Source organism: Lissotriton helveticus, chromosome 5_1 (assembly GCF_964261635.1).
Source record: "Lissotriton helveticus chromosome 5_1, aLisHel1.1, whole genome shotgun sequence".
Classification (NCBI taxonomy): Eukaryota; Metazoa; Chordata; class Amphibia; order Caudata; family Salamandridae; genus Lissotriton; species Lissotriton helveticus.
The window spans coordinates 590,516,564-590,660,742 of NC_136065.1; positions in this window are offsets into that span (position 1 = coordinate 590,516,564).

Consider the following 144,179-nt stretch of genomic DNA (forward strand, 5'->3'; position numbering starts at 1 on the left):
GGCAGTCCCATACAACATACAGAAATCCGGCTTGGGCACTTCCACATTTCCAGCAACTGACGTCCCCTTTGAGACCTTTATGATGTAAACCAACCGGTGTCCTAAAAAATCTGTGTAAAAATTTGAAGTGGACTAAACAAAGCTTGTAGTTTGGGGAAAGTGCTGTGACTTGACTGCAGCAATAAAGCCACTGGTCTTCTGTGAGTGATATTTGAAAGTCCACATTCCAAGCCCCTATTGCTCGTGGAGTCGTCAGGGGGTTCGAGTTCTGCATGTAATTATATATTCTGGTGATTAGTCTGCGAGGGGAGGCTGACTTAGGAACATTTTCTAGGGCACTGAGGGTAGGTTGGGCGTCTGGAAATGTATCATGTAGAGATCGACATGTAGCTTTGAGTTTATGATCTGCAAATAGTTTGGAAAACTGCACCTGCCTATCTTCCATAGTTGACGTAGGCAGTCGTAAAGATCCTTCCGGGTAAAAGTCAGCGAAAGTGTGCCATATCATAGTGTGTGCTAAATCTCTTCCAACACCCTTCCCCGTGGGGAATAGCATTGGGTTATTGGCTATAGGTATTGCAGGGCAATATAGGATGGAATACTTTCTTCCTCAACTCATTCCAGGCCCATCTCATAGTCTCAACCGTATCACTGTCTTCCATAGGGTGTTTATATTCCTCATATAGGGCACTTTTAGGGGAAGAGGCACCGCCACAGCAGCTTCCACTGCCACATGTGTTTGAAAAGGAGTGGGGTGTGCCCAGTAATGCGAAAACTGTGCCTGTGCGCTCCAAGCATATAACTGCATGTCTGGGGCTCCTTGACCACCCTGTCGTAAAGGAAGAGTTAAAAGTTCCCATGAAACTCTAGCTTGTTTACCTGCCCAAATCAGGGAGATCAGCAAAGACCGTAGGGTCATAAAAAAGGCCTGTGTGAGTGGCAGTGGGATATTGACAAATAAATAAAGGAATTTGGGAAGCACCACCATCTTAACCAGTGCTATCCTTCCGGCCAATGAAAGTGGGAGCCCAGCCCGACAATATAGCACAACTTCACTTCACCGTTCTAAAGAGACTCTCTATACAACCAAACTCAATGTACAAAAAACCTTAGCGCAAAGAGAAACCTTTTGCATCAGATATCTAGACAGTTTAATTCCCAAATGATTTAATGGTAAACTAGAAATGCTATGTTTTTTTTATAAACACACAAACATGCTAGCACATTTACACACATTATCCTAGAGTTTATAATATGTTTTTGAGTTGGCAAATGCAATTCACTTGTCAGAGGATGTAAATCCAGTTTGAACTTTCTATCTCATTGTCATGGGCCCTCTTTCCACTCCATTATTTTATTTTGTATCTTTTTTGTGTGTTTTAGATTTATACTTGGTGACAAGCTCAGTCTTGTTCTATTCGGAGGTAATATAGATAAATCCTGTGTTTTAAGGCTTAAGATGTGACAGACCATATGTTTTGCTTTTTTAGTTTTGGCTGCCAACGTTTGAGATGTGATTCGATCACTTCGGGCTATCAGTATTCAGCTTCGACTGCCGAGGTACATTTGGGTAGTCTTTTTTATGGTCTATTAGATTGCCACCATGTGATATTCCGTTCCAGAAGTTTGAAACCACATACGACTATGGGATGGTAATCAAGTTAGCGTTGAAGATTTGAAAATTGCACACGAGGCGGAATCAGGAAGAGAAGGTAAACCAACAGAATAGGTTGCAAAGTAGGTTACCGGAATGCCTATATTGCAGGGCCCATCCCTTTTGCGTATGTTTTACCTATTTACTGACTGCAGATATCGCAGATAGAAAGTAGTGTGGAAAACAGCCCCTGGTTGGTGTCCGGTTCGTTTTTTCGTGTGAGTACTGATAGAGCGCGCGAGGTCACCCAGCCAATGATTCCGCCGTTTCCGGCTTCAGGGCCCATATACTTTCAATTCACTCTATTCATTGGCCAGGCGACTTCACGGGCTGCTACCAATTGTGTGTGTTCCCTTCTGTTATTACTCAGTGTACCCGACTTACCAATCCACCGACACGGGTACCTATGACTTCAATGAATCAGGGGCCTAGCTGTAAAAGGAAAGGCAGCAAATGCAATTTCAAATGACATTCAATACTGTTTGTAAAATGACCACGGACAACTGAAAAGTTTTAAAATGTTTATCTAAAGTTCGTTTTCTGAGATCATGAGATTTACAAGAATAAGGCAATCAATAATCAAAATAATGAAAAGTACATAACTATAGAGAAATAGAGTCAGGGTAATCATTAAAATGCAATAATGAAATGCAAATGAAATATGCTATGCATTCAAGGCAGGAATTCTTTAGAAAATCTAAGTAAGGTCGTTCTAGACCATATCAGGAAATGACAAAATGCAATGCAAAATATGATTTCTAAAAGATTGAGAGACATGGGAACATATCATGAAAATATGCAAATGACTTTCGTTCAATAGTTTGCGGTAAAAGCATGGAAAATCAACATATGCAAAGGTGTCACTTTATTATAGCAAAAGGTAGAAATATAGAAAGGTGCAAGTTTAAAAGAACTTAGAGCAGTATTTACCTAGACTGGTGTGGAAACCAAACCCTGGCCACGGGTCAGTTAAGGACAGGAAACCCTCAAGGAAGGATACCCCTCAAAGGACAGCAGGTGCAGAATGGACACCCCGGACAGGACAGGATACCCTCAGATTAGGAATCAGGACAGGACCTCAGGACAGGACAGCAAACCCTCAGGACAGGACCGCTCAGGACAGGACCACACCCGCAGTTTGGAAGCAACGCCTGCGCTCCACCCTCTCTGCAGCTATCGATCAAGACCCCGATTGGGTCAACGAACTCCCAGCAAAGTGCTTCTCCAGCACTTTAAGGTTCAGTAAAACCTTAGTCTATGGTCAATTTGGACAGAGTGCTCAGCAGCGCTCTGTATCTTCAGTCACCTATTGAGTACGATGGGTCAGTGACAGGTCAGCTAAACCAGACAAGTCGGACAATTCCCTAGGTGAACCCAGGGTAGTTATACTGTTTGGGGACGATGTACCACCCCCCAATGTTGCAAAGTGTCAGAATCCCTCAATTTGGATTGGTCCTAAGATAGGCTTTGGGTAACACACCAATCACAACATGCTATTTAGATGCTTCATTATCATATTTGGGTACCGCCTAGTGAGATTGGGGTTCTCATGAGAACTGTGCAGAAAGACAATGACAAGTTAACAATGTAACATATGAGGAGCAACATTCGCCGTTCTCGTAGCGCAGAGGTGGCTTTCCCAGGCGCATCTTGACTGTGGCTGCCAGCTGGCTGAGTTCCGCTGTCCAAAGTTGCCACCTTTCAATGCTCCATGGGCATGCGCAGAAGAGACCGTCAATATGGCTCCCAAGCAGTTCGGACCCCCATTCCCCGCGGTACATGAAAAGTAAGCGAAAACAAATTAATACATAGAAATAACATTATGAAAACACATCACAGGGTTTGTACTTTCACCTTATCACTATAAAATATACTTATGCAACCTAAATGTTAGCTACATATAAACAGACACAAGAGCAGTGGCACGAGCAGTACCACATGATGGGCACAGCTATGTATTACGCATGCGCATGAATTTCCCTCCAACTCTGCAGACGCGTCAGGACACGTGAGTGTGGCTGACGCATGCGCAGTAACTAAATACAAGCGGCGGCCATGTTAAATGACTCGAGTAAATTATTTTAGTAAAACACATATGCAAGCGTCTTAATCCTTATTTTAAACTAAATATAAACGTTAGTAAGACATACATTTATTACCTTGTTACACATAGACGAGGTTCTTGACTTCGGCAAGGTCGCAAAATATGCGCAGCTTTCCTTCATCAATCCCCTCTTTGATGATATTTACTATCATCACAAAATAAATGGAACCAGATGCCAACTTTCTTTCACACTTTGTACAACTCTATCTCTTCCAGCAATTTCTCTAGTTTGTCCCTTTCAGTTTTGGTAGGGTGAGAATTCTTCACCTTTTTATAGATCTGATTATTCATCTCTTCTAATTCGAGCTCATCCACACTCCGTTTCATTCCTCTTGTATTTACTTCTCTTGCATTCACTTCATACTTCTTTGTGTGTCTGCGACATTTGCAACAGACAAATATGAAAAATAGGATGAGACCTATAATTCCAATTGGCATCAGTACTTTAAGCAATAAGCCTTTACCTATATCAGCAAACCAATGACCTACATTTGAGAGACCATCTACCAGTCTCTTCCAGGCACTATCAACCTCGAGTGGTCTGAGTTCCTTTGCCAAATTAGTAATGTTTTTCACATATCTTTTGAGCTGTACACTTTTATCCGGAATATAAGTGCAACAATGTTGCGCTCTCAACATCCGGCAGACTCCGCCCTCTTTTGCCAATAAGGTATCAAGAGCAAGTCGATTCTGCAAAACCATTGATCTGATCGCAACCATTTCGGTGTTTACCAGCAGAAATCCATGGGCTGTCTCAGTTGACAACACATCCACTATAGTGGACAATTTGCAAATTCTGTGAGTGTTCAGAACCACTCCCACTCCAGGTATCAGTGCACTGAAAATACTACCCATAATTTCACCTATGCTTTCTCTTTTACTACGCACTAAGCCATTAGTATTTTCACTGCTTCCAGCATTTTCGTTCACATGGTATATTTTCGGGAAGACAATGCCAAAATAGCAACTTCGATACCAGTGATCCGGCAATTTGAAATAAGCCTTGTCCCCACATATATAATAAATTCCAGGAAACACAGGCTCTGACCCATTTTTGAAACCCCAACCTCCAATTACCTTGTAATTATGTTCGCATTCACTGGAACCAATGAAAATGTTATTATAATAGCTAGTCTTCTCGCGGTGAAGACATAGCTTGCCTTTCTTTTCAAAATCCAGCAACAGAGCAGGACCCGCCTCACCAGTTGAGGTGCCTTCCATGTTCTCTGCCCACCTTGGCCTTTTCTGACTTTCGTCATTAGCCTTCTTTTGTATTTTAATTCTCCTTTTCTCTGCCATGTTTATGAACATCTTTTCCTGCTCATGCAAAGAACAAGTCAAATTATCTCTATGTGCGTCCGCTATGTCAATGTTACCTATAGTCAGGAAATAATCTCCCATGTATCGTATTGCGTCACTTTTGGTATGTACAGGATTCAAGTTCCCACGTATAGGAAGCTCAGAAAAGATCACGTCATTATTAGAGTAATAGTACTGTAACGGTCCTCTTTTGTAAAATAAACTAGCTAAAATGCTACAGGAAATTCCGTATGTCAGCGGTAAGTGATGGTATGTCACGCCTTCAGCTACAGAAGTAGGTAGCTTCATGCAGACATAGCAATCTTCAATTTCCATAGTCTCTACATAGTGTATTAACAAGTTTGCGAAAACATTTAAGCGTGTCCTGTTTTTGATTCTATGATAGTGTAGTTCCTCATCTGATGCTTCTAAGTTCTGTTTTGTTTGTCTCAGTGCTCTTTCATGTCTAGCTACACTCTGTGTTGTCAGCTCTTCACTGTCAGTATTTACAATTTCAGTAGGGACAATGTTAGTATCTTTACTCACAGCAAAGGGAATGAAAATTGTTAATCCTATCCAAAGTAATATCAGGACAACTATACTACAGACACATACCTTGCAGCAAGTTTTGCAACCACTGCGACTAGGTCTACCATTCACGTTTGAATCAGACATTTTGGCTTCAGAAGAAGTTATTCAACCCCTCTTTGTGTCTCTACACAAGTATCTTACTTTGTGCAAATTCACGGTGGCTCTTCTTCCTCTTCGTCAGAGTACTCAGGGACGGGCTCTCCGCCGCTTACGTCAGTGATATCGAGATCTTCAAGCTCTTCTAACACAAGTGTCCATTCAGGTGACTTGTACTTTTTGTTTTGTCTCTTTATTCGATCACTCCTTCTTTTGGAAGAGTCTTCTGGTTGTTCTGCTATACGAGCACTTCTCCTTTCTTCTGCACGTTTTTCTTCTACTGTTTTTATTCTCAATCTCAATTTCTTTATGTATTTAGGCTCAAGATGCTTTCTTTTCTTTAGTCTTTTGGTTGGTACTTGGACTTCGTTTCCTTCTCTTGCCCTCTTATTCTCATTAGCTTGTGGCAATTCTGCTTCAGTTTCTTCTTCTTCTATCTGACTAATCCCAGGGCTAGTATCTGCTTCTTCTGCCTGGGTACTAATCTGGCCTTGTTCAGGAGAATTTTGTTTTTGCCTTCCAAATGTCTCTGTTTCTGTTCCCTGAACACTTTCTCCTAATCCTATCTGATCCTGTTCAAGCACTTCGATCTCTTGATTTTCTTCTGCTCGAACTATTACACTATGTCTAGTCTGTCCCTTCCCGATATCAGGTGTCAGTGGAGGAGTATCAATCACTTGTTCTGTATTCCTCTCTAGTTCAGGATCCTTCACTTGTTCAGTATCGGGCACTTGTTCAGTCTTATTCACTTGTTCTGTATTAATCACGTGCTCTGTCCCTGTCTGACCTTCTCCTTCCTCAGTTTTGATGTGAATCTCAAGATTCTGAGGCTCTTCGCCTATGCCTTGCTTTTCCTGACTAGTCCACTCTCTACCTTCCCAAAGTCTTTCATTTGTTCGGATGGGGTCTTCGGTGAGATCAATCAAGGGAATCCACTCCTCTGGCCATATGCTCGGCAGCTCGTCTTCAGCTACTTCTGGCTCAGCTTCTTGGACTCTTTCAGCAGGCTGGACTCTTGGTAGTTCGTTGTCAACTATTCTTGGGCCAACGTCTGCTGATTCTGCAGCTTGACTGGTACTGGGCTGTACGCTGTCAGCTACTTCTGGTCTGGCTCCTGCAGAGTCCTCTGCTGGACGTCCTTCTGCTCCAGGCACTTCGTCTGGTGGTACCTTCTGGGTGTGGCTGGCGTGTATCCAACGCGGAACCCCAGCACACTTGACTGCTGTGGTAGTAACCAGAATCACCTGACGTTTTTCTCCCCACCTTGGCTCCAGGCAGGTCTTCCGAGTATGCTTCTTTATCTTCACCCAGTCCCCCGGGACCAGTTTGTGGAGAGGAGTCGTTGGATTGAGGATGGCGTCTTCTCCGATCTGGCGAGAGATAGAACGCACTTGGTCACCCAATCTCTTGCAGTATTCAAGCACCAAATCATCAGTAATACTCAACAGTTTGCTTCCAGGCACCCATGCTTGTCTCATCACTCTTCCCATAATGATTTCATGGGGACTTAGGCCTGTTTTGCGATCAGGGATACTTCTGAGTCCCATCAGGACCAATGGTAGGGCCTTCACCCAGGTCAATTTAGTTGCATCACACAGTTTGGCTAGTCTGTTTTTGATAGTTCCATTTATTTGTTCCACTACTCCAGAAGCCTCTGGACGGTAGGCACAATGAAGCTTTTGGGAAATTCCAAAGGCCTTACAGAGTTCGTCGATCACTGCATTCTGAAAATGTGAGCCTTGATCTGATTCAATAGTGACTGGAACCCCGAACCTAGGTATCAGTTCTTTTAATAAACACTTAGCTACTGTTTTTGCGTCATTTTGGGGAGTAGGGAAAGCTTCCACCCACTTGGAAAATAAACAGACCATGACAAGGACATATCTTTTCCCTTCACAACGGGGCATGGTGATGAAATCGACCTGTATCCTTACAAAGGGACCCCCAGACCTCCCAATTTTCCCCAGTTCCACCACAGTCCTCTTCCCTGGGTTCATCTTTTGACATGACAGGCACCTCTGGCAGAGGGATTCTGCTACTTTCCTGAACTTTTTACTGTACCAGGTCTGTTGGAACACTAGAATCATGGCGTCCCTACCAATGTGTGATCCTTCATGTATCAACCTCGCCATTGTGCTGAGTAAGTGTCTAGGCAATACAGGCATACCAGTTGGACCTAAGATGACACCATCCACACGTCTTGGTCTACACCCATCATCCTTCCACTTCTCTCTTTCTTGCCAAGGTGCCGCCTGCTGCCACTCTCTCACTTCATCCCATGTAGGCACTTCTTCAAACACCTGAAGTTGGCAGCTGGTTCCTGGCCCCCCTCGTTTTGGATTTACGATATACCGATCTCTTGCGCACCATTGGGCCACTCGATCAGCATAATCGTTTCCCAGTGATACCTTGTCCATGCTCTTCTTATGAGCAGCACATTTTACCACTGCCAGTTCCTTTGGTAACTGGATTGCCTCTAAAAGGTCTTGAACAATTTTTCCATTTCGAATAGGGGTACCTGATGAAGTCAGGAACTCCCTCTGTAGCCACAACTGGCCAAAGTCATGCACAACTCCATAACAGTACTGACTGTCAGTATACACTGTTATGCGTATGTTCTTCCCAATTTGGCAAGCTTTTATCATAGCAATCAATTCGGCTACTTGTGCAGACTTGATGTGATATAGATAACCTGCTTCTTCGATTTTCTCTAGGGACACTACTGCATAGGCAGCACTCAGGCCTCCTCGTTCATGCCTTAGACATGAACCATCTACAAATAATTCTTTGTCATGCTCAGGCAAGGGCGTTTCTTTTATGTCTGGGCGTGGCTTGGTGTTGAATTCTGTTAAGTCTATGCAATCATGTTCATCATCCACCCCTCCTTCCATATCCTTTGGGTCTGGTAATAAGGTGGCTGGGTTCAGAATACTGCACCTAACAATGTTTACATTTGCAGCACCCACAAGAATCCTCTCATATTTAGTCAGCCGACTAGGGGTGAGATACTGAGTTTTTGTTCTGGTCAGTAAAATTACCACTCCATGTGGGACATACACAGTCACCGGATGTCCCATGACAATGGACTCACTCTGCTCTAAACTTGCGCAGGTAGCAGCTACTGCTTTCAGACAACCTGGTAATCCAGCAGCCACTGGATCCAGGGTGGCAGAGAAATATGCCACAGGCCTTCTCGTTGTGCCATGTTCTTGAGTTAGGACTGACAATGCGCAATTATCGCGAGTGTCACAGAATAGGGCAAACTCTTTAGAATAGTCTGGCATTCCCAATGCAGGGGCTGTACACAGACAATCTCGTAGTTTTGTGAAGGCTGTTAGGCTTTCATCATCCCATTCTACAATTTCAGGTGTCCCTCTTTTAGTCATTTTTATCAAGGGCCTTGCTAGGACTGCAAATCCCAGAATCCACTGCCTGCAGTATCCTATCACGCCCAGGAACATTCTTATTTCTTTCTGAGTACGGGGCAACTGCATCTTTTGAATTATCCTCACTCTTTCCGATGTCACTTTTCTGACACCTTTTTCTATCTGGTGCCCCAGATATTTCACCGATTTTGCACAAAACTGTAACTTGTCAGGGGACACTTTATGTCCCTTTTCACACAGGTGATTCAGTAGGGCAATGGTGTCAATCACACAATCCTTATGACTTTTAGACGCCACCAAGAGGTCGTCTATATATTGCACTAAGACAGAGTTCCCAGGTAAGACCAAAGTTTCCAAACATTTTTTCAAGATCTGATTAAAGATAGAGGGGCTCTCTGTATACCCTTGAGGGACCCGGTTCCAGCAATACACGTGACCTTCGAAGGCAAATGAGAAAAGAAATTTGCTATCTGGATGCAAAGGAATGGAAAAGAATGCATGACACAAGTCTATCACGGTGAACCACTCAGCATCCCAAGGAATCTGATACAGAATCACTGCTGGGTTCGGGACAATAGGGCAACAGGGAACTACTATCTTGTTAACTTTTCGTAAATCCTGTACTACTCTGTATTTGCCACTAGGCTTTTTAATGCCCATAATCGGAGAGTTACATGGGCTACTCATCACCTCCTGTATGATGTTTCCTTCTAACAATTTCTTTATTTCCACAGCAACACCAGCTTTCACTTCTGCATTCATCCTGTAGGGTTTAGTATTGGGGTATACCGCATTGTCCTTTATTGCTATCTGTATGGGATCCACATTTTTCATTAACCCTACATCTTTCCCAGTAAAGTCCCACACCTCAGGTTTTACTGTTTCTTGGAGTTCTTTGGGTAAATCCTGCATGGTCATTCGTTTAATTTCTGAGTCAGGTCTGACTAACATTAATTTATAAATGCCGTCTTCATCTGGGGTCTGAATTTCCACCCCCTTTGGTGTGCAAAAGATGGTACAGTTCATTTTGCACAGCAAATCACGTCCCAGTAAGTTTACTGGACTGGTGTCGCAAACGACAAATCTATGCATTTCCCTAAAATTTCCAATTGCGATCTCCATAGGCTTGGTAACAGGAGTACTAATCAATTGATTAGATACACCCACTACTTGGATTGCTTCTCCCGAGAGGGGTAGGTTTGGAACGTCCACTGTTCTCACAGTAGAACGGGTAGCGCCAGTGTCCAACAGAAAGGTGACATCATTTCCGTCAACCTTTCCTTCAATGTATGGTCCGGACTGGTCTACCGGCAAGGAGGCGCCAAGTACGCACTCCTCGTCCTCCCCTCTCAGGCCCCGTCAGTACTGGTCATCACAAAGGAAGGTATCATTTAGAAGATACTGCGAAGTTGCTGCATTTCTGTTCTCATTGCTTTCCCAGACTTCTATCTCATCTCCCTCTGCCTGTTTTCCCCTGTATACTTGCTTTGGTGCTCGGGGCACCTGAACTGTTTTTACCTGTGGTCGAGTCTTTCTTGGTCTCTCTTTCTGCGTCTGTGGAGTTAAATCAGGAGTTTTGGGGTTATCTTCGGGCAAGTAAGGACACTCGTTACGCCAGTGTCCAATTTCGCCGCACTGATGGCAGGGAAATTTCTTCATAGCCTCTTCCCTGCTCATTTTGGGCCGGGGCTTGCCTCCTCCCCCTCCCCCAGGGCTTTCGTTCTTTGCACTTTTGACCATGTTACTCAACTGCTTTTCCTGCTGTTCTGCGAGCTTCACCTGAGCCCACATCACTTTTTCCTTGAGAGCTTTTTTCTTTTCTGCCATCTCGTCCTCGCAGTACTTTGCATACCGCAGGACCTCGTCTACCTTTTTAGAGTGCCAACATATTTTATTATCTTTTATCCACTGACAAATTTCAGGTCTTAAACCGTTTACAAACCTGTAAATGAAGTGCGTCATGTCCTTCATCTCGATGTTATCTATACCACTGTACGTTTTAAACACCTGCAACAGCCTTTCATAATAGGAGTGTACTGTCTCCTCTCTTTCCTGCGTTGTTCTATCTATCCTGGTCCAATCCGTTTCCTTAGCTGGCACTTTTAGTTTCAGATGCTGAATTACTTGTTCATACTTTCTCATCACTTCCTTCGAAGGCTCCCCAGTTTCTTTGTCTCTTGGGTATTCCTCACTGGGCCATGCTATGGCTATTTTACACTCGGTCCATAAATCTACCGGGACCACAATATCGAAAAACCCATCCAGGTCTTTCCACAGGCATTTTTGCACCTTTACGAACCTTTCCACTTGCCGGTACCATTCAACCGGTTTCTCGCGCAGTTTCGGGAAATCGTTAGTAAAGGACACAATATCCTGTCTGGACCATGGAACGTGCACATACCTCCCACCTGGTACTTCGCGCATGGGGCATAAAGTTTCGGGCTTGTCTACTTCTCTCAGAGGGAACTCAGGAGTAGCTTGTCTGGAGCGGGCCTCCTCTTTCTTATGTGCCCACCTCGTTTTCCATTTTTCCACGTCTCCCCATTTTTGCAAAACTGCAAGCAACTCTTTAATTTGCAATTTCCTCCCTGACACATTCAAGTTCTCCAAATCCTTATCTGAGAACTCAGCTCGGTATGGTTTCTGCAAGGGTTTTGATCTCGATATATCTATCCCCATACTAGCTGCAGTGTCGGTCAGTTTTTCGTGGAGCACCCTAGTATTCCTGGTAAGACTTTTACACATAAACAGCAACTCTTCTTCGGAATAGGTGTTTAATCTGTCTAACCCCACATTTCCTGCCATTAATTCTTCTATTTCTACTCTCAGTTTGTAGAGGTCTAAAAGTTTCGTTTGCGGAGCCTGTTTTTCTAAATCACGGCTCCAATTCTCAATTTCTTCTGGCGTTACCAAGGAAACACTCCTCGTCCCTGTTGCTGATTCTAATTTAATTTCTTTCGCATCAAAAGGATTATGTCTCTTCTGCACTCCCCTTCCGGTCTGTTTGTTTGGTAGATCCAAGAACACCACTTCGGACCCACTCTCACTGGACTGATCGTCTATCAGTAGGGGCTCTTGCCTCGGCGGGGCCATTATCGGGTTCATAACCGGAGGGTTCAGACCTCCTTGACTATTCCCATACAACGGGACTACTGGTCCGATCGTTACCGGAATAGTCAAAGCTTCAGGACTGGTATTTAACTGGGAGATCTTCTGAATTATTTCTGTTCTCTGTCTAGCTAGGGCCTCTTGCTCCCTTTCCTCTAGTACTCTTCCTAATGTCTGCTCAGGTATTATCTGTGGGGTCAGTCGAGGGGTAAGACTCGGGGCGGTAGGATGCGTTTCACTTGGACCCCCACCATAATTTGGTTTCGGGAACAAAGTTCCTGTTCCAAATGACCTACGCTCTTCCCCATATGGAGGCTGCAAAAAGGGTACCCCTGAACCTACTGACTTTTCTTCGTTCTCATAAAGAGATCTGGGGTAAAATGTTCTTTCACGGGAATATTTTTCCTCTGAGCTCTCGGGCATTCTAGGATATATATTTCGTACCTCCGGGGGCTCGGGCTTCTCAAAATAGGGCAATACCTGGCCCCCTCCCCCCCTACATAGGGATCGGTCCTCCTCCTTAATAGATGGACGTTGGGCAATTTCTCCTGTACTGGAAGGTCGGGCTCCCTCATTATAAGGGGGCGGACTTCTCGTAAAGATGTCATCTAACAATTCATCGTCTGATTCTCCAAGGGCTCCCCAATGCTTACATTTCTCTGTCCTTTTATCTCCCCCTGACGGGGTACATGCTGGCATCATAGGAAACAGACCCTCAACAATCATGCTCTGCCTCCACTGTTTCATCCTCTTATCCCTTGACTCTTGTTTCAGCCTGGGGTACCACTTGGTCAGACCTTTGTCCATTCGGGGTTTCTCTCTTTCAAAAGCCTCAATCTCCCATTCCTCTAATGCCTCATACTGCGTTAGTCTCGGTCTGGGATGTAGTTCATTCATGCGTGTTCTCAAATTAAATAAAATTCTGCCATTAAAAGTACCGTCTGACGGGAAAGCCAATACTCCATCATCTTTTGTGTACTTTACCCAATTCTCCAACCACACACAGGTGCTGTACCCCCGGTCAAACATCATGAATGAGGCAGGAGTATTCGGTGGCGGGATAGTAACACCCTCTCTAGACTTAATCGGGTTGTCCGTTTTGAAGAAATTCTTTACCCTGCTTACAAGGGACATCTTTCTCTTTGCTCCATACATGATATCGTATCTACTAGCTTTCCACTGATCCCTTTCAAACCCTTGGTTTCTTGGATCGGGTCTAGTCTCTGGACAATACGAGTGCCACATACGATTTCTAGGCTTAACTCTGTTTACAAAGTCACCTCCAATCAAAAACGCGTCTTACAATTCCGTGCGACCAATGGGTGCACACGTTCAAAATAATTTCAGCCAATGGGTGCGCGGCCCCTTCGTGAGACTGTTCTCACGCTCCGGCGCTTCACCCCTCCTTTACAATTCCAGCCCCGCTACCCGCCCGCTTGTTCCTACCAATCCCAGCGCGGCACGGAGTGACGTCAGAGACGCTTCGCGGCTGACTCCCTCCCTTCACAAGGTAACGGAAACTTTCTTTCCTTTTAAAGTGCTCAGTGCTTGGTTATTTAACAACGAATACACATTCGCCACAGTGCTCAAGTGTCTAGACAGAAAGATTTCTTTTACTGCAAGTAAACTACTTCCATTTACTTTTCACGCGCTGCGGGTAGATCTCTTCCGCCTACCCTTCACTCCAGCATCGGTGAACCTGTTATTTCCCTAAACTCATCCACTTCTTTCCGGGATATGTTCCGAGTCTAAGGTTTCACAGCGGACCCCTCTGCTTTCACCCTAGCTCCGAGGAACCTGCTACTCTTCCGATGTGACCCTTACTAGGTTACGCCACTATGGGAATTTTGCCAATGAACCTCGTTACTGACATTTATTCACACATGTATTCAGAAAAACCCTAGTTAGTGCTTCCCGGTTATCCTAACCTGCACCTAACTTTCCTTAAGCCTGTGACCTCAGGACAATGGATTCTATTCACCACTTGCCCTTTCAATTCCCCGGGGAGTTCGGACAACACAAAAATAAACGGTTGACAAACGCATGGATTAATACATATAACAATATAAGAACAAGAATAATGGCAATACAATAATTCATGAATTCCAAAGCAGCGTATTCACAAGAGAGTGATCGGTTCCCTTGCAACAGCCGCACTTATAGCAGCATCAATGTACTAGCAGCTTCCGACTTAACTAGTCTAACGAGTCCTACCTACCCTTTAGCTAGTCCCTAACCATCCTCTGATCTACCAGAAAAACTGATAGAGCGCGCGAGGTCACCCAGCCAATGATTCCGCCGTTTCCGGCTTCAGGGCCCATATACTTTCAATTCACTCTATTCATTGGCCAGGCGACTTCACGGGCTGCTACCAATTGTGTGTGTTCCCTTCTGTTATTACTCAGTGTACCCGACTTACCAATCCACCGACACGGGTACCTATGACTTCAATGAATCAGGGGCCTAGCTGTAAAAGGAAAGGCAGCAAATGCAATTTCAAATGACATTCAATACTGTTTGTAAAATGACCACGGACAACTGAAAAGTTTTAAAATGTTTATCTAAAGTTCGTTTTCTGAGATCATGAGATTTACAAGAATAAGGCAATCAATAATCAAAATAATGAAAAGTACATAACTATAGAGAAATAGAGTCAGGGTAATCATTAAAATGCAATAATGAAATGCAAATGAAATATGCTATGCATTCAAGGCAGGAATTCTTTAGAAAATCTAAGTAAGGTCGTTCTAGACCATATCAGGAAATGACAAAATGCAATGCAAAATATGATTTCTAAAAGATTGAGAGACATGGGAACATATCATGAAAATATGCAAATGACTTTCGTTCAATAGTTTGCGGTAAAAGCATGGAAAATCAACATATGCAAAGGTGTCACTTTATTATAGCAAAAGGTAGAAATATAGAAAGGTGCAAGTTTAAAAGAACTTAGAGCAGTATTTACCTAGACTGGTGTGGAAACCAAACCCTGGCCACGGGTCAGTTAAGGACAGGAAACCCTCAAGGAAGGATACCCCTCAAAGGACAGCAGGTGCAGAATGGACACCCCGGACAGGACAGGATACCCTCAGATTAGGAATCAGGACAGGACCTCAGGACAGGACAGCAAACCCTCAGGACAGGACCGCTCAGGACAGGACCACACCCGCAGTTTGGAAGCAACGCCTGCGCTCCACCCTCTCTGCAGCTATCGATCAAGACCCCGATTGGGTCAACGAACTCCCAGCAAAGTGCTTCGCCAGCACTTTAAGGTTCAGTAAAACCTTAGTCTATGGTCAATTTGGACAGAGTGCTCAGCAGCGCTCTGTATCTTCAGTCACCTATTGAGTACGATGGGTCAGTGACAGGTCAGCTAAACCAGACAAGTCGGACAATTCCCTAGGTGAACCCAGGGTAGTTATACTGTTTGGGGACGATGTACCACCCCCCAATGTTGCAAAGTGTCAGAATCCCTCAATTTGGATTGGTCCTAAGATAGGCTTTGGGTAACACACCAATCACAACATGCTATTTAGATGCTTCATTATCATATTTGGGTACCGCCTAGTGAGATTGGGGTTCTCATGAGAACTGTGCAGAAAGACAATGACAAGTTAACAATGTAACATATGAGGAGCAACATTCGCCGTTCTCGTAGCGCAGAGGTGGCTTTCCCAGGCGCATCTTGACTGTGGCTGCCAGCTGGCTGAGTTCCGCTGTCCAAAGTTGCCACCTTTCAATGCTCCATGGGCATGCGCAGAAGAGACCGTCAATATGGCTCCCAAGCAGTTCGGACCCCCATTCCCCGCGGTACATGAAAAGTAAGCGAAAACAAATTAATACATAGAAATAACATTATGAAAACACATCACAGGGTTTGTACTTTCACCTTATCACTATAAAATATACTTATGCAACCTAAATGTTAGCTACATATAAACAGACACAAGAGCAGTGGCACGAGCAGTACCACATGATGGGCACAGCTATGTATTACGCATGCGCATGAATTTCCCTCCAACTCTGCAGACGCGTCAGGACACGTGAGTGTGGCTGACGCATGCGCAGTAACTAAATACAAGCGGCGGCCATGTTAAATGACTCGAGTAAATTATTTTAGTAAAACACATATGCAAGCGTCTTAATCCTTATTTTAAACTAAATATAAACGTTAGTAAGACATACATTTATTACCTTGTTACACATAGACGAGGTTCTTGACTTCGGCAAGGTCGCAAAATATGCGCAGCTTTGCTTCATCAGTACCCATCTTGTACTGAGAGAAAATAGATGTTGCTCATCCATAAAACTTGCAGTGATACCGACATTTCATTGTAATCTTTACTGTTTCAGTTACACAGAGTTCTGAAAGTGTCTCTTTTCATGACAAGATATAGCACAACTTTATCATAAAAGTAAGGATAGTGGTGCATGTTGGGATTGCAATTTACACTTTTTCACAGTAAGGACATGGAGAATTTCCGGTTGGATCGGTAGGCACGGTGAGAGAGGCCCATTAGGGTATGTCAATTAGCGGCAGTAACTCACGGTTACACTTATTGGTTTCACAGTTTTCCATACACTGAATCACTCTGGGTTTTCCTTTCTTCCACTATTTTCTTTCCTGTGTTTCTGTTATTATCAGTGGTGTTTCTACTGGTATATCAACCTACAACAAAGGGCGATGACACCACAACGCATATTGTTTATAGTTTTGCCACCGCTAGTTGTTTAAAAAAAATGCGTACTGTTCCATGATAATAACAATATTATGATTTATATTCACAGCTGCCCTTGAAGAAGGGTGAATCACCTGAAGTGCATTGGGAATCTTCCAAAAGTTGTGTTTCAACCAATGTATAATTATGTTAATGTTGTCTATACATGCAATGTGATGTAACATTGACATCTGTTTATGTACACAAAAAGTTTAAGGAAATATTGACAATCAATATTTATAATAGATCTGAATTGAGTAATACATCAGATGTTTTTTTTAAATCACTTTAAAAATGCTAACTTTTTGGTATAACAAGGGAACCTAAGGGTCCATTTAGTTGTGCACATCGTGTTGAGTACACCAAGTGGTGTACTTAGATGATATACAGATAGCAACAGAGATGAGCCGGCTCCGTCACGAGGAAGCACATATAATTAGAACATACACTTGAGAAAAAATGTAAGTGAATACTTTGATTGCAGGATAACTCTTATTACATTCTCATTATTGACATGCCATCTGTTTGTACAATACAGAACATCAAAGGACCTTTTTGCCAGGCCACTGTCGATAGTAAAATCATTAGCATGTTTACGGACTCAGGAACTCCAGTTACCATTCTAGCAGATTCCACATTTATGAAGGGTTGGCTGGATGATGTGAGATTGATTGCTCCTGACATTTGTTCAACAAGATATAGAACTTTCAGGGTGCTTTGTGGCTTCTCTTGAGTGTTTAGATCTGCACCAAGGTCTATGTAGCAGGAAAAGGATGGGACTTTATGGGCTGGTTGGATTTAGCAAAATTAGGAATTTATTTATGTCCAGGTCATAAGGTTCCTATAGTTTTAGGTGATGTTCCTGTTTTTGCTATTGATACTCAAGCTGGGATGACCCACTCAATGGTGAACACGTTTTCTAGTGTGTTTAGTGATGCCACAGGCAATGTCAAGGGCTTTGAACACACTATTAAACTAAAAAAAGAAAGTCCCTCGCGTCATCCCCGTGCCTCTAAGCATAAGAGAGGACCTGAAGATGTTACTAGAAAAATTTACTACTGAGGGTGTTATTACTCAAACTGACTGTTCTGAGTGTGGTTCTCCACTCATTTTGACCAGAAAACCCTCTGGAAGAGTTAAGATTATGCGTGGACTTGAGGTCACTTAATCAAAATATTCTGGTTGATTGTCACCTGCTTCTGCACATTCAAGAAATGACGGCCAATACTGGTGATGCAAAATGTCTCTCAACCATTGATCTTCATTCCGCCTACCACCAAATTCCCCTAAGTCTTGACTCCACATCTTTAACCACATTCTTCACTCCTTTGGGGCGTTTAAGTACTTGAGATGCCCATTTGGACTCGCATCAACAGCGAGTGTCTATCAAAGAATGATGGTCACCTTTTTGACAATGAGTCTTAAGTTCAGGCATTTCAAGATGATCTTTAGGTTTATACTAAAACAAACAAAGAACACTTTTAGACAAAGTGTTTAAAATTTTGTAAGAACGTGGGATGATAGACAAATGCAAATTGTTTGTTCAGCACGTTGAATACTTTGGCCACACAATATCAGCAACAGACATAAAACACAAAGCTTGTAATGTAGAAGCCATTAAAAGTGCCCCTTCCCCTAAAGATAGAGATGCTTTAAGGTCGTTTTTAGGACTTTGTGAATAGTATGCACGTTTTTCACCTTATGCCTTGCTAGTACAACCTTTGCGCTCTCTGTTAAAAAAGAGAGCTACATTTGTGTTGTCACCACAAATCAATGAGGCTTTTGAGATTGTTAAAGATCTAGTAATGAATGCTCCTGCTTTGAAACCGTACAAGGACTTTCATCACTGTTGATGCTAGTCTCAAAGGTATTGGAGCTGTATTTGGACAGTATGTGGATAGTCATGAACTTACTGTAGTTTTTGCTTCAGGTACTTTATCCACATCAGAGGTGAACTATAGCACGATTGAGCATGAAGCTGTAGCATGTATCTGGGCAGTGGATAAATGAAAAAAACTCATTTGGGTTACATCGTATGATTTGTTCACTGATCACAAGCCTCTAGTGTATTTACCGAGTGGAAATGGTTTGTGAAAGACTTCTGCACAATGGTTAGGTTGGTTTTCAAACTACAAGAATTTCACATGTCTGTGAAATACATTCAGGGGAGAAAGAAAATCACAGCAGACTGTTTTTCACGTTTACCTTGCTCTAGAGAAGCAGATTTGGGAGGTGATGAGGAATGCATAGTTGCTGTGTTGGATGTTGTAAGAGGATGTGGTGATGTAATTTTAGAGAGAGAGAATGGGAATTAGTCCCCGCTGATGATGACATACTTCAAAAAGTATTTAACTATACAAAGGTTGGTTGACCTTCTAGCAAATTTCAATCTGAAGAATTACTCAGTTTTGCATAGATAGCTGCAGAACTATCATGTGAATGTATAATTTGCTTGCATGTTTGTACCAGCTCTACTCTACGTGTGCGTGTTATTACCACGGCTCATGATGACCATTTAGGTATATCTGCAACTTGCAAAAAATGTAGGCAAGATGTGTCTGCTCTTGTAGAAAAATGCCCTCAGTGCATCGTTTCAGTGCCACAAAACCACTTCATCCTGTACCTCTTCCGTCAGGTCCCTGGGTCAAGGTTGCATTAGGCTTTTCTGGTTCTTTCCATTTGTTACCTCCAAAATAAGAAATTCGTGGTTGTTTTGGTGGATTACTTTTCTAAGTGGATCCACCTCTCTTTCGTAGATTCACCTCATACCATGTCAGCCATTGATTTTTCTTAAAAAGATATTTTTGATTGAAGGATGTCTGCAAACAATTGTCACAGACAATGGCACTCGTTTTGTGTCAAGAGAGAAGAAAACGTTCATGACAACGTTGGATGTTACTCACTTGCAATTAGCTCTTTATAGTTCCACTTCTAATGGCCTAGTTGAAAGGGCAAATAGCATTGTTAAAGAAGGCATTCAAACTGCACTTTTTGCTCACTTGAATGTTACCTATATTTTACAAGATAAAGTTTGGAGCTACATGACTACCCCTCAGTCTACTACAGGTATTTCTCCTGTCAGTAGTCTGAGAGGGAGGGAAGAGAAAACTAAACTTATTCCAGGGTGGTTGCAACTGGCTTCTGGATTTGAATTTTCACATGGTGAGAGAGCATCACTTGATCAAATTGTGAGCGATAGGGTCATAGAGAAACATAGCATACAGAAAGAATGGTTTGACGCGAAGCTCAAGGTCCGCATGGTTGAAAACAAAGCCAATGATTTTGTACTGATCAAGAAACCTAATGGAGCTGGTAAAAAGAGAATACCAATTATGTAAGACTGATCAAAACGGGAAGAGCTTCTGTGTTACTGGAAGGAAGGGGTTGGTGGAACAAGAACAGTTTTGTTCCCATTTCAAAGACGCAGGCAGCTATATATGATCAGATAAGCAAAGATGTCCCTAAGAATGACTCTATGTTATCCACTGATGTAGGGGGTTCCGGCGTCTAAGGGGAGAGACAAAAACATGCTGGAGGATCTAAAACAAATAGAGTCAGTATATAGAGTCAAGCAAAGTTGAGTAACAAAACTAAAGCCAATGGTAAGCAATGGGTGGACTGCGTTTATAGGTAAACTTTCAGCATGTCCCCAATATCCAACCAGACAGCGCTTTGACCTAGAATGAGTGCATGGTTGGGGGGTGAGGCCTTGAGATCATTACTCTCACTAGTCATGATGGGGCTTCTGAGGGGAAAGACCAAGGAGAGGGGATGGAGGTTTGTGCAGGCCATTGCCTGAGAGACACTTAACCCTCCACTCCCCCCAAAAAAGCAAATAATAACTTCTGAGGCTTTCATTGAAGTCCTAGGGAGGTTACGATCTGCCCACACACTGCAGTGGCTATCAGCTGTGACCATCCTCCTCACAGAAGCTGGAAACGCTTTCTGCGCAGTGTTTTTCAGCTACCATTGTGTGATATCTGCGCTTCCCTTGGAGACCGTGTGAACAGAGCTGACATCTTGACACACGGTGGCACTATGCGAGTTGGAAGGTCTGGCTCTGTCCGACGGACGCATGGTGCCACTATGTGCAAAAGCCTCAGAAAGATTTGTTTGGTTCTGTCTTATGTAATGGATGGGCTCCCTAATATGTCGGGGACTTAAAAGTCCCCTGAAGATGATCCAAAATAATATTTATTTTTGAAGTCTGAGAGATATTACAAGCAAAGTGAGCATGAGGATGTTAGGGATGGAAACTAATCCTGCAACCTACTGATTGACATGTTTCATCCTTATTAATGGGCCAAAATGGGGTCCCCGGGTTTTTACCAGGACCTGGATACCAACATGGAATATAGATTTCTCAAACCCTATGTTCTGTAACACCTAGGTGGGTGAGTGAGGGTTTGTCTTTAATTTTTATGAAATCCACACATTAGGAAAGAGGATATCTACTAATATGTTTATAACTTCTGGAGGTACTCTCACGTCCAGATTACCTGTTATTGAAGGATACTATGCCGGCTTGTCACCGCAATAGAACCACATCTTGTCTGTTAACCTCACCCCCAAGTCAGTCACCCATTTCCACCTACCGCCACTCTTCAGTGCCTGTCTCTTCTTGCTACAGAGTCCTACAGTTTAGTAATCAAGACTTTAGGGTAATTCGGCTAGATAAGGGTGTTCAAGGCCAGCAAACTAGATGGCCCAGAAGGTAAGGAAGGGGAGCAGGCCCTGATCATGTGTCAGAGTCTAAAATAGATAAAAATATTAAGGGTGAAGTTCGACCCCTATGTCTAAAGCTCTCTGTGAGCATATTCGTTTTTTTCTTCATACAGGTCTCCCAATGCTTTAAACTGTAATGCTGACACCTAGCTTGTAGTCTTAGGCTCCAAGGGGAGTATCAAATTTGGGAAATCTAGCAATGGCAAGGTTACCATGTATAGTGCATCCATGCACAACATTGTTGCATAATTATGCAAAGCATAAACCATAGTGCCCATTGTATTACATACACTGAGTGCAGGGTCTGAGGAGCCTCTTGAACATTATCGCATTCAGTGGAGCGGGTGTTGCAATATCTATTTCAATTGCATGTGAAGGCGAGCGACACAGGGGATGATACCACCCATGTCCATGTTTGGTTGGTGAAACCAAATAGTAGTACTTGAGGTCTGGAGCCCCAAACCCTTTCCTCTAAAATAGATGTGGGTGTTTCCAAACGTAGCTTTGGCTGTTTATTTGCCCATATGAATCTTATTATAATGGATCTAACCCACCTGAAGAACACTTGCATCATTTTTAAAATTGCTACCAGTGCAGCCAACGAGAGAGGCTGAGGCTGGCATGCTGCCACTATGCCTTGGATCTTATGTATAGTCGGTCAGTAATTTTCTCTTCTCTGACCACACTATCTGCTTCTCTATGAATTTTAAAAATATGTATTGACTCAATGATACAATCATTTTTGTTTCTATATAAAACTGTTGATTTCACTAGGAACTATGAATATGAATTTTAAACCCCAGATCTCAACTGCATATTATCGGTATAAACTGTGATTACAAATGTTTTTTATGATGGGAGACACATTTTGAAATGGGTGCTTGATGTAAAGCAGGGTATTGTCTGCATAAAGAGATGCAATGTATTGTTTCCCAAGTATTTTCACACCCCTCTGGGCAGGCTTTTCTTAAATGCTGATCAAGATCTCTATTGGTATTGCAAAAAAGAAGTGGGTTCAACTGATCACCCTGTGTCATCCCCCTCTTGATCATGACCACATTCGCAATTTGGCCATTTATTCAGATACCAGCTCTGGGGGTTTTATATAGCAAAGCAACATGACCTAAAATATTAGCCTCTAGTTCCATCCTTGTTAAGATCGAGAACATATATGTCCAATTAAGTCTCAAATGCTTTATGGGCATCCAACAATGTAACCACCACTGGTAAATTTCGAGGGGCTTGATGGGCTATAGGAAAAAATTGCTGTAAGTGTATCTGTTGTTGACCTTCTTGGGATGAATCCAGATTCCTCCCACGAGACCAGTCTTGTCACATAGGGGTGTAAACGATTAGCTACAATTTCATCCAAAATCTTGGTATCTAAGTTTAATTAAGGTAATGCCTTGTAGGAGGCACAATTGGTCATCGATGTATTCAGCTTCCATGGGTCGGTAATGGTGGTCCCCCAAGGGACCAGCCGCTCTCCACCCTCTTGGCACCTCAAAGACTGCCATAAGGTACAAAACTAAAATATCAGAGCACTCTTTACAAAATTCAGAGGTCAAGCCAACCGACCCAGGCGTCCTTCCATTAGGAATGGATTTAACCCCCATCTCCTCGGGGGTTACTTTCCCTATGTATATAGAGATAACTCTAATCACTAGTATATGCAGTAGACCTTTGTACTATCTACCATTCCTATGTGACTCTTAGAGTATATCCAGTCATATCCCTTCCCTATGTATATAGAGATAACTCTAATCACTAGTATATGCAGTAGAACTTTGTACTCTCTACCCTTCCTTTGTGACTCTTAGAGTATATCGAGTCATATCCCATCCCTATGTATATAGAGATAACTCTAATCACTAGTATATGCAGTAGACCGTTGTGCTCTCTACCATTCCTATGTGACTCTTAGAGTATATCCATGTGTATCCCTTCCCTATGTTTATAGAGATAACTCTAATCACAAGTATATGCAGTAGACCTTTGTACTATCTACCATTCCTATGTGACTCTTAGAGTATATCCAGTCATATCCCTTCCCTATGTATATAGAGATAACTCTAATCACTAGTATATGCAGTAGACCGCTGTGCTCTCTACCATTCCTATGTGACCCTTAGAGTATATCCAGTCATAACCCTTCCCTATGTATATAGAGATAACTCTAATCACTAGTATATGCAGTAGTCCGCTGTGCTCTCTACCATTCCTATGTGACTTTAGAGTATATCCATGTGTATCCCTTCCCTATGTATATAGAGATAACTCTAATCACTAGTATATGCAGTAGACCTTTGTACTATCTACCATTTCTATGTGACTCTTAGAGTATATTCATTTGTGTTTCCTCGTTGTGTGACTTTACATCTTGTACATTTGCAATTTAATTTTTTTCTGTTTGTATCCTTTATGTTAATCCTAAGTCCTTATGTTTTTCAACTGGCTCTTATGTAAAGCGCTCTGACACCTTCGGGTAAAGTTTGCGCTATATAAAATCGCATAAATAAATAAATAAATAAATACATTAAGGGGCTCCCTTTCACTTGCCTCTAGCCTGGCCGGTGTAGCTTCAGACTAACAGGCATTTAATTTACTCTTTAACTAACCTACAACATGTCAGATGAAAATATCTTATCTGCTTACTGTATACTCCCCTTTCCCCCCAAAAAATATATTCTCCCGGAAGCAGTGCCAGGAGAAACAGTTTTGTCATGGTGTCTTTAATTTCTACTCTGAAAAATGCTTTTTCACACCTTATATTTCTTCTACAATGACCTCATGTTGAATGTATTATGCTTTCTTTATCATTTTTGGATTTTTATTTTGCAAATGCACTGCTGAGCTGAATCTAATCATATTTATTTTGAAATCGAGTGAGAGAGTCTGCACTGTTGATGTGCATACTGCACCTATAGTTGCCAAGTAGTACAATGACATCTATTTACTTTAAAAAAAACAAGTGGTGATAGCCTGTGGCACAGTGGACAAAAATCACAGGCATTTATTGGTCCTGTAATTGTCCTCTGCCGAGATTAATTCAAGCATGCCATCCATTGTTATACTCGTTTTCCCCATATCCTGACACATCTTTAGTTAGACCTGGGCGAGCCAGCAGTTAGAGAGCTGAGCGGGACCGAACCAACGCCAAAGCACAAGTTGAGACATCAAAAGATTTGCCAGAAAAATTACTCAAGCATCATGTCAAAATATGATAAAGCTTTCAAATTATAGTTTTTTTTAATAATACTTATGTTTCACTTCAGTATGACAAACAAGATGATGGACGGAATGTTGCACAATGGCAAAACATTCACCCCCAGTCACAGATCTGGGTTTAATTTATCATTATTTTGCTCACCAAGCCACCCCAGTTCAGACATGGCCATATGCAAATAGGTCTTGACCCTGTGCCTCGTGGGAACAGTCCAGCCCGAACTGCCAAGCCATGTCTTCCCTGGACCGGAATCAAGAATCCTAGGACCGGTTTCTGGCTATCAGCCGCCTTCAGCCAGGATAGCTTGACTCCAGATGCTCCGTCCATCACCATCCCCCTTTTGTATCACTTCAGTATGATACATTAAATCATTGCACTACCATCTGTTAAAAACAATAGGGTTTAAACTTGAACGTTTCCTGTCCCCAGTGCTCTGACAACACTGTGACGAGTGAACCGAGAAATGTCAGTTGCAGTGTGCAGTTTATGTATGACCAATATTGTTATTCGACGGGAAGCGACATTATTGTAAACCATACACAAGCAAAGTTTTTATATAGCTCTCATCCTGACCTGGCTAAGGGTGTTCTCAGATTCTCAGATTTCACACTCGATCAAAATAAAGGACAGTAAAGTGATCTGAGTATGATCACACAATTTGGTCAAATTGGAAGCTGGGAGTTGAACCTAAATTCCTTGGTTACATGACCTAAATCACTACACTATTTTCAATGAATAGAAGCATAACACAATGTAAAGATTTAATAAAACTTCAAAATGCATTCTTGAAAACAGTACGCAGTTACGCACAAGGGAAGAGAAAAGACTATTTTCATGTTACTTTCACTACCTTTCCCTAACTTAACAAATAGCAGGGGGAGAGGCTCAACACTTCCATGAAACAGACCCCCAGGAATTTGCATTTTTAGGTGCCAGATTTTGGGCCCAAAAAAGCAAAATTTGCGCCCAAATCATCAAACTGGGCAGGATGTGGCGCTATGGTCAGAGCAGCCGACTTCGGAACTAAGGAACAAATGGTTTGAGTCTCAGTCTCGCTCCACCATCCTGTGATTCTGGGCAGTATCACCTAACCTCCTGGCTTTAAAATAAAGCCAAATTTGAATAGTTCTTTTTATAAGATACTGCCCACCCTGTGAACTGGACTCCACACTGTTAGACATTGCGGGTATCTAATTGGCATTGCGCTAGCTTTTCTGCATGCCCTTTGATTAGTGTGGTAGTGCAATCCAACATATAGCATGCACCAGATAACACCAATCATGTTGTTTGGAAACCAGTGCCACAGTCTGCACGAACATACATGCTCCTTTGCACACACTCCGTGCAGTGCATGTGCATTGCTGCAGTGTTTGCGCTTGAAACAAGATGCACTGCCCCACCGCTCACTGCATGCCAGCTTGCAGAATGACCCCCCTCGCCTCCATAAACACAACAAGCCTTGTTGCTTGGTCATGGGAAGCACACAACTGGTTAGTGTGTGCGGTCTCACTGAGCATGCCAAACTGGGTTCTGCACCAGTTCTGGCATCCCTGAAAATTTAAGGACATCCTGGCAGAACAATCATTAGTCCAGGGATGCCATCTCCCCACCCACTCCAAAGGATCAACCTTAGATTGGATCATAGCCAAAGAGAAAGCGATTGAGAACATTAGTATCACACCCGGCGACCTATCTGATCACCACATAATTACATTCGAAATTCCCCTGAGCAAAACCAAATCGTCCACACAAGCTATTAAGACCAAAATATGGACCAGGGACACCAGAGGAATCAATATGGAAAACGTAGCAGCTCGCTGCGAATTAGAGTTGCAACCACCCGAGAACATAGTTGACGTCAGTGACCTAACTTTGCATTATAACAAGTCTATGTTAAGCATTATAGAGGACTTAGCCCCTTTAAAACTGAAAAGAATCTCTGACAAAGACCAAAATCCGTGTGTCTATGGTTCCTTAAATGAGGAAAGAAGATCACTCAGACTCTCAGAACGCAAATGGCGTCAATACCCTACATCGATCCACTTAATCCACCTGAGGCAATCTAGGAAAGCCTATAACAAAAGCATATTTAAATCTAAAAAATAATTCTTTAAGAAAGAACTGGACAATGCAGTTAATAGACCTAGGAAACTATTCGATCTACTTAAAGAACAATCGAATAAATCTGCAAATCAGCACCTGTCATCACCAAAACAAGCTTAAACAGTGAGGATTTCTCAGTCTTCTTTACAGACAAAGCTAACACTTTGGAGTAGGAACTCAAAAAAATAGCTGAAGACATTGAAAGGGAGAAGGATACCTCAGATTAACTTCAGACTCAACAAGAACTAGACAAACCAAAAAACAATGCTCGTTGGGCAGGATTTAAACCAGTCAGTGAATTAGACATCACAAAGATCATGTCAACCACTAAACCCAACAACCACTATAACGATCCTCTACCAGCAAAGTGCTGGTCTTCGCTAAACAACCTGCTAATCCCGTCTTAGACTTAGATCATAAATGCCTCATTATCACAAGGCCTAATACCGGACTGCCTTAAAACAGGGCAAGTCACACCCCTATTAAAAAAAACAACAGAGAACCCTTCTAATCCAAACATTTTCAAACCTGTAACTAACATTCCTATGCTAGCCAAAGTGCTGGAAAAATGTGTCCAACAACAATTGAGTCTACACATTTCGTATTACAATCTGTTAAATGACTGCCAATCTGGGTTCAGACTGAACCATAGTACAGAAACTGCAATTCTGCCTATAGTAGATGACGCTTTACTGGCTCTCGACCACAACGACACCTGTCTCTTAATACTGTTGGATTTGTAGTCAGCTTTCGACACGGTAAACCATGCCAAAATTATAGATCATTGAAAAATAGAATGGGGCTAGAGGGTACAGTCCTAAAGTGGTTCAGTTCCTTTCTAGAGAATAGATTGCAAAAATTCATTGCCAACCAAACCCTGTCAGGCCCAACCAGTAATACAATTGGAGTTCCACAAGGTTCAACGTTATCTCCGGCGCTATTCAATCTATATGTAGAACCATTAACGGAAATATTACAAAAAGCAAACATTTCCTTCCATATGTACGCAGATGACACTCAGCTATACATCAAGGTGGCATCGACAGAAGATTTAATGATTATGAACCAAGCTCTAACGAGAACCCTCCAATGGCTAACCTTGAACCACCTGAAGCTAAATCTGCAGAAAACTGAATTCTTACTGATTACACTAAAGAAAGGCAAAGTTAAGATACCAGAATGGCCCAACCTTATCACTGCTATAAAATGTACCCATAAGATTGTCGAATCTACTAAATCTTTGGAAATTACTTTAGACAAAAACCTGAACACGGTAGCACATATTAACACAATGGCAAAGAACGCCCGTTTCCATCTAAGCTACTTGCGGAAACTAAAACCATTCCTAAATAAAACAGATCTTAAAACAGCAGTTCAGGCACTAGTCATTTCTAGGATCGAATATGGTTGCACTACATTGGCTGGGCTACCCAAGATCACAACAGCCCCTCTGAAAGCATGTCTTAACGCAGCCACGAGACTTATGTCGGGATCCAAAAAATTCGACCATATCTCCCCGCGCCTGAAAGTGCTCAACTGGCTGCCCTTCGAAGCACAAAAACATACGCTTTCAGTGGTACACCGATTCTCCAGGAGCAAAGCGGATCTGCTACTGAAACCAGCGTTTTTGGAAGAAAAGAACTTATGACCGAGCGTTCTCTGAGGCAGCACCGAGATTCTGGAACGCTCTCCCCCCGAGCATTAGAAGAATCCCAACCATCGCAGCATTCAAAAAAGAAGCAAAATCTTTTTATATGTGAAAATTTCTCCCATAAAACCTTTTAACAGAACGATGGCTACAATCCTTTCATGTCTGCTTTATGTGTTCGCTAGCCTTTCACTAACCACACATGGGCTTGTTTATATGTTTTACCTGTGGTGTTGTGTTTTAAGCTCTCTGGTGGTGTGTTCTAAGCTCTCTGACTTTAATGCAACTACTGACTGCTATATTTGTTATACGCTTCCTGAAGTTTTAATGCTGTAAAGACATAGTTATTTGTAATCTATAAGGTCTAATGTTGAAATACGTCTGCAGAGCGCTCAGATACCCTTTGCAGGGTCATGTTCGCGCTATAGAAAACACTAAAAATAATTAAATTAATAAATAAATAGAAGCGCGGCGCAGTAAGGGTGGTGTGTGCAGAGATACATACATCACAGGCCTGCTGTCCAGTTCAGTCTGCGCCTTGACTCCCAGATTCCAAAAAACAAAAGCGTGAGCACTCCTGTGCAGGGGGCAGGAATATCAAACCGCTGTGAGCGACAGGATAAAGAGTGCAACATCTAACAATGGGATCCTTTCCCTCTGACCATTATAGGCTGCCATGCAGAGTACTGCAGGGCTTGTCCTTGATCCCTACCCTTTTCAATTTTTATGTAACACCACTGGCTAAGTTAATACAATCTTGTGGTTTCCCAGTCATATAATATGCTGATGACACCCAGTTAATTGTCTCAATTTCCAGTAACCCAAATGAAACAGCAGAAGCTTTAATAACTGCAGGGATTAAATCAATAAATGGGTGAGAGCGAATTGCCTGTGGCTTAACTCCGTGAAGACAGAGGTCCCTCTCCTGGGGAATGACATCTGGTTTTGGACACCCAACAGGTGGCCAACTGATATGGGTTCTTAGATTTTAAAAACAATTTATTTGGAGGGAGGAGCCGCGCCAGCGACCAAGATGGCCGCTTGAGCATCGGCTCCGCCGACCGCCACATCCTGACTTGCCATTTGGCACATTATCCTGAGCCCTGTCGCTGCCACTGGGCGGGGGACTAGTGTCTGAGCCACCAGGTGAAATTTCGAACGAATTTGGAACCCCGGTGCTCTCAAATTGTCGTCAGAACTTTTTGGGCCTACTGGTGGCGCCTCTGGGACCTTTCGTGTGGGACCACCCGCTCTGGAGTTCGACAACAACGGCGTGTGCGACCGGAAGTGCCCGGGGACACTGATTACACGGAAGTCGGGTTGTGCCAGCGGGACCTCCGGGCATAGCTCCCGGACTGGTTTGCATTGTGCTCTCCAGTTGGGATGGACCTGCCTACACCGAGGGGACCCGTTCGGGTACGTGACGCAGCTGTTCGCCCTGGCGCCTCTGCGACCTTTCGTGTGGGACCACCCGCTCTGGAGTTCGACAACAACGGCGTGTGCGACCGGAAGTGCCCGGGGACACTGATTACACGGAAGTCGGGTTGTGCCAGCGGGACCTCCGGGCATAGCTCCCAGACTGGTTTGCATTGTGCTCTCCAGTTGGGATGGACCTGCCTACACCGAGGGGACCCGTTCGGGTACGTGACGCAGCTGTTCGCCCTAGCTTAAACGGCAGAAGGGATACCCAACCTGGTGCGACTATGGCAGCGAAAGGTGACACTGAGAAACTGCCGTCGTAAACAACGAGGAACTCCAGGGTGGTTCAGTCAAACAGATTGGAGAAATACAGCTTTTCCAAGGGTTCCCCGGTGGAGGAGAGGCGCATTCAATCGGGTGGCCAAGAGGGTGTCCCCTCTGGTGAGGACCCGACGATGAAAGATCTAATGGTGGCGATCACTGGGGTTCAATCTTCCCTTGGCAGTATGGATTCGAAATTGGACATGGTGTCTATCGAGGTTGGCCTCATCCGTGCCGACCTGACCAAAACGTCGGAGAAGGTCAAATCGCTTGAAATCAAGACTACGAGCCTCACGGATGATGTGTCGGAACTTCAACGGGAGGTGAAAGCCCTGACGGCATCTCGGATTCAATTCTATAGAAAGTTGGATGAATATGAAGGACGTGCAAGGCGCAACAACATACGTATCCTTGGGGTACCGGAGAACTCAGAGGGACTGGCCCGGACCTTTTTGTGGAGGATCTTATCCTGAAACATCTGAAACCTGATGGCCTCAGTAACTTTTTTAGCGTGGAAAGGGCCCACAGAGTTCCTGGTGGACGACCTAAAACCGGAGTTGCCCCTCATCCTCTGATTGCACGAATACTGAACTTTCGAGATCGAGACACCATTTTGTAGAGGGCCAGATCTGCCTGTCCTCTGGCCTTTGAAAATGCATCGCTCCTTTTTTTTCCCTGACTTTACCTAAACTGTAAAGAGGCAGCGACAGGGTTTTATGGCAGTCAGGAGGAGACTGAGAGCCTCGGAAATTAAATACTCTATGCTGTTCCCTGCCCGACTGCGGGTTGAGCGTGCTGGGAAAACATGGTTCTTTGACCACCCTGAGGCTGCGGCAGACTGGCTGGATCATGTGCAGGGGCCGGCCACGGAGGGAGACGCCAGAACGGACAATGAGGAACAGTGACTTTCCTACTGCCAGTAATACTTGAACTTGGTGATGAGGGTGCTGGTTTTCTTGGGGCGTGTCTCACCGTCGACGTACTGAGTATTATTGTAGTTATCCTTCCTCTTTCCCCACTCTTATTGATGGTATTGTTGGTGGGTTGGGAGGGTGGAGCTTGGTGGCCTGTCGTGGGTCATCCTCCGTTTTCTACTTTTAGAGTACCTAGTTAGTTTCGGGGAGACAGGCACACTGCTATTTGGGGATGTGCACAAGTTGCATGTAGGGGTGCAGGGTGGGGGGTAGGGTTTTTTGTTTTTGTAGTATTGTTTATTTGTGTTATGTTTATGACCATCGCCTTCCATGGGTGTCACGAAATGCACTAAGATTATCTGGGGATGAGTATGGCTTCCGCTAGGCAGGGTTTGGGTGTGTCCGTCCTCAGCTGGAACGTGAATGGTTTGGGAGATAAGATCAAGCGTGCTATGGTGGGGCAATTAATTAGACGACGGTCACCAGATGTGGTTTTGCTCCAAGAGACTCACCTTCTGGGTAAGCGATGTATGGCTTTACACCGGGGAGGTTGCAAACTAGTGGCTCATGCCGGTTTCACTTCGGGCTCCAGGGGGGTCGGGAGTTTAGTAAAAAACTCCTTTCCGTTCACCATACAGGAGACCTGGTCTGACAATCGAGGCAGATACGTGGGCATATCAGGGATTTGGGAGGGGAGGTTGGTCACGTTCCTCTCTATATATGTCCCCCCTGCTTTGCAATCTGACACCTTTCGCGATTTGGGCAGGGTGTTTTTATCGTTGCCCGTTGGTACCCTGGTACTAGGGGGAGATTTCAATTCAGTGTCTGACGGTCAGATTGACCAAAACCCCTCTTGTGTGTTGTTGCCCTCCCGTAGATGGCTTTCAGACTTTCTTTCAACAACTGGGATGGTTGATGTGTGGTGATTGCGGCACCCTGGTGCACTGGAGTATACCCATGTGTCCGCAGCGCATCGATCCTCTTCCAGAATAGACTACGTTCTGGTGCCCGCGTCACAGGCGATGTTTGTTAAGGAGGTGCGTCACCTCGCTAGAGGAATATCGGATCACTCGCCGATTTGGCTTCAACTTACACTTGGGTTAGGTAATGTGGCTAAGATAGCTCCAATTAGTGCCTGGAGATTGAGAGACCCTACCATTAAAAAGGAGTTGGTTCGTGCAATGGATAGATACTTTACTGAGAATTCAGCGACGGTCGATTCTGCTTGCTCTCTCTGGGAGGCCTACAAGACAGTTATCACGGGGGAGGCGCTCTCCCTTATCTCTGGGCAGAAAAAGAGGAGCAGGGCGGATATTGATAGGATTGAGGCGGAGCTGGTGGCATTGGAGAGGGAGGTGGCGGCACACGGAGAACAGGGGGCGGTCCACCGCCTGGCTCTTCTTTGGGATGAGTACAAGCGTTTGGCGCGTGATAAGGCGAAGGAACAACACGCCGCCACGCAAGGTAGAATTTATGAACATGGCGATAAGGCAGGGAAATTGATTGCGTGGCTGGAAAAGGGAGACTGGGGGGTCGCGACTGGTGCCGGAGCTGCAAACAGCGGGCTCGGGCATCACGTCTGACCCGCAGACCATTGTGGATGAATTCGCTCATTACTATGAAGGGGTTTATGCTTCGCCAGGTCTTTATTCAGTGGAGGAGAACGCAGAGGTTCTCAGAGATATTCCGATGCCCGCGCTGTCTGTTAAACATAGAGAGTTTTTAGATTCCGCGATCACTAATGACGAGGTCGCGATGGCGATCCGGGGTGTTCACTCCGGGAAGGCCTCGGGCCCGAATGGTATTCCAGTAGAATTGTATAAACTGCATGCGGACCTTCTCGCTCCGTTCCTAAAAGGCATGTATATTGAGAGTAGAGAGACCTGCGTACTACCCTATGACCAACGTTTAGCCAATATTATAGTGATTTATAAAGATGGCAAGCCCAGATTGGAGTGCTCCTCCTACCGACCGATCTCTATCCTTAATGCGGAACCCAAGGTATTGGCCAAGTTGCTAGCTAACCGCTTGGTGAAGGTAGTCTCTGGATTGGTTCACCCAGATCAATCTGGGTTTATGCCACGCCGTAATACTGCCCTTAATCTTCGTAGACTCCATGGAGTGGTGGCCTCCGCTCCCCATATACATGAACCGGCGTTGCTTTTGTCTTTTGACGCCACTATGGCGTTCGACAGGGTGGAATGGTTTTACCTGTTTGCAGTGTTGGAGAAGCTTGGATTTGGTCCAGAGTTCATACGCTTGGTCCGTCTGATATACGCAGCACCGTTGGCCCGAGTGGTGGTGAATAATCATAAGTCCCACGATTTTCACCTGGGGTTGTCCCCTTTCACCTCTTTTGTTTGCCCTGGCCCTTGAGCCGCTTGCGGCTTGGGTACGCTGGGACCGATCGATTAAAGGTTTGCGATGGACTCCTGAGTGGGAAGATAAAATTTCGCTCTACGCGGATGACATACTCCTGTACCTGACTTCCCCCCGGCAGTCCCTCATAGTTTTTATGGATATTTTGGCAATTTACGGTAGATACTCTGGTTTCGCTATTAACTGGGCGAAGTCGGTTCTCTTTGTGTTGAGCAGAGATTCTCCCAGAGTCCCCGCTAATTGTCCGGTGAAAATCGAACTGGTTAGCTTTCGTTACCTCGGTATACACATCTCGAAGGATCCCAAGGTGCGCTTTGACGCAAATTTGTGTCCCCCCTTGGCTAGACTCCGTCGTGATACTACTAAATGGAGGGAGTTGCCGCTCTCCTTGCTTGGTCGGGCGGTTTTATTCAAGATGATGGCTCTTCCACGGTTTTTGTACGCCCTGCAGAACTCCTTTGATCCCATCCCTCAGTTCTATTTTAACGAAATAGAGTCATTGCAGCGCCGGCTTCTCTGGACTGGGAAGCCGCGGATCGCATTATCCAAATTGATGTCACCCTGGTATGATGGTGGGATCGAACTTCCTAATGTCAGGAAATATTATTGATTCAGAAAAGGGGGTGGTGATGAACAGAGTGTCTGAATTAAGCAGACCACTCTTACCCAGTCCAAAGATCAGGGCTTGATCCATCACCGTTATTTAGCTCACTGCCCCATCCCAGCTCAGAACCTGGCTATATGCAAATTAGTCTGTCCCTGGCCCAGTGCATCATGGGAACAGGGCAGACCAAACTACCAAGCCAATTCTTCACCAGAAAGGAGACAAGCTTCCGGGGACCGGTTTCTGCCATTTCAGGCGTCGTCGGCCCGGCTTGCTTGAATCCTGATGGAGCAGTGAGCAAGGGACTCATGTCTGAGTATACCCTTCCACGCTTGTGGAAGGGTATACTCAGATGTGAGTCCCTTGCTCATTGCACCATCAGGATTCAAGCAAGCCGGGCCGACGCCGGCTGAAATGCCAGAAACCGGTCCCCGGAAGCTTGTTTCCTTCCCAGTGTAAAAATTGGCTTGGTAGTTTGGTTTGCCCTGTTCCCATCATGCACTGGGACAGGAACAGACTAATTTGCATATAGCCAGGTTCTGAACTGGGAGGGTGCAGTGAGCTAAAAAACGGTGTTGGATCTAGCCCTGATCTCTTGACTGGGTGAGAGTATTCTGCTTAATTCAGAAACTCTGTCCATCACCACCCCTTGTTGTTAAATATTTTGTCCACCCTAAGCGTGGAAGGGTATACTCAGATGTGAGTCCCTTGCTCATTGCACCATCAGGATTCAAGCAAGCCAGGCCGACGACGGCTGAAATACCAGAAACCGGTCCCCGGAAGCTTGTTTCCTCCCAGTGTAAGAATTGGCTTGGTAGTTTGGTTTGCCCTGTTCCCATCATGCACTGGGACAGGAACAGACTAATTTGCATATAGCCAGGTTCTGAACTGGGATGGTGCACTGAGCTAAAAAACGGTGTTGGATCTAGCCCTGATCTCTTGACTGGGTGAGAGTATTCTGCTTAATTCAGAAACTCTGTCCATCACCACCCCTTGTTGTTAAATATTTTGTTCACCCTAACCGTGGAAGGGTATACTCAGATGTGAGTCCCTTGCTCATTGCACCATCAGGATTCAAGCAAGCCGGGCCGACGACGGCTGAAATGCCAGAAACCGGTCCCCGGAAGCTTGTTTCCTTCCCAGTGTAAGAATTGGCTTGGTAGTTTGGTTTGCCCTGTTCCCATCATGCACTGGGACAGGAACAGACTAATTTGCATATAGCCAGGTTCTGAACTGGGATGGTGCAGTGAGCTAAAAAACGGTGTTGGATCTAGCCCTGATCTCTTGACTGGGTGAGAGTATTCTGCTTAATTCAGAAACTCTGTCCATCAGCACCCCTTGTTGTTAAATATTTTGTCCACCCTAAGCGTGGAAGGGTATACTCAGATGTGAGTCCCTTGCTCATTGCACCATCAGGATTCAAGCAAGCCGGGCCGACGACGGCTGAAATGCCAGAAACCGGTCCCCGGAAGCTTGTTTCCTTCCCAGTGTAAGAATTGGCTTGGTAGTTTGGTTTGCCCTGTTCCCATCATGCACTGGGACAGGAACAGACTAATTTGCATATAGCCAGGTTCTGAACTGGGATGGTGCAGTGAGCTAAAAAACGGTGTTGGATCTAGCCCTGATCTCTTGACTGGGTGAGAGTATTCTGCTTAATTCAGAAACTCTTTCCATCACCACCCCTTGTTGTTAAATATTTTGTCCACCCTAAGCGTGGAAGGGTATACTCAGATGTGAGTCCCTTGCTCATTGCACCATCAGGATTCAAGCAAGCCGGGCCGACGACGGCTGAAATGCCAGAAACCGGTCCCCGGAAGCTTGTTTCCTTCCCAGTGTAAGAATTGGCTTGGTAGTTTGGTTTGCCCTGTTCCCATCATGCACTGGGACAGGAACAGACTAATTTGCATATAGCCAGGTTCTGAACTGGGATGGTGCAGTGAGCTAAAAAACGGTGTTGGATCTAGCCCTGATCTCTTGACTGGGTGAGAGTATTCTGCTTAATTCAGAAACTCTGTCCATCACCACCCCTTGTTGTTAAATATTTTGTCCACCCTAAGCGTGGAAGGGTATACTCAGATGTGAGTCCCTTGCTCATTGCACCATCAGGATTCAAGCAAGCCAGGCCGACGACGGCTGAAATGCCAGAAACCGGTCCCCGGAAGCTTGTTTCCTTCCCAGTGTAAGAATTGGCTTGGTAGTTTGGTTTGCCCTGTTCCCATCATGCACTGGGACAGGAACAGACTAATTTGCATATAGCAAGGTTCTGAACTGGGATGGTGCAGTGAGCTAAAAAATGGTGTTGGATCTAGCCCTGATCTCTTGACTGGGTGAGAGTATTCTGCTTAATTCAGAAACTCTGTCCATCACCACCCCTTGTTGTTAAATATTTTGTCCACCCTAAGCGTGGAAGGGTATACTCAGATGTGAGTCCCTTGCTCATTGCACCATCAGGATTCAAGCAAGCCGGGCCGACGACGGCTGAAATGCCAGAAACCGGTCCCCGGAAGCTTGTTTCCTTCCCAGTGTAAGAATCGGCTTGGTAGTTTGGTTTGCCCTGTTCCCATCATGCACTGGGACAGGAACAGACTAATTTGCATATAGCCAGGTTCTGAACTGGGATGGTGCAGTGAGCTAAAAAACGGTGTTGGATCTAGCCCTGATCTCTTGACTGGGTGAGAGTATTCTGCTTAATTCAGAAACTCTGTCCATCACCACCCCTTGTTGTTAAATATTTTGTCCACCCTAAGCGTGGAAGGGTATACTCAGATGTGAGTCCCTTGCTCATTGCACCATCAGAATTCAAGCAAGCCGGGCCGACGACGGCTGAAATGCCAGAAACCGGTCCCCGGAAGCTTGTTTCCTTCCCAGTGTAAGAATTGGCTTGGTAGTTTGGTTTGCCCTGTTCCCATCATGCACTGGGACAGGAACAGACTAATTTGCATATAGCTAGGTTCTGAACTGGGATGGTGCAGTGAGCTAAAAAACGGTGTTGGATCTAGCCCTGATCTCTTGACTGGGTGAGATTATTTTGATTAATTCAGAAACTCTGTCCATCACCACCCCTTGTTGTTAAATAGGAAATATTATTGGGCCTCCCAGTTGGCCCCTATTAATCATGCGGTCTACGGCTCGCCGGCTGACCCCGGCTTTGCCATGGATCGCGGACAACTGCCTGGTGGGGATTTCCTTAGAGTTCTTTATGCTAGGCGTGGCAGATATCCATTGCTGGGTCCGACGTCGGTTTCGGTACGAGTGTGGCAAGAGGCTAACCGTGCTCTTAAATGGATAAGATAACGATGTCCACGCCATTGTGGAGCTCTGAAGCTTTGGGTAGTTTGTGGAAGTCGAAGGGCTTTGATCGCTGGGACTTGATCGGCATATCGCAGGTCCGGGATATGTGGGGCAAGGAGGGGTTTTTGACCTTTGAGGAATTGCAAGCCAGGCACCAACTGAACAACAGTGAGCGGTTTCGGTATCTACAGATTAAACACGCGCTGGCGGCGGCTGTCCCTGGTGGTGAGAGGCCGCCGCCGGCCTCCCCGCTAGAGGATCGACTTTTGGACGGGTTCCTTCCCACTAAGGCGATTTCTCTGGTATATAAGAAACTGGTTAACCACACTGAGGATCCCCTAGTTAGAGTCCGGGAACAATGGGCTGCGGCTGGAAGATGAGGACTGGGTGGAGGCTGTTTCTTCCCCTCGGGAGGTTGCGATCTCCATGAGACTTCGCTTGATACAGCTTAGGATCCTCCACCGGTCCTATACCACGGGCCCCGGTCTGTTCCGTATGGAGCTCGCCTCAGGCGCGGACTGTCGTCGGGGATGTGGTTTGCCTAGAACATTTTTGCATATTTTGTGGGGATGCCCAGTGGTTCAGAATTACTGGCGCAGGATACATGAAAAAAAGAGCGAGGTGTTGGAAGTATCGATTGCGCTTGAGGCGCGGCGCTGCCTGCTCAATGTCTGGGAGCCTACCGACCTCACAACTCATGGTTGGACTTGGGTTACCCTTGCATGTATGCTTGCCAAGAGAAACATAGCTCAGTTGTGGGGGGCGGGTCGAGCTCCTCAGATACGGAAATGGATGGAGGACCTTGATTGGTGCATGTTCCGGGAGAAATCAGTGTATGTCGCTAGGGGGAGACCCCGTAAGTGAGGGAAGATTTGGGACGCATGGAACTCCTATCGAGGGGATATTTGCACTCCACCCAATATTGATCCGACCCGGGAGGAACTGGATGTGACCTGAGCCCTTTTGTTATACTCCTGCATAATTCTGAATTGTTGGAATCTGTACTCTCCGTTTCTGATATGCTGATGCCTTGGATTGATGGTCATGTTTTGTTGTTTGCTGTTTATTTGCAATAAAAAGAATTTGGAAAAAAACAATTTATTTTAAAGGTTTCATATAGCGCTGGCTAGAACCGGAGGTATCAGAGCGCTTTACATGAGCATCAGATCGTAGTTACAGGTTACATCGTTACAAAGGTTACACAGTTATTAGACCATGGCAACATAGTTACTTGTAAGGTCAAGATAAACAATAAGCACAAATACGAAAGGGAAAAAGCAAGCAAGGGGAAAGATTCAGGGGAGGGGGGAAGGAGCTGGGGAAGTAGATAGGCAATGAAGGCGGGAAATAAGAGGGGAGGGTGAAGGACATCGCAAGGAAAGAGGAGGGGAAGGGCGACGGGGACATAACCGGTAGACGAGTCAAAGCAACGTCCAAAGTCCAGTAAGCTGTGATCCCAGGGGAAGTGGTATCACTTCCCTATCTCTGTTGCGGGAGGCTCCCTTTACGCAGTGGACTCTCTCAGAGAGGTCTCTGATACTCCAAGGCCTACATACTGGATCCTTCCCCAAAAAGGGGAGAGGGAGTACTTTGGCAAGGGGTGCCATACCATACCTCAGCTGTAAGTGGCTCCCTTGGCGCAGTGGAATCTCTCAGCGGGTACGCTGAGACTCCAGAGTATAAATATGGGATCTTTCCCCAAAAAGGGGAGAAGGAGTGCTTAGTCAAAGGGCACAAAGGACAGGGGGCTAGGCAGACTAGCAGGCAATGTGAGAGATTCAGGGGAGAGAGGATTGGAGCTAGGGAGGTCGACAAAGGGAGAAAGAGTACTAAATGGGAAAAATTTAATTAATAAGTTAATATATAACGCTGGCTAGACCCGATGGAATCAGAGCGCTTTACATGAGGGACAATAATGTTGCAAATTACATCAGTTAAAAGTTACGTAAGTATCAACAAAAGCATTTAAAGAACATAGGGGAACATGGTGAATGGAGCAGGAAGGATAAGGGGATAGGGTAAAGGGGTAGGAGGAAGACAGGACGTAGAGACAAGGGGAATATAGTTACAAAAGATACCAGTAGAAACTTTTTAGGAGCATAGAAGAAAAGGAAAATGGGGTGAGGAATGGAAAGGGAGTGATGGCAAAAGGGGTAGTGTATATATACAGGGGAGAGACGAAGGGAAAGCTTGTCAAAGGTCCGGCTGGGTAGGTTACGGCCGAGGGGGAATCCTCGGTCCATCTCCTCTTCAGCTATCAGGTAGGTCCACGGGCATCGGTCAAATGACCAGGTCTCAACAGAAAAACATTAAAGGGGAAGAGGGCGAGAAGAAGGGAGCGTAGAGGAGGAAGGGGGTGGAGTGAAAGGGTAGGAGGGGGAAACGACAGAGACAAATGAAAGTCTGCCCAAAATAAGGCTGGGTAGGTGACGGCCGAGGGGGAATCCACAAACCATCTCCTCTTCAGCTAACAGGTAGCTCCATCGGCCAAATAGCAGGGTCTCTACGGCCGAGGAAAGGTTCAGAGTACATGTTCAGGAGGGAGAGCAGGATCAAGGTCAGGTGAGGGATGTGGTTAAGCTCAGAACGCTGACCAGTTCTATTGTCCGGAAGCGTTAGAGCATCGTGGGGTGACCGACTGAGGCTGCCAACTTGAGGTCAGGCAGGTGGGTTGAGACCTTGGTGTTAAGTTCAGTCGGTCCCCAAAATTCCCAAAGCATAGGGGGTGTAATCTATGCCGTAAAGCGGCAGGAGGGCAGGGCCAGTGTCCGCATGTCTTCAGAGGGGGTGAGTGGCAGGTCTGGCGTGACGTCTTCAGAGTCATTCTGTAATAATCAGGGAGCCCTCCCGTTCTGCAGCCCCATCGAGCATACAAGCTCCTCGCGTGCATAATTACATCAAAGAACAGGCACAGTAGCACAAAAGGCGAGAACTCTATTCTGCACCAACCTCCTAAGCCTAAATCTAGTAGACCACAACTCCTAAACATTACTTGCATTAGGAAATAAACTTAAACTTAGTAACATAACCTGCAGTAGGGAATACATCAAACCTAGACCACAGTAGAAAACATAAGACAGTAGGTAAAACCTAGTAAGCATAAAAGCACATCTATAAGCATAAATCAAGGTGCATAAGTCACACTAAAAACATTACATTTCCTAGCGCCTATAAAAGGTACACTAGGCCCTTGCTCCCTACAAACCTAATAGTCCCCTGGGCCAACTGGCCATCTATAAGGGGCTCAAATGCCCTCTGTTCAAAAAGTCAGGGCATGCTGCCAATGCAGCGATGGTCGCGGAGGCGCAAACCTAAACGTGGCAGCTGCCCACTCCTAGCTGGGCAGCTGGGAATCTTCAATGAAGGGCCTAAACGTTGCAGCTGGCACTAAGTGCTGCGCAGCTGTGCAGGCCAAGGTAGGGATGGGCAAAAGAGTGCGTCTCACTCCTGGAGTAAAAAGACATGTCCCCTGAAATAAAGAAGAACCTAAACGGTGAAACTGGGTAGCTGTGAAAGTGAAAATGCAGCATGGGCTCTCACTGGCCCTCAGGACAAATGTGTCCCCCTTTGTTGGAGCCACTCGGGACTCAGTAAATAATTTTTAAAACACTGAAGCCATCTGGCTCTGACACTAATGTTGCCAAACGTTGGAGCCACCTGGGCTCTGTAGAACAAATTATGACCCCAAGAACGTGGAGTGCACTAGCGCTTTTTAAAATGAAGTATGCCAGAGGCTGGGGGAATTACGGGAGAAAATCATGGGCCCTCTGGGCCAGCCATAAGATATTAGTGCCAACGTTGGAGCCACTTGGGCTCGAAAAGCGATTGTACCCCACTTTCGAGCCTCCGGGGGCTCTGTCACCAACTACGCCCCCATGCACAATGAAAGAATGGGCTCCTCGTGCCCCGGGTAAGCGGGGGCTAACCAACGGTGGAGCTGCCCGCTCTTGTGGCGGGCCCACTCGGAATATGTCCCTTGAGCCCTCACTCACCGGCTCTGGGGGCAGTTTCTCCTTTCCCGGTCTCTTCACCTGCGGCGGCGCTTGTGGGGCTCTCTCTCCTCACGAGAGCCCCGCCTTTACAGTGCCACTCTTCATCCAGTCCCCCATCTCGGGACCGGAACTCGGGATGTGGAGCCCTCAAGGCTTCGGGCTAACTCCCCTTCCGGGCAGCTTCTTCAGCAGCGGCGGGCGCGGGACTGTACCTTGGGTAGACCTCATGTTGGCGATGATGAGGGGTGTCTATGTGCCCCCCCCCTCGAGGCTCTTGAGCAGGGTCTAGTCTGCAGTGCGGTGTCCATGTGTGTTCGCTGGTCCAGGGCAGAGACGGTCCATGCTCGGATTTTAGCCCCGGCCTACACTCCACTCCCTGGTGTACCTGCAGCATGAGGTGTGTATGCATGAGAGAGGCACGGATTGCCTTAGACTAGCCCCCCAACGCAGAAACCACTCGCCGCATTTGAGCACCAGATGCCGCATTGGAGCATAACATTTTAATCAAATCAGTCATCCACAGACGTTCCGTAGGCAGCTCCCAAGCCCACCAGCAACACAATAGAAAACAACCAGCACTGAGGCAAGCAGTGGTTTGCTGTGGGATTGCCTTTGTAGGAATAGCATAGCCCGTAAGAGCTCTGTAAAGTGAGCGCAAGCTTCGGGGCAGTCTGTGTTTTTTATGCACAGCCACAGGCCCGGACTGGCCGTTGCAGGCACCGGGCAATCCCCCGGTCGGCCGCGAGGGTGGGGGGCCGGTTTTGGGCCCCAGGGGGCCAGTTTTGTTACAGGGTCGTTTTTTGCAGCAGAGCTGCAAAAACGGCACTGTAACAAAATCGGCCGAAGACCGGCCCTAGCAAAGAGCGCGGTCGCACCCCCCAACCCCCCCCCCCCGGGGGGAGGGGGAGGCCGGCCGAGCACTTTGCCAGGGCCGGTTTCGGTTCCTAGTCCGGCCCTGCACAGCCAACTAGGCATTAGGCACATACTGTCCTCCGATATATGAAAAACATCTCGGGATGGTTCGGCGGGGGTAGCACATGATGTTTCTTGCTTGTGTTACAAGGTGCCATTCAGTCTGAAACATCGTGCTTTGCCGCTTTGATACTGTAATTTCCCTGAGGTCACTGTGAATATTTGCAGATATTAAAATGGTAGATAGTGAAAAGATTATTTCTATTCTAATAGCCATGTTTTCCTGACACACACTGCAACTATGGCAGGAAACAATGTTGGCTATATTACAACTTTAAAACTATGCTGATTGCTGTATGCACTGTTGTATGAGTAGTACTTTAAAAGAAAGAGGAAAGATGGAACAGTAGCATAAGCAATAAAAGAAAATCAAGGATGCAAGGAAAGGGTGCAGTACCACAGGCTGGTACTAGGTGTCCCTCTGGAGTTCTAGAGGGACCTCATTCAGCCAAATAAGGTACTGCACCCTTAAAGCAGCTTACTAAAGGATGTTGTTCCAGCACTGTTTTCTGTTGAAAGCAGTATCAGAGGCACAATGCTTTAATGAATATATGATGCAGCAGCTTTAACGGAAGTGTTCCCAAACTGTGTGCATATCTTTTCACGGCGCACTCTGCTTTTTATGCTTAACTTGAGTAGAGGCGCAGTAGGGAGGGGAAGAAAGATGTGGCGCTATTTTCAGAGCAGTCAACTTCAGAACAAAGGAACAAAACATTTGAGTCTTAGTGTCACTTCACCGTCCTGTGATTCTGGGCAGTATCACTTAATCTCCTGGCTTTAAAAAAACAAGCCATAAGTAATAAAAGCAGTCAATGTCTGCACTTGCGGCTACTGGCATGATCACAGATTAATAATAAAACTGTATTCCTTTGAAAATAGAGGTGTTTCATCCATAAAGCGGGCACCATGCTGATACACAAGCCTGTGGCAGACCCACAAAAAAATGGTGCACAAAGGAATGTCAATTAAAAGAAGTGTAAGACCACATGTAGCTGGGGCCATCTGCTGGAAGGGTCTGAAACACCAAAAGATGGGACTAATTAAGCATGCTGACCAAACAAAAGCAGGTATTTATGAAGGCCAGGAACAGGTACAATGGAAAAGATGGGATGTGCTTCAAGCCACAGTCTACATTACAGCATGCCTCGCAGAGCAGCGCATGTACTGCCCAGGCTCGACATAAAAAGAACAGTGCACCAAAGATGTAGCAGCGGACCTTACAGTGCCGCACCTAAAACCCAGTTCCAAAAAGTCTATTCTGCATCAAAGTAACGGCGTGGATGGTACCAAATTGGTACCATCTACGCCGTTACTTTGATGCAGAATAGGAAACTTTGTTGGGTTCACTACCTTTGAACCATCAATTATATGTGGAAGGAGAAACGAATATGATCCTCTCCGCCAGAATATCAAACATCGGAGCTTGATATTTCACTAATAGGGGAATCCTCATAATCATTCTGTGAGATTCGGCTGAGAGTCACGGACAATTGCAAGGTGGAATCTAAATACTTATCTACAGCACTACTGAACCAATGGGAAAATTGGAGACTCAAGCAAGGAGGCAAGGAACTTCCTTTACAACTGTTGAGGATCTGAGCACGCGCTACCAGTTTAAACAACACTTGCCCTGAAGAAACTCCTTGGTAGGGAGTGAAACGCGTTGGCTGACTCTGTTGCAAATTGCATTGTGACTGCTTTTAAAAAGAGGAATAATATCAAATAAAGAAAACTTTTTCATATACTCATAACTGACAGCTCTCTCTTGGACTTCTTTCCTGTGCACCCCCATATGAGCTTAACAAAGTAAAAAGAACAGTACCTAGGATGCTGGGCTCAAGTCTTTTTTGTCCTCATGGGACAGTGGCCGAGATAGAGTCAGCTTGAATGAGGCTTGAGCCTTGCTTGACTTACTGTCCGCCACCTTCAATGAGTGTTGGCTTTTTGTCCATTAACTCATGACTTTTTAGGCCATATTTTCAATCTTAAAGAAGAAAACTATGCCTACTCCCTCTGTCTTTCTGCTTCCCTCCCACCAGCCTCTTCTCTATCTTGGTATGGCCTTTCAGAACCCTATGTGCTGGACCTTCCATTGTTCACTTCGTGGCAGTTGGTGGGATGACACTAGGCTGAGCCAGCGTGTGTAGGGATGAGCAGGGCCAGGGCCATGGGAGGGGGGGGGTGCTGGTTGTTACACTTCTGACTGTGCATGTCTGTTTGGCTGGCCGTCTTAGGCCAGCCAAACACACATGCGCACATAGGTTTTTCCAACCCAGCTGTATTGAACGGCCGGGTTGGACAAACATCCCAGACTCCCTGTCCAGAGTAGAGCTTCAAACCAGCCCTCTCAGGCCAATCCCCACGTTACTCTCAAAGCATGAGAGCAGCGCGGGGATTGCACAGGGAGTCTGTGATGCTGTCCCAGTCTCTGCTGGGACCAGGAAAAAACACTGAGGCGCAACGCCGGCAGCTTCATGTAAGTAGGTTTTTTTTTAACTCCCCTTCCCCTGCGCTCCTCCTCCTGCACTCCCCCCTGCGTCCCATCCGCCCACCCCACCACTTTTGTTTGTGGCTGTACTGAGGCTTGTATTTCCCCATCCAAGCCTTTAGTGACAGGGACCCCGATAGGTGAAAATAGGCATCCTGGCCTCTAGCCCACTGGGGAAACGCCCGATGCCTGGTATAGTCAGTCCGGCCCTGAATAGGAAGCCGCAACAGCCACTGACAGAAGAATTAAATCTAATTCCTGAGGAGCTTAGAGCGGCATCCTGAAGATAGAGGCAGTTGCCGCAGGGATATTTTAAGGCATGGGCAACGTGGGCAATTGCCCAGGGCGTCTACCTTCCAGTGGCCTTCTAGGAAAGTAAACCCTATGCTTTCTTTGATCTCTGTCTATTCTATTTCTCTATATACACCTTTCTCTATCTCAGTCTACCTCCACCTCCGACTGTGCCTCTCTCCGAATACCACTACTAAGGACTGCAGCATGAGGGCTTTATTGTCCTGTGTTTTTAATTCCGCAGTTCATTTCTTTCCTACAGGATGGAAACTATACATGGCATTTATGAATGTTTTTCTGGCCTTTCTTTACAAAGATACCTCAAGGGCCTTTCAACCAGCATGTCATATCTGTCCATGGCTACCCTCATTTAAACCTAATATACTGACTGTCACCTGGTAGACTTCCCTGGTGGCGAAAGAAGGCATTTTAACTTTTAGGATGTCATGTGGGAAACATGTAATTTAATATAACATATTAATCTTGTGAAGTATAGCTGATTAAGATATTTAGTAATGAACCGACAATAAAATCATGGTTTAGAGCCCACCAATGGGCTGCTACCATGCAACACCCCCCAATGACAACATCGATGTTGTTTGCATTCACTGTTTTTTTCTGTGTATAACAACCTAAAACACATTGGAGGTAAGACACTTCAGAAATGCTACCCAGCAGCATTGGTCAGAAACAATGGGTAGAGGTGCTCAGGGGTGTAGATCCAGGGGGTGTTTGGGGTGTTAACCCCCCTCTAGTAAATATATTTTCTGGTAAATAGTTGGGTCTAGGTGCTTTCAGTCAGGTATGGTGAGGTGTCTGTCAGATTTGACCAGGAAATGTTCCATACACACAGATAAAATCACACATACACTCTCTCCCTCTCTGTTCTAAAAGTCTTACTTTTTTGGAGTTATTTTACTAAATGAGTTTTCTCTCACTTCATACCCGTACCAATCAGGGGCGCAACTAGACCCGAACTTCTGGGGGGAGGGGCTAAGACTCCCAGCCAGGACTGGCCCTAGCACTGGTCGCACATGGTGCAACAGTCTTTTTTGGCACCCCTCCACCATTTCCTCCTTCTCCATGAATTCCCTCACTGCCACTCGCCAACAATGCACCTTATCTCTCCATAGCCCATTTCTGACAAACATTTCATTTTTTTTATAGGGCTAATCGTAGTTTACTCGCACTCAGTTCTGTGATCTGCATGGTACACATTCTTTGTAGCACTGTGTGGGTGACAGGAGTGCCCATGTGAGTGCACGGTGAGCGATGCAATAGTGTGAGAGTAGGGTAATAGGAGTGACTGTAGGGTGATTGAGGTGACCATGTGAATTTGGGTGCAGCTGTAAGTGAGGGTGGGACGAATTAATGTATGGTTAGTGATGGGCTTGTTTGAGTGAGATTGCAGAGTGAGCAGTGAGGGGGACAGGTGAGTAAAGTGTCACATGAGTACAATGCGAGTAGTGTGACTGCAGGGTGAGGTACAGTGTGAACAGCGCAAGTGCATTGTGAGTGCAGAGTGATCACTGTGAGCGCAGATTGAGCAGTGTGCTCATGTGGCAGCAGGGTAAGTGGAGGGAGAACTGTGAGTTCATGGCGAATGGCATAAATGCAGTATGGTCACTGCGATTGCATGGTGATCGGTGTGAGTGCATGTAGATCAGTGTGAGTGCATTGTGATTGCTGTGAGTGCAGGGTGAATGGTGTGAGTGCATGGTGATCAGTGTGAGTGCATTGTGATCGCTGTGAATGCAGGGTGAGTGTGAAAGTGAAGGGCGAGAATGAGGAGTGAGTTGTCTGAATGCAGGGTGCATTCCCAGACACTTGAAGTAACTCAGCATGTTACTGAGGGCAAGCGTAGGGTTTCAGACATAAGTTAAACTATTGCTATTATGGCATTATTCAGGGTCAGGCCGGACTGCCCGTAGCAGGCACCAGTTATTTTCTCAGTGGGCAGGAAGGGCAGGGGCCCGTTTGGACCGGTGGGGACGATTTTGGTATAGGGGGGCGGTTTTGCAGCAGTGCTGTAATATTGACCTTCTGTACCAAAAGCTGCTGCAGTGTTTTCCAAGCACCCCAGCGGCCTGTCCGACTCAATTGCTAAGGCCGGTTTGCGTTCCCAGTCCGGCCCTGTTCAGGGATCGAGGGTGGAGGAAATAAGTATTGAGCTCTTACTACAACAAACTTCCAGTCTTGTGATTAGCTTTGCCAGCTCATTATATTGATGCCCCAGGTTGTACAAAAATAAGCAGTCACCTAAAGCCTATTTTCAGCACTTATCTGTGCATACTTGGACCAGCAAATATAAATAGAAAGCATTTTAAAGGCCATATGTATCAAAAAAGAGTTTTGCGATTCTCAAATAGCGATTTTTAGCGGATCGCAATTAGAGAATCGCAAAATGCAAAGTATGTAGGATTTGCTAAAAAATTTGAGAATCCTACATATTCCTTATTTGTGATTCGCAAATTGAGATTCGCAAATAAGGAATATCTTCCCATTCATTCCTATTGGCTAGGAAGCCCATAGGAATGAATGGGAAGACATTCTCAATTTGCGATTACCAATTAGAGAATCGCAAATTAAGAATGCAATTTCAAGGTTGCAAGGGTGCCAAAAGTACACCATGTTGCACCCCTGAAATATGCGTGTGTGCACATTTATGCCCTAAGGGCATGTATGTATGACATATGGCACTTTAAAAAAAAAGAAAAAGTGTTTTTTTAAGAAAATTGCAAATTACCACTAACTTGAAGTAGGTGGTAATTTGCAATTCGTTATGGCCAAATAGCAAATTCTGGTTCTTCCAGAATTGCATTTAAGGAATCGCAATTTGCAATTCCTTAATTGCATTCGCAAAATAGAGAATTGCAAATTTAGCAATTCTCTATTTTGCAATGGCCTTTTGGGATGATACATCCCAAAAGGCTTTTTCCAATTCGCAAACGGGCCGATTCTGAGAATCTGCCCGTTTGCAAACGAGAAAAAGACTTTATATATATGGCCCTATATTGTGTTCTAGGGTTGCCTGAATGATCCATGACTGATAATTAAAGGGAACCAAGACAGAAGAGTCACATTACAAATGAATACATACTATTTTGTTTATTCCCCTATCATTGTCAAGACGATGTCTTTGCAGGCTCTTTAAACATCAAATGGCTGGTATTTTTCTTTTGGGGACCCTACTTTATATTCCTTTCATGAAATGCATTCTCAGCCCTTTCAGCCCTATGGGCGTTGCACGCCTGGTACCAATCCTCATTCATCTCCCTTTCCACTGCCCCTTTAGCCCCTCTCATGCACCCTGCTTGTCGTATTATGTAGTTTAATATTACCTGCCAGTGTGATTGTTCGCAAATCTAAACCTCAACCCCCCCCCAATCTTTTATTTATAATCAATTTTTATAAAAGTTTTGAACACAAGGTAATTCATTCGCAACAAGTCACATATTCCCTTAAAACACCCCTGATTCCCCCACATGACACCCCATAGTAGAGTAACATGGATAGAACGAGTCATTGGCTCCCAGCGGTCACAACATAATATCAGAGTCTTCACGGCGGTAGGACACCAAACCATTTGCCCCATATTTTGTTAAAAAGTTCTGGGCAGCCCCTCGCCTCAAAAACTGATTCTTCTTGAGTCCCACACCAGTCCACCCCTCCTCCATTTCGACAAGGTTGGTGCCTCCCTCTGGGACCACTTTGCTGCGATGTCCCGTTTCGCCACCGCCGTCGCCGTACCTAGAAGACGCTTATCGGCCCGAGAGCCGTCTAGGCCATTAAACACTCCGAGGAGCAAATGTCTCGGGTCATGCGGAACCACCCAACCCAGCACACCCGTGAGCTCCCTCTCCACCCTCCTCCGGAAGGATTCCATGGCCGGGCAGAGCCACACCACGTGGAAGAAGTCAGCCGGGGTACAAGCGCAACGAGCACATGCCGGGGATGGCCGCGCACCCGCGCGAAAGAGACGGATCGGCGTCAAGTATGCCATGCGGAGGTAGTAGACTCCCCCCCAATCTTACTGACCCAGCTACGACCCTAGTGTTGCTTATTAAAATCACGTCCATATCACGATAGCGAGTTAATGCATAACATGTATTTGCAATCTGGCCACAACTTTCCCTTTTCACTCCCTTTTAGTCTGTTGAGGTATACTACTCCCTGACAAATACTTAGCAGTGTTCATTTTCTTCTAGCCGAACTGAGCAGAACCTTGAGCCGGGCGGTGTAGAACTACACAAGGCTTTTCTTGTGGTAAACATGGAGTTCAAGTAAGGGTTAAGTGGAAGTTGGCAGCTCTTAGACCGCCTTGGGTGCGAGAGTCACTGCTTGCATCGTGCTAATGACGAGATCAAGACATTGCAAAAGAGGACGTTGCTCAAATGTGAGTCACTTCCCTGTGATGTTGTGAAGGTGCTGTGGGTACACCGTCTGCATGTCCAGAATTGTCAACAGGTCTCATGGCTGCCTTTAGAACATTCAAAGATGGGAGTATTCACCAACTGTTGTTGTGCCTTGAAAGTTAGATGATGTACAAGAATCTGCTAAAATATGTGGGGGCACATGCATCAAGGTAAATTGCATTCGCAAACGGTGCGAATCGCAAAATTCGGCCGTTTGCGAATGCAATTTCCTTTTTTGGGATGCATCATGTTTTTTTATGTTTTCGCAATTTAAGGAATCGCAATTATGTTGCAATTTCTTAAATTGCGATTGCATTTAAGAAATAGCAATTTGCGATTTCTTAAATGCAATGCATCACACTTTAGAAATTGCGAATTCGCAAATAGGGAGAGGTAAATTACCATGAAGTTCACCTTCATGGTAATTTGCGAAAACTTTGAAAAATGCACAAAAGTGCATTTTTCAAAGTTTCATTTTACACACAAACATGCCCTTGGGTCAGGTGTGTGTGAAACATATTCTTAAAGTTAAATTTCGGGGTGCAGGGGGGGTCCTTTGAACCCCCCCTGCACCCTTGAAATAGCATTCTCATTTTGCGAATCCTTAATTGCGAATCGCAAAATGAGAATGGCTTCCCATTCATTCCTAAGGGTCTCTAGGCCCATAGGAATCAATGGGAAGGGATTCCTTAATTGCGATTCGCAAATTGTGAATCGCAATTAAGGAAATTTAAGAAATCGCAAAAAAATTGCGATTTCTTGATGCGTAGCCATTTGCGATTTCTTAATTGCGATTCCTTAATTTTCGCAATTAAGAAATCGCAAACGGCAACAATGATGCATGTGGCCGGTGGTCTCCTATTTAAGCATTGGGATGAAAAGGTCGACCCGGGTGATAGTTTTACAAACACGGGTAAATTGGAGCCTGGAATAAGTAAAAATCCAATTTTTTACCTGTATTATTGGAAATATGAACAGCTTTTTTTATTTTACTATGCATGGTTCTAAATAGGTAAAATGCCTTTAAGAGTAAAATATTTTGAGGTGCTCACATTGTGGCCACATTCCAAATCCTGCAGGTTACTCGACTTGAGTGTAAACTCTCAGAAATGCGAGTGATGTAGTATTTACCATGCATCTAAGTTGCCCCTCACACATTGTTTGCAGGTAAAACCTGGTAGAATTCCTGCAGGAAAAATGCACCATTCTTATTTTTTCAAACCTCAGAACGGAGACCAAACACCTGAATATGAAACTTGTTTTTATTTAGCGCTTCGTGCAATGTCAAAAATATCCAATTTAGTGCACTCAGGAAATCGACCATGAAATGCTTAGAGGTACGCCTGTCCTTGCAGAGAAGTATGACTTGCACAAACATGTTGTCATTTGACCAGCAATGCCCTCCCACCAACTCTTACCCTTCCCCATCTCATTTCTGCCTCGGAGACTATTTTGACACTGTCAAAGCTACGTCATGATCTGTTTAAAAAAAGTGTATGTTAGACCCTACAATCATCCATTTTAACCAGCATAGATCCACGGCGACCAGATCCACGCAACATTGTCAGGATATAAAGTTACATTCACTGACTCTAAAGGGGGACTCATTATCTTCTTCAGTTTTTTCTCTGAAAATCAAGCATGGATTTTGCTCTACTGGACACACAAGGGAAACCAAATCCAGACTGAAGCCCAGTATACAACTTTTCAAAACAGTGACACATGCACTCAGAATTTAGTTGCAGCAGCAAATACTAAAAGATTTTGGCGGATATCTGTATTTGTCCCCACAGACTGTACAGTTCAGTGCATAAAATTCGATTTTACCTGAGCGAAACTGGGCAAGAGAAGTGATCAGAACTCTTGCCCAGTTCTGCTCAGGTTCAGGCAAGGCAGGTACAGGTCAGGTACAGGCAAGGCAACCCGAACTCATGTTAGAGAAGTAACTCTACAGAGAGCTATCATTGGAATAACTGACGCCCAAGATGGCCTATGGTATGCCTCATAATTGTATCTGGAAAACTGCTGCAGCCTTTAAATATGTGAGTTTGGAGGACGCTCGTGGCCTTCCAACCAGAGGCCCGAACCATGCCAGATATTTTTTGGCATATCCACAAAATAAATTCAGACACTAAATCCAAACAATTCAGGGATATGATGGTCATCCTGAAATTCCGATATTGATTCCACCCTCCTGGGTCTACTATGTGCTCCTGGTTGCGTGGGTGGATGGCGGGGGTTTTTCCAGCCAGGAAGATATCTGTTTATGCAAACTAAATCTTGCATTAATCTGAATGATTGGGTTTTGCAACTTTGTGTAATTAGATTTTTCCAACTCTTTTCACATAATTCTTGCATGCAGTAAGCCAGTTGGAGTAGAAAGGCGCACCAGCCACCCAATGCAATCTCGCATACTTTATGTACCAACGAGCAATCCTTGATTACTTTGCACACAACCGACGAAGAGTAATTTGTGTGATGGGAATGATGTTCATGAGAAGTACACATCATGCTAGTCAACACGTGCACACCCCAGGTCCTCTTCATAGCAACTAGCTGAACAGCCTAGCATGGACAGAGCTTATAGGAGGAGAGGCAAAAATTGCAGAATAGCAAAATAAAATGCAACAAAATTCCCAAATCTGTGCCACAAATTTCCATAATTGTGGTACAAAATTTGCTAATCCATTCCGCAATATCCTGGGGGGTCTGTAATACTGAAAAATAATTTTATAATAAAAATGTGGTATTTGGCACCATAACTCTGTAATTCACATTCACCTGAACAGAGACATTACCTCGTACTGCATGACATTCTAAAGTGGATTAAAGGGGAGTTTGAAACAAAGACTTGAGAATGCTTTAAAACTGAATGGTCCTTTAATATTGCATAGGGAACAGATGTATCATCCACGTTGTCCTTCTGTGATACTATGGAGATAACAGGATAAGTTAAAACTATATATGAGCTTTCAAAATCAGATTTGTAGCTGTATTTGAAAAAAAGCTTGCTTCCATCCTGATTTAGTACTTACAGAGCCTACTCAAAACAGCTGAGCTCATGGCTGAAAGAGTTCAAATACAAGCTCTATTTAGGAAAACATCATGTCTTTGCGTTCTTGTCTGTTCTTGCTGTATCGAAGAATACGATTGAGGCTCTGTATTTTTAGACGGGGGAACAGCAGGAGGTGGACTCCATTGTGAATGGGCACTATTCTTTCCTATAGTGTCTCTCAATGTGCTGTGGAAATGTTTGTTTTACTTAGCGTAAAGGAGTTCTTCACCTCTGGGCAGGACCTCCTTGTTTGTCCAATGTCCTTACTGATCGCATTTGGTTGTTGGGAGATTACTTTTCTTGAGCAAAAGATAACAGACTGAATTGAGGACGACGGCCTAATTTTGCATACTGCCAGCTGCTTTGGAATTTTGGAATTCAATGCTGACTTAGGGGTTGATTACGATGTCCTCTGGAAAGGCTTCGAACGGCATTCGATTAGTCCTAATCCGATTCGGAACCCGCCTTTTCAGCTGACTCGGAAACATTTACCAATGACCGATTACAATGGCTGGAAAGCGTTCGGCCTGTCCGACTCGGTACCGAAATGCATTGGAAGTAACCGAGTCATCCGGAGCCGAATCGTAGCGGTCTACGTACTGCGTCTCCAGGGAGCGATTAGGATGTCAGAATTGGACGACCTTTCCGGATCGCTTGTGCCAACACAGATCTGCTGTTGGAGTCTGACTTTGGGGGCCTGTAGCAGGCCCTTGGGGTTTCCCATGGGTACCCCTTCCCATGCATGCACAGTGTGGCAGAGACCATGGTCTGTCTGCCACAGGGTGCAATGTTTTCCCCAACCACACCTTTTGTCAATGGGGGCCTGTGTTCTCATTCGGAACACTTGCTCCCATTGAGGTCAATGAGAGTCCGAATGTTGACCAGAAGCATTGTAATCGTTCGGTAGGACTCGCAGAACCCAATTAATTCAGAAATGATTCCGAAACTGATTCGGTCGGAAGGGTTTCCAGACGACATCGTAGTCAGCCCCCTAACTGGTAATACTGTTTTAGGGGTTTACTTTCAATTAAATAATTTTCCTTTTCCAGGAAAAATACACCAGACAAGAACAATATATCTAAATTAGTGATGAATTTAATCTCCCCACTTTTCGATGATCATCAGTATTCAAGAAACCTAAACGCAAGGAGATGGGGTTTGCACAGCACAGAAATAGTTAGTTTGTAAGCTATCAGGCACCATTCTGCACCAAACTTCTTTCTTTGAAATGCTTCCAAACATATTACTGTATTGATGTCACCATGGGAAATGTAAAAGGTCTCTTTGGTGTCTTAGTCAGATCCGCCGGTGTCTTGGGACCGTTGCCAAATTTCGGCCCTCTTGAGAAACCACACTTCTGCCGATGCTGTCCACGCCACTATGCAAGGTCGATTTCACTGTAGTTTGTTTAAACGATGCAGGCATATTAAACATGAATGACACCTGGGCCATAACAAGAGGCCTGTATCAAAGGAAATAGATTAGGCAATAAGGAGCTCCACGAAAAAACAAGGGTCTCCAAATTCCCTACATTAAGTTTTCCCTTAACTGGAGATGAGTCTTTGATCAATGGGGATTAGCGGATGGAGTTACTGAGGTCACTGGACTGAGGCGCCAAAACATTCCATCCGAAAACCATCCATAGCATGGAGCCATAGTTCAGTTAAGTTCAAATCGTCCTATTAGTGGAAGATAACCATTACAATAATTCACCTCTCAACCTGTTGACATCTCCACCAAGTAAAAAAAATTGGTTTTTGCACCTGGAAGCCTGGAAATGGTCTGGATTGCTGTGATTAGCCCATGGATCCACTCCTTGCCCTGCCGTCCGCTTGATTCCCTCTTGACTTCTCATGAGTGATAGCGCACAGAGGCGCAAGGGATCACCTGAGATAGCTGGGAGAGCTCTGTTTGGGCTGGTCAGGTCAACTCTACTCACCCCCCACCTCTAAGGATGGATAAAAATGTGGTGCTTGTTTTTGTCCGTGGGTGAGGAGACGCTTTGTAACATGTACTCACCGGGCATGAGGATGGCAGCTACAAATCTGTACAGGCTGTTCAAGCTGTTCTGTTTTGCAACCAAGCTCCTCCGGACGCCTGTGACTGCAGTCTAAATCTCTCTTTCGGTTTGGTATGGAATTTGGAGCACAGAATCAACTTCACTGGTGAAAAGCTCCAGGCACTGACCCAAATGGCAAAACACACCAGCCATTGGTCCAGCTAGTAAGCTTAGGGGTCAATATTACACGTGAGTAAGAGTTTATCTCACCTGATAATTTCTGAGTGCCCTAAACGTTTGAATCCCCCCTGAAACATTTCCGCTGGTCAAACCTGCAAAAATGTAATTTGGGAAAGGCACACGAAACAGGATTTTGTTGAGGAAAGTACTAAATTCCACATGTTATGCTCCATTTTTTGAGGGGCAACTTTCTAATAGGTGCTGTTTACCTCTCCTTTTAAATTCAGAAGCCCTGGGGTATCATTTTAAATGGGTTTGATATTAGCACACAATCCACTGGGGCGCTCATAATCAAGGCCTTAGGGTGGCAAAAAAAAATTGCAGAACTTGGAGATACTGATAAGCTCACTATTGTGCATAATCGATTACCACCTCCCTTGATGAGTTGGTAACTTACAATGATTTGTGTCCGGAAATGCAGTCTAAATGGAATCCCTGAATAAATGAGAAAAGAGTAAGGAAAGAAACTGTTGAGGGCCTTTAAGAAGTGTGGCTCACCGGTTAGAGAAGGCAGTCCCTGATGCAGAGGTCAGACCCGGGACCAGGGTTCAATCCCCGACGCGGCAGGGTCTTGAGCTCAAAATGTCCACGGACTCGATAATTCTCACCTCGGTGCCTACTCTGTGCCTACTCAAATCGTGGGTTCACACTCTGCAACTCTGGGCAATAGCTTGCTTAATCTCCACTACGGCCCCACCGCGATGGGATGCCTGGTCTTCACCTTGGGGATGCCCAGTAGGGGTAATCTCACAGGGAAAGGCCAGGACGGGTTCCAAAAGCAAGCGCCTTGAGACCTTTGGTGAAGGCGCTATAAATGAACGTATGATTTACGATTTACACCATGAACTGATTATTCACGTTAATACCCATGCAATTTGGTTAAAATGTAATATATATTATTATGGAGAATTTTTTTGCTTGTGGTGGTCCTTTAGCATCATCGTCTTTGAATGAGAAAACATGACAATTTCCCATTACAAATCCTGGTTGTAAATAGGACCAACAGCTAGATTTCCAATTGAACTTAGTTATTCTTGATCATCAAACATTGGCCTGGTGGATTATATGGGCCTTAGATTAGTGCAGTGCAACATATACATCTGAAGCCAGTTTGATCTGTAAATTTAATTTGATTTTCAAACTAACTTAATTTCTTATTTAAAGGATGTAGGTATTCCCACATATAGAACTTTCTTTGCCCAATCCAAATTCCATACACAAGCACCTTTTCACGTGGTTTGTGTCATGGTATGTTGAGCACATTAATCATCAAATACACAGCCAATATATCTAGTTTTATGCTTTTCAATTGTTCTCTTCATCTGTCATAAGTAGAAAAGAGATAATTGCTTTACTGTCTAACATTTTTATTTAAAAAATATTTTTGTATAGCCTTCTATCAAAAGCATCGCCCCCAACAAGTTTCCTTCCTACTTATGCATTCATATGATTGTGATGACATATATTCCATGAAGCCTCTCTAAACAAAGGGGTCCTTCCCAAAGGATAATCTACATGCAGAGATCTGTACACACACAAATTCTCACCAATGCGTAGGCGGATAGCTCTGCCTAGATGGTGGTCATCACATCCAGGTGGAAATCTCTATCCAGTACCAGGATTTAAGCATCTCCACTTTACACGATGGGTTGAGGACTCTTACTACTGAAATTGCAACTATCAATTTTCTATAAATAACATTACGACCGGAGATCTGCACAACCACTGTGGAAAACTCTGAATACAAATTATAGGCCAGGACCTTCCAACCATTTCTGTAGTGAGAGTTACTTCTGATCAATGAAAATCATTGTGAGCTGTTGAAGGCCAAGGTACTTGCGCATTTTTCCCAGAGATCCCCCCACACCTTTGTTTACTTTAAGTCTAATTTCCATGAAGCTAGGTACGAGGGTTGAACCAAAATAATTAAGAGTTCCCTTCACTTTCAATTTCTCCTTTTTTAAAAATAGTAGTATTTTTCTCTTAAAAATGGCACAAGGTCTACTAACCACTGGGCGCAAGATGCCTGCTGTTGTTACTGCGACACTTTTAAATGGGAGTAAATTAAAATGAAGGGTTAACAGTTAACTCTTTATTTTATTTTTTCCCCATTTAAAGCCTTCACATACAGCATCTTGTTATCACATTAGCATAATAGACTATATCACTGCTTTTTGTGAAAGTGATTATGCTTCTTGTTGACGTCTTTTTCTTACTTACCCCTTTAGCTCAAAGTATAAACAGCAAAGTGCAATGTTGTTCCGTGTTATTATAATTACAGTTATACTCGCACAATTACAGTTGTGTATTCCTCCCAGTGAGTGCAATTGCTGAAAAAAAATAAGTATTTTTTTGGCGAGAGTCATTTGATAGTAGCGTCTCTTGTTTTCATATATTTCAAGAGATAATCATGCTGGTAATTAAGGCATGATTGCAAAGACAAAAATTCAGTTAAAATCAATCTCGCATCGCCGCACTCATAAAAGGCTTAAGTGAGATCCAGCATTTCAAACAGAAAGACACATCAGTCCTTCGTGTTTTGAACCTTGCAGACGTGTTGCTCAATAGAAGGTGCTCCGTGCTCTCTGTAGTTCGATCACAGGACACAGACTGTGTCCTGGGCCCTGCTAATAGCCCCAGCTCCACTGCCACTGCCCCAGGCCAAGACTCCTGTCCTGTGCTTGGCTACTACGAGGGCCGACCTGTGCTAGACTTGCTCAGGCCCTGTAAAAGCTTCAAGCCAGAGCAAGTTGTTGTTCCACGGGCACGCAATGTCCTTAAGTGCGGTTCTGTGCAGCGTAAAATAGGTGATGCGGATGTACGTTGTTACAACGCATGCTTTTACCACGCATGCTTTTACAACGCAGGTTTTTCAACGCAAGTCATTACAACGATATATCTGACACCCTTTAATCCTCCCCTCTCGAGACATCCTCCATGAAGCGGTCCCTATCTTCTTGGAACATACCCAGCAGTTGTACCCACTGTAATATAGCCATGGACGCTCCGTCATCACTATGTGAGAGGCGCATATGTTGTTCCTCCGCAGCCCGCAACTCCGTCAAATTCTTCAACGAACAGGTCAGCAGCGAAACCCTTGCACCCATCCAACCAATTGCCACCCGCCTCTTTGCCAGGAATAGGGCCAGTTGAGCCAATCTAAGAGGGATCCTGCGGCCTCTGGGGCGCAACACTACTCCCAATAAACAGGCAAGCAGAGTCAATGGGACACTAATCCACATGGCCGCCTCTATGCGAGGTACCACCATTGCCCAGTAGGACTGAACTAAAGTACACTCACAGGCTAAGTGCAGAAAGGTGGCACCAACCTTCCTGCATCGCGAACAGTTAACATTCCTCGCCGGGTCTATCCTGTTAATGCTATGTGGGGTGACTTATGTCTGGTGTACGAAATAGAAATGTAATAGTTTGAAGCGATTATTGCAGGATACACTGCGAACAAGGTTCAACGCTATTTCCTAGTACTCATCGGAGATTAGCACTTCCATGTCACCCTCCAATGCCCTTTGTGCAGTATACTGCAGTTGCTGAATATCATTCATTAGGGATTTGTAGAAATGAGTGATGATGTGGTGCCCCTCCCCCCATCCTATGAGGCCCTCGAGGAACCCCGATGAACGCTGGGCCGCCGGGAAATCTACCCAGAGATCTTTGGCCACGCTCTCTATCTCAGCATGATGAAGAAAATGATCTGATCCCACCCAAAAGGAGTCTTGCGCATCCTGGAATGATATGAAAGTGTCCCCAGGATAGATGTCTCCCGCTTCCAGACAACCCCCTTCCCGCCAAAGCTCCTTAGACATGATGGAGTCAATGTTCTAAAGGGCGCCAAACCCACAGTTTCAGTTCCCTACTGAAGGGAGCCCTACAGCGAACCCTCTGAACCACCCTTTCCCAGATACCTGCAGTGTGAGTAATCAAATATGGCAACTGGACCTCTGTTCTCCTCCAGCTTACCCGCCCATAGAAGTGTCAGTAATAGGTTATCCAATCGTCTGAAAAAGAAATCCTTTAGTGGAAACTGCATAGGATACATATATCTCCGGAGAAAGACCATTTTTTTTATTGCCACTCTGCCCATTAGAGAGAGTGGGAGCAGATTTCAGAAGGATATGGAAGTTTCCCGACTAGACAACACCCTGTCGACATTCTGACTCTTGTATTGGGCCTCCTTATGGGTAACCCGGATTCCCAAGTATTAAAACCCGTCCAATTCCCATCTGAGGCCCACAGCTTGTAGCTGACGTGGCTGTTTCCCAATAAGTCTCCCAGGGGAAACACCTTGGACTTACAAATGTTAAGTTTCAGTCCTGAGACAACACCAGAATCACCCAAATGCCTCATCAACAACGGGATGGCTCACAAACATATACCAGCGCTTCATCCATGCAGAGCGCGACTATATGCTTACTATTCCCCAACCGAATTCCCCAGGGGGGCATCTCTGCATGCAGCAATAGCAATAGCGTCTCAATCGCCAACGCAAACAACAAAGGCGAGAGGGGACAGCCCTGACGGGTGCCCCTCCCCACCGGCCAGGACTCCAAGAGCTGCCCCCCACCCTGACATGTATCGAGGGCTCAGTGTGTAGAAGCTGAGACCAGGCACAGAAATTGGGACAGAACCCCATGCCCCACAATACCGCCATGAGAAAGGTCCATTTCCCCGTATCAAATGTCTTCTCTAAATCCAATGAGATCAATGCCATTTCCTCTTCTCTGTCCAGGGCAGCATGGAGCACATGTGTCAGTCTACGAATATTATGCGCAGTACTTCATACTTGCATAAAACCACATTGGCCCTCGTGGACTAGATCTCGATTTGTATTGTAAATATAAATAGGGTGAATTGTTGTGAAATTTGTGTACGTATTTTGGGGATGTGTTGAAGTATGAGTTTAAAGAATGGTTTATATGATTTTTGAGAGAGTTTGGATATGTGGTGCTGATTGTGGGTAAAATTGGTGGATTGATCACTGTTTTATTGATGTACTAATCATATTTGTGAATCTAATTTGCTTTATTGGCTGGTTAGATTATCAGATTAATTGAAATCCAAGAACTTGATATATTGTCATTTACTGCAAAGTAGTGTGTAGTGCCAGGCACCACATACACACGGACAGTGGGTTTTATACTAACGTGTTTTCCTTTCCAGCATTGTGTGTCTAATTTGGGTTGGTGTACTTTGCTTCTGAGTGCACATAAGTAAAAACATTAGCCAAGGTGGATGGCCGCTGGAGGGGGAGTCTACCTAATGTGATTTTAGACTTTAAATGGTACTGTGAAGGGTGCTGTTTTGTTATTCTGGTTTTCTTTCAATTGAGAATTTTGTCTTGCCTTGATTTACAGATTTTTTTTTTAGGTTTAACGGACAAGGGTGTATTTAGTTTAAAATTGAGTTAGAAATGCTTTGTGATTGTCTTCCTGTTCATTGAGAAGTCACGCTGTGATTGGTTAGTCAGCCAGGGTGCCACACTGGGATTGGTGTGATGTCACCACAAAGCCACAGTCATTGGTTGGTTGCTGACAGAGTTTTACTTTCATAGGTTGACTATTTACAGATCCACGCCAGGATTGACTGTTGATGTCTAGATCCTTTGTTGTGATTTGTGAGGTTGTTCTAAGCAAAAATAATAGAAATGTGTTGAAAAATCCTAACGTTTCTGTTGTGCCTGCAGAGAGTCAGAAATTACCCGCTGAGGGCACGCCTGCATATGAAATGATGACGGACTTTGGGTCTGCACATGCACTTGGATTTCTTAATGCCATGTATATACTGCATCTGACAAAAATGTACACTTTCCGGTGGATGGTACCTTTATCATAGGAAAGTTGAATTTCTCAAGACAATCCATGAATGACAAGAAGCCGATGTCGAGACCTACCAGTTTGATGCATTACATAAACGGGATCGAATGGCAAGAGAGAAAGAGAATGTATAAGCAGGTAAAAGGCTCATTTAGATAGCGGCTAGAGTGCAAGTGGGATCGACAGGAGAAATGTTGGCAGGAGGACATGATAGAAGGTGTAAGAGCTTATCCTGCCATAGGTAAAGAAGCAAATGATAAACACAATACAACTGAGGGAGTGACACTGACCAATGATTCTGATAAGGAGGATCATTTTCTGATTGAACTTTTGGGCTCTAGTCCTCCTCCATATACAGATTGCACAACGGCTGACAACAATTTATGGTTTAGGGACTGAAAAGGAAGTGGGAGGAAATGGTGGTCAATAGCGCAGGTATGAGCTTGTAATAGAACTCTTACGGTTCTTGTACCAAGTGCGTTGGCTGAGATAGTGATGACAGCATTGCTGAGTACTTACTAGTAGGGATATACAATCTGTTGACTCACCTGTAAGGACAGTGGTGTTTGAAGAGCCTCCTAGTGAAATGAATGTTGTCATGTTAAAAATTTAATTAATTAAAGGGGAACTTTGATTTGAGCAGGCTGTTAACATATGATGTCTATGAAATTAGATATTTGATACAAAGAAGCAGCCAGAGGTGCAAATGAGTCAAGAACTTAGCAACCATATGCAGCAGAGTGAGATTTTGAAGCTGTCGAAATACAATAATGACTATTTTGATGCAAAGTAGAAAAATATTAAAGAGACTATAAATTATTAATTGCTCAGACAAAGCAGTGTCAGAGAGGATCCAGAAACGTAATAGTATCAAATATGAAATAAGTTCAACCTGGAATGAATAGGATGAATCAAATGCAAGGTGTGCAAATGGAAAATGGAGCGATACAAGATGGTGGAAGAGGGATAATGAACAATGATGGGATAAATGTAGATGTTGAAATGAATAAAAGAAACACTGCTTGTCACTTTTGTTGGTGGATCGGGCACTGAAATTGCAAGTGTCAACAGAATCGAAATAGAATTCAGGGAGAGGTTGTTCCTCAAATGAAGAATCGTATGAATGGATCGACTGCGCCAATTTCTGAGCAGGGCATGCAGAGTCAGAAATCATTTAGAATGTCGATACCTCCAGTGCCAGTGATGCAGCCAAACATGAGAAATATGATGCTGTATAGAGCAGGGCATCAACAGAATCCATTCATTCTGAATGACGATTAAACAGGGAGCAATTCACAATGATTGTGCCTGAGGGGGCACACTGTCTTTTCCCTGTAGGTGTCCTATCTACTTTGTTAGTTAGAGTAGTTTTTTTGTCTATGCTGAGTTAGATTAAAGAACCTTAATTGACACTTGGCTGGCGATGTGCAGTGTGTGGAGATGGGAGAGATCCTCCTATACCAAGTGGAATGGACCATTGCTACTTTCCAGTGCATCTCAGCTGTGGACTTGTTTGTTTGGTAATGGGAGCGTGTGGCGATTACATTCTCCCATGAGACTGTGTGCACTGATTCGCTCATCCAGAAGGAGTTGGTGCATAGTTTTCTGAAACTTCTATTGCATATTAATTGTGTGCCCCTTAGAATAATTTAGCAGGTCTTAACTTGACTTCACTGGGGGAAGCTCATCCCTACACTCTGCTGATTTCCCCTGCCTGTGGTATTGATCTTCATGCTTGAACTCCTGCACCTATTTTCCCCTGGTCGTTAATTTGGTTAATCTCTTTTCATCCCATTCCTTTGAACTTTTGATGCCTTGTTTTGCTTAAGGAAGTTCCTTGACGGAATCTATCTATTTCCTGTTTTCTACTCTGTACGTCATTATATTTTGCATCTTATTTTTCATAATATACAAATTTAGACTGAATGACCGAATGGGTACATATACTTATTTGATAAATTGATTTACAGATTGATTTTTAACCTAGACTAAAGTTGTTGAAAAACACGTTCATGTTTTGGACACTATTCTCTCTGTCGTATTTGTGGAGCCAAATTTATTTCACTGTAATGGAAATATTTTTCTGATGCTAATTTCTTTGATACGCTTTCAGTCGATAATCAAAGGTCCCTATGACCAGTGGCGCAACTTGATGGATGATTACACTAGAGTTCTAAGGTACAGAGTAGTGCACAGGATCAGAAGTCCTTGTAACTTGACTCTGACAGCAATAAAGAAGCCAGGTGGAAAGTGGCATGTTGTTCAGGATATTTGAAAGATAAGCAAAATTGTCATCCCATGTTGTCCCGTGGTACTGAATTAAGCAGTAATTTTGTTCCAAATCCCTTTGATGCAGAATGGTATACAGCCATTCACTTATGGTAAGCATTATTTTCAGATCCTCGACACAAGAAGAGCCAATTACTCTTTGCATTCCAATTTTTGAATAAAGTTCTCATGCAAAACTGGATTCCATAAGATTATATAGACAGTCTTTCAATCATTTGTCAAATCCTGAAGAAAGATCTAAAAAAATAGAGGTTGCCTTGTAAGTCGGTCTTAGTGCAATATATTGATGATTTGCTATTTGCATCTGAGACAAAAGAGGTGGGTAAACTTTATACAATAACCGTATTAAATCATCTAGTGGATAATGGACATAAGGTCTCTCCAACTAAAATGAAATACTGTAAAAAGGAAGTTATTTATCTTGGACACCATATTGTCAAAGCTGTGAGGAAAGTCTCAAAGGAACGTGTTTCGGCAAATCTGAAAATTAGTCCACCAACCACCCAGAGGGAGGTTTGGGTGTTTCTTGGAATTATTTACTACTGCCGTCAGTGGATTCTGAACTTTTCTTTCTTTGCAAAGCCTCTAGTAAGGCTGACCCACTGTGACATACAAGATCCACTACCATTTGACAAAGAATGTTCTGAAGCATTCAACTACTTGAACGAGAGTTTGTGTCATGTACCAGCACTTGGAATGCCTGACTTTAATCTAACTTTCTTCCTATTCTGTCATGAAAATGGTGGATGTGCATTATCAATCCTTACCAAAAAGCATGGAGGGTTGTTGTGACCAGTAGCATACCTATCAGAAGTATTGCATATATAGCTGTAGGTTTTCCAGGTTGCTTGAAATCAGTTGTAGCTGTTTGTATTGCCACAAAGTGAAGGAATAGTGATAAGTCATACTTTAATTGTATATGTTCCTCACTGGGGGATATTTTGTTGATATGAATGAGACAATAGGCTGACTCATTGAAGAAAGTTATACTTGAAGCTAAAAACATTTCTGTTAAGAGGTGTTATTCTTTGAACCCAGTAATACGGCTTCCTATCTCAGACAGGAGCTGGGAAAACAAGGAGATTAATGAAAGGTGATGAACGAGAGCATGACTGAATCGAAGCTACTGAGTTATGTAACAAATGAAGATCAGACATTAGAGAAACTCCTTTAGAAATGGCTGATCTAACATTATTTCTTGATAGTCTTTGCTTAAGAGACCAATCAGGAGCATTGAGAGCTGACTATGCGGTATGTTCCATTTCTGTTTCTGAAACATTAGAATCATCTTTTCTGCCAAATGTAGCTTAAGCACTAGTGACAGAATTGGTAGCATTGACAAGAGCTTGTTGCTTGTCAGAAAATTTGAATGTGGCAATATACAAAGACAGCCAACTGTGGTCGGAGAGGTTCTTTATGCCATCTTCTGGAGTTCCCATAACAAACAGTGCTTATATATTGGATTATTTAAAAGCAATATAACAGTCAAAAGAATTTGTGGATGGAAAAGATTTAGGACCAGACATATGGAACCATTTTGCGTTCTCAAACAGTGTGAATCGCAAAAATTGTCCATTTGCTAATGCAAAATTGCCTTTCCCAATGTATGAAAGGGTTCGCATTCGCAAAATTGGTAATCACAAATGTAAATCCTTATTTTGCGAATACCAATTTTGCGAATCTCAAACAGCGAATTTGCAAATTGGTAATTGCAGTCCCATGTATGAACCATTCGCAGATTACGAATGAGCCAAAATGCGCAAATTTGAAAGTGCAAATTACCTCCTATTCCAGTTAGGTGGTAACCAGGTGCATGCTATTTAACCAGGCCCAGAGGGCCTCAGAATGTTCCACAATGGCAGCGCTGTACGTCATAGCGAGGAGGATGAGGATTCAAGCAGCAGCACAAAGAAGGAGGAGGAGACAAAACGCATTTTTAGAGCGCGCCTAACCCTGTTTCAGCAGACAGAGGAAGAAATCCATGACAAATATAGATTCGACTCTGCTACAATACTAGACCTGATAGCTGACCTTCATCCCCTACTGCAGCATCAGACTCGCAGGACCAATGCCATTGCCACCCATGTGCAAGTCCTATGTTCACTGCACCTACTAGCTTCAGGGAGCTACCAGGGGATGATAGCAGCAGCAGGAGGGTCTCCCAAAGTGCACTTTTACTAGCAGCAGCAGGAGGGTCTCCCAAAGTGCACTTTTACTCTTTTTCAATGCCTGAACCCAGTATTCTTGTCCCAGTAAGTAGTAGCTATCTGTAACTGTTCTAATGCAGTTTTGACCTGCACCAATCCCTTGGCTCCATCAGAAATGCAGTAGGCCATTTCCACCTGCATTGCCACATTGCGTCTGGACAGAACAGTTCTGGCATTGATCATACGGTTTATTGCCTTGGTGTAACCATCCAAATGGCCTAATTGGTGGTGACTTTGTCTGCGTTTGGAGGTATGCTTCCTCTGCATGGTGGTATTACAGAGGTCTCTAAGGGCTTCTGTCATGTCCCTGAGGCTTTGGCTTGCCCTATGGCTCTCTGCCACTGTTTTGGTCAACTCCCTGATGCTATCCTTAATGTCCACCGTGTTGTTCTTCAGACACTCCAGCTGGGTTTGCATTGACCGCATGTTTTTCAATTGCAAGCGCTGCACCTTCACCATGGTGCCTTCCAGCCCAGCAAAGAAAGAGGAGCCCTCTTCTTCCTCAGCAGCACAGAGTGTTCTTGCTCTGCATCTCCTGTGATTGGTGTTGTGATGCTGCAAGTGGGACTGATCACTTTAATTCTGTGCCTGGCCTTGACTGAAGCTCTTCCTGATTGTCTTCGCCTTCTACCTCAAACTCCTGTAGTGGCGCCGCAGTGTACCTGCGTGTTCTTGGTGCGGGTGTTGTTGGCATTGTGGTGACTGTCTCTTCTCCCCCTGCCTGTTCCTGGGTCTTGTCTGGCTCATCTGTTGCTGTATCATCACAGGGGTATCTGTGAATGTAATAGAACTACTTCAGTATTATGTGTGTACAGCTTTGTGACATTTTTAACTTAAATGAAAATTGATTTGATCTACAAAAATATGGTGTGTTCATTGGTCACTTGCATGTGGTTTTCAACTGCACCTATGCTGCTACAAATGTATTTATTTATACTACATCCCCATGATGCATTGCTGGGTGGTAGCCAAGAAGTGGACTGGAGTGGGATTTTACAAAAATGTTTCTCAACTCACAACAAGTGTATTTTGTGAGTTATGGGGCAAGTGTATTTTAGCAGGCATCCTACCTTGGCTGGTGGTGGGGGCGGCTGAGCTGTCGATGTCCCTAATACCACTGACAGACTCAGACTGTAGGGTCGACTCCTCCAAGTCCTCAAGGAACGTAGACACAGGCTGGATAGATGGTCCTCCATCAGTCTTCTTGGCATCCGCAAGCCTGCTTGCCACCTTCTCCTTTGACCTTGACCGCAAGTCGTACCAGCGCTTGCATAAATCTTCAATGGAGCGCCGTGTGACCCTTACAGCAGTGATTTTTGCTTGTATGTCCAGCCACATTTTTCTTTTCTCTGACTCTGGGACATGGAGGAATTTTTTGCTAAATAATTGTACATGGTTCTTGACCATTTCCTCAATTTGGACCTCTAATTCTTTTTCGCTGAATTTTAGTTTTCTCTTGCGTCCTACAGCCTCCTTTGTCTTCTTCTGTGATGCCATGTTGGGAATGTGTGCCTGCCTCTGTACTCTGGATGTTCTCCTGAGTGGTGTGCTCCTGCTGTCAGCCTCCTACAAAGCCTCAGGCCTTTAGGAACATCATGGTAAACCTCACTCCCAGGTTGTGAGGTCATCATGCTGCATTGGATTAGTAGATTTGAAATTTTGCTATTCTTAACTTTGCGAATTCGCTATTTGTGAATCTGTATTTGTGAATGCGAATTTAACATAATCAGAATTTTTTTGCAAATTTGTTGATACATTGCATTTTGCAATTACCAAATAGCTATTCGGTAAAAATCGCTATTTGAGAATCGCAAAATGCTTTTTTGATACATCTGGCCCCTAAGAGCCTAATTATGAGTTTGGTGTCCCAGGAGACCACCAAACTCACAGTGGAGGTGTGGTGGCAGTCGGGGACTACCGTACCAGCGGTCTGACTGCCGCATTATGAGTATAAGTCAGACCTCTAGAGACCCGCCGCAACCGTCAGGGATCACGTTCCCTGGCAGTGGCTTGGCGGTCTTGAGGGTGCAATATGCTTGGTGGTGCCAAGCATATTATCAGTTTCCTCACTGACAGCGGTCTCATGGCAATTCTCACGCCATAAAACTGCTGTCGGTGAGGTAACAAAGGGGACCCTTTGGCCCCCTCTTGCCCCTGTGCATGGGAGTACATGTAGAGGACACATGTCCCCCCTGTGTGCACTCACCTCTGTTCCTGCACTGCATGGACTGCAAAATTCCTGGCGTGCAGAAATGTGCATTGGCGGTCCCACAGCAGTGCAACTCTAAAGCTCGCATATGAGCCTTTGTACTGCACTGCTGCGGGACCATACATCGCCCACCTGACAGACTACAAAATCACTCATAATTTGGTGGGTGGTAGTCCTGTTTGGTGGGGTGGGAGCAGGGCGGTGTCATGGGGCCACCTCCCACACTGCCAAACCCGTAATCAGGCCCTTAATCAGGTGCACTTGGATATAAAAATGCATATCAAATGACAAAATATTGTGCATTACAAGATGAGACAGGTGTTCAAAACATGAGCATGATGAATCAAGAATAAGAAAATATCAAAATGCAGAGAATGTAAACACAATTTCAACACAAACATCTTTTGGTGAGTTGAGAGATCTCCAGTAAGAAGCTTCAAATGCTGAGAGAATGAAATAGGAGAAATTGGGTTACAAGAAAATGTTTCATGATTAAGTGGCCCAAAAGCACGTCAGGAAGAACAACCTTGAGGAGAGGTGGCCTGGACCCTACCAGGAGATATTGACGATTAAAACTGCAGTAAAGTGTGCTGGAGTGCTGCAGGGGATACACGTTGCTCACAAAAAAAGAAAACAAGCAGCAGATGAAGTGGAAGAAACAGCTGCTGCATCAGACATACATCCAAAACTTCACGTACAGAGTGAAGCACAGGGTGAACGGTGGTCCCGTGGTTTAAGCTTTGCCGAGCTGGAGGACGATCCTTTCGTGTTTTAGCGGCTAAGCTATGGAACTCACTCCCATCCCAAATTCGTGCATTGGATGAGATGCTTGATTTCAGGAGGGCCATTAAAACCCATCTATTTCCTTCTGTACTTTAGCATTCTGTTCTCCTGTTATTTGATTCCCTGATGTCCATTGTGTTGTGTTTTGTGCTTGTCCACAGCGCCGGGACGCCCCTTTGCTGGGGCAGCTGTGCGCTATAAAAGTGCTGATAACATAACATAACATAACCAAGATCAAGTTTGCAGCTTGGATCTAGAGGGGTTGTATATTTTGCAACTGGTGAAGAAAACAATGAAACTGTGAAATTTCAGGTCAGTGAGATCTCTGATGAAAATCCTGAATCATCTGAAGTATGAAGTCTAGTTTGAAAGAGAGGATCAGAGTGAAGGACTGTTGCACTGCAAAATTCAAAAGCATGAGTGGCAGAAAGAAGTAGTAGTGTCTGATCCAATTAATGAAAAGGTGAAGTTAAAACTCTCACTTATAACTCCCAGAGGAAGAAAGCAGTTCGCAATAAACAATAAAGATAAGGCTGATCAAGTTTCAAGCTAAAGTTCAAGTCTATGACCGTTGATTAATAAAGAAACTCTGACAAAGATTTAGATTTGTTTTATTTTTAGTAGAAGAAGAGCCTGAGAGACAAGTGGACTCTGAAATTAGATGAAGCAAATCACTTGTGGCCAAAAGATCAACGAGAAGGAAAGTTACAAATGGAAAATATACTTCACCTGAATGGGCATATTAAGTCACAGTATCAGACGAAGAAGTAAAGGCAGAAAGTTGCAATCCAACTGAATTACCACCAGTACAAATTTGAAACTGAATCTAAGAGTGAATTACAGAGAGAAGAAGAATCACCTTGAAATACAAAGAAACTGTTAGGACAAATTTGAATTAAAAGACAGAGTTGAGCAAGAGATTTTAGAGACCAAAAGGCCGAAAATTATCTATTAAAAGACTCACAAAAGACTATTTTTTATTTATTTTAATTAATTGTTTTAAAGAAATAAGAAGAAAATTAATTTTTTATTGTCTTATTGTTTTAAAGAGAATTTTTGTCGCCTTTGAATTTTTGAGCCTTACAATATTTTGTTTTGTCTCAATTAGAAAATGCAGTACAGCAGATGCGGTAAAATTGTAGGGTTAATAATTACATTAATAACACTATTAGTTTTAGTTGAGCTGCTGGTGTGTTTACTTTATCCGGTGGGACATGCTTCTATAAACGTCAAATAAACTACTCTTAGAAATTAATTGGAACATGATATATTAGAGCATAGAGGACATTTAGATAATGGATTTCATAATCACATTTATAATAGAATGGTACAAGGATATGTAAAGATAATGAAAGTTCAAAAATTCTTTGTTTGTACTCTTCTTCCTAATGTTGTTAATGGGGGTTTGGTATACATGCAGCTTCTGATGCCGTATTCTTTGTCTTGTAATGTGTATCTTGCTATATTTAATATTGATGCTGTTTTCTCTCTTCATCTAACAGATTTCGATGTGTCTTTAGAAGATCGTCCTACAAGAGAGGATGATCCAGGTATTACATATGGTAAATTCTTGAGGACAATTTCACAAACTAAGCATTTAACTAAAACTACTAAACTGGAGTATTTGTGTGATTTGTGTAAATGAGTTTATTATGGAATATAACGAGAGAGGGGTGAAAGTGATAAGAGGTTAGAGAGAGGAAAAGTTATAATGGCACAAGTGAAGAAAAAGGATGAATTTATATTCTCGAATATACATCCTAGGTTAAGGATGGAGGAGGAGCCAAGGGGTTACTTATGTATTGTACGTCTAAGACCCTTGAAAAATGGTTAGGCTGACTATGTGGCAGAAGATGTGTGAAAGGCATTACTGAGTGAAAAGTAATCTTTGTTGGGCGAAGTGCCTATTCTAAGAGGAATTTATGTTTGTGGAAAGACTGCATAATTGGGCTATATCTTGCTATTCATAGATGAGTCAATGGACCTGAAAGGAGTGAAATTGAGCTTTGGAAAGATAGTTTTAGCTATATTAGATGATATGATTCCTTCTGTAGTTGTGGCAATGAATGATGTGAAGACTAGACATTTACCTACTTTAGTTGATAAGATTGCACTAGATACAACAGAAGCTTTAATCCCGGTAAATACAGAAATGATTGCTATTATGGCTATGGTTATGCATTACATTTTCCTGGTGAAGAAGGGTGGAGTTTGCGAGATAATAAAGGTTAAAATATGTTATACATTCATCTCCGATATTACTATGGTTATTAACTCATATAAATAATATAACTAACTTCTCACATGTTCTGCAATCTTTTGAAGAGCCTGGTTTATGAGAAGCTATGTTTTCCTGGCTTAGTGAGATAAGGAAGGGTTTCAGCAAGGTTGGTAAATGGTTAAATAATTTGGGTGGAGGAACATTAAGACAAATGTTAACACCTGTAATAATTTGAATAGTTTTATTGTTTTATTTCTTTTACTAAAATGTTCTGAGTATATGATTACGAAATGTTGAAATAAAGGTAATAATGGTATAATGGAGAGGAAGAGGTCTAAGAAGTATGAAATGGAATGTAGTAAGTATTGTGTCTACAGTCAGCTGAAGATGGTAGAAGAGAATTCCAGAAAGAAACAGAAAGTGATTCAGACTGAATGATTTCCTGATTAATAAAGTTTTATTAAAGAGTTTTTGATGATTATAATCAAACGGGGGAGAACTGTAGTAGCACTTTTTTCCAAGTTTTTGTTGTTGTGAATAAATAATATTGATGAATAATGATCTTTATGTTGGATCCAATTCGCAAATGCTGATTTAACAAGATTGCAGTTGCAGTTGAAACGAGTTTAATATAATGAATAGAAGTGTGTTTATTTATGCAATTTAGTTGAGTCACATTTTTATGAAATCCCCATAATAGATACAATGGATGCTATTCTATTAATCACTCCTGTATTCACCCCCTCCCATATTGTCCCCCTGCCTATATTCTCTCATCTCTCAACTCAGCAGAAGCAAACACAGGCTGATGTAATGGATTTTTACTGATATGCTTTGAAAGAACTTTCTAACATTCCTAACTGTTTCAAGCATCAAAGGTCCTTCTGCTGTAGTTCAGTTGCTTGGACTAGTCTTATTTATTTGTGTGAAGCGTCATTGTTGAAATGTTACATATTATGTTAGACATCTCCGATGGCAATAACATGGAAGATGCTGGATGCTTTCTTAAAATGGAATAGTGTTTATGAACTTAGATAGTGACAAATAAAAAAATTATTTTCAGAGAGTTATTATTTGTGATCATGCCACGATGATTTTGCTCTCTCTCTAATTATTTATTCATTCAAGAATTTTGTATAAGAACCCCTTGGTTTTGGTGGTGAGCCAAAATACTTACCTTTCGTACTACGAATGCTGCTCGGTTTCCTTTTGATTTTGCTACTCATTGAGACTTACAATTATTTCAGATTTTTACTACTCCCTATATTTCTTCATATGAGCCTAAATGGCATTTAATTTGTACTGCTTTATTTATGAGGTGCTGAAATAAAAAACATTAAAACGTTCTCTGATCTAAAACAAACGTTTCTCTGATCTAAAGCTCAGTTATTGACTGTTCTCAGTTACTTATGATTATTACTCTGCTAAATGGAGGCCGTGGATGGTGTTTTTTTGTGCAAGATCAATCCAAGAGAGAACCATCTGAGGCAAATCTTTGGGTGATTTGAATTTCTGGGGTGTCCTGAATGTTGGGTTTCAACTATTTCACGTTCCAAAGTTTTTCTGCTATAGTTCAGTTGCGTGGCCTAGTCTTATTTATTTGTATCAAGTGTCATTGTTGAAATGTTTCAGTTTAGTTTCAGTTTATAAACTTTATTTCAATTTGTTAAAAAAATCACAAAAGTTAGGACAACATCAACATGGAGGCCCGGTAAACAAAACAACATAATTCTAAAACAGGAGACTTATTAATTGGGTAGATGTAAATCTGACACCCTGGATGTCCTAGATAAAACAATAAATACATTAAAACAACTTTAAATTGCCATAGTTACCGCAGATCCCACAGTAGTAATGCTGAGCATTGAAGCCGAAGCCAGGAAATTTGGGCTGGTCTCTGGCTACGCGCTAAATCAAGGAAAGACACAAATTGTCTTAAATCAAAAAATTGTGATGGATGATCTTAGGGTGGTGAAGGGAGCGACATACTTGGGTGTCACAATTTCTTCAAAGTTAGAGGAAGTTGTGGACATAAATCTTAAGCCAATGCTGAATACGATACAAAAGGATCTACGACGGTTAGATAACCTTCAACTGTCCATTTTTGGAAGAGCAAATGCAATCAAAATGGTGTACTTTCCCAAAATATTATATTTATTCAGGGCAGTTTGTTTAAAGTTTTCTAATCAGTGGTTTACAGCAATGGAACGTACTTTTTCTAGATTTATATGGTCATACGCTCAACCCCGACGGGCATATAAATATCTTACCCTTCCTAAGGACAGAGGTGGGTTGGCACTTCCCAATTTAAAGAGATACTACTGGTCATGTGTATTATTCTACAGTAAGGAGTTATTACAAGGGGGGAACGAAACAGAGATACATACCGCTTCAATCTTTCAGCTATTGGTGGGGAATTCCTGCTATGGCTATTTTTGGAGACACATACATGACAGTTACCACAAAAAGTTCAAATTTAAGACTCTTTATAGTTGTTTTAAGGTTTGGAAGGCTGTAAAAAAAGTACTAGGAATAGGACAATTCTCATATTACACTCCGGTACTAAACAACCCAATTCTTCCACCGACAATCTTTAAAGATAACTGTGTTAATAAATGGTATAATTTAGGAATAACACAACTAGGGGATTTTTTTACTAACCAGGAGATTAAATCTTATGATGCTTTGAAGGGAGAATTTGGTATAGACTGGCAGGATTTTTTTAAATATCTCCAAATTAGGGACTTCCTAATTCATAAATCTGGAGCAAGGGCACTCAGGGAAGAATCCACTGTAGTAGAGACAATTATACATTCCAAGAAACATACAATAGGTGGAGTTTATGTGTCATTGCTGGACAGGCTCCCTGACGATTTAGATAAAACGGCAACGAGGTGGCAAAATAAACTCAAGATCTCTAAAGAAGGATTCTTATATTCTTGCCAGCTAGCCCAAACCACTCTCATTTCTACCAAACTCCTTGCACAATTTTACAAAACCTGTTTTTTTCTTTACTATACACCCGATAAGATTGCAAAATGGGGAACTGGGAAGGGGACTTGCTGCCCGAGATGCAACCTATCTAAAGCAGACTGCATCCATATCTTTGCCTCTTGCCCGGTATTAACACCTTTGATACAAAATATAGAGAGGTTCTTAACTTGTGTTCTTCACAGAAAGGTCGCCTTGACACCAGCGGTAATGGTACTTGGGGTGGAAGATTCAGATAATCTTGAGAGCAGTCTCGATTTTATATTTGTTGCTATGGCCGTTTGGAGGCTATGTCTAGCCTCGGCTTGGCTAGACCCGCTACCCCCCACGTTTCAACAGTGGCTAGCTAGGCTTTTAGCTGTGCATAATATCGAAATAGCTATATATAAGCGGAAAGGTAGACGGCGACGCGAAAGGGGCATGAAAATCTGGACCCCTCTCACACACTGGCAAGATATACAAAACTGATTTATTATCAATGCTGTAATGTATTTATGTTACTGCTTTAAATGGTTTTTCGTGATGCCTGGAATATATTTTTTCTATAATGTTTATTTAAATATGACATAACATAACGTAAAGTACATGTTGTTAATGTACAGAATGTATACCTGTCCGGGGGGGGGGAGGGGAATAAATATGTTAAAATCAATAAAAAATAAAAATAAAAAAAAACAACTTTAAAACAACCCCAGAGTTTGAGGGCCTAGTTAAAAGAGAGTTTGGCATTAACATATTAAATAGTATATATAGGGTAGTGGAAGCACGGGACAAGAAAGTGCATAGTGCTATAGTAAAGATACATGAATGTAAAGCAACATGATAGTTATAAATGTCTCATTTTGTTCCATCTGATCACCCACACCCAGCACATGGAATTTTGCTGTAGCAACCACAATCGGGCCTTCCACTGAGGTTTTAAAAATTCGGAAGGCCTCACTACAGGACCTAGTGTCCAGACTGGAGCACACTGGTTTAAGCCAGGTGCGTCTAGGTTTGGTGTAGGCTTGACATACAAAATAAATATAAACCAACGTTTCAATCGTATCTAAACAAAAAGGATAAACACTGGTAATTGAATTGCCCCACTTAGAGGTGAAAGCATGTGTGGGCAAAGATCCCACCCTAAACTGGTGGAATAATTTCCTGTCGCATGTTTCATATTAGGTGGAAGATCTCCGGATGACAATAACTTAGAAGATGCGGGATAGTGCTAATGAACTTAGATAGTGACGTAAAACATTCTGATTTGATTAGGAAGTTGTTACTTGTTATCATGCCACTATGAATTTGCTGCCTGATTTGTGAGGTGCTGTAATAAAAACCTTTAATGTTTCTCTGATCAAAAACTCAGTTATTGAGTGTTCTCAGTTACTTATAATTTATACTCTGCTAAATTAATGTCGGTGATGTGCCTTTTTGCTCAACGTCAAACCAGGGGATAACCATCTGAGGTAACATTTTGGGTGATTTGAATTGTGGAGTGACCTGAATGATGGTGTTTAGGGAACTTTGAAGATGGGTTTGGGAGGGACGTGCTAACTAAGAAAACACGCACAAAAGAAGTCCATTGTGTTATGTTTGATGTGCTTCTAACGCAGACCTAAAAGGGTCAAAAGAGACACAAATGTACCCCAACCCATGTTGGAGTAATCAAGCACCACATATGGTCATCCACTGGTACTGCAACATACTCCCATAGAAAACACCGGAGGTAAGGAATTCAAATAACACCCCATTGAAACTATGTTAGATTTAAAGGATTCATTTGACATTTAAAAGAAATATATATATATATATTTGATAAATATATATTTCTATATAAATAATATATATTTATATATTTGCAAACCTGTTGAGGCTGAGAAGGCTTAATCATCGGACCTCTAATTTCATCTCTTAACACTTAAATCGTCCAAACTGCGGGAGCCAAAAGTTATGGTTTCTAGAGCCCTTCATATCCAAAGCGGCTATATGTTTAATGGACCGTACCCAATTATCCAAACTGGGAGGAGCAGCTGCAACCCACTGTTTAAATATCTCCCTCCGTGCCAGTAGCATACCATAAAAAATAAGCCTTGCCTGGTTTTTTGTAATTTTGGCTACTGATTCCACATGTCCAAAAATAGCAAGCATTAAGCTTAGCTCTATGTTGAACGCCAACATTTCAGACAATGCCCTACTCATGTCTCCCCAAAATACCTGTATTTCTGGGCATTCCACAAACATATGGACAACGTCCTCTTTCATCCTACCACACTTCTGGCATGCGACTTCATCTCCTCTCCCAAACTTTGATAATCTGTGGGGAGACCAGTGCGTTCTGTAGATGGAAAAGAGATGATTTCTACTCAGGTATGGCAGCTTTACTATTCTAAATAGCATAGTCATAGATACTTGCCATTGGTGGTCCAGCGATGTCTCCGGCGAGTATTTCCCCCATAGTTTCGTAGGCAAAGTAAAACCTCCATCCTACATTTCGATCATTAGCCAATAGATAGTCTCTAACTCCTTCTTGTGAACTGTCTCTTGCATCAGTTGTGTTTCCAGGTCATTTTGTTCCCCAATCTTTGTTTCCGGGTCTTGATACCAACTCCGCATATGAAGATATTTAAATCTAGATAATTGGTAGCCAGCTTGTTGGTTACACGCTTCCGATGCAATGAACGTGCCGTCCACTGTTATGTGCTCCCATCACAAGGAGCCCGCCTCTATCAGTGGTTTTTTCAAGAACGTCTTTCATCCATTCCGGAGAACCCGGTGAGAGATATAACTGTGATATTGAACTTTTAGAATGTTTCTAACCTTGTACCATGTCTCAGCAAGCCCACTCAACATCTTTAACTGACTTTTTTTTTTAAAGGATTTTGGGTCGGCGTATTTAAACAGAACCCCCTCTTTGCCTCCTGACTCCAGACTTGACATTGTGACACACATGCCCCCTATCTTAGTTTGTCTTGGTTTGTTGAACAAACACCTCCCATTCTTCAGTAAAAAAGCCCAAGAGTAGAAGAGTAAGTCCGGCAGAGCCAAGCCCGCTTTCTCCACCCTCCTTCTCAGTTTTGTCCAAGCTATTCTTGGACCTTGGACCTTTACTTGACCAGATAAAAGTGCTGATCTCGCTTTTCAACTTCTTTAGCCATTCCTTCTTAAAAGGCAAGGGAATAGTGTTGAATAAAAAAGTAAGCTTTGGGAGGACTATCGTTTTAACTAAATTCATTCGTCCAAGAAGACATAACTGAAGATGGGACCACATTTTCAGGAGTTTGCTGATCTCTTTCCTAGCTTTCTAGAATTTAACTTTAGCTATTTTGTTGATATCCTGTGATATCATGACTCCCAAGTATTTCTTTTCTCCTTTAACATTCTCAGCATCAATATTCCAAGTCATGATTTCAGTCTTGCCGCTGTTGATTTCGTAGCCAAGATCTTTCCAAAGTCTGTTGTTAAAGTTATAACGCGAGACAGGGTGCTTTGTAAGTTTGTAGTGTATATCAAAATATCATCCGCATACAGCCCTAGTTTCTTATTCCAATCGATGTACTTAAAGGTAAAATTTCAGGGCCCTCTCCAATTTTTCTAGCTAGGGGCCCTATGTAGAGATTAAAATGAAGAGACGACAAAGGGCAGCCCTGCCTCGTCCCTCTGGATATAATTACAGGCTTAGGGAGCCGTTAGCCAACACTCTTGCTTCTGGGGCTTGATAAAAACCTGCCAATGCTTTACAGAATATTGTCTCTAGCTTCAAAGATTTTGCCACGGCTTTTAGATAGATCCCTGTTCACACGGTCAAAGGCCTTCATGGCATCCAGGGTCACTACGGCCAAAGGCACGCTGTAAGAGGTTGCTAGGTCTATTGAGGCAATTAATGTAAAAGTCAAATCTTTCAGGGACCTTCTCCATATGAAACCTTTCTGGTCGTCATGTACCAGCTCAGCCATTAAACCGTTCAACCTATCTGCCAAGATTTTAGCATAGATCTTATAATCATTATTCAATAGCGAAATTGGTTGATAGGAGCCACATTTCGTGGGGCATTTTCATTGCTTTAAAATTAGCAAGATAGTAGCTTCTTTTCAAGAGGCTAGCATTTCGGACCCACTAATGAAGAGATCATTAAAGAACTTCACTAAGATGGGATTTAATGTACTTGCCAGGATTTTATAGACCTCTTGGGAAAACCGTCGTGCCCTGGGGCCTTCCCCTTCTTGAGCTGACTAATTACCATTTCTACCTCACTGTTGTCAATTTCTCTATTTAACTGTCTAGTTTTTTCTGGTGTAAGAGGGTTTACGGGGTCTTGCCCTAGCCACAATTTTAATTCATCTTCAGATGGGTTTAGCTGATCGCGATAGACTTCACTAAAATAATCATGGAAAGTTTGCTCAATCCCTCTACTGTTGCCAAGCAGATTCCCAGTTTGTTCACATATAACCTGCTCTATCCTGTTTCTTACTTGCTACTTTCTTGCCTTCCAGGCCAGCAGTTTACTACAGCCTTCACTATATTCAAAGTGAGCTTACCGGCTGGCCTCCCATCTTTTCCTGGCTCTATCTTGTAAAACAATTATTAAGTTGGATTTTGCTTGTGTCATTTCCTGCAACAACCCCGTCCTAACCCCCTCCTCTAATTTTGGGTCGATTCATTTCTTTTCCAACAAACGAACCAATTCCTCCTGTGTTGACACTTCTTTGTAATAACTTCTCTTCTCCGCAGCCAACGCCCCTAGTCTACCCCTTATAAAGGCCTTATAAGCGCCCCAGGTCACCCCCGTAGCCATAGAACCCAATTATGCATAAAAAATCTTCAATCTCTCTTTTGAGTAGGTCTATAACTCCCACATCCGCAATATCGTGCGGTCAAGGGTCCATCTCGATTGAGTAACCCCCTCGCTGATCTTTAGTTGGAGCACCTGAGTAAGCTTAAAACATATCTGGAGCTAAAATAACTCGAGGAAAATAAAGAGAGAGAGAGAAAAGAAGAGAAAAAAAAGAAACTTTTATTTGTGTAGTTTTTTTCTTTTTTCTTTCCTATAATTGTTGTTGGCCCTCACACCATTAGATTACATCCCACATGATCTAAGTAATTTAAGATTTCGAGCTTCCTGCCTGTAGATCTTTAATACATTTGTCTACCTTTTTGCAGGAGTGAAAAATGTGAATTTTATTATAATTCATCACCTTCAAAAAGGCCTCAACTGAACAGCTGCACCTAAGCTTTTGAGTAGATCCATCCTTTGCCCCAACTCCCATTGTCTTTTTAAAGTGGCATTTGAAACTTCAGACCAGAACTCATATCTTGCCCCATCAACCTCTATCCTTTTTGTACTCAAGGCTTTCGATAAAATCTTCTCCTTTAAGGAAAAAGTTTAGCAGAATCTTTCTGGGCTTGGTCCTATTCGTGTTTAGTCTATATAGATCTCTGTGTACGCTCTGTATGTCTTTCCCTATATCTTCTTCCGATTCCTCTATCTGTAACTCTTTTTTGATCAGTCTCACTACATAGGCTTTTATATCTTCACCCTCCCTACCTTCCAGCACCTTCATAATTTTTATATTGTTCCTTCTTTGAAAACTTTCCAACTTTTCCACTCTATCTAGATACTCCTCCGCTGATTTTAATTTTATGATCTCAGCACAATTCGTGTCTACCTTCTCTCTAAGCTCTTTGACTTCACTCTCTAACATAGTTTTTCTATTGCTGAGATCATCTATTTTTCTTTCCAAAGTGTCACAGGCCTGTCTAATTTCCTTCTGGTTCCCTTTCAATGTCTCGAATCTACATTTAATTTCAGCAGTCAGAGCCCTTAAAAGAGTACCAATTATCGGATCCTCCCTCTCCGCCTTCCTTGGAGTTTGCTCACGGTTTGTTAGCACAGGGGAGCCTGGAGGTGTTGCAGGGGTTGCTGGGCCCCACTTCAAAGGCCCATTTCATTTGGCCACGAATGTAACTTTCTGGTTCCGACGCTCAGTTCAGACACGCCCCCTCCTCTAAGAGGGTGTTTAAACATGGCCGCTTCACGTCTGAGCAGCTCTGCCAGAGCATGCTAGAACGCGTACTGCTTTTAGTTCCTTGTATTCTTTGGGAGGTGCCTGGCTCCCATGGAGACAGGCACATGTCAGGTGCATTCAGCAAATTTGTTAATGATTTTATAAGTTATCTTTCTCACGCTTGCTTTCTTTACTTTTTGATTTGCCAGTAGCAACACTCGCAGGGGAGCCTGGAGGTGTTGCTGGGCCCCAGTTCAAAGCCCCATTTCATTTGGCCACTAATTTTACTTTCTGGTTCCGAATTTCGGTTGGGACATGCCACCTCCTCCAAGAGGGTATTTAAACATGGCCGCTTTGCATCCATGCAGCAAGTGTGCCACTCACGCGCCGAAGACAAGCCAGTCTGCACCTGTGCGCGCCTGGACCGGGCACAGGTCCATGACCCCTGGACCTTTTATCCAGCCATCACAAATCTCTGATTACATTCTAAGGTAAGGCACTCAATGTGCTATGACCGCCGTCCACCCTCAGTGTATCCGTCTTCATCTGACTTCGCTGATGGACCCCATGTCATCCTCATGCCTAAATTGTAACAGAAAGTTTTTAAACCCGGCCTTTCGCCCATATGCTAACATACATGGCTCAACGCATGCTAATGATAAGGTAATGAATCTACATCTTGCACTGATCAATGCCTGATCCCTACCTACACATAAAGTGGATATTGTGGAACTAATAGACATTGAACATTTGGATAGTCTATTTATCACTCAAACTTGGGGCAATGATTCATGCAGCCCTGACTTTGCGGTAGCTGATCCTAAGGATAGACCACTAAAGAGAGGGGGTGGTCTAGTGATAATTTATTGTAGTGAATTAACAGCTACATGCTAACAACGACTGTGAGGCATTTTAATTTAAATTAAGCAGGCTAAATCCAATATTATTTACTTGAATACTCCTATAATGCCCACCTTGGGCAAATAAAAAATAAATCCCTACAAACCTTCCAAGTATTAGCTGTAAACAGCCTGCTATCTCATAATTTCTCCATTTTGGGAGATTTGAATTTTCACTGGAAGCAATAGAGGATAAAGACACGGCCTCTCTCGTAGACATCGCAAAGTCCCTAGGACTCAATCAGCTCATAACGGAGACAACACACTCAGCAGGTCATATTTTTTATGTTTTTCTAACTAATAACATTTCCATAACATTTTTAAAAGTCTCTCCACTGGTATAGTCAGATCATTGTGCAACTATTTATGACATTGAATGTCCGAGCAGATACTACCAACCACACAAACCTTCTAAGGCAAACAGCGTTTACTATGCATGCTTTACATCGCATGCCATTACAACACGGTCATTACAACAACCGTGTTGTTAAATCGCGTATCATTACATCGCAAGTCATTACAATGACTTGCGATAGGGGGCAGAAGGTGTTGTATTTACAATCCAACACCTTCCCTGCTGTTGCACAAACTGGAGTAGGAATAGTAAATTACAGTATTGCTATGTCCAGTGCGCACCCTACAGCATGTCGTTGTAACGACTCGCGATGTAATGGTTCGCAATGTAACAGTGTGGTCGGTTTAATTACCGCATTGTAATGGCATGCAATGTAAAGCATGCTTAGTAATGACATATATTCACCATTTGAACCCATCATAAGTAGGGCCTGGAATAAACTCAATACAGGGACACCATCTTAAACATTGAGTCAGAAGCAACCCATACTCCCCTTTGACGCAGAATTAGCATCCAACTACTACTCAGAGTGTTTGTCCAACACTTTCTGTGACCTCGTCCCCACCAAATCCACATATTCTAATAGAAAGGAACTGTCAGCCCCCTGATTTACGACGCCCTGAGGCTAGAAAAGCACTCCTGCAGAAGGACAGAAAGGAGTTGAAAGGAACATTATAACACACTAGAAAAACTTTCCTATAAACTCGCACTAACTTGGTATAAAAACCTTTTCATCAAGGAAAAAAGTAATTACTACACTTCACTGATTGAGAAGGCATCCAACTCGACCAAGGAACTATTCCAGCTGGTCACTAAACTTACATCGACTCCTAAGAGTAATGGCATCAATCACAGTCAACATTTCTACTACACCTTAGCCTTAGAGAATGGTAATGAGATTTTTTTTTATTTGATAAGGCTAACAACCATCCTAATAGGGAGCAGACAATACAGTCATCTCAAGACTATCCTCCTTTGTCAAAAGTTTCGCCTACCGCTCCAGATCAAGTGGTAACTCTTCTCATGCCAATCAAATCAGGTTCTCTTTACAACCCTTGCCCTCCCAAGATACTTAAACTAACACCAAAAATTATCTCTATGAACCTGTCTGATATTTTCATCACCATATTTTCCACAGGTGTATTTCCGTCTGCTTAGAAACAAGCCTCCATCCTTCCTCTTATAAAAAAAAACAAATTCAGCTGCACCAACCCCAACAACTATAGTCCAATATCACACCTTCCACTTCCTTCTAAAATGGTTGAAAAACAATGAATATAGAAGTATCCAAATACATTCAGGACAATCAAATCCTATACTCAACCCAGTTCGAATTTAGACCAGGACACAGTACTGAAACTGCCCCAGTCACACCAACGGAAGGGATAAGGATGGCATTAGATAGAGGGGGATCCGCAGCCCTTATCCTTCTTGATATTTCGTCTGTGTTTGATCCAGTGGCCTATAAAACCCTGATTCACCAATTAGCAGAAATGGGGATAACCTCCTTTCTATCAGATAGGAAACAAACCTTAGCGCTGGGCAAATTTAAATCCACAGCATTTTCCCTACCTTGTGGGGTGCCACAGGGATCATCACTGATCCCCACACGTTTATGTGTCTCAGCTGGCTCCACTTATCAAAAGTTTTAATCTGGATCTTACTTTCTATGCTGATGACACCCAATTGGTAGTCACAGCTTTTAACAACGGTTTGCCAGGACCTCAAAGATGTCGAGACTGTATCAAAGCAGTCAGCTGTTGGATGAGCAGGCACTGTTTGAAACTCAACTCGGGAAAAACAGAGGTCATTGTATTTGGGAATCCCTCTCCTGCCTGGTCCCCTAGTTGGTGGCCAGATGTTCTTGGTCATCCACCAATTCCAGTCCCCAAAGCCAAAAACTTGGCAGTCATCATTGATGACAAACTCAATCTGGGAACCCAAGTTTCTTCTTTGGTATCATCACCTTATCACATCCTCAGAATGATTAAAAAAATCTTGCCATACATTTCTAATAACTACAGGAAAAATGTGGTTACTGCATTAGTCCTCTTGAAATTGGACTACTGTAACAGTCTTTATATTATTGTGCAAGAAAAGCATGCAAGTAAGTTGCAACTGGTGCAGAATGCTGCAGCCAGATTAATCCTGATTCTGCCTGAATTTCATCCTATCTCCCATGGGCTCCAAAAGCTACAATGGCTTCGAATGTGCAGCCGGGTAAAATGTAAAGCCTTTTCCCTTGCGCATAAAGGACTCTACAATCAGGTCCAGAACTTCTTAGGAATGCTTTCCGATGGTACATCCCTAAAGATATTTACGATCCGCAAACTCCAACACTCTAGTGATCCCTAAATTCAGGAAGGCAAACTGGGGAGTCATATTCTACCCAATAAAGTTATGGAATAGCTTTGCAGCCAAAATTAGAGCTTTTCCTTCATTGTTGGCATTTAGGAAAGAGATTAAGACTTGGCTTTTTAACAATTAAGTCAGCTATCTTAGCATGTTCAGCTTTCAGTCAGAGCTAAAACACCCTTGGGTAATTGCGCGCTTTACAAATTTCTTTAACGTAACATAGCATAATATCATAGATTTCAGATATCCCGAGTGTTGCAATATGTAAGGTCATAAACAGAGCTTCACAACGGTGGAAGCTATTCTTACTTCAGTTATGCTTAACTGGCAAATGTCCCCTTTTTGTTTTTAAACAGTAGAGCTTTTTCCTTAAATGTAATTTTTTTTTATGGAAGTTCAAATGTTACTTCCTCTTTCACATATAATTCCACTTCAAACTTTTGCTTTTTTCCAGTGGATTACTATGTTCTTTTACATAAAATAATATAGTATTATGAAATGTTTACGACCAACCCCTTGCCACACAAGCTTCCTGGGTAAAGATCTAGCTTTCTGCCAAATTTGGAGTAATTCTGTTCAGCCGTTTTTCCTGTATAATTTTTTCATTTTCCTACGGAAAATGCCTGGAGAAAAACGTTGTTGCCCCCCTACCCTTTTCTTAACCACCCGCTTGACGACTCAACCTGAAACTTTTCAGTAACAAGCCGAGAAGGGATAATCTTTTTGGGAATGTTCTGGGAACATTTGTCAAACAGCAGCAAAGTTATTCACATAAAAAAAACTCTGCCTATGGAAACACCGACTCACTTATAACTATGCAGTGGCGACCCAGTTAGTCGGAACACGAACTACACTTACCACAGTCCTTAGGGACGATCCCGCTGGTGTGTGAGTAGTGTGCAACCCCACCCCCAATTATAATGTTAAAGCTCCCTCGAGCAGTTGGCTGACAAGCCTGGGACCCCGCACCTGCGCGCCTGAGTGGTACTAAACCTGGCAATATTTGGCAGCCACCGGCAACCCCAGAACATGGCCTAATCCCTGCTGATGAGGGGTAAATACCCCGAAACACGTGTCCAGGGATGGCGAAGATAGCGAAGATAGCAGAGAATCGAAAGAAGATGCATTGCGGAACACGAACTACACTTACCACAGTCCTTAGGGGCGATCCCGCTGGTGTGTGAGTAGTGTGCGACCCCACCCCCAATTGTAATGTTAAAGCTCCCTCGAGCAGTTGGCTGACGAGCCTGGGACCTCGCACCTGCGCGTCTGAGTGGTACTAAACCTGGCAATATTTGGCAGCCACTGGCAACCCCAGAACATGGCCTAATCCCTGCTAATGAGGGGTAAATACCCCGAAACACGTGTCCAGGGATGGCGAAGATAGCGAAGATAGCAGAGAATCGAAAGAAGATGCATCGTGGAACACAAACTACACTTACCACAGTCCTTAGGGGCGATCCCGCTGGTGTGTGAGTAGTGTGCGACCCCACCCCCAATTGTAATGTTAAAGCTCCCTCGAGCAGTTGGCTGACGAGCCTGGGACCCCGCACCTGCGCGCCTTAGTGGTACTAAACCTGGCAATATTTGGCAGCCACCGGAAACCCCAGAACATGGCCTAATCCCTGCTGATGAGGGGTAAATACCCCAAAACATGTGTCCAGGGATGGCGAAGATAGCAGAAAATCGAAAGAAGATGCATCGCGGAACACGAACTACACTTACCACAGTCCTTAGGGGCGATCCCGCTGGTGTGTGAGTAGTGTGCGACCCCACCCCCAATTGTAGTCTCTGAGTAGTCACTGTATTTTTTCATTAGGGCAATCCACTCTTATGGGGGGAAATGTTGTAATAGTCTTATAGCCTTTTGTAGCAGGCTATGCTGCTATTATTGGTCCGCTACATTGGTACAGACCCTCCCCTTCCCCTTTGTCCACTGGAGCAGGCTTTTAATGGTCGGGGTCATTTGCTACAGTGGTATATAAGGCTATATTATTGTCTGGCTTCCTTTTTATAGACACTCACCTTCAGGTCAGGCCTATAGCACTGTACCAGGCCTTTAATGGCCAGTGTGCCCTGGTACGTTGGACTATAAGGCTATATTTCAGGGAGGACTTGACCTGGCCTGGCAGTGCAGGCTGGATTGTTACCATGGGGAACAGGGTCAAGACTGATTTGCATATGGCTGGGTCTAAACTGGAATGGCACGGGGAGCTAAAAAACAATGGACTTAGGCCCAGTACTCTGTACTGGGGTGAATGTTTGACATTGATCACCATTCTGTCCATCAATTGTTCTTTATGCATTTGTCACCCTGAATGGGACGAGTATGCCCAGACGTGGGTCCCGTGCTCTCCATGCCACTGGAGTCAAGCTAGCCCTGTTGATGAGGGATCATGCCCCAATACTGGTCCCAGGATGCTTGTTTTTTGTCCAGGGAGGACGTGGCCTGGCAGTTCGGGCTGGACTGTTCCCATGAGGAACAGGGTCAAGACTGATTTGCATATGGCTGGGTCTAAGCTGGAATGGCAAGGGGAGCTAAAAAAACGATGTATTTAGGCCCAGATCTCTGTACTGGGTTGAATATTTGACATCAATCAGAATTCTGTCCGTCAATTGTTCTTTTTGCGTTTGTCACCCCAAGTGGGACGGGTATGCTCAGACGTGGGTCTCGTGCTCTCCATGCCACTGGAGGCAAGCTAGCCTGTCTGATGAGGGATGATGCCCCGCAATCGGTCCCAGGATGCTTGTTTCCGGTCCAGGGAGGACCTGGCCTGGCAGTTTGGCTGGACTGTTTCTATGGGGAACAGGGTCAAGCCTGATTTGCATATGGCTGGGTCTAAACTGGAATGGCATGGGGAGCAAAAAACAATGGATTTAGTCCCAGATCTTTGTACTGGGGTGAATGTTTGACATTGAGCAGCATTATGTCCATCAATTGTTCTTTTTGCGACTGACATAAGAGCACTGTGGCCAAAACATTAAATTTATATTTAATGAATTTGGAGGCAAAACTACAGAGGGGCAACACTCCAATAGAGGGGCGGCATCTGCATTGTTTTCACACATTTTTCAGTGGAGAACACCCCCAAACCTCTCTGATGTCAGTCAGGCTCGCTTGCTTTGCTCACTCGTGATGTATCACTTATCCCCAACGTTTATGCCCCCACCTCTTTAAAATGACACGAACCGCTGCTGATTACATCTCTTTATGTAAATAAAGGAACTTGACCTGCATGAGATTAACCAAATAGCCCTTCAATTCTCTTGTTTCAGGCTCATGTACTTTAAGTTCTATTGTGCATTTCGCAAGTGCGATACTAACCCATCACTTACCCACTTTTAACCCTGACTGTTGCGGATGGCCAAGCATACACATGCTCTGCACAGAGATACTATTCTCCGCAGCTGTCTCCATGACCTACTGCAAATGGGTTAGTACAGAGCCCTGTTGTCTGTCTTTTATTTCCACAATGTTGTGGAAATGAATGACGGGCAGGGGTTCTTATTTCGGTCTGTCAAACACGGACTCCCCGCCCTAATGCCCAGACGCGCAACGCCCATTGGAGTCAAAGGGCTACAGCCCCTCCCCCCCGTCATTTGTGTCAGCCTGGGATGAGACAGCTTCCCGGGCGCACACACAGCTGCACCGAGTACTTCACAGGTCTTTTAAAGACCTTTTGCTTGTTAATGAGGCTTTGATGGTTTTCACCCCTTCTTAGGGCCCCTGCAGCTCCACTCTGCCTTTTGCTTGAAGAATCAGCCCCCCCCCCCCCAAATTGTTTCTTAGCTCCCCCCGAAATCTGACTCTAGGTGCGCCTCTGCTAAGGCCTACAGATGCACTGTCCTGAGGATGACATCACAGCAACTCATTCCACTGAAGGCCAGAAAGTGACTGGCCTGCTGATTTTGTTACTGGGTGTCGATTATGCGGCGTTGCAGCAAAATCGGTTCTCAGTAACAATATCGGTCCCCAGTATGAAAACCAGCTGCCACCCTTCCAGCCTCTCAGGGAAATGTCTTGTGCTCTGTATGGCCTGTTCAGCATGGGTGTCTGAAGATACAGCTTTAAACCCTCATTCAGTGGGAACTGTACATAATTCATGTGACTGTGAGTAACCATAAGATTTATATCACTCTGCTATGTCAGCTGTTTGTATTTGATTGTCCCATTCTTTGTGTACGTCTTTTTTAGTTTACTCTTTACTGTCTTAGGCATACATATCTCATGTCCTGATGATCCCACTATGATTGTGGATCGAATCGCTGTCAACTAAACTACACAGGCCTCTTTAAATATTCATACTTGATAAATACATGCTACACACCGTTGATATAGATTGTGATACATCTATTGTACATTCATATATCTTTCGCCTGAGCACGTTTTGCACCCCACGACTCAATATCAGTTTAAGCCTTCCACAAAATGGGATTATAATCCTCAATGTATTTGGATTCTTCCAGAGCTGAGACCTCGATAAAGCTCAGTGGATTACCTGCTCAGTTGAGAGATGGGTGTGCGGGAAGTAGGTCGTAGATTCAAGTCCTGACAAGGATAACTCAGACTTTCATCTTTCCAAGCTCAGCAAATATATAGTAGAAGTTTAAATGGGCCGTTAATCATTTCATTCAATTATGTTCTATAAAAAGTACTTTGATTAGAAGTTCTAATTAGAGAATACATGCTCCTCTCTCTCTCCTTTCTTCTTGGTTTTTTTCCAACTGTGGTAAAGCACAAAAGTGTCTTCCAAGCACGTCACATTCAGTAATGAATCTCGGTTTAGGGCGCAGGAGAGTCCAGTCTTAAACGTTTGAGTTTGTATACAGCATTGCAAGCAAAGGGTAAATAATAAAAAATAAATAAAAGGCTTCTCCTCCTGTGTTGTTTACAATGGTAAAGTGGAAACTCCGAAGAAGGTAGTGAGAGGCCCACTATAAAGTGCAAAGATTTTGCATGTAAGTGGGGATACAATGATTTCACATCATGCCACTTTTCAGGGATTTTCTGTAGGTAGCTCCCTCTTTCGCAGAGGCGTTGTATAACATGTTGGGGCCCTCCTGCAGAATGTGACCAGGGTACCATGACTATCCGATATCTTGCAGATGTTCATTGACCTTAGCCTGAATTGGGGTCCCCATGAAGATTTGGGGGGTCCTGAATGGTTGGGGTCCTCGTGCGCTGTAGGGGCTCCAAAAGCCTGCGTTAAGCCCCTACTCCTACAGCGGCCTCAGGGGGACCGGTAGGGGGGGCCTCATAGGGTGCCTGGCACATGCCTATAGTGCCAATATTGGCAACACACCCAACTCGCAAACACAGAAATACCATAATAAAGAACACCCAAGACACATTGATTGTTGGAGAAAACATTGCTGCAGGTTTATTATGCATAGGAAATATGCCAACATGGTGGGTCAACTTACAGGCAAAACCAGGGCAGGCAGCCCCTATGCTAGCTGCCCACCTCCTGACCGACCAACGGACATTGAGACAGCGTGATGCTTCGGCGCGGAAAAGATCGCCAGCTGGGTGGGGGAGGTAGATATACCTGCCCCCCGCCCACGTCAGAAATGACCCTGTAGCGCCGGACCCCCGGGGGGTCCAAACACTAGCCCTGTCGGTTTGTGTCCTCATGTGGCACTAAGGTGGCTGCCCTCCTATGGGGGCCCCTGTGTGGGCCGCGGGCAGCCTTATTGTTCATTGCATAAATCTGGCTGAGTGCATCCTTCATTTCAGGTGAGACTGCTGTCTGCCCCTTGTGTAATAGATTCTTCATTGTTATCCTCTTCTGTGCGGGTTTTGGGAACTAGCCTATCTTCTGGCAACGCCGGAAGTGGTGGCCAACATGAGGTGCCGTTTTGGCTGGTGCTTTTTTAGGGTTTGGCTGTTACTGCTGTAAGAGCTGAAACACCTGAGAAGGGCAGTTAATGAATATGTGCGCCAGAGAGCGGGACACTGGCCATCAATTCAAAGAAGCAGGATCGCTTTAAAGGCTTCGACAGTGCTCCACTACAGGCTCAGGTCACTTGCTGCAGGTGCTGAAAAGCACTTATTTTCAGCACCACCTTCTTATATCTACCTTTAAAGTGAAAAATGTGTTGCTAAAGGTGCGCTTAGAAGGGCAATTGCAGCTTCCCCTTCAAGTTACTTTGCGAACAGGCTCTAGCCTCCATTGCTGTGGCATAGCAAGGGGGGTGTGGGGTCATGGTGTACCGCCCAGGGCGAAACTAGTTCGGGGGCGGCAGCCAGCCACACCCCTGCTCATTCCTGCGGCCGTCGCGAGGCGGGAGACAAGACGATCAAGAATTGCCACCCCCCCCCGGCCATCGCAGGCATCCACCAGAACCCCACCCTTACAGGCTGTCGGGGTGGCAAATGCCAGGGTCGCCACAGACGGCCAAATGTCTAGCTACACCACTGCTCCAGTGGTAGCAAGTCCATCACCACTCTTTTTTGGGAACTGCCACCTACTTTCCCTCGTCAGACTTTGACCCAGCCCAAGAAAGAAAAAAACACAAATGGGGGGAATAGAGGATGAGAGGAGAAAGAGAAAGGTGGAAAATCAGTGACAAAGGAAGGAAACAGAGATAGAAAAGAACCTGCAAGAAAAAATTAGAGTGACAGGGAGGTTTAGGTGCTGGAAGAAACAGGTATGAGTTGAAATCAAGACCAGGCAACCCCAGTATTCAGTAATCCTGACATTCGTCAACACCCTTGACAAGCTTCTGAGAAACACTTTGGCCACTGGCACTTATTTCACAAATGAAGCATGCCGGCCCCTTACAGGCTCCTCTAAACAGCCCAGGTTCTTGTGGTGCTGGCTGCTTGATGGATGTGCAGCCTTCCCACTCAGCACTTCTCAGTCCCTCTATTAATGTCGTAAGAGTTTGACCGAAGCATTAGGACATTAGGACCCAGAGCAAGGATGACGTCCTGACAAGGTGGAGCCTGGGGAAGTAAGAGGAGGAGTCAGAAAAGAAGCAGGCAGATAGGTATTGATGATGAGTGAGTAGGGTTGTGCATTGTGAGGCTCTGAGGATGGCCCTAAATAAATAGGTTGCACCCCTCCCCGACTCGTGCTTTCCTTACAGCTTGCTGCGATGTGACAAATGGTGACGAGGATGGCATCCAAGCACCCATCTAGTCCCGCAGCAGCAGTTGTGTGAGAATGAAGCTCGTCAGAGCAATGCAAAACCTGGACCTACCCAGGATGTGCTGTAAGAAGAAGTATGAAGACTTACCTGACAAGCCAGCTGAAGGTGAGCAGCATGCTGCCGGTTAGGCAGCACAACATGCGCTGTGCCAGTGCATGCATCACAAGATTGTGAAATCGTGAAAAGCAGTGGTGGCCATCTTGAGGTCATGCAGTGTTAACTCATATACATAGAAATACATATTGGTGGCCATTTTGAAGTCAAGCCCCATCTCCAATTCCTGCACGAGTGCCAGAGCACCCATCTTAAAGTCAGGCTTGTTACAGCAAAATAGTAAAAGATTCTCACCGGAACAAACTAGTGACTTTCTACATCTTCCATTAGAAGTACAGAGGGAAACAATACCAACAAATTTGGTCTACCAACCACAAGCGAAGGTTGGAGAAATAATCAGATGAACCACTTCAACATGTTCACCTGCTACTTCCTCCCTTGGTGACGGGAAAACTCCCAGCATCTTGGGAGTCTCCTATCCCCACCTCCTAGAACCCTTGTCTCTCACATCTGGTAGTGGAATGGGGTTGCACTGGAAAGAATGGTATTATAACTTTGAAGACTTCATAAAGGGTTCGAAAGTAGCTGATCCTGATTTATGCCTTATTGCCTTAAGAAATCTGGTGGGCATAGATATCGGACAGATCATCAAAGAACTAAATGCAGAGTCAACGACCTCTTACCAAATACTGCGTGCAGCACTCAACAAAAGGTTTTTACACAACAAAAATAGACTATGAACAACATACTTTCAACCTGGCCTCACAAGAAAAAGATGAACAGATAAGGAGAATTCATCACACATCTGGAACACGTAGCGCCGTACAGCGCTTTTGACACGTTCACAACAGAAGATGCACTACACCTTTGAGTCATTGAAGCGTTCCAGTATGAGTATCTTCATCTACGTCTTTTGAAGAAAAGTTACTCCTTGGACGAATTAGAAAAGATGACCAGAGTAAATTATCAAGCTGAAGAACATGCAAAAAGATGGAGGCTGGAAACAGGCGTTTTGTTTAGACATCAGGCTCGGTGCACAGACAGATGACATTCAGATCACCGGTGCTAATCTAATTTCCAAACCGTCATCGAAGTCCTAAGCTTGTGCAAAGTAGAAGGAACGAAAGAGAATGCTACCAATGTGAACAGGCATATCACCACATGGAAGCATGTCTGTCTATGGAACAAGAATGCCTGTATTGTGGGGAAAAATACACTATAAGAGAGCATGCAAAGAATCACAACGAGGTGCACTAAGGCAAGAACATGGAGTTCAAGCCTCACCATCATGCAAGTCTGTAAGGGATCACCAGCTCATCCTGGTTAAGTGTAATGTCACAAGCTACCTCTAGATCTCAACGTTATGATTCAGGGGAGTTGAGATCCCACAGCCTCATATCTCAGAACAATGCTGCATTATTTTGCATGGTCGATGACCATGACTTGTGAAGAAAATACCTGAGACTGAGCCTCCGCATGGGGGAACTTCAGGCATGCTTCATACTAGACAGCGGAACTTCCCGTAACTACATCTGCATTACAGAATACAAGAAAATGAACCTTAGACCAAAGCTACAAAGGCTGCTGTGCAAGTTTACACCTGGATGGCAAAAGAGCCATTATCATGTTTAGGGCAATTCCGAACAAGCCTCACTTACAAAGACAGCACAGTGGACACCCAAATACTTATTATTGATGGACCCAGAAAGGCTGATTGTCTACTAAACTTGCCCACTGCAGAACAACTTAAGATAGTAACCATTCTATCTACAGTAGATGATGCAAAGAAATACCCTAAGCTGTTTACAGGTTTGGGGAAGTTGGTCAACTTCCAAGTTCAACTTCACATCAATAAACAGATAAAGCCTGCAGCTCAATACTACTGGGGTGTGCCTTTTCATCTACAGCCGCAGTGGAGAATGAATTTTGGGATCTACTTAGGGCAGATCCACTCAAGGCAAACAAGGGTGTCCCAGGTTGTGATTGAATCGAAGCAAGGCACAGACGGAAAGGTACGTTTGTGCATGGACATGCAAGCTCCCAACACTGCCATTGTGGGAGAAAGACATCCGGGGCCTTTAGATCAGTGATATGATCAAGTTGTTGAATAGAGCTAAGATATTCTCTAAATTGGATCTCAACAAGGGATACTATCAGCTTGAACCCACATGAAAGTTCCTGATGCATCACTACATTCACAAAACATCAAGGATTGTTCAGATGCAAGCACTTGAGCTTTGGTGTCTTATCGGCAGCAGAGATCTTCCAAGAGGCTATACAGAGAGTCATTCGCCCCATAATGAACACCCTTAGCTATAGTGATGACATTTTAGTGTTTGAAGCCACATCCAAGAACCATGAAAGAGCTCTAGATCATGTGTGCCAAGCGCTTCTTGATGATGCCAGTCTAACTCTTAATCGGGACAAGTGCAAATTCCACAAAACCACACTGAAGATCTATGGACACATCTTCTCTGGGAAAAGCATGAGACCTGACCCCAAGAAAGTAAAGGCTTTGAATGAAACGCCTCTCTCAGAAGACATTGGAGATGTTCGAACATTGCTAGGAATGGCCAGCTATTGTGCCCGATACACAAAAGACTATACCACTCTGAACAACCCCTTTGAGAGCTAACCAAGCAAGACCAGCCATTCAAGTGGTCATCCTCATGTGACCGAGTGTTCAGTAAAATCAAAACCGCAGTGGGAGGGCCATTAACATAGCTTATTTCAACCTGACTGGAAGACGGAACTGACAGTCCATGCCAGCCAGTTGGGGCTGGGAGCAATATTTGTTCAGCAACACATAGAGAAAGATCAACAACATATTGTGGCACACGCCATCCACAGATTGATGGACACCATATAGGCCTATTTACAACTGGAAAAAGAAAACCTAGCGGTTGTGTGGGCATGTGAACATTTTCATATTTTCATTAATGGGAAACACTTCACCATCATTACAGACCATCAAGCCCTGCTGGCAATATATGGGAACCCTAGAGCCAAGATGGCACCCGGCATTGAGCGCTCGGGAATCTGACTTCAATTTTACATGTGCACCATCATTCATGAACCCAGAAAGGGTGAGAATCCGGCTGACTACATGCTGAGACACTCTTGAGTGTCCTCCAAAACATGTGTTTCACTGGCCGAAGAGTACTCTCACTTTGTCATTCACCAGGCCAGGCCACCTGCCATTCCGTTTGATGCCATCATGGAGGCTACTAAAGAAGATGCTACTCTCCAGGAAGTTGCCCGTCATGTTCGGCTAGATACATAGAGACATCTGAAAGATGAGGATCCATGAAAGGGAGTGGACATGAAAGAACTAGCTCTGTTTCAACATTTCAAAGATGAACTGGAAATGGATTGATGCATTGCTAGTCAGGAACAAGATGATTGTTATTCCCAAAAGGTTACGTCAAGGCGTAGCGAACTTAGCACATGAAGGGCACTGGGGCATTGTAGCCATGGGAGAGTGACTTTGGTTCCCTAAAAGGCCACGGCATGATGGTTGAAAACACTGTGAAAAGCTTTCTCCAGTGTCAAGTTGTCAGTCAAGAAGGATCACCATTGCAAATGTCAGACCTGCCAGAAGATGTATGGTGGCATGTGGCTGTTGATTTCATCTGGCACCTCCAACCAGGAAAATATATACTTTATGGATAAGTAGTCATGGCCACGACCATACCAGTACTAGATTAAGTATTTTGCTGTTTGGGACATCTCCAAAGTCGTGAAAACTGATTATGAGCCTCCCTTTAATGGACATGAATTCGCTGAATTTGCCACTCATCTCAACCTCAGGCATCAGGAAGTCACACCCCTTTTGCCTCAGGCAAATGAGACGCTAGAATGGTTCAAGGCTTCTCTGAAGAGAACTTTACAGCAAGCTCAACTGTCCTGATGAGACGTCCAGCCAGCCCTCAGTGAAGCACTGCGGGCATATTGGAATATTCCTCACAGCACTACAGGGAAATGCCCGGCCACTCTCATGTTAGGTCAAGCGATGCGCCCCTGGGTCTCTACTCAGGACAATCCAACGGACCGCTTGTGCCGGACTCGTGAGAAGGAGGGGATGGAAGCTCTTGATCAAGACGAAAAGGCTTGGATTAAGAAGTATGCTGACACCCACTAGAAGACAAAATCATCACCTGTTCAGGAAGGTGACTGGGCCCTTGTCAAACAAGAACAAAGAGAGAAGACCAACTGTCAATATAATGATTAACCTATAAGATTGATGGACCAAAATGGAACCACTGATCACTGCCGTCTCGGGAAGCAAGACTATAACTCAAAATATATCTCACTGCAAAAGGTGTGTTCTTGGAACTGAAGACCAAAAGACACCTGTGAACATTGACAAGTCTGGTGAAGCCCAGGAACAAACCAGAAACCAACGTCCTGAAAGTTTGATGTGTGAGCAGGTACCTGCAACTCCTGGTCTGCTAAGAATGTCACAACAAACAGTCCAAACATCGGCCAGACTCATTGAAGAGGTGCAGACCTTTCAATTAAGCTATGACTTTTCTTTTTGTAAATGGCGGGAGATGTAGTGTCGTAAAAGTTCGAACAAAGCATTAGGACTTTAGAACCCTGACTGAGATTCATGTCCTGACAAGATGGTGGCGGAGCCTGGAAAGAAACGGGAAGAGTCGAGAAAGACGCAGGCAGATAGGGCTTGATGATGAATGAGTAAGGTTGCGCATTGTGAGGCTTTGAGCACAGGTCCAAAATAAAGAAGTTGCACCCCCTTCCTGAGTCGTGCTTTCTTTAACATCTGTTGTGACGCTACACAGCCTTTGCGCCAGGGAAGCCTGAATGCAGGCACGCTTTCTGAAGTGAAGCTAGTCACACACTCGGTAGTGAGCACATTGATATACCTTTAAATGTACCGCGTGTCATTAATTTGCATAGCATTCCGTTAGATAGTCAAACAGCCCCTATCTTTATGTGTTAAAATCCTATCCAGTGTTGCGCAGTTTTCCTGGTCCAATGCACTTTAAAGTGAACCACTTCATGCCACGCAGCCGAAAGTGCACTGCTTGTGTTCCCTTTCACAGTATGCCACAAACGATTTCGAATTGCGATTTTTTAGCACCCCCCCCGCCTTTACATATACAGGTAGATTCATCAAAGACCCGTTTTGCGAGTCTTTAATAGCGATTCATAAGGAATCGCTATTAAGGACTTGCAAAACGGGATTCATGTAGGAATCGCTAAATAAATTGCGATTCCTACACATTCCTTATTTGCGATTAGCAAATTGCTAATCGCAAATAAGGAATAACTTCCCATTCATTCCTATGGGCCTACAGGCCCATAGGAATGAATGGGGAGTTATTCCTTATTTGCGATTAGCAATTTGCTAATCGCAAATAAGGATGCGATTTCAAGGGTGCCAGGGGTGTCCAAAGGACACCCTGTAGCACCCCTGAAATGCAAATTTACACAGGTGTTGCGCACACACATGTCCAAAGGACATGTGTGTGTGTAACATGCAACTGAAAAAAATGCACTATAGTGCTTTTTTCAATTTTTTTCACTATTTACCACGAAGTCTGACTTCGTGGTAAATAGCGACCAAATATTGCGAATTCACAATTTAAAATTGGTTAATGAATTGCATTTAAAGAATCTCAAATAGAAATTCCTTAAATGCAATTCCTCGCAAATATGCGATTTCGTTATTACCGATTTTTGCATTTGGGATGATGAATCCCAAATGCTAAAATTGCGCTCGCAAAGGGCCAGATTCTGAGAATCTGGCCCTTTGCGAGCGCAATTTCCTTTCATGAATCTCTGTTAGATGCTTGCGCGTGTTTTTTTTTTCCCCAATCGCCAATCCGGTGCCTCCTTTGTTACTCAATGAAATGCTCTTTGACCGGGGTAGGAAAGAACACGTTAAACCAGAGTAGTTGAAGAACACGTTGCGTATGTAAACAAATGTTCTATTGTGGAAACCAGCATATTTTCTCAACCCTTGTGCGGTATGCTGACAGGCATTTATTCTGAGGGACAGGTGCACACAGACGCCTTATTTCACGCCACTTGCCTCAAAAGAGGGATAAAACAGCGTACAGTATTTCAATCTCTCACGCCAGATTGGTTTTCATCGCCGCCCACTTAGAAACGATGGTAATATCGAAAAAGATGTAGAAACCGACGAACGAGGCACAGGGTGGGTATCCTACCAAGGAAAACATTTTTGAAAAATGTGGTGCCCAGAAGAACGTCACAGGTCATCTTACAAACCTCTTGTGCACCGAGCAACACAAATAAACATTGTAGGCTCTAGAAGGAATGGGAGTACTGCTAAACAGAATAGGCTAGATACAACATGACAATATCTCTTACCCAGGGCTGGACGCCCTTGGGTAAGCTGGAGCCGGAAGTAAGGCAGAATGCATTTTTTTAAAACTGGGAGGTATGTCATTAAGATGTAAATAGTGCAATTCTCAAAGTACATCTACTTATTTTAAAGGACAGAGAGCTGCTACTCTATTTAATGTGACTTAAATGCGATTTTGCATTTTTAATTTCAAGCACAATAGTGAAATGTTCGATTGAGTATTGATGGAAATCTGTGGCACGTACAAGCTAATATTAATAAATAATGAATAGCTGCTTGCTTTTTTTGTAACTTTATGGTGTTGCAGGGATTCTGCTCAGAAACTGAACTATGCCTGGTACCATAGAACATCAGTATGCAGGGGCTGAGTCACCATACACATCTGTACCTATTGGCCCAAATCCGACTAGCTAATAGCGTCTCACTTGCCCTCCTAACCTTCCCAGAGAGACAAGTGGCTTGGCATCCCAGAACCAAACACTCCAGATCCTTTCAGGGTTCGTGGTAGCAGGTCATCACCTTTCGTTCTCTCCCTCATACATGTCCACAATAAATTAAAAGGAGACACGAGGAAAGCTTACGCTATTTATTTAAACTACCGTGCTCCACTAAGTAGTAACTGCGCTGCAATCAGAAAGCATATGCAGGTCAACAATGTGATTAAAACAATTAGGAGACCATACACAAAAAAAGCTCTGTAATATTAGCTGACAGATTTGCATAAGCCTTCCATCACTATGGAAAACAAAGTTATATTATAGATCTCTGGGACTAGTGGTGAACCCCTTACCTGGCATACATAGATAGCTGTTCTACATATCAGCTGGCACAACTCTCTCCTTGCAGGACCTTTGCTCTGCGATTATGTCTTCTCTCTGTGTGTTTTCAAGACAAGTTCAAAGTTAAATGATAAAATGTGTGTTCGAAAACAGCAGCTAGATTTCATTATTATGTCTTAGTGGCAGTGTCTGACCACAGAGAATAACAAGGAGCAGTGTTGTTTGACCTTGTGTGCGATGTTCCGACTGAATCCCAGCAGAAGAACAAAATAGGAAAACATATGCAGCCTACTGCACAATAGGAATGTGGCACAAAAAGTGTGCAAAGCAAAAGCAGCCTACAGTATGTATAGTTAGGCTAACATAGGGGTAACGGCAATAGGCTACATAGGGAACACACAACAATGGCACTAACATGTCTTTGTGTTAGCCAAACGATGTGGGCGTAATATTTTGTCCCAAACTGATTCGAACCTGTAAGCTGTAGATTAATCTTAAGTATAGGCAAGGCCAATTGAATTTATTGTGCTAACTAACCAGGGCAGATGCGCAACTAGAGCCACATTTTGGGGGGTGTGCTAAGAACAAATTTCGGGGGGGGGGGGGCTGAATCTCTAAGCAATAGGCAGAGTGGAGCTGCAGGGGCTCTTAGAAGGGGTGAAACAACAACAATGCCTCATTAAGAAGCAAAAGGTCTTTAAAAGACCTGTGTAGTACTCGGGTGCGGCTGTGTGTGTGCCCGGGAAGCAGTCTCATCCGGGGTGGCTGAAGCCCTTTAAGTCCAATGGGCGATGCGCGCCTGTACCAGAGCATGTTTAAGGTTATTTGGTTTTTGAGATTTTAAGTCAGCACTGAGCAAAGTTGCATGTTTAGACTGCACAAAATGTTATAATTGTATGTGAATGACCACTGTGTAACAGGTTCACATTCACACCGGATTCCGATATCATTGCAAACATTTAGAACCATCACGTATCCCGCACCACCTTTTCACATACGGACTTCCCTCAATTTTTTTGTTACAATACTCCACTCTTCTCCCCGATCAATATTTCACCCTCTGACCACGCTATGTTTCACAATATTGAAAATATCCCCATTCTAATCACATCTGTCAGTAACATTTCCAAGACAAGCAGGAAACGTACAGTTAGCTTCATCCCGCATAGCTAGAGCAAGTTCATAAATACGTGACCCTACTATTAAACTGAACCAGCCCCCATTACAGTAATCAGAGCATGCAGCGTTTGACTATCAAAAACTCTCCCTCAATGCCGATGTTGATAACCCAAGACTCCCTCTCACTTGCAGCCTTAAGACTAAAATGTGTTCTCTCCTCTGCAAATAAGGAAAGACTTGATCAACTAAAAGTTGCCTCTCCCTGATTTCAAACTAGTGATTCATTAACTTCTGTGAACCTTCCAAAGCTTTCACCCCTGTGCCCTGCCACACCATTAGTCAATTCTTTGGGTCTCGAAGTGAGGCACCAGTGGAGGTGCCTCACTACAGTTATCTCTGTTGCTTTTATTTATTTTACATTCCTTAAAACACTCTCTCTCATTCAATTCTACTTTCTTACTTTTTTCCCACATCCCGTGCAGAGGTGAACTCTGTATTTATGGCCACAGCCCCATCTCATATGTCTAATGATCCCTTCAACCTCAAAATAGTCAAGCATTTGGCTTTTATATCTTGAGATCCCTTTTGAATACCTGTCCTATTAAGTCCCTCCCTTCTCAAAGTCTTCAGTGCTTGCTGCTTCAAAACTCCTGTGATGCCTGTCCTACTAAAGCGATCTCCAGGTGATCATTCCTCACCATCCAACCACCGCCAAGTTTCTTAACTACCAGTTTGCTCCAAGATGCTTGAAAACCACTTGCCAACCAAATCACACAGTATCTTTGAGCCCCTGTCCTTCTTAACCTGCTTGAGTCTGCTTTCAGAACCCTCAGATCTACAAATCACACTCTCTGTGCTTGTCTTCTGTACCTATCTTCTATTCTTATGCTGCTTCACCTGATATCTGACTGTGTAAATTGCCTAATATTAATTACAGCACCCATCTGACATGGCATCAGTCAATGCACCCTTCCTTTTCGGTGCCTGTTCTTCCTCCCAGTGAGGTTCCGTGATTTCGAACCAGACTCCATTTTGTTTGAGTTGTTTGTGACGCCATTTTTGTGTTGCCCTCACGCAGGCCGTGGAGGTAACCGAACGAACAAAGTTGCATGGGCCTCATTGTTCATGTATGCATTAACAGGCCCTTTTCTGACTTGTGAGTGAATTGCAGAGAAACTGACCTCTTCACCTGAAACTGACCTCGCAAAACCAATTTCCCTTAAGTTTGATTCTTGTCTAAAATTGCCAATCAATGTTCAAGATATCGTTAACTTTTAGTTTCCTTGCACATATCTTATCCTAATCAGCATCTGAATTGTTTGTTTCCTTACGACTTTTCATTATTATGTAGTGCTTTCAATTATGGGTTTGTCCGGCTTGTGGAAATTGAATTTGGGACAGTCCTAATAATTAACTTTTGGGTTGGGTTACTGTAAATTGGGTTTTTGTTAATGTGATACTCAGTTAGAAAATGTGTCCTATTGGTCAGAATTTTGCACAGTGGGTGTACATTTGTAATGAGAATATGGTGTATAAAAGGTGATGTCTTGCTCTATGAAAATTGAGCAGTTTCCTGAGTTGTACACCGTGTTGTATTGCTTGGTTTACTGTTACTAGCTGCAGCTAATAAATTTGATCTCTGACGCCATCCAGAAGTATTCCGTGTCTCTGTTTGCCAAGACAGGAGAACCCGAAGACTTTGGGCGTGTCTCTGGCGCCGCTGGGTTCTAAAACCCGGTTCTTCACCAGTGTTCACCAACTCCCCTACCTAATAATGTGCCTCAAGTCTCAATTCTGGGATCCGTCCTCTTCTCCCTGTATCTCAATGCTGTAGACAACAACATTTTCTTTTTCGCTTACTCTGTCACATCTACACTGACAACACTAACCTCATTTACAAGTCTAGAGGAATTGCATGATTATTTATCTCCCCAATAATTAACAGTACCCTGGAGTGTGTAATTCATCAGAAGCAATAAATGACACCAATGGTGAGTTTTGTCTGGCCTTTTCCAGCTGGTACACTGCAAAACGATTGCCCTGCCAAAATTATCGGTTGAACAATCTGACTGTCATTAAAACCCTTAAAATCTTTATCCAGACACTTGTGTAGTTTTTTGCACAGGTGTCCAATGTTTACAAAGCACTGTAATAGAGGAAAAAGGACCAAGGGCCACATGTATCAAAAATCCATTTTGCCTTCCTTAAATAGAGAATTTTAGGTAATCGCTTTCAAAGAAATTCAAAATGGTATGTAAGAAAATAGCGATTACCTTATAGCGATTCCAAAAGATTCACAATCGCATTTAGATAATCACTATTAGGCAATACAACTACATTTGATCCTATGGGCCTAAGCCGCGAATGGTTTTGCATGACCTAATTTGCGATTACCTAATTGGTAATCGTAAATTAGGTAATGCAATACCAAGGGTGCCCCGGGGCCTAAGGCCCCCCTGAAGCACCCCCCACAAAAAGGTGCACATGTAAAGCTCACTAGGGACATCTGTGCCCTTCCTGACACTTTGATAAAATGCATTTTTGTGAATTATACAAAATTTGCACATTGTTGGCATCAACTTGGAGACAATGGTAATAGTATTTACTAATTTCCAAGTATTTCCTAATGCACAGTTTGCACAGAAAATGCTTGGTAAATGTGCTAAAGGAATAGCAAATTGAGATTCCCTATTTGAAGTCGCAATTTTTTATTTTAACACAATTTTAGCGATTACCTAAAATTGCGGCTATAAAGCCTTTCATACATCTTGAAAGGCTATTTTGCATTTGAAAACGGGTAAAATTACTGATTCAAACCATTTGCAAATGCAAAATTGTATGTTACATGTTTTGTACTCACATTTTGTATTCCCAGAAATTTAATTTGTACATGTAAAAACCTCAGTGGTAGGAAATAGCGAAGCAGCGCTGAAAAAACGTATGCGTTTGGCCTCGGCCTGCAACATCAATTCTTGGAGCATTGCCAACCATGGTCATCCAGCAATCGAATGAAGACCACATTAAGAATTCTGCATGCAGCTGCCAGGAAACCAATTACAATGATGATGTCACCTCTGTAATCGTGCAGACTTAAGCCTGGGTAATACTGGGAGATGGCAGGACTGTGTACTTGATTTGTTCCAATTAAATATTAGCTTTTGATTAATGTTCTTGGCTGAGCAGCACACAGGGAGTCTGAAAAAGTGAACACAGGAGAGGCTGAGGGATGTTACCAAAAGAAATCACTTAAAAGATAGGTCTCACAGTATGTAGTACAAAGACTGTGCAGACAAATTCAAACCAAAAAAAATACATTTACCTGAATTCTTCAGCATTCAGGATATGCTCACTCTATGTTGTAGGAAGGAAGAAGGAACATTATAGAAGTGCTCACACCACACCGGCTTCTCTATTTGGAGAGGAGCCTAAACACACCAATCCACACGCAGACACCCTCTTGGAGGTATGTTTGCAAATTAAACTTGATAATGTGGACGTTAAGATTAGGAACACATTCTATAGCTTGCACAGCAGACAGGAAAACCATAACTTACACTACATGGAATGCTCATAACCTTACCCTTGCTGTAATAGATGCAATTGCAAAAGTTGTAAATAATCGTACAGATATGATCACGTATATGAGTGTAACACTATGAAACAGGTGACTATGAATGGAATATTATTTATTGGTTTGAGTAAATATTGTTTTTTAAATAATGTATACTTTTAGGTGTTGTTATTTAGTGTTATATATATTGTGAAGGGAGTAAGCATTCCATTTGGTGTGTGAGTTAGGATTTTTATGTCCATTGACGAGCTGTGGAGTACGATCCTAACCAAAACCTGCAAATGTCAGTGTTTTTTTGGTTTTAAATTGCAACCATAACTCCACTTTAACTCTGGTCTTGTAAACGAATTTCTAAGATTTTTAAACGTACGTTTAAGGTATTACATCTAAAGCTAAGGGCAACTTCTCTTTAAATTTCAGGGAATTCTTGAGATTTTTCTATCAACCACATGCAATAAATTCTCAAACTGCTCTTGTTGCCCATCCTCGGTGCATGCAGCTAACGGATGCTCGCATCCCCAGCTCGGAATGACAAACGAAATCAGCCCCGACCGCAGTGAAATCAGCCCCAGCTCGGCAGAATTCCAAAACGCCCTGTAGTCAGTCTGGCCCTGTACCCGTCCTGCACACATCCTTTAGTTGTGCATAGAGGTTGGTGGCTGCCTACGGCCAGGCCCTGTAGAAACCTGTCGCTCCCAAACAACCTGTGCTGCGAACAGTCTTTGGCCGTGCACAGAGAGGGTTGGTCATAGGGCTTGACCTTTCGCCAAACCCTGTATCTAATCCATCTATTGAGCAACCCTAAGTGTCTTTTTTTATTTTTTGGCAGAAGCTTTGAATCATTAGTTGACTTTGTGGATTCTGAGGCTCCGGGTGGATCTGCAAGAACCAGGGAGTGTCCAGGATTCAGGAATCCAGCCCAGGATTTGCTAATCCTGGAATAATCATTAAAAAAAGTAATTATTTTTAAGACTGGGGAACCCTTGATGGCCTTCCCACATAGGCCTGGCAAACAACACAAGAGCTGTATACCATTTTTTTCCCCAGCACTATCACTTGGTGCACCGTGTTGGGTAAAGGCATCCTCAATATACATTTTTCTGTGTCAGTCAGCCAATCAGAGCACAATGGATTGATCTGCAATAGAGGATAGGAAAAAGCCCCTTTGTCCAATAACGTGCTTTCATTTTTTATTTGAATTTGCACATCCTCCATGGTTCCACAAATCTGCAAGGAATCTACAAATTAATGCAATACAAAAGGGGATGATGTACGGAGCGTTTGAGCAAATCAAACACTCACCCCCAGTCAACTGATCTGGGTTTAATCCATCACCATTCTTTAGCTCACTTAGCCACCCCAGTTTAGTCATGGCCATATGCAAATCAGTCTGACCCTGTGCCTCATGGGAACAGTCCATCCCGAACTGCCAAGCCATGTCTTCCCTGGACCGGAAACAAGCATCCTGGGACCTGTTTCGGATTCATAATCCTCATCAGCCAGGCTATCTTGAATCCAGTGGCCAAGTGAGCAAGGGACTCACGTCTGAGCATACCCTGACACACTTAGGGCGAACAAAGCAATACAAAAGGGGATGATGGATGGAGCTTTTGAGCAAATCAAACACTCACCCCAGTCAACTGATCTGGGTTTAATCCATCACCATTCTTCAGCTCACTCAGCCACCCCAGTTCAGACATGGGCATATGCAAATCAGTCTGACCCTGTGCCTCATGGGAACAGTCCAGCACCGAACTGCCAAGCCATGTCTTCCCTGGACCGGAAACAAGCATCCTGGGACCGGTTTCGGATTCATAATCCTCATCAGCCAGGCTATCTTTAATCCAGTGGCCAAGTGAGCAAGCGACTCACGTCTGAGCATACCCTGCCACACTTAGGGCGAACAAAGCGATACAAAAGGGGATGATGGACGGAGCGTTTGAGCAAATCAAACACTAACCCCCAGTCAACTGATCTGGGTTTAATCCATCACCATTCTTTAGCTCACTCAGTCACCCCAGTTCAGACATGGCCATATGCAAATCAGTCTGACCCTGTGCCTCATGGGAACAGTCCAGCCCTTACTGCCAAGCCATGCCTTCCCTGGACCGGAAACAAGCTTCCTAGGACCGGTTTCTGGCATTTCAACCGTCTTCAGCCAGGCTTGATGGAACACTGATTAGAACATTGGAATGTTGGTAGCTCCGTTTAAAACAATGGGGTGCTCTGGGCTTATAATGGCTGGTATAAGCCTGGAGCTCCAACATTCCAATGTTTCTTTGTTCACAGCTCTGGTTGTGAACAAAGGTTTCAGGGAGCCTGAGGGGATTCCAATCTCCTTGCGCTCCCAAAAGGCTTTTTTTTTTGTTAGAACATTCCGTCCTCTAGTTACAGAATGTTCTAATAGCCTTATAGCCCTTCGTAGATGGGCTATACCGCTATTAAAGTCCCTCTCCCTTGTTAAAGGCCCTCGCAATCGGCTCGGGCCTTTAATGCTGGAGAGGGCCTTTAATAGCCGGTATAGCCCTCTACGGCGGGCTATAAGGCTATATTAATCAGCGCTCCACTTAAACCGGGATTGTAGTAGGTCACCACTTCTTAGCGTGTTGAAGTTATATTAAGAAATGATAATCAATATAATGGTATTTACTGAATGTACTTACACTTTAATAATAATCGTATTATTACTAGGGAATAAATAATATTTTAATATGGTTACATTTTTGATTCTCGACTTCTTTAGCTTGACTCTGGGTCAATTGTGAGAGTGAGATATGGATGTTCTGGAACCTTTGATTGTGCTTTTAATCAGTGTTCCATCATTACAGACAAACCATATTTTGACTTTGAAAAGAGCAGACCTTTCTGTTGGGTTTTTCTTGAGTGGAAAGCTTTGAGCTAGACACTCTTTCGTTTCCTCTGAATTTCTACTGAGGATCACAGAATGCTTACACTGTCTTCCCTTCCGCTTTAGAAATACCTGGCTCTATTTATTATTTAACTTATACAGTGTGGGTTTCTTTAGAACACATTATTTGGATGTTTTGCATTCTTTACATATTACTGGTTACTATGAAGTATTTTATAATATTTAAATGTAGAATAACTGAGCACCCTAATATCATGGCTGTAGTGCTATATGGCCTAACTTGCTGATTAATGATTGACTAATAACTAGAATAATCCTTTATGGTTTGAATACCATCGTCTCTATCATTGCGAAGCCTTTCTGGTCCACTGTATTTGAAATGTATTTCTGATGTTAGCTGTCTCTCAACTGTTCATGTCGACAACCAAAGGTCCATTCTACCAGTGGGGGTTCTGTTTGACAATTTCAACAAGAGATTGAGGTTAAAATACACCTGCTCCATCAATATAATATATACCATTTACTAAACATCAATGATACCTTAGTACATAATGTACATATTACAAATATTGCATTGCTGCAAAAGTATATTATTCCTTCGCATCAGAAATGAAGTACAATTAAACTATCATTGTTCCAAAAGTCTTTGGAATTTTTGTTTGACATAACAGTTCAAGAGTTAAGTTTTCTAAGTAAAGTCAAAATGCTTTTTCCAAACACGTTGACTTCCAGTATACTTTAATATTAATAATAATAATTAAAATAATGTAATTGTCCTCAACAAAATCTCAAGGATAGCTTCCACAAACATGAAGCATGAATCCATGAAATAAGGGCCCTTGTTGCAGGAAAATAGCAATTTGATTGCCGAATAAGGACACTATGAAACACGAGGAACATTATACCAAGTAATCCAAGAGGACCACCACCATCTGCAAACATTGTGAGAGGTAAGGAATTCTGGAACTTGTAGTTCATAGGACAGGCGCCATTCGACAACACACCCTCTACTAGTTTCTAGGCTTCTGCCAGGCGGCATTACAATTTTCACGTACCACCAGTTTTTCCTTAATTACAATAACGTCAGTGGAAGCAAGATTCGGACCCATGCACCACTCCCCCGAAGGATAAGTCTCAAGTCCTGCTACTTGATACTTTTCATAGTAAAATTTAGTTTTTTTGCACCACATCTGTTTTTTGCCCTTGCTTGATGAATCTGTATTGAACTTGCCATGCCAAACTCAAATTAGACCAATTTGTTTTTGGAACGTTTCATGCAGAGCCGTTTTATGTTAATAAATTACTGAGTAGTATTAAGTATTGAATGTGTAATAAATATACTTTTCCTTTTTAAAGAAAAATCACAGTCTGGACAATCATTTACTAAGCGTTTTTATTGTATGCTAGTGAATGGTTATTACTAACCCCAAACCACCTCCCCATAGAAGGCCTTTGACTGCTCTCCTTCGCTACCCTTAGAGAGTCAAGAGCTACAAAGGGGGTTTGGTTCCTAGTGAGTGGACCTATTACTTGCGCAGGCCACACAGCTGATAGGCCAATTCCTCACAGGTACCGAATCACCAACACGTTAAATGGCAGCCACTACACTTCGCTTCATGTTGATCAGCCAATCACAGTCCTCGGTCCCGAACTACCGGTCTCTGTCTAGTAGTTCCAGTCAATCAGAATGCCTCAATTGATGTATTGTCCATGACACTCCATCAAGACTCCTTCACGAGGAGACTATGCTACTAGGTATTTCTATTTTTTTAAACTTAATTTCTCTAAAATGACTCAACAGATTAACATCACATAATAAAAAACACGCTCTTTCTGAGTAAAGATTTGCCAAATTTGGTGTAACCCATTCATCTGTTTTCTCTGTATCACTGTTCAAAAATCCCTATGGAAAATTTCTTGAAAAGTTCAGTGAAGATTCTTCAAACGACCCCAAAATCATTAACAAAACAAAAGTAACAAAAATGCAAAAAACGCTCTTCCTATGGAAACTCTCTGACCTAACTATATCTGTTAAAGTGGTGAATGCCACTGAGTAATACATATATGTATATATCGTCGAGTGAGCAAGCGGCTGTGTGCTGTCTTGGCATCGGGAAAATAAAATCATCTTAAGCACTTACTCTGGGTCTGTGTTGAGGCGAGTGGCGCTCGATACAGCGCGAGCCAGCGATTTGGATTTGGTGTATATATATTACCTACTTGTGGTCGCCAGTAGGTAGTTATAGTTAGGATTGTTTTCCATAGGAAATCCGCAACATTCTATTGGGAATAACTTTGGCGCCGGTGGACGAATCTTTGCGAATTTCTCAAAGGAGATGGCCCGCTCCGCCCTGCTCCTTCCCTGAAAGTTTGGGGGGGATTTGTCAAGTGGGGGCCAAGATAAAAGGGGGGTCCCAAAACGTGTTTTCCCCATGTTAATTTCCATAGGGCGGTTGGACTCACTTTTAGCCCGAACGGCTGAATGGATTTCCACCAAACTTGGCAAAATTGTAGGGACTGGTAGCCCGATGTGCCTTTGCTATGTCTCAAGATATGTGCGCCAGTGGATTTTGTGTAATTTAGGTTAAAAAAAAAAGATATATCTATATGCGCACCCCGGTACACGCACCGGGGCGCGCACCGGGGCAGGCTCCAGCGCGCTACGCGAGTTAACGAGCGGAAAGCTGATTGGCTCTCGGGTGTCTGTCAACATTCCAAACAGTCCGGAGGTGGCAAAAACAAAGGGGGAAATGACCAAAAGGGGGCAGGGTAGACCCCCCTGACCCCCTAGGTTTGATGTGGGGGCCATAAAAGGGCTCCGTGGGGCAAAATTATTATTTTTTTTTTATTTTCGCGGGGGGAGCGCCCGGTACGTGCACCGGGGAGCGTACCGGGGAGCGTACCATGGGGAAAACCCAGTGAAACAGTAAAATAATCATTTAAAGTGCTTAGAGGTAGGGTAGCTCTGAATAGAGTTGTTGTGTTGTGTGGGTGATTTAAGTACCAACATGTAGGTACCAATGCAGAGTCTTAAATTCAATGTACACAGTCTCCTCTGTAGATAATTTGCATGTTGTTACAGAAGTTATTGTGGTATATGGAATCTATACCATAGTCTGTCAGGAAAGCAGAAACAACATGGATGCAGGAGATGGAAAAGAGATGTCAAATACACATTGGAGATAATATAGTGGGAGAAAGGAAGTAACTAAGAGCAAAATTAGCATGTAACACAAAAAAGTTACACAGTATACTATGTCTCACTTTATATTATAATCATTTTGTACTATTTCATGAATTACATATAAAAATTAATAATGTCTCGAACAATTTTTAATTATTAAATATACATTTATTGTTGTGAATTTTCAAAATTTAATAGAACTTCCAACATTAGATCATCTGGAATCTCCTCATAATTTTGATTCCATGATTCTATGCTTTCTACACAGTCAATCAATTTCCAAATTATCTGCAAATGTTGAACGAAGAAATAGAGCAAGAAGCCACAATTGCTGCAGAGATTGCTAGAGACAGTTCTCACGACAGTCAGAGTTCTACTTCATTGAGTCAGGATCCACTAGGAGGACCAATTATTCAAAATGAAGCTGCCACTGCCATGGATGAGGTGGAAAGAGCTATGGAACAAGCTGAAGAGGATGTAATTAAATTAGAAGATTTGGTGAAACAACTAAACGTTGAGCAGAAACAGATATATGACGAAATCACAGAACAGATTGAACATGGATTCAGTCATGAGAAAAAGAGTGCTCATGTACATCATTTAAGCTTGTCCAACTATACGTGAGTGGAGAAGCGGGAACTGGAAAACGTTTTCTGATTAAAGCAATTGGAAATTATCTGCAGAAAAGGACTGAATCACCGCTGTCTTGTGTTGTAACCGCTCCAACTGGGCTGGTAGCACATAACATTAAAGGGATTACTTTACATCGTTTACTGATGCTACCAGTTGAGCATGATAATAAATTGCAATACCACAAGCTATCTGGAGATGCGTGTTCTGAAGTTTCCAGAGTCCTGAAGAAAATGAAACTTCTTATCATTGATGAAGTAAGCATGGTCTCAAATCTAATGCTTGCTTTTGTGCTTTTGAGAATGCAAGAAATTCTTAGAACAGACTATGATGTGTTATTTGGAGGGAAACACATTATTGTTTTTGGAGATCTACTGCAGTTGACTCCAGTGTAAGGACAACTTGAGTTTAAAATGCTCACGCATGAAGATACCAGGAAGTGCCTAGGAAGCATTGGAAACGTTAATATATGGTTAAACTTCAAATATGCAGAACTGCTTCAAAATATGCGACAGGCAAAGGATGAAGATTATAAAAATATTCTACAAGATGTAAGAATCGGAAAACTAAGTGAGCATGGGAAAGAAGCTTTACATGCACGATTAATTTCAAATTTGTATCCAAATAAAAACATTCTTCCAGAGAATATTTTTAAGAAAATTACTGAGAACACATCTGGGATATGTTTGATGCCAACTGTGAAAGAATTTTCCATCTTCAACAACAAAATGTTAAAGTTAGAAAATGAAGAGATTGTGAAACTGGAAGCTATGGATAAAATAGAGCATATGGGAGCAACAATTATTATGTCTGAAAATTTGAAATCAAAATTGGATTCATTAGAGAAGAGTATATCTAAAACTGCTGGTTTTGAAAAGACTCTGAATGTGTGAAATTGTCGTATCATTTTGAGAAGGAATTTAAATGTTGAAAGAGGTCTGGTAAATGGAACAATGGGTTATGTTGTTGATTTTGTGAATTACAGAAATAGAGATGGAATTGAATTTTTAAAAATTAAATTTGATGGCATTGACCAAATACAACAAATCAGTTGTTGTTCAGCTAGATTTTTGCTTGTGAAAGACTTATATGTTCGCCGAAAACAGTTTCCTGTTTGTTTGGCATATGCGGTGACAATTCATAAATCTCAAGGTTTAAGTGTAGATAGTGCTTTGGTGAACATTGGAACTTCTGTGTTTAAAGAGGGTATGGCATATGTTGCATTATCACGAGTCAGAACTTTATCAGGATTGTACTTGATTGAGTGTGATGAGACAAAGATTTGTGCAGATCTAGATTGTGTTAAAGAATACAATAGGTTAAGAAGAGAGTATGCTCCACATTTGCCTCAATATCCTCTGTTTGAAAAACGTGTGGTAGGCCGAAAAAGAAGAAATGAGAATAATTGCAGTGAGGTAGTAGCAAAAAGACAAAAAGTAGATGACACTGTAATTGTAAGGAGAAAGAAAAAGGATTCTGTTGAAGATATTGTTGGATTTCAGTTTGAAAATAGTTCTGGTGTCAACTGCTATGCTAATGTAGTGGTCAATGTTTTTTTTTTTATCCTATCCATATTCAGTTTTTTTTTCTTCAAACTTTACAAGAACAGTTTGTTGAAAATTGGGATCAAAGATTCTGCTGTTTATTGAATTCTGTGTTTGAGAAATGTAGCAGTGATAGAGCAAAAATAGAAAGTGTTTCAGAAATTCGAAATCTTTTAGACATCTGTTCTGGTCAAAAACAATTTTCACAGAATATTCAGCAGGATTGTCAGGAATTTTTAATGTATATGTTTGATGTATTGTAAGATTAAGGTGTAGATATAAAAAATCTTTTTAGCCTTTCTTATCAATGGCAGCATGACTGCGACAATTGTAGTTTATCAAGTAGTACTAGAATAGACACTGAAAGATTTATATATTTGACTTTACCAGACTGCAAATCAGTGTCTTTTAATAATCTAGTTAAAGCAGCTGATCACAATATGGTGTGTACCCAATGTAAGTCTGCAATGCTGTCCACATTATTTATACAAACTTATGGTCAGTATGTCATTTTAATGTTCCAACGATGTAGACCTGATGGAAGTAAATTGACAACTTCTATAAAAAATTTAGTGGCTTCTCAGTTATTAATTTCAGGAAGAACTTTTGCAACTGTAGCTATTATTTATCATGACGGTCCTTCAATAACATCAGGGCATTATACAATTTATTTAAAATGTCGAAAAGGTTGGACTAACTGTAATGATACTCATTTGACTTTCAAACAACGTTTGCCTTAAAAAATTCTTACCTAGTGTTTTTAGAACCAAAATTTAAGTAAAGGTAATTGGCCTATAAAGACGGGAGCAGTTAATAAAATTTAATCTGCTGTTTAAAATTATATTGTGAGTAAAAGTGATGAAGATAATATAAAAATTCTAGTTCTCATATAGGTACGGTAAGTGGATCTCATAGTAAGTGATATCAGTATTATAGGAAATGTTCAACATGAGTGAGCCAGAAATGGAAATATGAATTTTTAAACATTGTGAAAATGTTGTATAAGTCTTTCTTTCAGAACGTCGGGAAAACGCTAATTTCAGAGTTTGTTTTGAGTAAATTGAAAACATACTGATACATCTGACACTATTTGGCCTTAAGGAAAGGTGAAGGAATGAGCAAAGAGTCATGACTGAACACAAGGAGGATATGAAAACATTGAAACATATTTCAGATGTTCTTGGAGCTTTTCTTATAGAAAGTCGATGAAATGGAATTTTTAGAGAACAGCAGAGTACTTTCCAACGAAAAGGACCTTCATGATGTACTATTTGGCCTAAAGGAAAAGTAAGTAAATCAAAGATTAGTGTACATATGTGATTTGTAAGTTTATATGTTTTTTTTAAACACAATCTTTTAGATTGTGTTTTTTTTCCCCGCTGTCGTATGATGAATAGTTTGAACTCACTGTTTTTAGTGAAATTCAATATGTTCTGACAACAGCAAAAATAAACTATCTAACATGTTGTACAAATTATTCTATAGTTTGTATTGTGTAATTTATATTGTATTCTCATTGTCTCACACTCACTTTCCTTTTTCCACTCTCTTTCAGCTCTCTTTACTCACTCACACTACCTTTCTCTCACTCTGTTTCACCCCCATTCGTTTACTCCACTTCTTTCACAACCCCTCATTTCCATTTCAACTATCTGCATCCCCTCTCTCCCTTGCACCACTTTTCAGCTTTCAGTCTCTCTGCTTTACTTCCCTTTTCCGTCTTTTCCTCCTTTGCTCTTTTAGTAATTCCTCTTTACTCACTCACCTCTTTTGTCGCACTCTGTCACTATAACTCACCCACTCTCCCTCACTTATCTTTCTTTGCTCCTTTCTTTTGACCTCTTCTCTCTATTTTCCGTTCACTACCGCTATGTCCTCAGTCCCTCACTCTCCTTGTGTTATGCTCACTTGTGTTTATCTACCTTCTATAATTTCTCTTACAACAACTTCACTGCTCCTCTCTCATCGTTCTTCACCCCATTTCTTTTAGTCCTATCTTTCAGTGTCCTTCTCTTTACTTTCATCACCGAATCACACTCTCTCTTCTTTAGTCCTCTTCCCCTATCTTTCCTTCTTTTGCTCCCTTACTCATTTTCCTTTCCTCACTCATTGTACTCCACTTCACTCAGTCCTTCCCTTAGTCCCTCTGTCTACTAACTTCCTCACTCCTTTTCCGTCAATCCTTCTATATTATCCTCTCTCCCTTCATCCCTTCACTCTGTGACTCCCCTTCACTCACTCTCAGTCATCTTCCATACCTCATTCTTGTAAATGCATCCTCAATCAGACTCCTTTCCCTCTCAGTCATTCCCTTTTTACTTACTCCTCTTTCCTGATTTAGTTTTGCTAACTCACATTCTTTTAGTATCTTTCTTACCTTCAGTTCATTTCTCTCTTCTTCTCTTCCTCTCTGTCACTGAATGTATCTGCCTTACTCTTAGTAATTTGCTCTCCTTCTGTTTCTTTTTCCCTCTTTTTGTCCTTCTACATTACTTTATTTCCCTTTCTGTGTCCTTCACTCTTACTTTATTTCTTAGTACACTTTTATGATTTTCAACCTCTTGACTTGTCTCTTCTATTTTAAAATATATATTTTACTAATTATAACGTATTTTTTCTTCTCTCTTTCACAGATACAAAGTGTAGTAAAACATGTAATTAAATTTACATTAATTATATGGTAAGTGTGACTAAAAAAATGTAGTTTGTCATCACCCTTTGCTTTAACCTCACTACTATTCTCTCACCCTACCTCACTCCTGTGTCCTTACTCTGCTTCCCTCACTTATTCTTATCCTCCATGTTTACTCCTCTTTCCCTTACTCTCCTACCACATTCAACTTCTTTCAGTCCCCCTGCTTTACTTCCCTTACCCTCTGTTCCCTTACTTCGCTCCCTCACTCATTCCCTTTCCCTTACTCACTTACTTCACTCCTCTCACTCCTTCTCTCAGTCTGTCTGTCCTCACAGTTCCTCACTCCTGTTCCCTCACTCTGTCTCTCTTACCGTCACTGTCTCTGTCCCCTCACTCTGTCACTACTCTTTCGTCATGCTCACTCCCTACAACTCACCCACACTCCCTCACTTACCTTTCTTTGCTACTTCACTCAGTCCCTTTCAGTCACTCCTTCCTTTACTCTCTTTGTCCTTTCTCTCTGTCACTCCCCATGTCTTACCCTTATTCACTTTTATCCACCCTCTTTCACCCCTCTTTACTTACACTCACTGCTCTTTTCTCACCCTCCCTCACCGCTGTTCCTTTACTCCGGTTCCGTCACTACCCCTCATTCCCCATCCTTTACTGTCCTTCCCTTTACTTTCAACACCCACTCACATTCTCCCAGTACCTCTGCTTTAGTCTTCTTCCTCTCTCTTCCCTTCTTTCGCTCCCTTATTCATTTTCCTTTTCCCACTTACACCCTATTACACCTTCTCTCTGTCTTACTATGTAATACACAGTCCCTCTGTGTTGCTCCCTCTAGCTCTCTTTCTCTTAACATCACTCTCTCTGTGTCCTTCCGTCATGCTCACTCCTTCTTTATTTTATTTTTATTTTTTTGGGTGCGCGCACCTGTACGCGTACCCTGGAGAAAAAAGAATGACAGAGTTTTTTTAAAATGTAGCATTTTTTTATTAATTGGAGGTAGTTCTAAAAAGAACTGTTTTTTTAATTCTTTTTGTTGTTTTATATTTTTTTTATTATTTTTTTGAACATGTTTTACTTTTTTTGGCTTTTATGAACAATTTTATATTTTTTTGTAATTTTTATGGGGACAAACAAAAAACAGGGAATTATAAACGACTCAACTGGAGCAAAAAAAATCAAGAAAAAATTAAGGCTTCTTTTGGCACTTGTGGTTGTCTCCAGCACGGTTGATCAATTTGATGCTTTGTTCACCGTAGGAAATTGTAGTCCCACAAAATATACAAACAATTTTAAAATCTCCAACCTGGGTTTGGATGTTTGGGACCATCTCCCTTGCCTCTGGACCCGATGGAGTGGGTTGTTTGCTTGTGGAGGTGCTGGGAGAAGATTGGGGAGGGTTTCTGGTCAGTTCTCTGACCTCTGCCGCAGAATAGTTGTTGGGATGCCTGCGTTGCATGTGACGAATCATGGTATTATTGCCAAAAGAGTTATTTTTCGCAGGGTTCCCCCTGAAAAATACAGTGCCACATATCAGACATGTCACTTATGGCGCACTGACTTTCTTTAGGCCCCTTTGGATTTTAAAAAACTCCCACACAATGTGCTCTCTCGGTTTATAGGGGGGATTATCTTCAGGCAGGAACTGCCTCTCCTCCTCCTCCTCCTCCTCCTCCTCTTCTTCTTAACCACCAATGTGGTGTTGTGGTGGTCCTTATGGTGGTGGTGGTGGTGGTGGTGGTGCAGATGCTCCTGCTGCTGCTGCTACTGTAGCCATTTCTCAATGAATAGAAACAGGTCTTCCTCACTCAAATAACAAAGTGAGAATGAGGAAAAAAGGTGGGGGCTTTCATCATTTAGAAAACAAAACTGTTCTGAACCAATGAAAAGTGTTATTTTCAGGTCACATGACCCGGGCTTTCATCATTTGGAAAACAAAACTGTTCTGAACCAATAAAAAGTGTTATTTTCAGGTCACATGACCCAACGCGCTTACGCTACGCACCCGGTGGCGCGCCCCGGGGCGCATAGCGTAAGCGCATCGGGTCGCGCCCAGGGGCGCTTACGTTGTGCAATTGTATGCGCTCGGGCGCTTCCGGTTGCGCTTACGCCGTGCATCATAAGATGCATCACGCGGCTACGCGATACATCACGATCATGTTTTCGTTCGCGGCAATAGCGCTAACGGGACGCTCACCGGTAGGCGCACCGGGGCGCGCTGGAACACTGCGCTTACCGGTGCGCTCACCGGTACACGCACCGGGAGCGCCCCAAAGCAAAAAATAAAAAATAAAAAAAAAACATGAACAATATACATAAAAAAAATAGTATTACATAAATATACAATATAGGATTCATTATACAAAATATTATATTTCATAGCTATAGAATTTTGCTATTAAAAAACCTTTGAAATTCACTGAAAAAACATAGGTTTGAGGCCCTATATATAGTTAGGAATTAGCATTTACAAAACCTATGAAATTAACTGAAAAAACCATAGGTTTCACACCAGTTATAGTTAGCTGGAAATTTTACTCGCATAAAACCATTGAAATTCCCACGTTATAGTTAGTTGGACTCACTATAACTTGCGCGTGCAATGCACTGCTGATGACGTCACATATTACATCACTCATGACATGGTCAGTGACATCACTCATGACATCACTGATGACACCATCCTTGTGACAGAGTGACAGACCTCCTTTCACTGTAATGTAACCCTTGAAACACATATTCAAAAATAGAAACTAAAATTTTCAAAAAAATGGAGATACACATACCAGTTACAACAACCAGTTCAGTAATTCCACCATCTATATACACATCCACTCATTCACCAACAGTTCTATATAGTCACTCATACATATACTCACTCATCATATGTAGTGATACACCTATACATCCTGGTACACACCGACAGTCATCCAAATGTTACTCACACACACATACTCACACATGCAAATAAACTATTGAACATCCATTTATTTGCATATACAGCTATACACACACTACCACCTTACTTCTAAGGAAACTTACACATACTTACTCTCTTAAACAATCACTTATAGAAACACATACTTATTTAAACAGGAACTCTTACAATCTCTTACTCTCACATATACTCACTTATATACATCAATATTCACATATACTAGATTAAAACATATGTAGTTACTGATAAAGACACTAGTGAGACAGTCATTCACTCACTAACACACACATATACACACTCATCCACCCATACAGTCCTGCACATATGCTGTCTTCAAAACACATACAAACAGAGAGTCAGTCATTCATGCATCTATGTGCTACGTAATACCGCCACTAAACCATACAAACACTCATACTGATACTAAAAAAAACATCTAATAACCCATATACATACACATGTAGCTACTCACCAACCCATGCAGCCACTTATACACAAAGTGAAACACTAATACATATATTTAAATATTTAAACATTACTCACTAATATATGTATGCACCAAGATACACTTAATAAGCCAGTTAACCAATCAATTTTTTTTTTTTAAAACATTCATTTAGACACTTATTTAAACATTTATTCTTCCATCAACTTTTACATATACATATATAAAACATATTTATTTTTCAGAAAGACACACATTCACTGGATGGTGTCATCAGTGATGTCATGAGTGATGTCACTGACCATGTCATGAGTGATGTAATATGTGACGTCATCAGCAGTGCATTGCACGCGCAAGTTATAGTGAGTCCAACTAACTATAACGTGGGAATTTCAATGGTTTTATGCGAGTAAAATTTCCAGCTAACTATAACTGGTGTCAAACGTATGGTTTTTTCAGTGAATATATATATATATATGTGATCAAGCCTCCTTGGAGGTGAAACGCGTCATGGCGGCAGCGCTGGCAATTATGAAATAAATTTACTTATTTGCACCAGCAACGTTTGGGTCCACTCTTCGTCATTTTGGATTGGAGCAGTTTGAGTCTGCAGTGTGACGATTTTCCAAATATATATATATATATATATACATATATATGTATATTCACTGGAAAAAACAAGGGTTAAAGTAACGTTTCAGTTAGGTGAATTTGTCAGTGACAACATTAATCTTTTGAACCAAAAAAACACATGGAAAACACGTCTAAATATATAGACTACTTTTTGCAGGAATGGGTCATAAGCTTGCCATCTTACATCCAAGATACCTCTGATTTTTTAAGGAAGATTCAAGGGATACAGTGGAGTGATGATTCAATATTAATCACCATGGATGTCACTTAATTGTATACTTCCATTTGTCACAGGGACGGTATTAAAGCAGTCCAACATTACCTTAATCGCAGACCAGCATGCCTAGCTATGCATAACAATATGCTCATCAATATGGTCACTATGTGTTTGGAACAGAACTTCTTTACTTTCAACAATAACATTTACCAGCAGACTAGGGGAGTTGCCATGGGGGCCTGCTTTTCCCCCAGTTATGCTTGTTTGCATATGGGACTGTGGGAAGAGCAGGTCCTCAGGGGCCAATTCAAGCACATTCTTGAAAACCATTTACCCCTTTGGCTTAGGTTCATTGATGACCTTTTTATTATTTGGAAGGGTCCTCAACTCTTGGCCAAATAGTTTGTTGAACAATTAAATGATAACCATCTGAACCTCGAGTTCACTGCATATATGAGTACCCAAACTGTGGTCTTTCTAGATGTAGAGGTGTTCATTGCTAATGATGCCATTGCTACTAGATTATATCCTAAGCCTACTGCAGGTAACTCATTGCTGCATGCATCTAGCAATCACCCGCGTCATCTTATCCAGAGCATTCCCTATGGGTAGATGTTGCGGGTGAAACGCATTTGCAGCAATGATATAGAATGTCTTATTGCGCAGGAGAACAGCAAGAAAAGATTTTTAGCGCGAGGTTACACAAGATCTATTATTGATAAAGCAAACAATAAAACCAAGACACTCACTAGAGACCAGGCACTTGTTCCCAAAAAATCAAGGGTGAGTCAGATAACCAATGGCACACCTAAAGTTAGGGTCATTCTAACATACAGCCAACAACATAAAAAAAATCAGGAGTATTTTAAAACGAAATTGGGGCCTGATTTTGAATGACCCAGTAATAGGTGCAGACCTGGCTGGGCATAGCCGTACACCGCTATTGACCTTCAGAAAAGCCAGATCTATGGGCAATTGCCTTGTGAGGGATAGCCCTGAAATTAAACCCCCAATTAATTGGCTATCCTCGCAGAAAGGTTTTTACAAATGCATAGTTTGCAAGGCATGCAAGTTTGCTATGAACAAAAAGGAATACACTACCCCATTTTTGCCCAATCCAGTATGTATCAAAAAAAGAATCACATGCAAGATGGATCATGTTGTGTACGTTTTAGAATGTCCTTGTGCACTACGCTACGTAGGCAGCACAAAACTGCCAGTACACAAGAGAGTTCTTCAACATTTACGTGCAATCTCTAATAAAGACCAGACATATCCAGTGGTGAGGCACTTTGAGGTAGCCCATGATAGTGACCCCAAACATCTTAGTTACTATGCAATTGATCATATACCTCAATCGCGTAGAGGTGGCAACCGTGAGAGTGCGCTTCGTCTATTAGAAACACGCTACATACTGGAATTAAATACTAAGTCCCCGGCAGGTCTTAACACAATGGAAGAATTATATACATGTTTATAATGGGCTAAATATTTTTGGTATATCTTTCCTCTCTTCGTTCAAGTCTTAAAGGAAGCAATAATGTTGTTTATATGACTGTTTTACCCTAATCATATATTTATGCTTACCATCATCTCCATTTGCTGCTATGGGGGCTAAATGTGAACCCCCTTTTTCACAACATTATGAATTTGTATTTATCATGTGTGCTTTTTAAGGTTTAATGCACAATGGTTTTAATTCACAATAATTTTTGTTTATCACCACCTCACATAGAATCTATCTCTCATCCCCAGCTGGTGATGAGATGCAAAGATTATTCGACTTTTTTGGAAAGCTCACTCAACAACAGCTGTGCATGCCCACTTGGGCTTAATTCTTTTTAGGAAACTATGATTGACCTTAGTTGTCTTGTATGACAGACTATGAATGATAAATCAATTGATTGAAGCTATGAGATCATGATATGCTGAACTATCTGGGGCAACGGTAACGAGAGGTGGTTTTATTGCGTCCCCTCGCTTGGGCATCCTCTAAAAATGAGGTAATGCATGTGTTATGGGTTTTATGAGTTTCGCCTTATCATCAAGCTCACTGTGCCCCATATGATCCCGCTATGATTGCACTGTATATATTTTATTGTATATAGAGTGTGTACATAGATGCTTATTTATTTATATATTTATATTCAATCTATTTATAAATTATTTTGATCTTAATGCATTTAAGCAGATATTATTTAGAATTGTAAATATTCGTAAGTATTTTACATTTTACTTTTCAACATTTATGTTCTCATTCAAAATACTGCCGTAGTCTGTCTTTGTTATCTATGTATTTGTTGCACAGCTGTTGTAAATAATGTTGCACGGGTGCTTTAAAAATGGCTTTTCACTAACGCAACGAGTAATGTGATCAAGGTCCAGGTGGGACTGAAACGCGTCATGGCGGCGATGCAGGGTGTTTTAAAATAAATATTTCTGGCACGAAGAACTTTTTGGGTCCGCTATTCTTCTATCGTTGTTTACTGGATGTTTTGAGGAGAACTACAATATATATACGGTTTATAGATGATGTTTTTTGTATATGGGAGGGGGATGAGACGAGTGCACAGGTTTTTATTGATGCACTCAATGATAACCAAGAAAATCTTTTCTTCACCTCTAATATCAGTAAGGTACAAGCAGATTTTTTAGATGTTCATCTAATGATTGAAAACAATACTGTATCTACCTCTCTTTTCCGTAAACCGACAGCTGGAAACAGCATATTACATGCCAGTAGTAATCATCCAAGGCATGTGATTAATAATGTCCCATATGGAGAATTAGTGCGGGTCAAGCGAATCAGTAGTACCCCATAAATATTTGAACAAGAAGCTAGGAATACAATTAATAGACTCAAAGTCAGAGGGTACAGTGATAAGGTTTTAAATAGTGCCCTAAAGAAAAGTCGTGAAAAATCTAGAGAATCTTTATTAAGATCTGATGCACGAGAACCCACTCCAGAAAATAATACTCCTCGCTTGATTCTAACCTACAGCAAGCATGAAAAACAAATTAGGTCCATTGTCAGAAAACATTGGCCTATTTTGATGACAGATGGTTTTTATGGTGAGATACTACAAGGTACTCCTATGATAACCTATAAAAAATCACACAGTATGCACAACAGCCTAGTGAAAACTAGCCCAGAATCAGGTGGTGGCAGCACCTGGCTCAAATATAAAGGATTTTTTAAATGCTCCACGTGTAGGGCGTGCAAATTTGGAGTTAACACCACTCACTACAGCACACCTTTCTGTCCCATTAGGAAGGCCATTCGGGGCAATTTTAATTGTCACAGCGAGTTTGCTATATACGTCCTGACTTGCACCTGTGGTCTGCGATATGTGGGCAGCACTAAGCTACAGGTGCATGTCAGGATTTTGCAACACTTGCGTGCAATAGTGAACAACGACAATACATACCCCGTGGCACGCCACTTCAAATCAACACATAATAATGATCTGTCACAGTTGACTTATTTCGTTATAGATGTAGTGGCCCCTCTCAATCGTGGAGGTGATAGAGAGGGACTTCTAAGAAGAAGGGAGACAGAGTACATAGTGGAGCTGGATAGCAAATATCCCAATGGGCTCAATACAACTGAAGATTTGCATCATCTTTTATGAATTGTGCGCAGTATGTATATAGTGACGTATATAGAAAATATGAAATAAATCCTGATGAGGATTTTTATTTTCTTTGTTCTTCAAGGGCCGGTCGGGATTCAAGATCACTATATCCAATATAAGAAAAATTAAGGCAAGAAGTTGTACATATGGGGAAGTAATGATTCAACCATATCTTTCGAGATAATGAACTGATAACAAGCTGAAAATACGGTTAAATTCTCTTCAAACGACTATGTACATATTTAAAAAAAGTAAAAAGTCACATTTTTTGTCAATTACCAAACACAAAGATTTTTTTGTACTTTGTTGTTTTTTTAAGTGTCTCAATCACTAATATATGTATTATCACTTAGGGTTTGAGTATGGACTAGAGGGGAAATGTGAAAAAAGCCAATTTATGATAAATAGTTTTTGTTCTCTTATATACAATAGATAAAGACCAATAGTCAACAACTTTTCTATTGTACATATTTGTAGATATTGTATATGTTATGTAATTGTGTATATATGGGAATCACATATATATATTTTTTTATATATATATATATATTTTTGTATTTGTACAGAGAGTATGTTTGTATTGTGGGGTTGTTGTTCTGATTGGGTCTGTAGGAGTTGATATTTTAACCCTTATATGATGGATTGGACAATGAGTGTCTTATGAGAACATTTTGGCTTATTGCATTCATGCAGTTATATATTTTCTTTTTTCCTTTTCTCCTGTTTATCAATGGTAAGGAAGGTGGGTGTCGTGAAGTATTTTATTTATGTTCATGCACCATGTGACTCACTTTGGAGGTGGAGCACTGCAAAGAGAAAATGTATTTAAAAAAATGCTGACCAGGTGTCTGGTGTGTGATCAAGAGCACGAGTTGCTCGAAACGCGTCGCCTGAGAGGAAAATAAAATCTACCTGACTGCAGCCTGGGGTCCGTGTCTTCTGTTGCTGAATGTTTGCAGTGCTGAGGACTTGGTTTTCATATATATATATATATATATAATATCTATATGTATATTCACTGGAAAAAACAAGGGTTAGAGTAACGTTACAGTTAGGTGAATTTGTCAGTGACAACATTAATCTTTTGAACCAAAAAAACACAGAAATTTACCAGTCATTGTTAGCAGCCTTAACGATAACTTTCTCCCCTGCTCACCCCCCGGGGACCACCAACATATTCAAGGAGGAGGGGGCGCACAATCCCCTTCCTGGGCCGATTTCAGCCCTGGGGACCCCAACCCCTGGGGCTCGCCATAAGGAAAGGTCAGTGCCCTGGTGCCCACCCATTGGGGCCGTAATGGGAGCCACAGTCCCCCGCAGCCACACCCGGCTTCATCATCCAATGAGAGTTGGCATTGCTCCGTCCCACAGGGAATAGCTAATAATACTGCTCCCTCTGGGAAAGAGCAATATTTAGATCAGGTTCCCTGCCTGCAGCACTGTGGGCTGGGAAACAGATCTAAAGTCCGATCCTAGTGGGCAGGAGCATTTTTGAAGTTGCAGCCAACTGGGAGCGGACTTAGTATTTACTCGACTTGGTGGGAAATTTTAAAATGCTGCCACCAAGTTTGAGCAAACACAGGTTTCCCTGCGGCCTCTGATCTGGGCATGGAAAACACTAAGACCCGGGGGTGGGCTCCCTAGGACATAGCCTGCGAGCCGACACCGGGGAATGCGGTCCCCGGAACCATTGATGTCTCAGGGAGGGGTAGGCATGGGGACCCCTTCCCTAAAAGGACTCATCCCCAGGGGTGGGCTCCCCTGGGGCCTTACATGTTCAGCACGGGGCTCCTCATTTTGTGAATTTTTGGCCATGGAGGTGGGCGCCCTGAGGCTTTTAAGAGGCACGGGGTGCTCTTCCCTCCTCCCCTTAAAATTATTTTTGGCTATGGGGTGGGCTCCCTGGTGCCTCTGGAAGCTCTGGGAGGGGGGCCAAAGCAGACCCCTCTCCTTTATTGGCCCAGCACGGGGGGGGGGTAGGCTCCCAGGGCTTATAATAAATAAATGCAACCTGGCTGCCATTTTGTTATTCGGAATTTTTTTCCATCCCGCTACACTCTTGCAGGATTGCAGCATTTTTTGCAGTTTTCTTTCTTTGGCCCAGGGAGGGTCCCTCTGCCCCGCACCCCCCACTATGGGGCCTAGTGGGTCAGGGTATTCCTACCAAATCCCTATATGTTGTTTTTAGAACTTAAGGACAAGGGAATAAGTACTCAAGTCCTGTAATGACTGGCAGCAACATTTCTCTCATGTTGCTGACAGCTAATCAGAGCACTCGCTCTGACTTGAGTGGGAGTGAGATGGCATAAGGGAAGTTAAGTTTCCTGGGGCAATCAACAATGCTCAATTTTTTAATTGGCGCTCCCTCAAGTGTCTCCAAAACTCTTGCGAGCCCAACCATCCAAATACCTATATTTTTTTTAACCTTATAATCTCAAAAACTACTGAACTAATTCATACCACTGCACAATCTGCAGAACAAGATCTAGCTTCCTGGCAAATTTGATGTAATTCCGTTCAGCAGGTTTTGCTGTAGCCTTTCTTAAAGAAATCTATGGAAAATGGGGATTTTGCTTTTTGGGTCCCCCCTTTCCCTCAGTCCCGCTTGATGGATCATCCCAAAACTTACAAGGATGAAGCTGAGGTGAATTAAAGTTTGTTTTGTAAAGTTTTGTAAAGATGAGTCAACGGGGACAAAGTTATTAGCAAACCAAAACACGCTCCAACTAACTACAACTACCTAATGGCACTAGGTGAATAATATACATATATATATATATATATCTATATATATCTATCTATCTATATATCTATATATATCTATCTATATATATATATATCTATATCTATCTATCTATCTATCTATCTATATATATATATATATATATATCAAATTTCCACTCTCTGCGCAGTGATCCCCACGCCAAAGAAGACGAGAGAGACGGACTCTTCAGATCAGCAGCAGCCGCTGGTAATTTTATTTTTTAATCATATAAACAGTGCTATGCTGTGCCCTCTACCAAACGTGTTTCGGCGATCCCGGTCACCTTGCTCGCTGGTAAACTATTGCTCACCCCCTCCTTATTTTAAAATACACTTCTACCAATCACTGATCATCACAATGCATGAAAATGGAGAACAGACTATGTATACGTCAGCACATAGAAAGAGTTACATTTGTATTGAAAGACAGACCTCTTATTTTTCCGAGTGCTTGTCTATTAACCGCAAACTAATACATCTTGGTTCCTAATAAAAACACACCATTAAAATATGTACATATTTTAGAAAAAATATATAAATATCTATATAATTGTGTTTAAAATAAAGGAAACCGATTATCTCACTGTGCAAAGATGCGTTAAGAATTAAATTCCCATTTCGAAGGAATCTAAACATAGTAGCGGTGGTTCATAATCTTAATTGTGCAAATTGCATTTGTCTTATCCTCCTTTGAATTAGACGATCAGCATGAGCATGTGAAAAACCATTTAAAGTGCTTAATGTGTAAGTATATCTCCCAGCCGGAAGTTTAGAATAAATTTGAAGTGCAAAAAAGTGCATTAAGCTAAAAAGGGTCAGGGTTAATGGGCAGTGTCGTTTAACATTTGATCTTTGAATTTCATATCTGTACAAATACATTTATTCATTCATTAGTTATTGACTTATTAAATCTGTATTATCAGCAATTGACAGTGGCTATGACAAAGAGTGATTTAACCCAATACTTTCAGAGCTTACAGATAGATCTTTAGTACAATGATGCTATGTCTCCAAACATCTAAAAAATGTATAAGCCCTTTGGACCCACTTGATTAGGGTCCATGTCTAAATGATAAAACAATATGCGACACTGTTATGTTGTAAACCCAATAAATACATTCAAAGCTACCCAATACATAAATAAATATATATTATATACAAGTGTGGCTCACTGGTTAGAGGAGGTAGACCCTGAAGCAGAGGTCAGACCCGGGACCAGGATTCAATTCCCGAAGCGGCAGGGCCTTGAGCCCAAATATCCACGGACTCGATAATTCTCGTTTCAGTGCCTACTCGAATCACGGGTTCACACTCTGCAACTCTGGGCATCAGCTTACTTAATCTCCACTATGGCCCCCCCGCGGCGGGATGCCTGGCTTTCACCTTGGGGATGCCCAGTACGGGTATCTCACAGGGATAAAGCCAGGACGGTTTCCCAAGGCAAGCGCCGAGATGCCTACGGGTAATCGAGCGCTATATAAGAACGCATAATAATAATAATAATAATAATAATTAAATAGATTAAATATATTGAATAGGTTAAAAAAACTGTCCTAATGGTTTATATCCTCAACAAAATGCCATTCTGTACCTTCTCCATGATTTCGCCACTTGCCCAGTACAGTATTCACTACGGTAACTAAGATCCTATTCCGATGGTGTCATTGTGATATTACCCTATTATAGGAAGTGGTGCAGGTCTTCACAGATATTAAGGCCATGTGGGCTTTTAGTTTCTAGCTCCACTATGTACCTGCTCTCGAGACGGCGTAGCCGTTTCTCTCTGTCTCCACCTCTTTTATTCATTGGGACATTGTCTATCACAAAATACTGCAATACATTCAGGTTATTGCCATGCTCTTGTTTAACATTTCTAGCCACCGGATAGGTTGGGTCAGAATTGACCGTGGCTCTCAAGTGTTGCAGTATTCTAGCCTGTACCGGTAGTTTTGTGCTGCCCACATATTTCAATCCACACGAGCATTGCAACGCGTATACGGCATATTCGGTCTTGCACGTATAGTGCCCCTTGATTTTAATGGGTATATCTGAGAATGCATTGGTGTAGGATTTCGTGTATGTACCGAATTTACAGGCACGGCATGAACTGCACTTAAAAAAGCCGTTCCTGGCGGGCAGCCACTCTTTCTTGCTGTATGTCTCCGGGCTGGTTTTTACAAGATCAGACCTCATGAAGTGAGCTTTACGGAATGTAAATTTGGGTTTCTGCTGATATAGTTCTTTTAGTACAGTGTCAGTTGTCACTATGGGCCATTCTTTACTGACTATATTTTTGATCGCTTGGGATTGTCTGCTGAAGGTGGATATGAACCTGCAGGTTCTGTTCGTGCTAACCTCCTGACTAACCTCGCCTTGGGTGGGTCCCTCTCCTTGACTATAGATGTTTGGCTTAGCTTTCTTCTGTAATAGGGTTCCTCTGTCAAGCTGGTTGGCTTTGCGTAAGGCCATCGCCAATTTCTTCTCTGAATAGTCTCGCTCTAATAGCCATTCCCTGGCTTTGGTTTGTGCCTCGATGCACGCGGTCTCAGTACTACATGCTCTCCTGATTCTGAGGAATTCACCATAGGGTAGACTCGATATGGTGTGGTGGGGGTGAAAACTACTGGCATGGAGCAACGTGTTTCCTGCCGTGGGTTTCTGGAACAGGCTTGTTTCTATTATTCCGGCCTGTATGGTCTCCAGGATATCTAGGAAACTAATGGAGGTGGCTTCTATATGGTGTGTGAACCTTAGATTGAGAGAATTTATGTTAATTGTATCTACAAATTTCTCAGCTTCTCCCTCTGTTCCTCTCCATAAGATGAATATATCATCAATGAACCTCCATAGCTCTACAATGTGGTTTTCACATAGAGCCCCATGCTCACCCCTGAGGACATGCTCCTCCCACCAGCCCACATGTAGACATGCGTAGCTGGGGGAGAAGCATGCCCCCATAGCCACCCCCTGTAACTGCCTGTAAATTTTGCCATCAAATAAAAACAGATTATTATATAAATACCAATGAATCATTTTTAGCAGCATTTTGTTGTGACTATAGCATTCCATGTTACGCTGTTTTAAGAAGTGCTCCACTGCATTCAGACCATCGGTGTGTTTTATACAGGTGTACAGGGATGTAGGGCCAGATGTAGGTAAATATATTTTACCGACTCATAAATACCGAATTTTACCGATTCGGTATTTATGAATCGGTAAAATATAAGGAGGGAGATGTAGGTAAATCCAGATGTGGATTTACCGAATCGGTAAAAGTCGGTATTTACCGATTCGGTAAATACCAACCGGTATTGCCCATTCATTCCTATGGGCTTTGAAGCCCATAGGAATGAATGGGCATTACCGATTCGGTATTTACCGAATCGGTAAATACCGAATTTCACAAGGGTGCAGGGGGTGTCACTTTGACACCATCTAGCACCCCCAAAACAGGTTCGGTTGCCATGTGGCAGGCTTACCTGCCCTAAGGGCAGGTCTGCCTGTCATATGGCACAGGTGTGCATGCACACATGTGCATGCACACCGGAATCGGTATTTTACCATCAAATTGAATTTGATGGTAAAATACAGATTCGGTAAGGCTTGTGGGACTCAGAAGAGTCCCACCTACATATCAAATTTACCGAATCGGTAAAAATACTGATTCGGTATTTTACAGAATCGGTAAATTTACTGATCGGTAAATTTACCGATTCTGTAAAAATATGCCCCCTACATCTCAAATTCCATTTACCGGTCGGTAACGGCCGAAATCGGCCGTTACCGACCGGTAAAAGCCTACCTACATCTGGCCCGTAATGTCTAAGGTTACGAGTAAAAAGTTGTCTTCCCAGTGAATTCCATTAAGCTTTGCCAGAAAATCACGTGAGTCCTGGATGTATGAGGGTAATTTTGTTACGAATTCCTGCAGGTAAAAATCCACGTATTTGGATGTGTTCTCGAAGGAACTATTGATCGCAGAGATTATGGGGCGTCCTTGGAATGGGTTGATCCCTTTATGTATTTTTGGGATGAGGTAGAACGTAGGTAGTGTGGGGTGAGCATTCTGGAGGAATTTATTCTCATCTTTTGTAATGAGTCCCTCTCTTACCCATTTGTTCAGTTCCTTTTTGTACTCTTCATTTATTTTATAAACAGTAACCCAATTTGACACCTCATAACAGTCCACCTCATTCAAGTGTCTTAACGCCTCTTCTCTGTATTCCTTTTTGTCCCAAAGGACAATATTACCACCTTTGTCAGCTCTGTTTATTACCACAGTGTCATTGTTTTTTAGCTTCGTCATCAGTTGAAAGTATTGTTTGTCTCTTTCTGTGGTTTTTGATTTGGATCTGCACGTCTTCCTTTGTAGTGTCTTTAGTTCCTTAGTTACTCGCTCATGGAAGACGTCTATTGCGTCCCTTGGCATTACCGGGACAAAAGTGGAGGGTGCTTTAAATGGACTCGATAGTCCTCCTCTAGTTGTTACATCCTCTTGATCAAGTAATTCTTGAGTGTTTATTGCAGCCTCCTCTGTTCCATTCTCCCTTAAATTATGGAGAGTTCTTAACAGTGGAATCTCTTTTACTGTGAGTCCACCTTTCTTTCTAGTTAATTGTGCAGTGTTAGACGTCTCCACAGCTCCCGGTTTCTTGATGGCAAAATACTTGCTCAGTTTCAGTTTTCTGACAAACTTGTAGACATCTACTCTGGTTTGGGTAAAATTTAAGTTACTCTCAGGACAAAAACTAAGGCCCAACGTTAATAATTGTTTTTCAGCCTCATTCAGTTCAATACTAGTCAGGTTTACTATGGTTTGGTCATTTTCTTTGTTCACTATTGTTTTTTCCAATTGCGCTTTTTCTGTTGCCAGTTTCCTCGCCCTCTTCCTCCGTTCGCGGCAGTTCTGGTTTCTTTCTGCGTTTGTGGGTTTTGCTGGTAACGCGGTCTCAGGGACTGGATTCTTTGTTCTCGGATATACTCCAGTTCCTCCGCATAAGATAAAGGGCCTAGGGTCTCCGCTTGACCTGTGCTCCCTCTATCTGAGTCATTATCACTTGACATAAAGCTTCCCTCTGATCCGGTACTTTCAGTGAGGGCAGTTGAAGTGGGCGGTTGATTTACTTTATCACCTCCTCCTTGTGCTGAGGCGATCACTTTATTTAGTTTCTGTTTTTTCACCTGATCGTATTCGCGCGCAAATGTGAATACTTGACCTTGGTCATAGTCGTTCTTGTCCCTGGCAAATTTCCATATCTTTCTTTTCTTGATTGTGTCCTCCAGTTTACTCTTTCTCACGTGCATTTCCTTTATTAATTTGTCAATTGTGTCTTTATTGCTGTCATTCACAAGGGCATCAATCTCTTCCTGTAGGCGCTTAATTTCTTTTAGGTCTACTTCCCGATCCACTCGCGCAAATTTTATCAGGAGACACACTAAGCGCATGGACGGTTCTAAGTTACTTTCCGCCCATTCTTTAAGTAACAAGGGGTTAGGCTTCTCGAAACTCTGCGCTAACATTATGCGGAGTCCTCGGGGTATTCTACCCGCCTCGTGATACTTTTCTAAAGATTTTGCCTCCCACCATTAAGTCACTTCGCTTCTATGGTGTTTCTCCAATTGTTTGAGTGTGTTCCTTAGGTTCGAATGTTGATCAGTTTTCTCCGGCGCTGCCCCTTGAATTTCCTCAATTAGTGGTAAGTTACCAAACAGATCATCTGCCACTTTCTCCCTGTCTTGATCTGTGATTTCCATAATGGCACAGCAGTTTATGTTCGCACTTGAATCTTTCAAACTCACTTGCACCACCCCGGTACCCTGAGAGCCACACGGCTTCGAACAATGCGGGGCCGACATGTGGAACACGGCTGTGGGATTAAAAGTGGACACTGCTGGCGTTGGCCCATCCAGGGCTTTTGAATTTGGGACAGATATTAGTGCTACCATCCAAGGTTAGAATACCTGGACTACATTTCCCATAGTGCAGTGCTGTCATTGGACAGGCCCATCAAGGGGCGAGATTACAACACTATGAAAAGAGTCCAGGAGCACGCACTCACCCAGCGATTGCCTCTGAGGAAGAGAATTTTGAAACACGTCAGGCTCTCGCACCAGTGACTGTCTGATTGAAACTGCCGCAAGAGCCTGCTTGTACCCTGGTAATAAAAAGGTTTGCCACCTTTCAACCGTGTTCGTGTGCTGTTCAATTGTGTGGGCAACTTGGAGCGTATATTTAGGGCGGCTGCCCCAGCCGCCGAACTTGCACCACACCGGTACTCTGGGGGCCACGCGGCTTTGAACAATGCGGGGCCGACATGTGGAACACGGCTGTGGGATTAAAAGCGGACCCTGCTGGTGGTGGCCCATCCAGGGCTTTTGAATTTGGGACAGAAATTAGTGCTACCATCCAAGGTTAGAATACCTGGACTACATTTCCCATAGTGCAGTGCTGTCATTGGACAGGCCCATCAAGGGGCGGGATTACAGCGCTATGAAAAGAGTCCAGGAGCACTCACTCACCCAGCGATTGCCTTTGAGGAAGAGAATTTCGAAACGCGTCAGGCTCTCGCACCAGTGACAGTCTGATTGAAACTGCCACCAGAGCCTGCTTGCATGAGGGAATGCTGGATTTGGGTGTCCACTTGGAGGTAGCTGAATACAGTGCTACTGACGATTTAATAATTATTACGAAGACGTGCAAGCCAATAATGCACATTCACATGGATGGATTGAGAATCTATTGAAACGCTGTGACATTGAGCTCTGGATATTGGATACAAATAAAATACAGAAAGAAGAATTGACGACTGACGTTGTGTTTAATAATCTTCCCTACCCGTAATAGGCTGGGACGGAATTATAACCAGCTCGGAGGTGAAAACGATTAAAAGTTTTTCTATACAGCCCTGAGGAAGTCGTGGGTGATCTGCCCGAGCGACGAAACACGTGTCGACGTTAGCTGGAGCAGCTGTTGTGACATTAAAAATACATCTTGTCAACGATAAAAGACACATTGATTTGTTGATATATGTATGGTGGTGTGCTAGGTTGTACTCTCAGAGCCTGCTTGTACCCTGGTAATAAAAAGGTTTGCCACCTTTCAACCGTGTTCGTGTAGTGTTCAATTGTGTGGGCAACTTGGAGCGTATATTTAGGGCGGCTGCCTCCGCCGCCGAACTTGCACCACCCCGGTACCCTGGGGGCCACGCTGCTTCGAACAATGCAGGGCCGACATGTGGAACACGGCTGTGGGATTAAAAGCGGACACTGCTGGCGATGGCCCATCCAGGGCTTTTGAATTTGGGACAGAAATTAGTGCTACCATCCAAGGTTAGAATACCTGGACTACATTTCCCACAGTGCAGTGCTGTCATTGGACAGGCCCATCAAGGGGCGGGATTACAGCTCTATGAAAAGAGTCCAGGAGCACGCACTCACCCAGCGATTGCCTCTGAGGAAGAGAATTTTGAAATGCGTCAGGCTTTCGCACCAGTGACTGTCTGATTGAAACTGCCACCAGAGCCTACTTGTACCCTGGTAATAAAAAGGTTTGGCACCTTTCAAATGTGTTCGTGTGCTGTTCAATATTGTGGGCAACTTGGAGCGTATCCATACTAATATTATAAAGAGAGAGCCCAAACCTTTGAGGCGGGTAATCTCAGTAGCCACAGCACCAATCACAACACCCAATACAGCGTTGAAAAGGGCAGTTGCAGCAGAAGGACATAGGCTATGCAGACGGCCACCATATACATTTAAAAGGTAAAAGAACCGTGCCAGCAAAGGAGTCCCTTGTGGGAGTGTCTGCGTTGTGCTGTGGGCGTGGGCTGGGGGCGTGACTAACGCTGTGGACGTGTGGAATGGCCATCATATCGTGGGCTGTGGGCGTGTGCTTGGGGCGCGACAAACGCTGGGGGCGTGAGAAACACTGGGGGCGTGTGTCCGCCCTTCATGCCATGTGAGTCGTACATACAATTGCCAATTACGTTGCTGTGCAGCATCAAGGGGCACGCTGGGGGCGTGAGAAACACTGGGGGCGTGAGAAACACTGGGGGCGTGTGTCCGGCCTTCATGCCATGTGAACGCAATTGCGCCGCATCAAGGGGCACGCTGGGGTCGTGAGAAACGCTGGGGGCGTGTGCTACGTTCTGCCCTTCATGCCATGTGGGTCGTAAATTAATCAGAAGATCGTCTGCTGTGGCCATGTGCTGGGGGCGTGACAAACGCGTTCAGCTGGAGGCGTGGTAAGTAACTTTACTGCAGCCTCTCCTGTGCGCTGTTACTGAACTCTCTCATTCAATGAAATTACACGCGCCTGCTACCATCAACCAGGGCTCTAGCCGGGCTCAGGCGGCAGATCAGTACACTAATTACACGCGCCTGATAACATCAACCAGGGCTGCCACTGGGCCTCAAGCGGGGGAACACGCGCCTGCTAACATCAAACAGGCCTGTATCTGGGCCTCAAGCGGGGGATCACGCAAATGAGCATGTCTGCGGGGACAATTACTGCAGCCTCTCCTACTCGCTGTCACTCAACTCTCTCATTAAACGGATTTACCCGCGGCTGATAACTCTCATTCAACGACATTACACGCGCCTGCTAACATCAACCAGGGCTGTAGCCGGGCTCAGGTGGCGCATCACTACACCAATTACACGCGCCTGCTAATATCAACCAGGGCTGCAGCTGGGCCTTCTCCGTCCCGATTCTAATGAAACAAAAAATGTTGTATACCGCGAGATTTTAAAATAAATTGCCCTTGCCAAATACACACATCACACACATTCTATTTCATACCCGGACAATGTCGGGACGGGCTGCTAATATATATATATATATATATATATATATATATATATATATATATATATATATATATATTCCAAGCAAAGCGATCCTTCAGCATTCAGAGCCCTCGACAGTGTGTGCTAGCCCCAAGGCTGGATCCAAGCCCAATTTTAATCTGAAAGTCACAAAATGGGCAGCACAACCGGATACTTTTCAAGAAGCTTTATTGCTCACACAACACCCCACCGACGCGTTTCAGCCTCACGGCTTTTCTCACGGTCAGTAAGTCCCTTCTTACTTTTCAGTTATATACTGCCCCAACCTAGCCTTCAGGTGGCATTGTGGGATACGTAGTTTTTACTGATATTTTTAAAAAAAACATTATTTCGCAATGAAAAAAGGACAAGTGTGTAACTATATGTGCTTGTTAAGTACAGAGCATAAACTTGTGCATTTAAACTGGCATGCTGAGGCAATATAGTGCTCAAAACATTATAAATCAGTAATCAGGGTATAGTACCCAATAATACTTGATATTATATTCAGTTCAGCACATTGTTCGTTCTACTCCAGATGTATATGGAGATCTTCCCCAAAATTCATTCCTCTTGGGTGTTTTGTTTGGAACCGGACAATGAGACGAGATTCCATTTGACGGAGCAATCGAGTTGTATCTCCTCCTCGTTCTGGTTTCGTCAGCATTTTGAGTCCGTAATAGGTCATTGCTCGCCAATCCCCATTTTGACAACTGTTCAAATGTTTTGCAGTGGCATACAGCATATTAGAGTTTTTTACAGCACGGATGTGTTCAAGTATCCTTTTCTTGAGCATACAGGTTGTACAACCTATGTATTTCATTCCATATCTGCACTCGATAACATATACCACATTTTTTGACGTGCATGTGATAAATTGCTTGATGGGCATGCTTTTACCATCCGGGTCCACCACACTTTTCATTCTTTTCCCTATTTTACAGGCTTTACATGACATACAGGGTTTGAAGCCTATATTTTGTTCCGTCCACCATTTGGATTGTTGTTTGGTTTGGAAAAAGCTTTTCACCAATAGGTTTTGTAAGGATGTGTTTTTTTTATACGTGATGGAAGGATGTTCCCCAGCCATTGTTATGTTATGTTATGTTATGTTATGTGGTTTTTATTAGGCGCACAAATGCTCCAGCTAAGGAGCGTCTTGGCGCCCGACAAGGCAGCTACACAACACAACTAAATAAAACAGCACAGAACACACTAACTAAGGGAATAAAAATGTTTTCAAGGCACGACGAAAAGAGAGCAAATCGCTCATAGCGCGAATTGCCGGGGGTAAGGAGTTCCACAGAGCGGCGGCCCGCACTCGAAATGAGCGCCCACCGGCCCTGCTTCGCTTAAAGCGCGGTACCACGGCCAATTCGAGATCTGACGATCTTAAGGGTCGTGCCGGAATATAGTTGGCCATGAGGGTCGTAAGGATCATTGCCGGGGACCCCTTCAAGATCTTATGGGCGACGCAGAGTACCTTAAACTGAATCCGCTGCGCCACCGGGAGCCAGTGCAGTGCTCGAATGGTGCTAGAGGTGGGGCAGAATCTTGGAAGGCCCACCACCGCTCTTGCTGCTGCATTCTGGATCCGCTGCAGGCGCCCTATCTCAGCTACATTCAGACCGGCCAACAAAGAACTAGCATAATCCAATCTGGAGATGACGGTCGCTTGGATCATGAGTTGCCGGGTGGGGGCATCGAAGAACTTTAGCACAGGACGAAGCCCACGCAAAATTGTGCCTATGTCTGCATCACTGGTTATCAAATGCCAATATTTTTTCATCTTTTTGGCAATTATGCCGCTCTCCTTGCTGTATGTTGTTATAAATCTCGGCGGGTCTTTATCCTGGGGGGGGTTTGGTTTCTCAATTAAGATTTCTGCCCTACTGAGTTTGTCCACTTTGTTTTTACAATTTTTCAGGACATAATTTTTATATCCTCTTGATTGGAATCTCGTCGTACATTCTTCAATCTTTTTCTCTGCATCTTGTGGGTTAGAGCAGTTTCTTTTCAGACGTACGAATTCTCCGTAAGGAATGCTTCTGACTAATGGTTTTGGATGAAAGCTTGTGCCGTGCAGCACACTATTAGTAGCAGTTTTCTTACGGAACAATGTGGTTTCAATTTTACCATTCGAGATGTAGACTTTGGTGTCGAGAAACTCAATTTCTCTCTTGTTTGTGACACAGGTGAATTGTAGACCAATTTCATTTCTGTTTAATCTGGTGAAATATTTTTGAAAAAGTTCATCACTGCCTTTCCAGATTAAAAAAAGGTCATCGATGTACCTGACCCATAGGATTATTCGATCCAAATCCTCCTGATAGTTGTCATTCCAAGCTGTTACTTTTTCCCACCATCCCATGGTGACATTTGCAAAGTTGGGGGGAAATGAAATCCCCATGGCTGTACCACATTCTTGTCTATATAGATCGTTGTTGAAAAGAAACACATTGTTTTTCAAACATATCTCTATCATGTTTAAAAGCATTGAAGTATGTTCGAGTTCCTTGACACTCCGTTGTTGCAGGAAATATTTACAGGCTTGTATTCCTACGTCATGTCTAATCGATGTATACAATGACACAACGTCAATTGTCACTAAAAGGTACTCCGGATCCCAGGTTACATTCATTAATGTTCTCAAGAAATCTCCGGTATCTTTTAGATATGATGGCATGCTTTGTGCGATAGGTGCAAGGAAGGTGTCCACATACCTAGAGACGTTTTCATAGATTGAATTGCAGGAAGAGACAATCGGTCTCCCTGGTGGATTGATCAATGTCTTATGGATCTTGGGTAAGAAGTAGATGCATGGCGTGATGGGATGCTCCGTTGTCATGAATTTCTTTTCATCTTCATTGATTAACCCTTTTATATAGTATCCATGTAGTAAGTTTTTTAGATCTGATGTCATTTTAGGAATTGGATTTGAGTTCAGTTTACTGTAATGTTCAGTGATATTGAGCTGTCTCTCAGCCTCTTTGATGTATTCACTGGTGTCCATAATCACGATGTTGCCCCCCTTATCTGCGGGTTTTATCGTTATGTTTCCATTATCCATTAGAGTCTGAATGGCCTTGCGTTCTTGCTTGGAGAGATTTTCTTTTTTATTGTCCTTAGTTTTAATTAGGTTATCAATTTCTTCTGTCACAGCATCTGCAAACATATCAATTTTATTTCCCGGTGACAGGACTGGATAAAATCTTGACTTTCTCTTTAATCCAGTGTTTTTGCTTGAGTAAGTTTTGATGTTCATTTGTTCAAGCATTTGTACATCCGTCATGGTTTCTCCCATCGGATTGAACAACAGTTCGAATGTTTCTCTCAAATCCGGTATTTGATCTATAGTCATGATCGATTCTTCTTCACTTGTTTCTTCCGTTATATTGATTGGTGTCACTGTGTTAGCATGGACTTTGGCTAGTTTGAGCTTTCTTATGAACTTGTAAAAGTCGATTTTTAACCGCGGATAATCGAAATGAGCTTCAGGGCAGAATGATAATCCTTTATTGAGCACACTACATTCATCATCTGTCAATTGATATTGTGATAAGTTTACAATCAAATTCGTTACTTCCTGTTTCGTAGGGGATATTGTCTTCTTTCGCTTTGCCCTACGGGTTTTGCGGGTGCTGGTGAGGGATTTGGTTGGTTTTGGGTGGCTCTTCCTCTCCCCCTGCTTCGAAAGGATGCGCCCCCCCTTCCTCTTCCTCTGGTGATGTTTTTCTCCATATTCACCAGTTTCACTTCCTCTAAAACAGTCAAGTTTTTTGACTGATGACGTGTTTGGTCAATCATACTTGCATCTGATTCGCTTCCACTTGACAGTTGCTGGTTTGGTTGAAAGTTCTTTTTCAAATTGTCATATCGACGTGCGAATGTTAAAATTCTCCCATGCAGATAATCTAGCTCATCTCGTCTGAATTTGCGTTCCTTGCGTTCTTCTATCTCAGTTTCATAAACCTCAAGTCGTGCTTCCATTTCCTGTCGCAATTTCGCTATCTCCTCTTTATTTGTTTGAGTAGCAAGCGTTTCTTCCAGTTCTTTAATTTTTATCGTGATCTCATCAATGTCCATTCTCGCATGCTTAATGAGGATGCGCATCATATTGAGGGAACATATCATGTTATTTTCAAGCCATTCATTAATCAGTACCTCCTTTGTATCTGGATGGGTCGGCATAGTGAAGATCCTCAAACCTCTTGGGATCCTCTTGACTTCCACATAATTTTCCAATGTTATCACTTCCCAGCTCTTATTTATCTCTTTTTTGTACAAGCGTTCAAGTGTGTTTAGCTGTTGTTTTAGAGTGATATTTTCATTTCCTTGTGCAGTATCAGTTAATGTGGTGTCTTCTATTGTCGCCCCAGGTTTGAACATAGTTGACGCTTTGGTCGCGCGTTTAGCTGCACGCGCTTCCATGGTCTTCTAAATCGTATGCCAGTGCACTTAGGTACACACTGATTACTTCAAGGGTGTTTAAGCATTTGTGTGCATTTTTTACAATGCGCTTCCGCTTCTCCGGTCTGTTTGTAAGGTAATGAGCCACTTGTACCGTTTACAAAGCGGCGTTTTCCTATCACCTCAACTACAGCCACTTCGATTCCTACTGTATTTGTCAGGGTAGTCTGTGGGTTCGCTCACCTCATTAGCGGGTCGTTCGTGTCTCGCAGCAGTGTCTTCCGACTCTCCCGCTCCACAGCTCCACCATAGAGGGCGTTCCCGTTCTGACCACACCAGTTGCTCTCACGTAGGAAATCGGGCGCTCCGATCAGCAATTACAATCCAAGCAAAGCGATCCTTCAGCATTCAGAGCGCTCGACAGTGTGTGCTAGCCCCAAGGCTGGATCCAAGCCCAATTTTCATCTGAAAGTCACAAAATGGGCAGCACAACCGGATACTTTTCAAGAAGCTTTATTGCTCACACAACACCCGACCGACGCGTTTCAGCCTCACGGCTTGTCTCACGGTCAGTAAGTCCCTTCTTACTTTTCAGTTATATACTGCCCCAACCTAGCCTTCAGGTGGCATTGTGGGATACGTAGTTTTTACTGATATTTTTAAAAAAAACATTATTTCGCAATGAAAAAAGGACAAGTGTGTAACTATATGTGCTTGTTAAGTACAGAGCATAAACTTGTGCATTTAAACTGGCATGCTGAGGCAATATAGTGCTCAAAACATTATAAATCAGTAATCAAACACTTGCTACTCAAACAAATAAAGAGGAGATAGCGAAATTGCGACAGGAAATGGAAGCACGACTTGAGGTTTATGAAACTGAGATAGAAGAACGCAAGGAACGCAAATTCAGACGAGATGAGCTAGATTATCTGCATGGGAGAATTTTAACATTCGCACGTCGATATGACAATTTGAAAAAGAACTTTCAACCAAACCAGCAACTGTCAAGTGGAAGCGAATCAGATGCAAGTATGATTGACCAAACACGTCATCAGTCAAAAAACTTGACTGTTTTAGAGGAAGTGAAACTGGTGAATATGGAGAAAAACATCACCAGAGGAAGAGGAAGGGGGGGTGCATCCTTTCGAAGCAGGGGGAGAGGAAGAGCCACCCAAAACCAACCAAATCCCTCACCAGCACCCGCAAAACCCGTAGGGCAAAGCGAAAGAAGACAATATCCCCTACGAAACAGGAAGTAACGAATTTGATTGTAAACTTATCACAATATCAATTGACAGATGATGAATGTAGTGTGCTCAATAAAGGATTATCATTCTGCCCTGAAGCTCATTTCGATTATCCGCAGTTAAAAATCGACTTTTACAAGTTCATAAGAAAGCTCAAACTAGCCAAAGTCCATGCTAACACAGTGACACCAATCAATATAACGGAAGAAACAAGTGAAGAAGAATCGATCATGACTATAGATCAAATACTGGATTTGAGAGAAACATTCGAACTGTTGTTCAATCCGATGGGAGAAACCATGACGGATGTACAAATGCTTGAACAAATGAACATCAAAACTAACTCAGCAAAAACACTGGATTAAAGAGAAAGTCAAGATTTTATCCAGTCCTGTCACCGGGAAATAAAATTGATATGTTTGCAGATGCTGTGACAGAAGAAATTGATAACCTAATTAAAACTAAGGACAATAAAAAAGAAAATCTCTCCAAGCAAGAACGCAAGGCCATTCAGACTCTAATGGATAATGGAAACATAACGATAAAACCCGCAGATAAGGGGGGCAACATCGTGATTATGGACACCAGTGAATACATCAAAGAGGCTGAGAGACAGCTCAATATCACTGAACATTACAGTAAACTGAACTCAAATCCAATTCCTAAAATGACATCAGATCTAAAAAACTTACTACATGGATACTATATAAAAGGGTTAATCAATGAAGATGAAAAGAAATTCATGACAACGGAGCATCCCATCACGCCATGCATCTACTTCTTACCCAAGATCCATAAGACATTGATCAATCCACCAGGGAGACCGATTGTCTCTTCCTGCAATTCAATCTATGAGAACGTCTCTAGGTATGTGGACACCTTCCTTGCACCTATCGCACAAAGCATGCCATCATATCTAAAAGATACCGGAGATTTCTTGAGAACATTAATGAATGTAACCTGGGATCCGGAGTACCTTTTAGTGACAATTGACGTTGTGTCATTGTATACATCGATTAGACATGACGTAGGAATACAAGCCTGTAAATATTTCCTGCAACAACGGAGTGTCAAGGAACTCGAACATACTTCAATGCTTTTAAACATGATAGAGCTATGTTTGAAAAACAATGTGTTTCTTTTCAACAACGATCTATATAGACAAGAATGTGGTACAGCCATGGGGATTTCATTTTCCCCCAACTTTGCAAATGTCACCATGGGATGGTGGGAAAAAGTAACAGCTTGGAATGACAACTATCAGGAGGATTTGGATCGAATAATCCTATGGGTCAGGTACATCGATGACCTTTTTTTAATCTGGAAAGGCAGTGATGAACTTTTTCAAAAATATTTCACCAGATTAAACAGAAATGAAATTGGTCTACAATTCACCTGTGTCACAAACAAGAGAGAAATTGAGTTTCTCGACACCAAAGTCTACATCTCGAATGGTAAAATTGAAACCACATTGTTCCGTAAGAAAACTGCTACTAATAGTGTGCTGCACGGCACAAGCTTTCATCCAAAACCATTAGTCAGAAGCATTCCTTACGGAGAATTCGTACGTCTGAAAAGAAACTGCTCTAACCCACAAGATGCAGAGAAAAAGATTGAAGAATGTACGACGAGATTCCAATCAAGAGGATATAAAAATTATGTCCTGAAAAATTGTAAAAACAAAGTGGACAAACTCAGTAGGGCAGAAATCTTAATTGAGAAACCAAACCCCCCCCAGGATAAAGACCCGCCGAGATTTATAACAACATACAGCAAGGAGAGCGGCATAATTGCCAAAAAGATGAAAAAATATTGGCATTTGATAACCAGTGATGCAGACATAGGCACAATGGCTGGGGAACATCCTTCCATCACGTATAAAAAAAAACACATCCTTACAAAACCTATTGGTGAAAAGCTTTTTCCAAACCAAACAACAATCCAAATGGTGGACGGAACAAAATATAGGCTTCAAACCCTGTATGTCATGTAAAGCCTGTAAAATAGGGAAAAGAATGAAAAGTGTGGTGGACCCGGATGGTAAAAGCATGCCCATCAAGCAATTTATCACATGCACGTCAAAAAATGTGGTATATGTTATCGAGTGCAGATGTGGAATGAAATACATAGGTTGTACAACCTGTATGCTCAAGAAAAGGATACTTGAACACATCCGTGCTGTAAAAAACTCTAATATGCTGTATGCCACTGCAAAACATTTGAACAGTTGTCAAAATGGGGATTGGCGAGCAATGACCTATTACGGACTCAAAATGCTGACGAAACCAGAACGAGGAGGAGATACAACTCGATTGCTCCGTCAAATGGAATCTCGTCTCATTGTCCGGTTCCGAACAAAACACCCAAGAGGAATGAATTTTGGGGAAGATCTCCATATACATCTGGAGTAGAACGAACAATGCGCTGAACTGAATATAATATCAAGTATTATTGGGTACTATACCCTGATTACTGATTTATAATGTTTTGAGCACTATATTGCCTCAGCATGCCAGTTTAAATGCACAAGTTTATGCTCTGTACTTAACAAGCACATATAGTTACACACTTGTCCTTTTTTCATTGCGAAATAATGTTTTTTTTTAAAAATATCAGTAAAAACTACGTATCCCACAATTCCACCTGAAGGCTAGGTTGGGGCAGTATATAACTGAAAAGTAAGAAGGGACTTACTGACCGTGAGAAAAGCCGTGAGGCTGAAACGCGTCTGTGGGGTGTTGTGTGAGCAATAAAGCTTCTTGAAAAGTATCCGGTTGTGCTGCCCATTTTGTGACTTTTATATATATATATATATATATATATATATATATATATATATATATATATATATATATATATATATATATATATATATTGGACCTGGCCCTTTTGGCAGGTTCACCCCGAAACTTTTTGCTTTTTCCTAGCCTGTTTCTGTGACCTGGTGTTAGTGATTTTAGGCCTCTGCGCACTTTTTCACTGTGGTACAGTGTAAAGTGCTTGAGCTCTCTGTGTATGTGTGGTGAGTGACCTGCCCTCCCATAGGAATGAATGGGGAATATGTATGCCCATGGTAGTTCCTGATGTGTGGGGAGTGCAGGGTCGAGTTTGATATGTGAGACTGAATGCTGCGCAATGGTGTATGCGGCATGATTGTGTCTAGTCTAGAAGCGCCACTTTTAGAAGTTGGCATATTTGTGTAATTTGTGACTGGCGTGTGATTGGCTGGTGAGCCTGGCCCAGGAGTGCCTGAGCCTGCTTGTGGATTGACTGTCTGGTTTGAGTGGGACAGGGGCTGCAGAGCCCCCAGGAGGTTGTCTGAGTCAGCCCTATAACCAGTTCTAGCTGGTTCTCACACTGCCTGCACAAAGACTTCAAAGACGTTTCTCTGTATAAGAAGGGGCTTGTTCTTGTTTTTGGACTTGAATCTACCAGGGGCGGGCGCTGCCCAGCCCCTGGATGCCTGGAGGACTTCTGGGGGTCCCCTCTGCCTTGCCTGGGCTGAGTGGGGGGACTTTGCTTTGCCCCTTGGAATCTCTGGGACCTTTGGCAGCATGGAGAAGCTGCATTTCCTTTCAGATAACTTTGTCTTGCTTTTGCCTGGGCTTATTCTAGCCTAAAGCGTCTGGAAGCGCTTTGTTTGCCTCTAGTGCTTTGGAGCGCTTTATTTTGACCTTTGCAGCATGGAGCTGCTCTCTGACCTGCTCGTGGTTTGAGGCAGGAGCCCACCCTGCATTTAGCCCGAGTTTCGATATTTTTATGGATGGGTGCCACCCCATTTATTTAGTTGCCTAACGGGTGCTCACCTCATTTCTATTCTTATTTTGCCAACCGAGGGTGCCCACCCCTCGTTTTGCCACTTTTTCATCACCGCCGCGGCCCTCGCGCCGCGACCAGGAAGTCAGGCACCGTAGTGCCTGATGTGGGGCGGGACTTCCGGTTCCCGGAGGAAGTCCCGCCTGCTGCCGCCTGGGCTGGAAGATCCCTCAACCACTACTTTTGGAATCACTCCCTAATGACTCGAGAGAACCTCTGGCCCTTTCCCAGCGGTCTGCTTCCTCTGCAAGCTCCTCTGCTTCAGACAATCCACACCCCAACAGGTGTTGGCGCAACTCTGGACAACAACCACTGAGCACCTGCTCTTTGACAATCATATCAAACAGTTTCTCAAAATCAGAGTCAGTGTGAACCTCTACCCAAGCCCACAGTGCTCGATGACATTCATCCTCAAACTCCTCCCACGACTGGTGAGACAGTTTCCTACTGTCCCTGAATTTCAACCTATACTCCTCCTCTTGGGAAACAGGTACCAGACTGGGGGACCTGGGACTGGGATTTCCTACACTGAAATCTAAATAGCTGCCACCACTGGACCCAACCCTCCCTGGGGGATCCAGACACTCCACACTGCGCGCAGGGGATAGTCTACCCTCCAGAGCTACTTTGCCTCTGGTGGCGGCCCTCTCAGCCTCCTCTATCCTTTTCTGCGCTAAGACCCTCTCGGTCTCTAGCTGTTGCTTTCTAATGCCCAGCTGTGCCATAGCCTGGCAATGCTCCAACCTGAGCTTTTCTAAAGCCAGCTGGTGCTCCCTTTCTCTCCTCCTATCTTCCAGCTCCTCTGGGGACAGGGAAAGGGATGAGGCGCTGCCTCCTACGCTGGACCCAGCAAGGGACTCCCTATCTATGGGGTCCTCACTATCTGCTGGCGTCCCTGTGCTATAATTTTCTTCCTCCTCTTCTGAATCTTCAGGGCTCCCCACAGACCCACCACCCTCATGGCGTGAAGCCCGGGCCCTTTCCTCACTGCGCTTAAAATCCCACTGACCCTTTTGCCACAGGATCAGGCTGCTCCTAAGTTCGGACTGAGTGTCTAACTCATCCACCCCTATGTCTCTCTCTTCACAGAACCTTACCAACTCTCCCATACTGTATCTAAACAGATCACAGACGTCAAAAGCAGGCTCCATTCTGGTGGACGTTCTAGAGAAGAGATCACACAGGGAACCTAGGGGTATGAGCTAACACAGGAGTACACAATTCACAAGGTATTCAGCAAGCTCTCTACCCCAGAGAACTAACACTCACTTGCCTAGTGCCACACACCATTCATCCACACACAACCCCCCCTCGGACTAGTAAGGCAGTTTCTACCACCCCTGACTTCTCAACCTGACCACATGTGACACAGGTACCAGACTCTGGGCGCAGGGTGGGGGAACAAATGCACTGGACACAATTGCACAATGATACCTTCAGGAGAAGAAAATATGAAACTTCCAAAAACAACAATCCCCTAAAATGTGGTCATCTAAAATGCAGAGTTTTGTGGTGTGGCCAGTTACTACTGTGGTACAACGCAAACACAAATCCTTATCCCACCGCTGCCACCAATGTTGGAAATGGGATCCCCGGCTGGCCAGGGCTTTCGCCAAAGTCAGTCAGAGACCACCACTCCCAAGTCAGGGCAAGGGAGTTACACGCCAAGATAACCCCTACTCACCCTCTAGGTAACGTGGCGCGAGCAGCAAGGCTAAACTTGGAGGCGATGTAAGTTAAGTATTTGCGCATGCACCCCAGCAACAACACCCAGGACCCACCACAAAGGAAACTCCACACAAGGTTATATAAAAATAGCCTTTGTATTACACCAAAACACATTAGATAAAACACACACTTTACAATGTGCCTGGGGCACGGGCAGAATTTACAGGGGATATTTACAAGACAGGGCCACCTGGGCCACTGTCAGGAATCAGAAGTAGCACTTTCAGAAATAGCACTTAGAAGGTAAAATATAGATTTACTTTAGCACAAAATAGCACACAACCAGTAACTACTGGTAACAGGACCTCACTAGCACCACCTGTACTAGGGAGAAAACAACCACCTATGTATTACAATACCTGTAGGGGTGTAAGAACACAACACATGATGCAATGCATAACATTCATTCAGAGGTGTAAGGGAGGAAAACACATGATGCATCACAA